Source organism: Phacochoerus africanus, chromosome 1 (assembly GCF_016906955.1).
Source record: "Phacochoerus africanus isolate WHEZ1 chromosome 1, ROS_Pafr_v1, whole genome shotgun sequence".
In the NCBI taxonomy this organism is placed as follows: domain Eukaryota; kingdom Metazoa; phylum Chordata; class Mammalia; order Artiodactyla; family Suidae; genus Phacochoerus; species Phacochoerus africanus.
This window is the reverse complement of record NC_062544.1, coordinates 276,089,900-276,209,340: the sequence shown is the minus strand read 5'-3', so window position 1 is coordinate 276,209,340 and position 119,441 is coordinate 276,089,900. Positions and strand designations below refer to the sequence as shown.

At 47.5% G+C, this 119,441-nt stretch overlaps 1 protein-coding gene and 1 pseudogene across 3 annotated transcripts; both read right to left on the bottom strand.

Moving 5' to 3' along the window:
- Positions 1-814: 814 nt before the first annotated feature.
- EVA1C (eva-1 homolog C) lies at positions 815-104,523 on the bottom strand. Of its 3 annotated transcripts, none has more exons than XM_047795485.1 (8): positions 103,956-104,523; positions 64,736-64,932; positions 61,481-61,604; positions 51,494-51,646; positions 25,976-26,122; positions 14,381-14,461; positions 13,315-13,404; positions 815-1,381 (listed from the first exon to the last, which is right to left on the bottom strand). In XM_047795485.1, exons 1-8 carry the CDS (start codon positions 104,113-104,115, stop codon positions 1,005-1,007), a joined length of 1,329 nt encoding a protein of 442 aa, XP_047651441.1. In that variant the 5' UTR covers positions 104,116-104,523; the 3' UTR covers positions 815-1,004. The 3 variants fall into 3 exon arrangements, with proteins under 3 accessions (XP_047651441.1, XP_047651458.1, XP_047651450.1); XM_047795502.1 differs by having other exon boundaries at positions 61,481-61,601; XM_047795494.1 differs by having other exon boundaries at positions 51,494-51,643; positions 103,956-104,520.
- LOC125111450 (elongation factor 1-alpha 1-like) lies at positions 104,429-116,354 on the bottom strand (annotated as a pseudogene).
- Between the last annotated feature and the right edge of the window lie 3,087 nt (positions 116,355-119,441).

Below are 119,441 nucleotides of genomic sequence, written 5' to 3'. Positions count from 1 at the left end.
GGCAGATCAAATCCAGCCTACTGCCTGCTGTATACCCCACAAGCTAAGACTGGCTTTTACATTTTAAAATAATTGATTAAAAAAATAAAGAATATGTGACATGTGAAACAAATTGATTTCACAACTTCAGTTTCCATAAATAAAGTTTTATTTTTTTATTTTTATTGCTTTTTTCTTTCTACAGTTGCACCTGCAGCATATGAAAGTTCTTGGGCCGGGGTCAAATTGGAGCTGTAGCTTCAACCTATGCCACAGCCATAGCAACAGCAGATCATAAATAAAGTCTTATTGAAACAGCCATGTTCATTCATTATGTACTAGCTATGGTTTATTTTGAGCTACGGGGGCAGAGGAAAGTAGTTGTGGCAGAAACGATATGACCTACAATGCTTATTATCTTTCCCTTAAGAATTTCTTGGTCAAAGACCTACAATGCTTATTATCTTTCCCTTAAGAATTTTTTGGTCAAAGAATTTATCATCTGTCCCTTAAGAATTTTTTTTGTCAACCCCTTCTCTAAACAAATTATATTGGTAATTAAAATCTACCACCATTGAACCCATGGTGACTGAACTCAACACGTGCCATCTTGAATATTAATACTTCTTTTATGAATAGATAGGGATCTTCTGTTTACTCATCTGTAAAATGAGAAGGACAACACGATTTCACAACTTTGTCATTTTCGTTAAATGTTTTAATATGTGAAAAGCTAGAACAGTGCCTGGCTTGATAAACAGTGTGCTTGATAAATATGAACTCTAATTCTGTTATCATATAGACCTGAATTTAAATAAATACAAGAAACAAAGACTTGTTCCCTCCTAATTTATTTTAAAATGTGCTGTAAACAGTTTGACATGTCCCTTTAAGAGCATGCTGGCTTCCCCAGTACTGACAACGTGACAAATTCTCCTTCATAGAAGGTACAAGTGAAACAGAACTGGAGGGGCATTTTGGCTCCTTCCCTCTTCCGTAGCTGGGCATTGAAATGTATCTGTGCTTCAGTAGAACTGGCTCATGTTTCTTGGGAGTGACGTGTCCAAACCACTGTTCATCCATATTTCCTGGATGATCTGCTCCCTGCGTTCAATCCTTTCTGCCAGCTCTGCAGCCTCTACGGAACTGTAGACAGGATATGTAGTCCTACGAAACCCCGAGAGTTCCCCCGGAAAGTCGGAGTCAGAGGAGTCCTCTTCTTCCTCTTCATCCTGGCTGTCCTCCTCGGCTTTGTCACTTCCTGGCACCAGGTGCTCCCTCGCCAGCTGCAACTCCCGGAAGTCCTTGGTGCATGACACTCTGATGACCAAGGCACATAACGTAAGAGCCAGACCGATGCAGACACTGGACACGAACAGCAGGGCAGCTCTCTCAGGGTGGGCTGCAAGGGAGAGAGAACATGTCAGGACCTGGAGGAGCTGTCAGTCATCACCAGAGCAAAGTCCCAAAGAAACAAGCATGTGCCCAGGCAGGTGGTGAAGGCAGATGCCAGTCCTGGACAGCTCCTTGGAGACCATTCATACCTAACTGGTCATATACTCTCATTAATAATAATCAAAACAAGTTTGGAGCATATATAGTCAATATAGGTGTGTTTATGAGAGCATATATAGCAATGGAACTGAGAAGCTGGACCCACCCGCCACAAGCTCAAATGCGGATCTGCCACTCACTAGTTGTGTGACTTCTGGCAAATTATATAACCTCTCTGTGCCTCTGTTTCTTCACCTATAAAATGGAGCTACCCCCCCCCCTTTGTCTTTTTGCCTTTTCTAGGGCCGCTCCTGCAGCATATGGAGGTTCCCAGGCTAGGGGTCTAATCGAAGCTGTAGCCATTGGCCTAAACCAGAGCCACAGCAATTCGGGATCTGAGCCACATCTGCGACCTACACCACAGCTCACAGCAACACTGGATCCTTAACCGACTGAGCAAGGCCAGGGATCAAAGCCGCAACCTTATGGTTCCTAATCAGATTCGTTAATGACTGAGCCACAGCGGGAACTCCTAAAAGCCCCTTTCTATCATAGAGTTGAGTTAATTCTTGTGAGGCTCTCAGAACACTCAATGCCATATAGCGAATGCTAAATAAACTGTAAGCCATCATTAACAGGAGGACATTTTGAAAAATTTATTTATAAACATACATACAGAATTCCCTTTGTGGCTCAGCAGTTAACGAATCTGACTAGCATCCATGAGGACACAGGTTTGATCCCTGGCCTTGCTCAGTGGGTTAAGGATCTGGCATTGCCATGAGCTGTGGTGTAGGTTACAGATGTGGCTCAGATCCTGTGTTGCTGTGGCTGTGGTATAGACCAACAGCTGCAGCTCCGATTGGACCTCTAGCCTGGGAACCTCCATATGCCGCAAGTGCGGCCCTAAAAAGCAAAAAAAAAAAAAAAAAAAGGTTTAAGCATACGTATAAGTACTAATACAGTAAATGTTACAAAGCTTAATTTCTTTTAGATTAAAAAAATAAATAAAAAGTGCTGGGAGTAAAAGTTTGATATCCAAATGATTGTGTAATAGAAATAGAAATAGTATTTATTGGTATTATGTATCCTGGTCTAAATCCTTACATATGTTTAATCCTTATATCAATCTTGCGTGGAAAGGACCATTACTCTTCATTTGCGTATGCTTTGAGGCATTAGCGCTCCCTTTTGGGGAAGTAATGATCCAGTTAATGCCTTTTTAATATAGGCTGAGCATTGCAAGATTTTTTTTCTATAAAGATTCAGAAAGTACACACTTGAAGGCTTTGTGGGCCATAGAGTGTGTGTTGCACCTACTCCGCTTTGCTGCTGTAACACGAAAGATGATAGAGGTGTGGCTGTGTTTTAATAAAACTTTATTTATAAAGTCAGCCAGTGGGCCGTACTTTGTGGATCCCTGATATAGAGACTCAAGCTGAGGAGGGGAGATGCCACCGCGTCAGCTCAGCTGGCCTCTTTAAGTGCAGCCTGGATGGGAAGCCAGCTCCTGAGCTGGGCGCCTTGTGAGATGTCCTGTTGGCACCACCGGCCTCGCAGCTACATCTCAACAGAACATCCTCCTCCAGGCACTCAGCCTCCCCTGTCACTACACGCCAGTAGTGATAACAGTTGTCTTTGCTGCCTCTGTCCTTCCGCAGAGGTGCAGACTGGAGGTTCAGAATTCCAGGGTTGTTCCGTTTCATGTACAGTCAAGGGATACGGCAGCTGTGACCTGACAGGAGAGATCTAAGCGGAACACATTATCTTCTGGAAACTTGAAACCTCGCCATTCGGTTACCTCCACCCAAGGCTCAAGGCACTAGACTCTGAGGTTCTTTGTTGCCATTGCCCCGATGGGCACAATCTCATCACTCCTTTTAAGACAGAAGTTGGAAGGCAAAACTGATTTTGGCTGGAGGAGGGGAAGCAAGCTGCGTCTGTAATGCTGTTTTTTTCTTTCTTTTCTTTTTTTCTTCTTAGGGCTGCACCTGCGGCATATGGAGGTTCCCAGGCTAGGGGTCGAATGGGAGCTGCAGCTGCCAGCCTACACCATAGCCACAGCCACACAGGATCCGAGCCATGTCTGTGACCTACCCCACAGCTCTCAGCAAGGCCAAATTCTTAATCCTTTGACCGAGGCCCGGAATCGAACCTGCATCCTCATCGATACTCTGGAAGGTTCTTAACCTACCGAGCCACAAAAGGAACTCCCTGTAGTGCTGTTAACTGTCCATCTTTCCTAAGAGCCAGGGTATTTTGAAGATGTGTGCAAATATAGACCCGCCTCACATCCTCTGTGCCACTTTCGCTGCCAAGAGTGGCAGTGGAAGGGGGATTGGGAGACACTGGCATTTGAGACACAGTCATTAAACCACGACATACAAAAATGATGTTAAGACCCGAGGCTCGGATCTGATGGGGCAAATCCTTCCCCGATCCCGGCCCCAACACACACACATCAAAGCCTCTGCTGGGAGTGGACTCGTCACTTCACTCTCACCTTCCTTCCTTTGAAGCCTCCTCCTTTCCTCTCCCTGCTGCCTCCCCCGCCGGAGCCTCCCAGCCACTGTCCTCTCCAACCCCTCCTGTTCGTGTTGACTCTGATAGAGCCTCTCAGTGCAGCCACGATTCCCCTCCTGCTTCTCCTGGGAAAGCATAAGTCTGAAGTCCGACCACAGCCACGTCTGCAGCCATCACCTCCTGCAGCGCCTGTAAGGAGTGCTGCCAGTGGGGAAACGGAGTCCCATCCATGGTAACCTTTCCAGCTGTCCTGGTTCAAGACAGGGTCAGCTCGTGCTGTTCAAGCGTCTGGGAAATAAGTATCACCCACAGCCCCTCCTCTCCTCTCCCAAGCCCATCATTCCCAGTGGTGCTGTCGTGGGTGAACCAGATGCTCGCCAGGACAGGAGAGTTCAAAGTCTGGCTCTGCCCCAGACGGGCAGGTAACGCTGGGCTAGTGACTGTCCATCATGCCCTCCTCCCTCCCTCCTTTCCTCCCTCTCCCTCTCTCTCTCTCTGTCCCCAACCTTATTTCTTCTTAAAGACTCCAGGTAGGTAGACTTAAACGAACCATAAATTCTCAGGATATGACGCATCCTCTTTATTGGGCAACATAGACTTTCCTTTATGCTTATTTATTTAATTACCTTACATTTTAATTTACATTCGGTCATCAGCACCTGCACTGTGAATAAGCACCTCCCCCAGCAGGAAATCTGGAGCCTTGGCAATACCCATGTCTAACCTGGTCTAACCTGTGGGTCCCCCTCCCCCGAGCCAGCCCCTCCTCCCCATCAAATTAACTACCACCCGAATTCCACGGTCATTGCTCCCTTGCTTGCCTTTTTATATACCTTATTACACCTCTACGTATCCTCAAAAATTTTCTGAAAAGGATAGACGGGTAAAACGTTACAAATAGCCCTGGGGGGTTGGTGTGTGTTTGTTTTTCACTTGGAGTATTGCCTCATACTACTCCGTCGTCCTGACTGCACTGTAGTTGCTTCACTCACACGCCTGCTGCTGGGCATCTGGGTGGCTGCCAGGTTTCTGTCTGTGGGCCCTGTGACCTTGACCATTCCTGCGAATGTCCCCGGTGAACCTGGGCAAGGGCTTCCTACTGATCTAGGAAGGCAGCTGGGTGAGTTGTAAGGTATGCGAGTTTGGGGAAATGGTGCCGAAGTGACTTCCAAAGTGGTGGCAACGTGTGAGGAATCCAGTGACGCCTCACTTTCTCCAGCACAGGGTATGGATAGGCTTCGAGCTTGTTTGCAATCGTACGGGCATAAAATTGTATCTCACTAAGGCTTGGCTGGTATTTCCCTGATCCCCGATTACGACTCTTCAGATGGTTATCTATTCTCCCTTCTCAAAACGCTGGACTGTTGTGTGGTTCCTATTACACATAAAGAATATATATATAGGGAGTTCTCGTCATGGCTCAGTGGTTAGTGAACCTGACTAGCATCCACGGGGACTCCGGTTCGATCCCTGGCTTCACTCAGTGGGTTAAGGATCTGGCGTGGCCGTGAGCTGTGGTGTAGGTTGCAGACATGGCTCGGATCCTGTGTTGCCGTGGCTCTGGCGTAGGCTGGTGGCTTCAGTTGTGATTGGATCCCTAGCCTGGGAAACTCTATAAGCTGTGAATGCAGCCCTAAAAAGACAAAAAGACAAAACACACACACACACACACACACACACACATAAAATCTCTATATGTTCTTTTAAAAAAATTTTTTATGGCCACACCTGCAGCACATGGAAGTACCCAGGCTAAGGACTGAATCCAAGTCACAGCTGTGGCCTGCATCACAGCTGCAGCAATGCTAGATCCTTTAACCCGCTGTACCAGGTTGGGGATTGAATTCGAACCTCTGCAGTGATCCGGGCAGCCGAAGTCAGGTTCTTAACCCACTGCACCACAGCGGGAACTTGCTATATATTCTTTTTTTTTTTTTTGTCTTTTTGCCTTTTCTAGAAAGGGCCGCTCCCACGGCATATGGAGGTTCCCAGGCTAGGGGTCGAATCAGAGCTGCATCCACCGGCCTACAACAGAGCCACAGCAACGCGGGATCCGAGCCGCGTCTTCGACCTACACCACAGCTCACGGCAATGCTGGATCCTTAACCCACTGAGCAAGGCCAGGGATCGAACCCACGACCTCATGGTTCCTAGTCGGATTCATTAACCACTGAGCCACTACGGGAACTCCAAAATATATTCTTGATAATAATCATTTGACAGTATATATACTGTGAATATTTCCTGGTGAGTGGCTGGTGTTTTCCTTTCATGAACCTGTCTTGTGATCTAGTGAATTTATCTGAAAAATAGGAACTGCTCTTCTCCATTTCCCCGCCCCCAGCTGGTCTCCTCACCCATCTTTCCACTGTGGCCATTGTTATCTTGTTAAAAATGTACATCTGGAGTTCCCGTCGTGGCGCAGTGGTTATCGAATCCGACTAGGAACCATGAGGTTGAGGGTTCGATCCCTGGCCTTGCTCAGTGGGTTCAGGATCCGGCATTGCCGTGAGCTGTGGTGTAGGTCGCAGACACGGCTCGGAGCCCCTGTTGCTGTGGCTCTGGTGTAGGCAGGTGGCTACAGCTCCAATTAGACCCCTAGACTGGGAACCTCCATATGAAAAGGCAAAAAGACAAAAATAAAAAAAATAATAATAAAATAAAATAAAAATGCACATCAGACCACATCACTGCCCTACTTAAAACCTAGAGTTCCCCTTGTGGCGCAGGAGAAATGGATCCAACTAGTCTCCATGAGGATGCAGGTTTTATCCTCTGAGTTAAGGATCCTCTGAGTTAAGGATCCAGTGTTGCCATGAGCTGTGGTGTAGGTCACAGATACGGCTTGGGTCTGGCATTGCTGTGGCTGTGGTATAGACTGGCAGCTGCAGCTCCAATGTGACCTCTAGCCTGGGAACTTCCAGGTGCCACAGGTGGGGCCCTAAAAAAGCAAGCAAATGAAGAAACGTATAAACAGTCCCTCTCTTCCCATAGGGTAAGAAGCCAAACCTGACCACGGCCTAGGATGCTGGCTAGGAGCTGGCCGTCCAACCCCTCCTCAAGTTCACCTCCAAAGACGCATCCCTCTGCTTTCTGCCTTCCCATCCACTGGCCTCTCTTCAGCCCTCAGAGGGGGCGAGACGGCTTTAGACCTTGGTGCTTTTGCAAGTGCGGTTCCTTTTGCCAGGAATGTTCTTTCTCCCCTCTCTGTCCAGCCCTCTGTGACCCCACCTCCAGTCTGGATGAGGTCCCCCATCATTAGGCCTCATGGCACCTTGACTGTCACTAAGTCAATGAGTGTGTTTTGTCCTTTCTTGCCCCATCGGATGCAAGGGCTGGGGCCAAACAGCCTTGTTCTTCACCCAATCCCCAGCACCCAGTCAAAGCAGGGAGGGACACGGCTCTCTGCTGAGTGCGTGAAGGGAGGGGTCCTGAGTCTGCAGCACCTGGCTTGGTACCCTGTGGGTGGGGACGCCATAATGCTAGTTGCCTTTCCTCCTCTCTCCCTCCATCCAGGGGGGAAGGTCTGGCTTCTAACATCAGGAGAGCTTCGCATGCGTCAGCCCCTGGGTGCCTCTTGGCTCAGGTTTACTCCCTGCCAAGCGGTCACTCTTCGGGCTGTGTGGACCCCGCGTCTGCTGAGATCCACGGATCAAAGGTGGAGAGCACAGCTGGCCCCCTGGAAAAGAGGCTTCCTGGTCAACTGAACCAACAAGTGTGAAGTCAGAGTCACCAGATGTTCGTTAGATGGAGCCCCGGCAGTCAGCCGACCCTGCTCCTCCTGTCCCCGCTGTTCCCCTTGGCCAAAGCGGCCACCAGGCCGGCACCCCAAGCTTGGCCAGGGCGCTCCCAAAGCCCTGGGCTTTACGCCAAGGGGACGCCACGTGTTTTCTGAAACCAGTCAGACCACTTTAAGCTTTTGTGACCCTTTCTCCTAGCATATATTCTGGAGACGTAAAGGCAGTCGTCTCCTTCTTAAACAGCATCTTTGCCCTTTGCTGCCATTGGTCTTGGTCTCCTTTTCGTGTCAGTTCATCACAGGCTCAAGCGAACATGACTTCAGTTTCATCAGCTGTGGCCCTTGGGAATCTCACCACGGTGGCCGTGACCTTTAAGGCCCAGGGGCCCTTGACTCTCTGGTCTGGAGCCAACACAAGCTCCAACTCCAGCTTATGTGTGTCCAAACAAGACACCGAGAGGCGGGGGGCGAGGGTGCCACCCGAGGGGCCCTGCTTCCACTGGGCAAAAGCGCAAAGCGTCCTGGGACTGGTCTGACAGCACTTAGGGATGTGATAACACCTTTCTGTCATGGAATCAAAGATGACAGGCCGTGGGAACACGTCAGAACACACACCCAGGTGACAAGGCGGCGCTGATCTCCAGCCATCCTCCCCGACAGGGGATCATGTAACTCGGACTGTGGAATGTGTTATTATGCTTCTGTTTCAATGTGGGTTTGTCTGAGGTCCCGGAGTTCCTTTCATAGGAGACAACAAGGCTCTCCCAACTCAGGAGAAACGCTGCTTTCTTACCCACGGCCCCAGGTACCCCACACACCCCAGAAGTCCATGGTCAGCCCTGCAGAGGTTGAAGATGCACACAGGCCCAAGACAGTGACAGAAATATGAGGCCACACCAGACATGCAATTAGATAAACATAGTCTGGGTGGGATGGGAGACATGAGGTTCTGAGCACAAATGTCTATTTAAAAAAAAAATATTTTTTGTGTGTGTGTTTTAGGGCTGCATTCGCAGCATATGGAGGTTCCCAGGCTAGGGGTCAAATCAGTGCTGTAGCCGCTGGCCTATGCCACAGCAACTCGGGATCCAAACCACATCTGTGACCTACACCACAGCTCACAGCAACACTGTATCCTGAATCCACTGAGCGAGGCCCAGGGATCGAACCTGCGTCCTCATGGATGCTAGTCAGATTTGTTTCCGCTGAGCCACAACAGGAACTCCTCTGTTTAGCACAACAAGTGTGAAGTCAGAGTCATTTAGCACAAATGTCTAAATAAGTCTCCTGCAGCACAATCAGCAGGGGTACAATGGCTGAGCTGCCCAAGAAACTGCCTTCCCTGAACCCCCAACACACATACACACACACACACACACCCATCTGCCCACACACATGCAGGCACCTTCTTCCATTCCCCTAATTTCAAAAATTTTCCATGAGCTTCTTCAAACCTATGGTCTAAATCCTAGAATGAATTCAAAGAGTAGATCTATACTATTGAGAGGAGGACAAATCTGAATGCTCCCAAGATGCCTCATAGGCCCCTGGAATGACTAAAAAGAGAAATTGCTCATCAGGGATCCTTGGATGTTTTCGTGTCTGTTCCACCAGCACCTGTGTCTCGACATCAGGGGACAAGTGCCTTGATTCTGGTTTCTAGTCTGCTGGTCCCCTATGGGCACTTGGCTGCACTAAGGTGGCAAAGCTACCTGCAGCCTGACCTGTGGACCCGGCCTTTTGGACTCGTTCTCTCTACTGTCTCTTTGGCCGATTTTGTCAGAGTCTTCCCAGCTCAGTCTCTTTGGCTGCTCCTGTGGGGGCCTCCCCTGTATGGGGGCCTCTTCCCCTTGGTGGGGGCCCAGGGACCCCAGTCCAGCCTTCAGATCGCATCCCTACCCTGAGGATGAAGATGCGTCAGAATTGGCAAAGGGACCACTTTCTAGCTACGATGAGGAGGGTGTTCGAGGCTCGTGTTCCCATAAGACTTTGTGAGCCTCTGGGATTTGATGAAAGGACTTCCAGTAGCCACTTCATCTCCTTAACACCTGACACAGCATGTTCAGAGCCCCTTTCTCTTTGACATGAAATTTAGGCTTGGTCGCTCCTTGCTGAGATGCATGTGCCTAAACACCCCTCAATACAACCAAATAATAACCCATTGAGTCCTTTAATTTCTTTAAAATTGAATAACTAAAATTAGAAACCATGGGGTGATAATAAGGTGCAGTACAGCTTGTGACACCAGAGGAGGACTCGTTATCTGGTCCCTTTTTTTTTTTCTTTTTTTTCTTACGGCCGTACCTGTGACGAATGGAAGTTCCCAGGCTAGGGGTCGAATCAGAGGTGTCGCCGCTGGCCTACACCACAGCCACAGCCATGGCAGATCCGAGCCACATCTGTGACCTATGCCACAGCTTCCGGCAATGCCGGATCCTTAACCCACTGAGCAAGGCCAGGGCTCGAACCTGCATCCTCGCAAACACTCTATCGGGCCCTCAACCCACTGAGCCACAGAAGGAACTCCCGGTCACTTAGTAACTACTTCCTGGGACTCGACTCTATGCTGGTTCTATCCCAGGCACTAACTAGATGCTAAGATGACAAACACCTGCCTTATGACACTATGTCCAGTGGAGAGATGGATGCATAACAAATACACCTCTCCAAAGGTTTCTGGGAGTGATGAGCACGTCAAAGGACACAGAGGGATGGAAGTAAGTAATTCACATCACTGCAGGTCATGAGGTTTCAGTCCCTCACCATTCTGAAGGGCATACTTCTGTCTTCGAGAAGCTGGAAGGCAGGTTTTGCATCTGCTGAGCCCAAATCCTGCCCTGTTGCTGGCTACTCGGTGTCCTCAGGCAAATGGCTCAACTCCTCTGAGGCTCAGCCTCCCTGTGTGTAGGCAGGGGAGAAGAGTCCTTCTCTTTGGGTTGTTGCCATGGACAGGATGGCATGCCCCCAAATTCATGTGTTAAGGCCTGAGCCCCCTATGTGTCTGTATTGGGAGATAGAACCTATAAGGAAGCAATTAAGGTTCAACGGGGTCATACAGGTGGGGTCCTGATCCAACACAATTAGTGTTATTATAAGAAGAGATGGAGTTGCCTTCATGGCTCAGTGGTTAACAAATCTGACTAGGAACCATGAGGTCGCAGGTTCAATCTCTGACCTTGCTCAGTGGGTTAAGGATCCGGTGTTGCTGTGAGCTGTGGTGTAGGTTGCAGATGTGGCTCGGATCCTGCGTGGCTGTGGCTGTGGCTGTGGCCAGCAGCTGTAGCTCTGATTCAACCTCTGGCCTGGGAACTTCCATATGCCAAAGGCACAACCCTAAAAAGCAAAAAAAAAAAAAAAAAAAGAGGAGACACCAAGAGCTCTCTTTCTCTCTCTTTCCCTCCCTGCTGTGTGAGGACAAAGGGGGAAGGCAGTTGTCTACAAGCCGTGAAAAGAGCTCTCACCAGGAACCAAACTTGCCTGTACCTTGATCATGGCCTTCCAGCCTGGAGGAAGATAAATTTCTGTTGTTTAAGCTACTCAGTCTCAGCCCAGGGTATCTTATTATGTACGGCCACTTGGATGGACCAAGACAGTTGTTGGGAGGAAATGACACAACCCGGAGTGGCCATAGCACAGTAAGAAGCCTTCTCATTGCTCTTCTGTGTGAAGTGTTTTCAAGGTGCCTTTCCTCCAAGAGGCTCTCTGGGAACTTCAAAAACATGGGGATATTCTCGACAATAAAAACCCTTACATCTCTTAAGTTTGACAATTATCAGGAAGAGCAAGAAATGGAAATGGGGGGATGGTTAGAAAAGAGAAGATTCTTAACAACCATACAGGAAGAATAGTGGTCCCTACAACCACTCTGGAAAACAGTACGGAGGTACCTCCAAAAACTAAATAAAGAACTACCATATGATCCAGCAATCCCACCCCTGGGCATCTATCCAGACTAAACTTCCATTGAAAAAAATACATGCACCCATATGTTCACTACAGCACTATTCACAGTAGCCAAGACATGGAAACAACCTAAACGTCCATTGACAGATGAATGGATTGGGAAGATGTGGTACATATACACAGTGGAATACTACTCAGCCATAAAAAAGAATGAAGTAATACCATGTGCGGCAACATGGATGGACCTAGAGATTCTCATATTAAGTAGGTCAGAATGAGAAAGACAAATACCATATGATAACACTTACATGTAGAATCTAAAATATGGCACAAATGAACCTACCTACAAAACAGAAACAGACTCACAGACTAGAGAACAGACCTGTGGTTGCCAAGGGGTGGGAGGAAGAGGGATGGACGGGGAGTTTGAGGTTAGTAGATGCAAACTATCATATTTAGAATGGACAAGCAATAAGGTCTTACTGTACAGCACAGGAAACTCTATCCAATCTCTCAGGATAGAATATGATGGAAGATAATATGAGACAAAGAATATACATATGTAGGAGTTCCTGTTGTGGCTCAGTGGGTTAAAAACCCAACTAGTATCCATGGGGATATGGGTTCAACCCCTGGCCCTGCTCTGTGGGTTAAGGATCTGGCATTGCCATGAACTTTCATGTGTGTGTGTGTGTGTGTGTGTGACTGAGTCACTTTGCTGTACAGCAGAAATTGACACACCATCGTCAATCAACTATAGGTTAATAAACATAAATAAATAAAAATCAAGACGACTGGTCCCAAGAGGGTCCCAAGACTTTTCAACTCCCGTGTTGAGATGTTTCCTTAAGGCTTTATCTTCCTCTGAGGAAGGCTTACTCCAAACGGCCCCCACTCTGGCAGGCCTTGAGTAAGTCGTGCTGTCAGGCATTATATTATCACAGCTATTTTACAGACGTCCTCAGAGGCTTTGGCTCCCTGCACAGAGTCGGGCAGGCATTGCTGCAACTTGCAGACCCCACATTCCAAAATACGGCCTCTCTGGAGGGGAGCGGAGAGGCGGGCAAGGAAAGACGGGCCCGCACCCCGCCTCGCTGACGAGTGATCTGGGCTCTGCTAATTAAGCAGGGCTGAGTCTGACTCGCTCCTCGAGGGGAAGATTATCCAGCGGAACTTTGGCAACCGTGCGAAGTAACCCTGGTGACTCAGACAGGGGCTCTGCCTTCACAGGGCATGACCTGTTTTATCCACGAAGTCATCTTTCAGCTCAATTTTCTTCCAGCCAAGGGTGGAATTCGATAATCCTATGCCCTTCCCAAATTCTAGAGCAGGAAAATGCATTCCTCAGCTTCCTACTTTGCCAATCAGAACATTCCCCGTGGAGCCCAGCTGCCAGAGAGTATGACTCTGGCGTGTGTTCCGTCCCTGTGCGTGGGTTCTTATATGGGTCACCGGCGGGAACTCTACCTAAATTCAGGCCTCTGGCGAAGACCGCAGTTGCAATGTCAAACTTTTTCTCTAGTTTTCTAAAGTTTAGTTTTAGATTTTCCTTTCTTTTCTTTTTTTTTTTTCAAGTCCTTTTTCTTGAGCTATCCATGTGCTATAATTAAACAGAGCAATTGTAAGACCTCGGCACATCCCTCGACATTCTAGAAAGCTTCAATTCACTGACCTACCTCGGAGGTAAGCAAATGCTGCCAGAGAGTGGCTGACAATGACTCCATCTTTCCTCAGAACCCTCGGTTCTCTTGGGTCAAACTTTATACCTGTTTCGTATAAAAAAATAAATACATAAACATTAAAAAACAAAAGGCAAGACTGATGAATCCACAGCTGTTCATGGTAGGCTTTTTGTTCCCAATCCAAGACCGCCATCATAAATAAAAAGTCATAGAAATCTAACAAGTGGACTTCTGACTACATTGCCAAAGACTAGGCCAGGAAGAACATGTAGGAAGCAGTCTGAAAATATTAAGTGAAAAAAGGGGATGTAGATATTCCAAAACGGGTCAGTTCCAACCTCACCCATCCACTCTACTGCAGAAGGGAACACGTTTATTTTTCCATTCTAAAGGCAAAGGCACTTGTTGTGTCTCTGGGAGATTTAATAATGTCTTACTTAACCACAGAGCTGCTGTCTGCTCAGCTGACCACAGAAGAGAAGGGCCTGAATTATCAAGGGAGGGTGTGTTGGGCTATTTTTGGAATGACAGCCAAGTGCAGGACAGCTTGGATTTCACATGTCTGGTTAAGCTGCTTTGATGGGGTTTGAGGAGCCCCTATGGAGCAGCCTAAGGGGAATGTCAGGTGGGGCTCTCAGGCCTCTAGTGCAGGCGGGGGGGAACCAAGACATTCATGGGATCCACTTGGGAGCCTTGTAGGAAACGGCAGAGGGGCTGGCAGAGGCAGAGCCTGGTGGAGAGCTGGAAGGGCAGAACTAATATATTAACAATAGTTATCTCTAGGAGTTCTCGTCGTGGCTCAGCGGTAACAAACCCAACTAGTATCCATGACAACGAGGGATCAATCCCTGGTCTTGCTCAGTGGGTTGAGGATCGGGCGTTGCCCTGAGCTGCCGTGGTGTAGGTCGCAGATACAGCTCGCATCTGGCATTGCTGTGGCTGTGGCATAGGCCGCTGGCAACAGCTCCACTTCGACCCCTAGCCTGGGAACCTCCATATGCCGTGGGTGCATCCCTAAAAAGACAAAAGACAAAAGGCAAAAAAAAAAAAAAAAAATTACCGTAATCACCATCTTTCTGCGTCGAAGAAGGTTTGAGATCAGCAACACCTGGATCAATCGCTGTGAGTATGTTCTTGGGAACTAAAAACCAAAAAGAAATGTTTTCAATACTTGGTACACATAATATATCTATATATCTTTATTTATTTATTTATTTTGTCTTTTTAGGGCCACACCCACTGCATAGGGAGGCCCTCAGGCTAGGGGCATAATCGGAGCTGTAGCCGCCAGCCTACACCACAGCCACAGCAACACTCGATCTGAGCCGTGTCTGCGACCTACACCACAGCTCTCGGCAATGCCGGATCCTTAACCCACTGAGGGAGGCCAGGGATCGAACCTGCGTCCACATGGATGCTAGTCGGATTTGTTTCTACCGCGCTGCAACGGGAACTCCTATCTACCTATCTTTAAAATGCAATGTAGATAATATAAAAAATCAGCTTTCAGGAGTTCCCATCGTGGCTCAGTGGTTAATGAATCTGACTAGGAACCATGAGGTTGCGAGTCTGATCCCTGACCCTGCTCAGTGGGTTAAGGATCCGGCGTTGCCGTGAGCTGTGGTGTAGGTCGCAGATGTGGCTCGGATCCCGCATTGATGTTGCTCTGGTGTAGGCCGGTGGTTACGGCTCCGTTTTGACCCCTAGCCTGGGAACCTCCATATGCCACAGGAACGGCCCAAGAAATGGCAAAAAGACAAAAAAAAAAATCAACTTTCAAACCAGTACATAAATCACTCACCCTCCTTGTCTTATCACCCCCACGCCTACACCGACAGAGCCCCTGTGATCATCCAGTGTCCCAGAAAGATTAAACTTTAGGCCTATCATGCAGTATTAAAAAAAACCCAAACCAACATCATGGAGAATAAATAAACAAGATATGGTATATCTATTGATAGAATAACGGTTACCAATAACAAGGAAGGAAGTATAACTGTCCCTTGGTACCCTTGGGGGATTGGTCCCAGGACCCACCTCGGACACCAAAATCCACAGATGTTCAAGCCCCTTACATAAAATGGCATATGATTTGCACACGACTTACACCTATCCTCCCATATACCTTAAATCATCTCTTACAATACCTAATACAATGTAAATGCTGCGTAACTAGCTGTAAATATAATTGAAAGGCTATGTAACTAGTTGTTGGCATGCAGCAAATTCAAGTTTTGCGTTTTGGAACTTTCTAGGATGTTTTCCCCAATATTTTCAGTCCATCGTTGGTTGGATCTATGGATACGGAATTGCAGATACAGTGGGGCTGCTGTGCTGACATCTGCTACCACGTGGATGAACCTCCAAAACATGATGCTCAGTGAAAGAAGCCAGACGCCAAAGACCGTACATGGTAGGGCTCCATGAATATGAAATTTCCAGGAGTTCCCGCTATGGTGCAGCAGGTTAAGGACCTGGCATGCCACAGATTGAAGCTGGTTGAAGCTGCGCTCTGATTCCTGGCTCAGGAACTTCCGTAAGCCATGGGTGCGGCCAAAAAAGAAAAAAAAAAAGTCTCCAGAAACAGTAAATGTATAGAGACAGAGAATGAATTCGTGGCTACTGGTGAGAATGGGGACTGATTGCAAACGGGCATGAGGGCACTTTGGGGGATCGTGGAGATTTTTTTTTTTCTTTCTGTGGCTGCACCTGTGGCATACAGAAGTTCCAGGGTTAGGGGTCGAAGTGAAGCTGCAAGCCACAGCCACAGTCAGAGCAACACCAGATCCAAGCCGCATCTGTGACCTACACTGCAGCTTGTGGCAACACGGGATCCTTAACCCACTGAGCGAGGCCGGGGATCGAACCTTCCTCCTCTAGGAGACTATGTCAGGTTCTTAACCTACCGAGCCACAAGGGGAACTCTGGAAATGTTTTAACATTGGAGTGTGGCAAAGGCTGCACAGCTCTGTAAATTGACCAGAAATCACTGAATTGTTTTCACATAAAACAATTTAAATTTTAAGGTATATAAATCACGCCTCGATCATGCTGTTAACTCTGAATATAAACTTCCCTGAGATGCAGTGAAACAAAATGACTGTAACCAACTGAAAACCACCACTCACCTCTCCCAGCTGCAATTCTGCTTTTTGTCCCAGCTCCTTAACCCAATGCTTCCTTTGTTTTTGGTTTTTGTTTTGTTTTGTTTAAATGGCTGCACACATGGCATAGGGAAGCTCCTGGGCCAGGGACTGAATGTGAGCCACAGCTGCTGGATCCTTTAACGACCGCGCCCAAAGCTGGGGCTTGAACCTGAGCTTCCTCAGGGACCTGAACTGCTGCAGTCGGATTCTTAACCCACTGCGCCACAGCAGGAATCCTACCATATTGCTTCCTTAATAAGCCTGCAGAGAACTCCAAGGCTCCATGCTAGAATGAAGTTCTCAGTATTGCAAGAAAAGACACCAGAAAGATGAAGAGAGAGGGCGGTGTAACAGCCTCCTTTGGAAGGAGGTTAAAGATTCTGTGGAATTGACCCTAAGGATAAACCATCCAGCTCTCAAGACCCTCCGGGCAAAGCGGACAAACAGGAGAGCAAAGCAAGACTTGGGAAGACTCAGTGCCCTGCCGCGGGCTAGGAGACAGGAGAGGAAACTAAATGTTTTTGCTGCAGAAAACTGTTTATTTTTGTTTGTTCTTCAGCCCAGCTGGTATCTGGGAGAGGTGGCAGCAGGAAAGAGAAGTGAAGCCAATACAAACCAGGCAAGTTCAACGGCACTGATTTTTTTCAAAAAGAGCTGGAAAGACATCTTCAGTAGCAAGACAACCTCGTTTTCTTCCCCAAAGTGCTTAACTAAAGTCTTTTGGGGGTGTCCCAGGATCGACAACCAGGGGACATTCCTAAACTGTGAATTTTCCACATGCAGGGGGCCCCCGCACCTTTGTGACCATCAGCAGCGAGGGTCGCTCTCCAGGGTGGCACGGTGACGGTGGTGGAAGTGGCAGAAGCTGCCCGGGGCCTCCCCAGGAATGCCTGTTGGCCGACCAGTGGGCACATGGCTGATCCTGAGACCCTGGCGGTGCCCCAGAGAGCTGAGCTATGCTGCCAGAGATGCCTTTTTTTTTTTGCTTTTTAGGGCCACACCTGCGGCATATGGAAGTTCCCAGGCTAAGGGTGGAACCAGAGCTGCAGCTGCCAGCTTACACCATAACCGCAGCAATGCCAGATCCTTAACCCACTGAGTGAGGCCAGGGATCGAACCCGCATCCTCATGGGCATTCTCATGGTTACTAGTCAGGTTACTCTGAGCCACAGTGAGAACTCCCCAAGACGCTTTCTGAGGAAAGCGCCTCTCTGTCATTTCCATGTACTGACGCAGGAGTGGCCCTTCTTTCTCGCGTCTATGTCTTAGTTTGTTCTCAAGATATGGCGAGAGGAGGGCTGGACTCTGCAAGTGCCAGAGGTCTTACAGTGCAAGAAGGAGGAGCTGCTCAGAGAGGAAGGGACTTGTAGGATGATCTCCTACAGAAGAAAGCACTGAACCCCCTGTGTGTGCGATAAGCTCATGTCACGAACTTGTCCACTGACTACATGAAAATGGCTGCACTGGTGGGAGAATCTTTTATTTTTTTTTCTTCTTTTTTATGGCCGCACCTGCGGCATAGGGAAGTTCCCAGGCTAGGGGTGGAATCAGAGCTGCAGCTGCAGGCTTACACCCCAGCCACAGCCACACCAGGTACAAGCCGCATCTTCGATCTACATTGCAGCTTGTGGCAATGCCAGATCCTTAACCTACTGATCCAGGCCAGGGATCGAACCTGTATCCTCAAGAACACTATGTTGGGTTCGTACCCTGCTGAGCCACAACAGGAACTCCAGGAGAATCTTTCAGGACCTTTAAAATAACATCAGGGGTCAACACACCTGTCAGATTCCCATACCTCCCATTTCAAGTGGATTCAGAATGAGGAGGGTATGACTTACTATTGTCTCTCAAACTCGCCCCTCTGCACTAGGTACACCTGTGCAAACACCAGCGGGCCACTTGTCATGAGCTCCTACCGTGTGCCTCGGTACTCGGTGTTTAAATAGGGCCTCCTGTGCAACCCTCTTAGCGACCCTGTGAAAGGAGTCTCATTCCCATTCCTGCAGATGGGAAAACGGAGGCTCAGAGATGCGCCTTTCCCTCAGCAGAGGGTGATGCTTCCGCTCTAGGTCTCACTCACACCCTCTTGTACTTTTTTGTGGTGCTGGGACCTTCCGCCCTCTGGGAACCCGGAAAAAAGACGAAAGATGGCAAAGTGGTGCCCATTCAGATAGAGTCTTTCAGATGAAACCAGAGAGGATGATTCATTGGGCCTGAACTGGTCGCTAAACTGGGGCAGGCATCTATCCTGTAAATCTGTCAAGTTCGGATCAGGGCAGATTTTAAGAAGCCTCTGTGGGTTGGCCTTAGGCCCCAAAGAATTTTTCACATCGAAGACAAAAAGGTCTCTGCTTTTTTTTTTTCTTTCTTTCTTTCCTTTTCTTTTTTCGCCATGTCAATGGCTTGGGGAAGTTCCCAAGGCCAGCCCAAGCCAGGGATCAATTCAGCACCCCAGCGGTCACCTGAGCCATGGAAGTGGCAATGCCAGATTCTTAACCACCAGGCCACCAGGGAACTCACTCCGAAAGAGCTCCCCTTAACTGTTTCTCCTTCTCAGTAGGTACCCAGATTGCATGAGCACCTCCACATCCTGGTGTCTCCCTACCCTGCCTGTGCCACCAGGTCCTCTTGTCCCCAAATCCTAGCATCCTTCTTTCTCTCCTGCTCCCAAGTCCTGGGACAAAAAAAAAATTCATATTTTATGGGAGTTCCCGTTGTGGCTCAGCAGGTTTTGAACCGACTAGTATCCATGAGAGTGTGAGTTCGATCCCTGACCTGTTTCAGTGGGTTAAGGATCTGGCGTTGAAGACAAGGTTCAGATCCCGTGTTGCACTGGTTGGGGTGTAGGCCAGCAGCTACAGCTCTGTTTTAATACCTAGGCTGGGAACTTCCAAATGCTGCAGGTGTGGCCCTAAAAAGACAAAAAATAAAATAAAATAAAATAAACTCATATTTTATGACAATACAAGAAAGATTTAAACATAAATTTTTCTCTGCTGTTTGAGCTTCCTCTTTCCCCTTTAGTGTGTATCATGCATCTTCATCAACCCAACCCCCTCAGAGACAACCTTCCTTAATCTTATTCAGGGTCTCAAAGAGCCACAACCTACTACTTTCTCTGGAAGTGTAGATGATTGGGTAAACTGTCACATTATGTCATTTGGTGTACAACCCTTTGTCTCCAAAAAAATTTTTTTTTTTTTTGTCTAGGGCCGCTCCCGCGGCATATGGAGGTTCCCAGGCTAGGGGTCTAATTAGAGCTGTAGCCGCCGGCCTACACCACAGCCACAGCAACTTGGGATCCGAGCCAGGTCTGGGGCTTACACCACAGCTCACGGCAACACCGGATCCTTAACCCACTGAGTGAGGCCAGGGATCGAACCCAAAACCTCATGGTTCCTATTCGTTAACCACCGAGCCACTATGGGAACTCCTGTCTCCAAAATTTATATACTTGAGCTATGACCTTATAGCTTTCTTTTTTGGGGGGGGGGTGCTTTTTACAGCCACACCTGTGGCACATGGAAGAAGTTCCCAGGCTAGGGGCATAATCGGAGCTGCAGCTGCCAGACTAAACCACAGCCCCAGCAATGCGGGATTTGAGCTGCGTCTGCGATCTACACCACAGCTCATGGCAACGCCAGATCCTTAACCCACTGAGTGAGGCCGGGGATTGAACCCGCATCCTCGTGGATACTAGTCAGATTCATTACTACTGAGCCACAGTGGGAACTCCCTCAGAGCTTTCTGAAAGACTTTCTCCCAGGTTATAATCCTCAGGTTGGCTTGAACAAAAATTTCCATGTCTTTCTAAATTGACTATTGGTTAATTTTTCATTGATACCCGCTACTAGTATCCCTCTTGTCTCTAAATCCTGGCCCCTGTCATTTTAACCCCCCAAATCCTGGTACCCATCTGCCTGCCCCATCTCCCGGGAGGAGCTGCAGGCCCCAGCCTAAGGTCCACACATTTCCCATTCCTGTCAAGGTGGGGCTGCTGGCTGTGCCTCTGTCTTGGGGACCCTCCAGGACCAGTGGCTGTGGACCTGGGGAGAAGCCCTCCCTGCAGAGGTGAGGGAAGAGGGGGCCAGTTCTCCAGGTCTGCCTCCTCCTATTCGGAGGACAGTCTAAAATCTATCCTATCCAGGAAGTGTGGTTAATAATAAAACTTGGATAAAAAATTGAGAGCTGGAAGTTCCTGTCATGGCTCAGCCGTAATGAGCCTGGTCTAGTATCCACAAGGAATGTGGGTTCGATCCCTGGCCTTGCTCAGTGGGTTAAGGATCTGGCGTTGCTGTGAGCTGAGGTGTAGGTGGCAGACATAGCTCAGATCCCGCACTGCTGTGGCTGGCAGCTGAAGCTCCTATTTGACGCCTAGGCTGAGAACTTCCATATGCTGCACGTGGGGCCCTGAAAATAAAAAAATGAGAGCGAGGACCTCATCTAGCGGTGCATTAAAGAAGAGTACTTGAGAGTTCCCGTTGCGGCTCAGTGGTTACTGAACCCAACTAGTATCCATGAGGACGAGTGTTTGATCCCTGGTCTGGCTCAGAGGGTTAAGGATCCAGCACTGCCATGAGCTGTGGTGTAGGTGGCAGACACGGCTCAGATCCTGTGCTGCTGTAGCTGTGGTGTAGGCTGGCATCTGTAGCTCTGATTTGACCCCTAGCCTGGGAACCTCCATATGCCGTGGGTGTAGCCCTAAAAAGACAAAAAAAATAAAAAAATAAAATAAAAAGAAGAAGAAGAAGAATGCTCAATGCCTCTTCCAGCTCAATCAAAGACCAAGTGCTCTGTGCCGGAACCATTCCCCAGACGGTACACCGAGATGCTGAAATTCTCCACCCAGACTAAGAGCTGTGTGGGCGGGATAGCCTCAATTAAAAGAATCTATAAACTGGAAGGAGTGTTTCTATTAAATGCAAACTGCTTCTGTCCCCAGAGAAAACCCTCCAAAGGGCTCCATGCTGCCCTTAGGCATAGGCCAAGCCTTAATCTCCCATCCCCCAAGGCCCCTCCAGTCCTGCCCACCCTCCCAGGTCTTGCTCACCTCCCAGCCTCTTCCTGCCCTTCATCTTGCTGACTCCTACACATCCATCTTATTTGCCTCAGATGCCACCTCCCCTGGGAAGCTGTCCTGGTCCCCCAAGACACCAGGGCCTGCAATCACCCCATTTGATCCTATAGCCCATGAGGGCAGGGATCTTTTTTTTTTTTTTATTTTTTTTATTTAGTTGTTGTTGTTGTTGTTGCTATTTCTCGGGCCGCTCCCACGGCATATGGAGGTTCCCAGGCTAGGGGTTGAATCGGAGCTGTAGCCACCGGCCTACGCCAGAGCCACAGCAACTCGGGATCCGAGCCGCGTCTGCAACCTACACCACAGCTCACAGCAACGCCGGATCGGCAACCCACCGAGCAAGGGCAGGGACCGAACCCGCAACCTCATGGTTCCTAGTCGGATTCGTTAACCACTGCGCCACGACGGGAACTCCGAGGGCAGGGATCTTAATGCTCACCACACAGACACACCCCCACCCACCCGAGGGGCAGTGTATCTCCTTGGTGGGCACAGCAAGATTGCTGGGCGGAACAGCAGAGCCTGGTTGGACATCACTGCAGTTAGAAGCCAGGTATTAGAAGTTTCCTGGTAGCCTAGCGGTTAAGGACCTGGAGTCATTACTGCTATGGCGTGGGTTCGATCCCTGGCCTGGGGACTTCTGCACGCCACAAGTGAGGGAAGAAGGCGGAGGAGAAGAAGGGGAGGGGAAGGAGATGAAGAAGGAGCCGGGGGAGGGGGAGGAGAAGCAGCAGCAGCAGCAGAAGCCGGGTATCGTATTGGAATAGATGTCTGTTGGGATGGACAGTCCTAAGCCCCTTATGTAAAAGCATCTTTTTTTTTCTTTCTTTTTTTTTTTTGGCCGCCTCAAAGGATATGGAGTCCCCGGGCCAGGGATCAGATCCAAGCCGAAATTGTGACCTATGCCGCAGCTGCAGCAATGCCAGCTCCTTAACCCAATGTGCTGCCAGGATTGAACCTCTACCCCAGCAGTCCCAAGATGCCGCAGATCTCATTGCGCCACAGCGGGAACTCCAAGAGCATCTTTTTTTTTTTTTTTGGTCTTTTTGTCTTTTCTAGGGCCGCACCTGTGGCATATGGAGGTTCCAATGAAGAATTTCCTGGACCAGGGATTAAACCTGTGCCACAGCAGTGACAGTGGCAGATCCTTAACCGGCTGAGCCACCAGGGAACTCGAAATCCTGTCTTTCTATTTATTTATTTATTTATTTATTTAGGGCCCCACCTGTGGCATCTAGAAGTTCCCAGGCTCGGGGTCAAATCGGAGCTGCAGCTGCTAGCCTACGCCACAGCCACAGCAATGCCAGATCCAAGCTGCATCTGTGACCTATACTGCAGCTTCTGGCAACGCTGGACCCTTAACCCACTGAGCAAGGCCAGGGATTGAACCGGTAACCCCATGGATACTGACTAGATTCTTTACCTGCTAAGCCACAACAGTAACTCCAATCCTGGGTTTCTCTGAAGCAGCATATATCACAGTTGGTAACAACAGATTTCTCTGGTTCTTTGTTTAATGGCCGTCTCTTTCCCCCAGCTGATAATTTCTTGGGGACAAGGACCATGCCTTTTTTCTGTTTTAACTAAAACATGCCCACAATGTGCTAAACCAGTGAATGAGGGAAAGGAAGCCTGGACTAGAGTGTGTGACCCCCAGGCCCTGAAAGCCCACCTTCTCTTAGCTAAGAGGAGCCTTAGCCTGGGAATTGCTCTCTCCTCGTCCTTGAAGGCAAACCAGGAAATTTACCTAATTTGTAGGGTATCATCCCGTCCTTCCTTCAACACTCAGCTGGGGAGGCCTGAAGTTACTAGAACTTCTGAGAGATCTCTGTGGCTTCTTGGGGAAACAGCCGAACGGGCTCCATGTTGCCCAGAGCTGTTTTACATGGGAGCCAGAATAAAGACTAAAGTGCAAATAAAACCTTCTTCCTGGAATGTGAATGTGGGCATATTTTTTTTTTTTTTTGCTTTTTAGGGCTGAACCTGTGGCATATGGAGGTTCCCAGGCTAGGGGTATAATCGGAGCTACAGCTGCCAGCCTATGCCACAGCCACAGTAATGCCAGATCCGAGCCTCATCTTTGACCTACACCACGGCTCATGACAATGCCGGATCCTTAACCCACTGAGCGAGGCCAGGGATAGAACCCACAACCTCATGGTTCCTAGTCGGATTTGTTTCTGCTGCGCCATGACGGGAACTCCCCTGGGTGTATTATTTTGGGATTACATGTATGTGGTCATTTTACTATACAGTACAGCTTTGATATTGCAGAGGACAATGTTTTTAAGCTCAGGATAGAAAAGACTGGGGATGCAACAAATATTATTGGGCTATAAAAGGAGGTGAAGTACTGACCTGTACTCCAACATAGATGAACCTTGAAAACATATTCTAGGTAAAGAAGCCAGTCACAAAGAACCACATACTGTCTGATGCCATTTGCATGAAAAGTCCAGAAGAGGCAAATCCATGAAGATAGAAGGTTGGTGGTTGCTTGGGGTGGGGGGTGAAGGGTGGATTGGGAGGTGATTGCCAAAGGGTCCAGGGTCACAATGTTCTTAAATTAGCTGTGGTGGTAGTTGCACAATTCTGTGACTCTACCAAGACCGTTGATTTGTATGATTAGCGGGTGAACTGTATCTCAATAAAGTTGTTCCCCCCCTTAAAAAATAGGTGAGGGGTATTTGGCCCAAGAAGGGGGTTTCAATGATCATAGGTAGCAGGTTCATCAGTTATGATGCTCTTTGCTTCTATACTTACTAAAAAAAAACAAACAAAAACAAAACAGTCCACATGTCATGAGGACAAATCAGAAATCCACAGCATGCTCAGAGAGTAATGAACATCTGATTTTTTGTTTGTTTGTTTCTTCTCTTTTAGGGCCACTCCCATGGTATATGGAAGTTCCCAGGCTATGGGTCGGAGGAGCTATAGCTGCCGGCCACAGCCATGGTCACAGCAAGGCCAGATCCATATGCTATGGGTTTGTTGCCACTGAGATACAATGGGAACTCCCTAACACATGATTTTTAAAGGTAACTTTAGGAGTTCCCGTTGTGGCGCAGTGGAAATGAATTCAACCAGGAACCATGAGGTTTTGGGTTTAATCCCTGGCCTCACTCAGTGGGTTAAGGATCTGGCGTTGCCATGAGCTGTGGTGTAGGTCGGCAGCTATAGCTCCAATTCGACCCCTAGCCTGGGAATCTCCATATGCTGCTGGTGTGGCCCTAAAAAGACAAAAGACAAAAAGGTAACTTTATAAAATCGGAATCAAATGAGCCAGGAATTTCATGCTATTCTTTGAAGACACTAGGAAAACAAAGTGGAACCTACTTAATGGTTTTATGCGGAGCATTTGATCTGTTGGCTCAACCCCGGGGGTATATAGATAAAATGGCTGTTGGAAGCATAGAGACTTTGTCATTTTAGGGCCTAAACGCAGGACTGGATGATTAACTAAGAGTCAGGCAGCACTCAGTGCACTTGCATGACAGACCCATACATTTGAGAGCCTTCTAAGCACCCAGATTAAAATCATTCTTCTCAGTGACATCAATTTTATTCCATTTGCTTGTTCTTTTCCTATCCTCTGCACTTGCTGCCAATCTGATAGGTAAAAACACTTTTAAAACAAATTTTGACCAGAGAAAATTCTATTGCTCATCCAACATAAATGTCATGAATGAGGATAAAAGATAAGAGAAAGGGCCCGCAAACACCCGGGATGGCAACACACTTTTGTGGGACTTGAAGGCCTGTCCTAGGAGATAAAACTCAAAGTCTGGCTGAGGTAAGAATTACGAGACCTTTATCATCTGCCTGTCTCACTATAATTCCCCTCCCCCCCTTGAGCAACCTGGCCTACTCCTTCCTGCCCCTTACTAGGAAAGGTATCTGGCCCACTCCTCACCCTGCCCCTATAGGGGCCTTATACGCCCCCAACCAACCAGCGAGTGTCTTGTAAGCCCCCTCTTTCCCCGACCAATCAGCAGATCAGCAAGTGTATCCTAAGACCTCTCCTCTCCCTGGGCTATAAAAACAGATAGCACGCCCCAACCAACCAGCGAGTGTCTTGTAAGCCCCCTCTTTCCCCGACCAATCAGCAGATCAGCAGGTGTATCCTAAGACCTCTCCTCTCCCTGGGCTATAAAAACAGATAGCACCACACACGTGAGGAGAGCTCTCCCTGATTATCAGGAGGTCATCCCACTGCACCAGCAGTGTTTCTTATCTCTAGAACCTTTTCTTCCCTTTTACCCCACTATGAATCTGGAAATTCTTTTTCCAACCCGTGCATGGATCTCAACAAGTGTCAGAGGTAGGGTGAATGCCACGGCCTGTTACTGGGAAATTCCTTCTGTTTACATGATCAAGCCCTCCCCGAGAGGCAGGGTCTCAAAGTAGCTTGTGGAGGGAGGGTTCTTACCACATGCATAGGTGACAGTGAGGTATTTTTTCACTCCTGGCAGACAGGGGCTTCCGAAATGGTGGTTGTTGACCAGGATTTTGCACCTCTGCTTCCCGTAGCACCTCCTGGATAACACTTGCAAAGCTGCTGCGTAAGACAAGCAATCTGAGAGGCAGGAAACATGAAGAACTTACGTCAGATTCCATCTACCGCCAGTGCATAGTTTCTGTTATTTTCCGGAAATAAGTACACTGAGCTGGATTTCAAATCCCATGCAGATCATTTCTCTGATTAGTTTCTGCCTCATGAAAGCACCCCGTACAGGCCAAGTACCCTACAGGCAGGGCTGGCTAGAAGGTATTACTTTATTTATTTTGGCTGAGCCTATAGCACGTGGAAGTTCCCTGGCCAGAAATCAAACCTGCACCACAGCGGTGACCCGAGCTGCTGGAGTGACAATGCCAGACCCTTAACCTGCTGAGCCACAAGGGAACTCCTAGAAGGGCTTCATTAGCTTCCTCTAATTCTCTGCTGTAATTGTCTAGGAAGGCTTATATATTTCTGAACAAGGGACTCTGTATTGTATCTTGCTCTGGCACCACCCTTGCCCCCGGTCATGTAACTGGCTTTGCATACAGAACAGGCAAGATATATAAAACACTGAATAAAGATTCTTATTTCTTTTAGGGCCCTTACCACTCTTTGAAATATTTCATTTATTGGTTTATTTTGAGAATCCCTCTCCCCTATGTGAACACAAGCTCCATGAGAAGAAGGCAGTTTCTATTCTGTTCCTGTAATTCCCATACCTTGGTCCTCTGTGGAAACCCAATAATAATGACTGAGTCGATGGACAGATGGATGAATAAATATGAGGCCATCATTTTTAGCACCCCGGCACAGTGTCATCACAATCAGTCAGTATTCATTGAACCTGTATGGAGGATGAGGTCCTGTGCTATGCACCGTCAGAAAAACAAGTCAGAAGAAGCTTGCCTTGCATTTGTGGGAAGTGTGATGGGGCTGGAGAGACATACCCATATGTGTAACCTGTCTAATTATGTGAAACAGGGAGTGGTCCAGATGAGAGATGCTGGGATCAGAGGTAGGAGAGACAGTTGGGGATTGGAGTGGTCAAGACAGGCTTTATGGAGGAGAGGGGCTTGGTTATGAGAGAAGAATCATGACCTGGGTAGAGGCAGGCAAGAGAGAAAGGTCTACACACCAGGGTAAGTGGGCCAGAAGCACCTAGAGGGAGTCTAGGGGCTGAGAGTGAGCTGGAACAGTGACGCTGCAGAGAACAGCGAGGAAAAGTCAAACAGAGCAGGAGCAAGATACTTCTGAACGCTGAGCTAAAGACTTTGAACTTTATTCTGCAAGCCATGGGAAGCCTTAAAAAATGCCCTGAAAATATCCCCCAAAATGTCTTTTGGGGACAGGGTATGGGATGCCCTGGGAGAGAAAAGGAACCAAAGGCAGGGAGACCAATATGGAAGCAAGTAGGGACCAGAGAAGGAGAGCATTTCAGAGACCTTGCAAATTTCAGCTCGCTCATGATAAGGGCTAACATTCTGCCAGGCTCTGTTCTCAGCACTTGGATGTTAACTGATCTAATGTTCCAGCAATCCTATGAGAAAGGTGGTTTATTATATATCGTATAGTTTATATGGTACATATAGAGAATATGTTTATAGAATCTGTAATGGGTTATTTAATAGATAATAGGTTGTTTAAATAAATAGGTTTATAGAAACACATACAGAGAGAGTGTGTGTGGATGTGAACACCAGGACAAGGCCCCTCCGAGTCTGCAGGTTTAACCTCTTAACCTCTAAACTCTACTCTCCAGGCTCAGCGGAGGGTGGGTGAGGGCCCCCTGGAGAAAGACTCAAATCTTCAGCCTGGAGACAGAGGAGCCAGTGGCAGTGATGCTGAGGAAAGGAGAAATCAGTAGGCCATTCAGAAGACAAAACTGTAAATGCACTCACTAAAGCGAACAAAATAGAAAGCTATTCTGCCCTGAGATGGGAGGGGCCGTTAAAGAGTTTTCAGATCCAGAGACGCCCGTGGGAGGATCAGGCTTGCAGAGCCCTAGGGGCTGTTGCTGCTGAAGCCTGTCCCCAGGAGCGCAGGGCCCTGCATCAAGGACCCGCCGGCATAGGACTTGCCTTGAGCTGTCTGTTCATGTCTCATAAATGACAAACTCCTACCCCCTAAAGACAAAACTCCTGCACTCCCACAATTCCAGAACATCTCTCCAGCCTCATGGCTTTCCTTCTCCGTCAGGCTTCTGGAAAGGTCTTTGCCCCCCACCTCCACTGCATCTGGTTACTCGCAGAAAAAGAGTAGGGTCGGGTCCCCATATGAAAATCAATTCCCAAAGGAATTGATTGTCTTTTCCTAGGGCCGCACCTGCAGCATATGGAGGTTCCCAGGCTAGGGGTCGAGTTGGAGCTACAGCACTGGCCTACCCCAGAGCTATAGCAATGCAGGATCTGAGCCACATCTGTGACCTACACCACAGCTCGCAGCAACGATGGATCCTTAACCCACTGAGCGAGGCCAGGGATCGAAGTTGCAACCTCATAGTTCCTAGTCAGATTTGTTAACCACTGAGCCTCAATGGGAACTCCAGGAAAAGATTTCTTAAATAAAATACAAAAAGTGGAGTTCCTGCTGTGGTGCAATGGGATTGGCTGCTCTTGGGAGCGATGGGACCCAGGCTTGATACCTGGCCAGGCACAGTGGGTTAAGAATCCAGTGGTGTCGCAGCTGTAACACACGTGGCAACTGTGGCTTGGATTTGATCCTTGGCCCAGAACTCCAAATGCCTCGGAGTGGCAAAAAAAAAAAAAAACCCTGAAAAAACAAAAGAACAACAGCAAAAACAAAACACACTAACTGAAAAAAAAAAAAAAAGACTATTGATACATGTTAAAATTAAGAACCACTGCTCATTGAAATACACAATAAAGACAAAGCACAACTGCAGGGGGTGGAGGCAGAGGGAACTGGATGAGGTGATCAAAAGGAACTAAAACCTTTCACTTATAAGATAAATAAGTATCGGGGATGTAATGTACAACATGATAAATGTAATTAACACTGCTGTGTGTTACACATGAAAGTTAAGAGAGTACATCCTGAGTTCTTATCACACACAAAAAAGTCTTTTTCTATTTCTTTAATTTTGTATCTCTACATGGAATGAGGCATACTTACTAAACTTATTGTGACAATCATCTCATGATGCATATAAGTCAAATCAATATGCTGCACACCTTAAATTGATACAGTGCTGTATGTCAATTATATCGCAATAAAACTGGAAGAAAAAAAAATTATAGGTGATAGGGAGAAAAAGATAAGCCACAAACAGAAAAGAGATAAATCAAATGGTTTAATGCTTCTACAAATAAATACAAAATAGATAATCGAACTTTTTTTTTTTTTTTGGCTCATGCCAGTGTCATGCAGAAGTGCCCAGGCCAGGGATTGAACTTGCATGACAGCAGTGACCTGAGTCACTGCAGGGACCATGTCAGATCCTTCACCACTGAGCCACACAGGAACTCCAAAAATTCAATTTTTCAAATGGGCAAAAATCATAAGCAGGCATTTCACAGAAGAGAAAACATCTCATACATATATGGAAACAAACTTAATCCTTTCTCTTCCCTTTAAGAAAAGTTTTTTTCTTTGTATGGCCACACTTGCTGCATATGGAAGTTCCCGGGCTAGGGTTCGAATCAGAGCTGCAACTGCTGGCCTACACCACAGGCACAGCAATGTGGGCTCCGAGCCACATCTGCCAACTGTGCTGCAGTTTGTGGCAGTGCCAGATCCTTAACCCACTGAGTGAGGTCAGGAATCAAACCGACATCCTCACAGATATTACGTCAGATTCTTAACTTGATGAGCCACATGGGGAACTCCCTTCCCTTTCTTCTTTTTTAATTGAAGTATAGTTGGTTTACAAGTTGTGTTAGTTTCAGGTGTACAGCAGAGTGATTCAGTTATACACACACACACACACACACATTCTTTTTCATATTCTTTTCCATTATGGCTTATTATATGATATTGAATATATTGAAATGAGCTACTCTTATTAGCAATGAGAAAGATGCAAATGAGGACCACAATGAAAATACCATTTTATATATTCTAGATTGGCAAAAATTAAGAAGCCTGTCAATGCCAAGCGCTGCAGAAGCTGTGGAACAATGGAAGCTCTTGACCATGGCTAGTAACTGCATCTCTGGCATCTTTTTAATTTGAACATTCTAAGTTTTTCATTTTTTATTTTTAAATTTTTTTTGTCTTTTGTCTTTTTAGGGCCACACCTGTAGCATATGGAGGTTCCCAGGCTAGGGGTCAAATCGGAGCTGTAGCCACTGCCCTACACCACAGCCACAGCAACTTGGGATCCAGGCCGCATCTGTGACCTACACCACAGTTCACAGCAACACCAGATCCTTAACCTGCTGCGCAAGGCCAGGGATCAAACCCGCATCCCCATGGATACTAGTTGGGTTTGTTAATCACTGAGCCACGACGGGAACTCCCAATTTGAACATTTTTATAGTTTAAGACTCAATAGTTTCAATCCCAAAAGTATACACGTGCACACATACCTTTTCTGAAATTCCTCAGAATTTATAATTCCTCCAGTTTGGGGGACGTGATCTTATGCATTGGGACAGATATACTGTTATTTCTCAGGTAAAACATAGAAATAAGCACATTACATAAAATAAATGGGGACTAACCAAAACCTTACATTAATTCTGGTTCTATCAGGTTTTTCTGCCACATGAATATTTAAAAAAAGCTCTTGATATTTTTCAGAGCTTTCTGGCTTGCAGCCTTGCAACAAGGGATTGCACACTTGTACTCTCAAGGAAGTTTTACGCACATAACCCCCAGGAAACATGCACAAGAATGTTCAGAGCAGCATAATTCTTACCAACAAAAACCTGGACACAACCCAAATGTCCATCGTCATGAGAATGAATAGAGTAGGCAGTGTCACTCATCAGCATGAATGAAAGGACCATACAGCTGCACACATGATACGGATGAACCACAGAAACAACAGTGATTGAAAAAAAGCTGGTCCCAGAAAAATACATGCCGCTAGATACCATTGTTATTAGCCAAAATAAAAACCCTAAAAAAAGCATGTATATAACATACACACTTATGAAATAAAACAAGAGTGAAAAAGGGAAAAAAATAAACCCAAATCTCAAAATAGCTGTTGCCACTGGGAGAAACAGAAGGCGAGACAGAGGACTAGAGGCAAGTTATTGGCAGGATTCTAATTCTTCGGGGGTGTAAATTATTCTGCTTTATAATTTACATAAGTGTTACATATGCTCTTTTGCTTACATCAAATATATTAAATAATTTTAAAATAAAAAATGGGCTACTAGGAGTTTCCGTTGTGGCTCAGCGGAAACAGATCTGACTAGCATCTGTGAGGATGCAGGTTCAGTCCCTGGCCTTGATCAGTGGGTTAAGGATCCAGCGTTGCCGTGAGCTGTGGGGTGGGTGGCAGATGCATCTTGGATCTGGCGTTGCTGTGGCTGTGGCATAGGCCAGAGGCTACAGCCCTGATTTGACCCCTAGCCTGGGAACTTCCATATGCTCTGGGTACAACCCTGCAAAGGAAAAAAAAAAAAAAGGACTACTAAATCCTTTTTCAAGATTTTTCTCCTGAACTCTTCTACATCAGATGGAGAGCAGTGATGTTGGAGGCAGACAGATAATAGTAATACTATAAGAAAGAAAAATATAAATATTTATTTGTCCCAATATTAAGCCAGAAATGTCTCATAGAGACATACAAGAAGCAGCAATGTCTGGTAGAAATGTGAACACAGGAAAAGAGAAAAAGTCAGGAGTCCACAATGACAGTAAGACCAACAGGCCCACGTCCATTTTTTCCCTTTGGTATCCTTAGGCTATCAAATCAACAATGCTGCCAGAACCAACTTCTAAAAAAGCACAACTCTGGGGAGTTTCCTTGAGGCACCATGGGTTAAGGATCTGGCACTGTCACTCCAGTGGCTTGGATTGCTGCTATAGTGTGGGTTCTATTCCTGGCCTGGAAATTTCCACATGCCTCAGGCAAAGCTAAAAAAAAAAAAAAAGGTACAACTCTGATGATGTTCCTTCCCTGTTTATCTTGAAGCCTCATGAGGAGGAAGCAGCCTGGATCCCCGAGTCAACGCTTGGAGGAGAGCTGCCCAGGAAATCCACTTAAGCCCCATGGGACAGTGATGTGAGCAAGAGATAAACCTTTACCAGGATAAGCCACTGAGTTGTTTGTTGAACAGTTAATGCTAATTGCCTTGACGAATGCTTAGCAAGGTCATGGAACTTGCCTAAGGCCTCAGTGTTGAGTGGAAGTGAGCACTCTAGATCTTACTCTGGTTGGCATTCAAGACTGTACCCTTAAATATGATTTCCCTACTTGGACAAGAATGGGAAGAGGTACTGGGGAAATCAGGGCCTCAGACATTTGACAGGAGAGAGAGGATAAAAGACTGGGCTATGATGAAGAAGAAATTAGGGCTCTGGCTCCTGAGAGTCTGCTCAAGAAGACAGGACGGGGTTAGGGAAAGTCTAAATGATTCAGGTATAAGTAAGTAAATAAGGCAAGTGCCAGGTATGCACACGTATTTGGCACATGTGAACGATGTGGCCCAGTTGGGGAAAAACAAGAGGGTGGAGGGTTAGGGGAGGAGAAAGTCAACAATGGGAAGAAGCGTGCATGTGCTTGATGGCTTCAGAACAGGGGTTGGTCTCTGGAAGGATCTAGAAGGGAGGAGGTGTGACCAATAAGGCTTGTGGAGTGAAAAGACCACCAAAGGGGAGTTCCTTGGTGGCTCAGAGGATTAAGGATCCAGCGTTGTCACTGCTGTGGCACGGGTTCAATCCCTGGCCCAGGAACTTTCACATGCCAAGGACATGACCAAACAAACAGAAAGACCACCAAAGGGGACAAAAGCCAGTCCATCACTGTGAATGGGAATTTAATGAATCTAGAGGTGGCAGGGGATCTGAGCTTCCTCCAGTGTGGGTGGCTAGTTATAGACAGAAGCACATATGATGGGTGACACAAAGTCAGGGCAGGAGTTCCCGTCGTGGCTCAGTGGTTAACGAATCTGATTAGGAACCATGAGGTTTCAGGTTCGATCCCTGGCCTTGCTCAGTGGGTCTAGGATCCAGTGTTGCCGTGAGCTGTGGTGAAGGTTGCAGATGCGGCTCGGATCCCATGCTGCTGTGGTGTAGGCCCGCGGCTACAGCTCTGATTAGACCCCTAGCTGGGAACCTCCATATGCCGCAGAAGCAGCCCTAGAAATGGCAAAAAGACAAACAAAACAAAACAAAACAAAACACCAAAACCAAAAACCAAACCAAAACAAAAAGTCAGGGCAATGCTCAGCAGGCTTGATGGAAAGGGTGTGAGGACCAAAGATGCCTTTGCAGAAGACAGATTGGGGCCTGAACCAGAGACCAATGAGCCCCCAAGAGAAAAGGGTCAGACTAAGAGAAGCAAGAGTCAGAGACAAAGTCACGGCCCAGATAACCTAAAAGGCTGACACGTGGAGACAAAGACTAAACACGTGCATCAAAGGGGCTCTCAGAGCATCTGACCACCCCCCCCAGCCCTCCATGAGTAAAGGGTAGTTCCTCTTCCAAGAGCACTGGCATCAGAGTTCCCGTCGTAGCTCAGTGGTTAACGAGTCCAACTAGGAACCATGAGGTTGCGGGTTCGATCTCTGGCCTCGTTCAGTGGATCCGGCATTGCCGTGAGCTGTGGTGTAGGTCACAGCTGCGGCTCAGATCCTGCGTTGCTGTGGCTGTGGCGTAGCTCTGATTCAACCCCTAGCCTGGGAACCTCCATATGCTGCACAGGTATGGCCCTAGAAAAGGCAAGAAGACAAAAAACAAAACAAAAAAAAATCCAAGAGTACTGGCATTCAAACTGTGTTCCAGGGAACCCCAGGTTCTGAGGCGGTACCCCAGGCACACACGGCTAGAGGAAGATGCAGAAGCTCCATCTTTATCTGTTACTTTCAGCAGAAATCTGTGAAAGTGCCCAGATGAAAGGAAGGATCCGTGGTGAACATAAAATGCTGGAAAGACAAGGCTCGTGGGGAAAGACAGTTAAATAAACAAATAAATACACACAGGCATACAAAATATATAAATTAGGAGTTCCCGTTGTGGCTCAGCGGGTTATGAACCCGACTAGTATCCAGGAGGATGCGGGTTCGATCCCTAGCCTTGCTCAGTGGGTTAAGGATCTGGCGTTGCTGTGGGCTGTGGTGTAGGTCACAGACGTGGCTTGGATTTGGTGTTGCTGTGGCTGTGATGTAGGCCTGCAGGTGCAGCTCTGATTCGACCCCTAGCCTGGGAACTTCATATGCCACAGGGGTGGCCCTAAAAGAAAAAAAGGAAAAAATAAATAAGATAAAGTAAAATAGATATTTAATATACATCTGTTTACTGAAATATGTATATTATTTGTTCACACTAAAATATACGAAGCATGTATATACAGACCATATAAACATACACGTATATACGTATGTGCCTACATGTGATGATGCATGTATATATTTCTTACCTATCCAATGTATAAATGTATATAAATATGTATATAGCCACAAATGGTGAGGAACATAATTATAAAAACACTTGATCTGAGTACTTTCATGAAGGTTCTGATTGATTTTGCTAAATCCAATTTCACAGTGCCTGATCACTGGTGTGCTGGGCTCACAGGAGGCCCCCAGCAATGATGCATTTAATGAATGAATGACTGGGCTGAGATGGACACCAGGGAATGCAAACATCCCATATATCTGGCTTCAGAATGTGTTTGGGGGCGGGGGTGGCCCTTGAGTTCAAATCTATGCTGAGAAAGGCTGCCTGGAGGGGTGTCAGGGAGCTGTCATCCTCCTGTCGGTCCCTGGCTCAGCTCTTCTCTGCAACTCGCTCTGACTTAGAGTCATCTTTGACTGCTTCTGAATACTCCAGCCTAGAGGATGCAGCTCCCTGGACCCAACCTGGCAGCTTCTCATGAAAGAACGAACACAACTACAATACGATCCAGCAATCCCACTCCTGGGCATAAATCCGGATAAAACTTTTATTGAAAAAGACACGTGCACCCCTATGTTCATTGCAGCACTATTCACAGTAGCCAAGACATGGAAACAACCTAAATGTCCATCAACAGATGAATGGATTCAGAAGATGTGGTACATATACACAATGGAATACTACACAGCCATAAAAAGATCAAAATAACGCCATTTGCAGCAACATGGATGGAACTAGAGACTCTCATACTGAGTGAAAGAAGTCAGGAAGAGAAAGACAAATCCCATATGATATCACTTACATCTGGAATCTAATATATGACACAAATGAACCCATCTACAGAAAAGAAACAAACGCATGGACATGGAGAACAGACTTGTGGTTGCCAAGGGAGAGGGAGTGGGATGGACTGGAAGTTTGGGGTTGGTAGATGCAAACTTTTGCATGTGGAGTGCATAAGCAATGAGATCCTGCTGTATAGCACAGGGAATTATATCTAGTCACTAGTGATGGAACGTGATGGAGAATAATGTGAGAAAAAGAATGTATATGTATGTATAACTGGGTCCCTTTGCTGGACAGCAGAAATTGACAGAACATTGTACATCAACGACAATTTAAAAATTTTTTGAAAAAAGTGAACAGAGCATATTCAGGCAGTCGAGGAAGATGGAATGAAACGTTTCAAGTGCCAAAGCATCAAATGTCTCTGTGAAGAGGAAGAGTCATTGAAAGGCTTGGTCATGGTCCTGGCAGGTCAGCCACAGCTCACATCGGACAATGGAAAGCCGGCTTGATGAAGAGACTCTACGAAGGTGTGAATGGGGATGAGAACACCTCAGAGTCAGTGCAGGAGCCCAGGGTCAGGATCATCAGAGAAATGTTACTATCCCCAATCCCGAGGGGCAAAGGCAGTGGTTTCCAGAACACAGGGGACGAGAGTTCCCACTGTGGCACAGCAGAAACCAATCTGACGAGGGACCATGAGGTTGCGGGTTCGATCCCTGGCCTCGCTCAGTGGGTTAAGGATCCGTCGGTGCCGTGAGCTGTGGTGTAGGTCTAAGATGCGGCTCGGATCCCAAGTTGCTGTGGCTGTGGTGTAAGCTGGCAGCTGGACCCCTAGCCTGGGAACCTCCATATGCTGTGGGTGCAGCCCTAAAAAGCAAAAAAAAAAAAAAAAAATAAGAATACAAGGGAGAGGGCTGCCCCACGGAGCTCAGGTCTGCGGTGGGCAGCAGGGATGCTTCCAGTGTGTTGTGTTACTTTAGCTGCTTTTGTGCCTGGATCTCTCATGGGGCTGAGAGCTCCCGGAGGGCACAGGGAGTCCGTCATCCTGTGGCTGGCCCAGCACCTGGTATCTGCTCAACTCACTCAGACTGTGTCCCTCCCACGTAGCACGAGGAACACCCTTTTTACTTGCTTTCTATGAGGTTTGCACAAAGTACCTGCAGAAGTCAAAGCCCACATACATGGGAGCTGTGCTCAGCAGCCGTCTCTGAGCTTGAATGAAATACCTCCTGTGGTTAAGATCCCAGAAGACCCGTTGCCTGTGGCATCTGCGAGGGGCAGGATGGAGCAGTGGGTAGCTCAGCCCCTTGCTAAGCCTGTTTCCTCAGCCGCATGATGAAGATACAGGGAGCAGGCTCACCAGTGGTCATAACGATTCCACACAGGCCACGTGTGGCGGGCCCGATGGGTGTCACCTACCATTACTGCTATCAGGCCACTGACATACGTTAGATGGGAAAATGGTACTTTCAGAAAAGGCCTTTGGGACTTAGATAATTTATAATCTGTCGCGAGACATGTTTCCACAATCTTTTCTTGGCCTCTTTGCTGAAAACTCCATCCTGTCCTGCTTTACCCCATCTTCCTGCTTGGAAAACAGTCGCTGTGCTGGTAAATGACTTAAGTTTAAGAACAAAGACCTAAAGGCCGAAGTTATTCGCAGGGTCAGCTGAATGAGGACTTAATGTGCTGGTCTGGGCACACCGGACCTGTGCAGATTGGCACGCCGTTTTACACAGCATGCTATGTCCTCTGAAGAATAAAAGAGGAGCCCCATGGCCCCAAGGGGTTTAAGAGGGGTTGTGAGCAGGATATGCATTAGTGAGGAGAACCAAGGTGCAAACCTAGGCACCCTGGGCTGCTGCAGACAGGCATGCCATGTGCAGAAGCACAATGGTGATTCTCTAGATGCTGTGCATAGACAGCTGACGCCAAGCTTCCTCAAATGCTAATGATCGTTAAATGCCTAAAGGTCAGAGTAAAAGCAACCGGCTCTGTGACTTTTAAAATAACTTAAAAAACCTATATCCTCCACCTATAGCCCCCTCCTCACTTGATGTCATCCTAAAAAGCACAATAAACGCAGTATGGTTTCTTGAGGCGGTGCTCTTGGTCCCTGAGACCTTGAGTCCCCCGGTTCCCACCTTTACTTAAGATAAATGTCTCTGTGTCTTGTTTTATTATTATTATTATTATTTGGCTTTTTTTTTGCCATTTCTTGGGCCGCTCCTGCGACATATGGTGGTTCCCAGGCTAGGGGTCGAATCGGATCTGTAGCCACCGGTCTACACCACAGCCACAGCAATGCTGGATCCGAGCCACGTCTGTGACCTACACCACAGCTCACGGCAACGCTGGATCCTTAACCCACTGAGCGAGGCCAGGGATCGAACCCGCAACCTCATGGTTCCTAGTTGGATTCATTAACCACTGAGCCACAACGGGAGTTCCCTCTGTGTCTTGTTTTATGTTAACTTTTTTCCTTAAGTTTCACAGCACCTGTTCTTCAGCCCCATCCTGCTGAGCTGGTCTCGGCAATGATCTAAATTATTTGCTTTCTTTGGGTTCGGTTAAGTGAAAACAAGCATGTAGGGTATGATACATTCAGACCTAAATATTAAAGCTTAACCTGCAAATAAGAAGAGAAAAAAAAAAAAAAGACTGGAAGGAGAATCTCCAAGATGGTAAGAGAGGATATTGGGGAGGTTTATGGGAAAGAAGTTTTTTTGTTTTTTTCCCCCATATCAATTTTGAGGTACTTTCCAACTTTTTGTGAGCTTACATTGCTTTGAAATGAATGTGTAGAAAATGAACTTTCTTAAAAAGAAAATTCAGTGAGTTCCCATTGTGGCTTAGTGGGTTAAGAACCTGCCTAATCTCCATGAGGATGCAGGTCCAATCCCTGGCCTTGCTCAGTGGGTTAAGGATCTGGCGTTGCCGTGAACTGTGGTGTAGGTTGCAGACACGGCTCAGATCTGACTGCTGTGGCTGTGATGTAGGCCAGCAGCTGCAGCTCCAGTTCAACCCCTAGCCTGCATGCGAACTTCCATAGGCCATGGGTACAGCCCTAAATAGAAAAAAAGAAAAGAGAAACAAACAAACAAACAAACAAACAAAGAAAAAAAAGAGAGAACCACGAAAAGAAAAGAAAAGACTCACATCTGGGTAGATGATTGCTTTCAAATATGAGGGTCTCTGAGAAGATTTTTTTTTCAGAAATATAAAAATTTCTGCACGTGTAATACTAACCTATACTTTTGGATGACTCAATTTGCCCCAGAAGCCATGAAAAGTTGAGGAGCAAAGATATACCCTTTGAATTGTCTTCCAATTTATTTATTTTCACTGCTTTCCGGATGCACAGGGTTGCTCGTGAATATTTTTGCTATCTTTAGGCGTCTCATTATTATTTGGGGTTCTTAGCCAAGCGCAACTCTCAGGTGAAAACAAACCTTAAATCTCAAGAGATCTGAGGATGAGCTATATAATTTTTACATAAGCCGCTTCCATTAGGAAGAAGTAACCGTCTGAATTATTCTTAGAAGTCCGACAACGACTGATGTTTTTCCCATAAACTTTTGCTTTTTTGTTTCAAAATAAATATGTTTGTAATTGAAAACTTTAAAATCACAAATATGCTGAATGCAGGAAAATAAAAATCCCACTAAATCCCACTCTCAAGGGGAAAAAAGTCACCTTTAAATAACATTCTTCTAGTCACTCTTGTATGTCTTTCCCCCTCAAAAGGATCAAGACGTATTATTCCGTAGGCTACTTTTTCTCATTTATTAAGGTATTTGTGAAAAAATTTAACATAAGATCACCTTAAAGAGCTGCAGAGTTTTTCTTTTCTTTTCTTTTTTTCTTTTTGCTTTTTAGGGCCACACCCGTGGCATATGGAGGTTCCCAGGCTAGGGGTCGAATCGGAGCTACTACAGCTGCCGCCCTACACCACAGCTACAGCAATGCGGGGTCAGAGCCGAGTCTTCAACCTACACCACAACTCACAGCAATGCCGGATCCTTAACCCACCGAGCGAGGCCAGGGATCGAACCTGACACCTCACGGTTCCTAGTCGGATTTGTTTGTGCTGCGCCACGATGGGAACTCCAGAGCTGCAGAGTTTCTCATTTTGTGGATGTACTGGCTCTATTTACAATACCCTACCAGAGTGACGATTCCCATTTCAGATGATCTCCATTCTTTAATGTTACAAAGAATTCTATGTGAAACATCCTCAGAGCTTAATATCTGTACACAACCATGATAGGTTCTAATTCTTGGAAGTAGATCGCTTCGTCAAAGGGCATTCAAAATACGCAGGCTTTTGATACACACGGCCAAAGAGTTATCCAGGAAAGTTAGACCAGTATGCGCACTCCTGTCGGAGTTGGAGGAGAGCCCTAGAAACTTTATCTTTTCTTAGGACGTGAGCCCGGCCATTTTCTTTAAGGTTACCAGAGGAAGGAAAGAAAAGAAGATTCCCATTGATAAGACCACAATCCTCTTGGACCCAGGAGGTCCTGTGACCCGCGTGATTTATGGAGGCATGCTTTGGCCCTCACAGTGACCCTGGGAGCGAAAGAATTTATCTTGGTGAGAGTGAAAGAACCCACAGCATGTTTTCAGGAAGAGGCCCAAGCTAATTCAGGTCCGATTCAGGTCTGACCATTTCCTTGTTGACACAGAGCTCTGAACCACTGGCAGGATTTTTTTTTTTTTTTTTTTTAAGTGGTTATTTCCCTCCCAGGCTGATTTTGTTTGCACCTTCTCTTCCTGGCAAAGCACCCTCTGCCCCAATACATGTGATAACAAGATATTCAGCCATTTAATTTTTATTTTCTTGGCTACCATTGAACACTGAAACTGAAGTTAACTGCTCCTTCCAACCTGTGTTTATTTAGATAATGAGGCTGCTTGCTCTTAAGAGACTCTGTCTTGGCAGTGGGAGGCCCTGGAACCTTGATCCTTGGCTGAGAAGTTCAGACCTGCCCACACTTGGCCTTGGGGCACCCTGAGCCCAGCCTTTGAGGCCTATTGTGTAGTTTTCTCACTCTCTTATTAAGGAAACAGAATCCCTGGAGCCCACCCAGAAAACGTAGCTGCAGCAGGAAATGACGGGCCACTGAAGACACCCAGCCAAGGGACCTTTCCGTGGGTCTGCTTTCTGAAGTTCATGCCCAGGTCTCTGGGAAGGGTCACTCCCTTCTGGGGTTAGGATGCTGTTTCACTGGTGTTCATTTAGAACCAATGATGATCAGTCGCTTTCTTTTCCTTTTTTTTAGGGCCACACCCACAGCACATGGAAGTTCCCTCACTAGGGGTCAAATGGGAGCTGCAGCTGCCGGCCCGATGCCATAGCCAGAGTAACATTAGATCCGAGCCACATCTGGACCAATGTCAGATCTTTAACCTGCTGAGTGAGGCCAGGGACTGAACCCACGTTCTCGTGGATACTAGCTGGGTTCTTAACTCATTGAGCCACAACAGGAACTCCTTGTTCAATTACCTTCATACCTTCCTTATAGGTTCTCTTCCACTAGGTGAGACATAAGATTGATTGATTGATTGACTGATTTTTTTTTTCCCCCCAGGGCCACACCCACAGCATATGGAAGTTCCCAGGCTAGGAATTGAATCAGAGTTGCAGCTGCCAGCCTACCCACAGTCACAGCAAAACCATATCCAAGCCACATCTGCAACCTACACCATAGTTTGTGGCAATGCCGAATCCTTAACCCACTGCGAGGCCAGGAATCGAACCCAGATCCTCATGGACACTAGTTGGGTTCATTACCACTGAGCCACCATGGGAACTCCCTAGATGAGGCAGAAGTTCTGAGGGATCTGACTTGCTAGAAGTTCTTTCAAAAGTGTCTTTGGGTTACCACCCTCCCGAAGAGACACCAGATCTATCTGTGTTTGAACCTGTGTGACCGTAAGATGTCACTTTTTGACTGATGGCATGGTCATCAGCCTTGCCACTCTTCTTTCTTACTTGATAGCCATGATGGTCAGCCTTCGGATCCGTGTCTAGGGCTGGACTGACAAGTACCAAGAACCGGGCAGCTTGAAGGCAGAATTTTGTTTCCTCCCCGTGATGGAGGCCAGAAGTCCAAGATGTCAGGAGGGCTGGCTGTTTCTGAGGCCTCTCTCCTCACCTGCAAATGGCCAGCCTCTCCCCGGGTCCTCACGCCTCTTCCCCGTGTGTGCCCGTGTCCCAATCTCCTCTTCTTCTCCCAAGGACAGCAGCCACGGGGGGCCAGGACCCGCCCACAGGACCTCAGTTTCACTTACTCCCATGCTTGAAGGCTCCCTCAACAGCCACAGCCTAAGGGACCAGGGGTTAGGAGTTCAACAAAGGAATTTTCTATTATTTTATTTTATTTTTTGTCTTTTTAGGGCCACACTCACTGCATATGGAGGTTCTCGGGCTAGAGAGTTGAATCGGAGCTACAGCTGCTGGTCTACACCACAGCCACAGCAACACAGGATCTGAGCCACATCTTTGACCTACACCACAGTTCAAGGCAACACTGGATCCTTAGCCCACTGAACGAGACCAGGGATGGAACTCGCATCCTCATGCATACTCGTCGGGTTCATTAACTGCTGAGCCATGACAGGAACTCCATAACAAAGGAATTTTAGGGACGTGATTCAGCCCATAACAGCCTTTGAGATGGCCCCCAATAGTCTCCACCTCCTGGGATTCACTCCTGGGTGCAGACCCCGCCCTCAATGAATCAGCCAGTCTGTGTGACCTATGAAGTTTAACGGAGCTGACAGACGTGGCTTCCATTTGCTCTGCTGCATCTTGGGTTCTGGAAGAGGCCAGCTGCCACTTGACAAGGACATTCAAGAGACCCACATGGGGAGAAGCAAAGCTTCCCACCACCTCCATATGAATGAACCGCCTTGCAAGTCCAGCCTTGATTATTGCAGCCCAAGCCAGCATCCTGGTGGCGACTTCTCGAGACCCCTTGAGACCCTAAGCAAACACTTCTCAACCAGGCTACCCCGGAATCCCTGCCCCACAGAAAGTGCAAGGTAATAGAGGTTCACTTTTGTTCTAAGCCACTGAGTGTTGGGGGTATTTCACTACATAGCAATAGAAAACAGATGCACATTCTGATACTTGGAAGCGGGGTGCTGAAGTAACAAAACCCTAAAACTATGAAGCTAGCTTTGGGACTGAGCAGGAGACACACGCTGAAAGGCCTTTGAGGAGGTGGTCAGTGAAAATCTAAAGGCGCTGAGGAAAAGTCCAGCATCTGTGACCTTTGCACCCTGCAGCAGGTGCATCCTCAGGGTGGAGCTTCAGGCTATTGATTTTGAGGTTAGACAGCTCCTCCTTTACCACATCGGGCCCTACAAGTATGATTTTCTGTGCATGATGACATGGGCAGGCTGGGAAGCACTGTTCAAAGCCAGGGTGTGGCATGTGACCTGCGCCTCACCATGGCTGCACCTGCCCTGACACATTCCAGATGTGACCAGCTTAGAGCATCACACACAGAACGTGGAGGCTCTGCCCACCCTCCTCCAGGCCCAGACCCCGAGGCCTTACTGAGGATGGCATGAGCACCCTCATGACCTTGGCAATGTCCAGTAAGAGCCTGGGTCTCACTAGGGGAGGTACTGGCAACCAAGCCTCGGGGGGCCCTGAGGATGCCGGGAGGAGTGTGATGACATCACACCCTGACTTGGGGGGGAGGGTGTCACATGCACATGCCTGGCTCCCACCAGGGGTGTCCCCGACTCCACCAGCACTCAGCCCTTTCCTCTTGAACTCACCCTATGTATGAAGTACGCAGAAGCAACCAGCCCTTTATAACAAACCTGGATGACAAGTTCAGAACAAAACATACTGTGGGGTGGCGTACTTAACAGCAGAAACAGCTTGTAAGGGTTAATATCTCTACTCTGTCTCAAGCTCATAAAAGTTATGAAAAAAATAAAGACGCTAACAACACCTCTAAAAAGGACAAAGGCCAGAGACATAATGTGTGCGAGCACAAATACAAAAGCACAAAAGCATGGAGAGAAGTTCAAGGTCATTAACAATCAAAGACAAGCAAATAAAAATAGAGAGAAAGGAGGAGTTCCCAGTGCGGCGCAATGGGATCAGGGGTGTATCTAGAGCACTGGGACAAGGGTTAGATCCCCAGGCTTGCACAGTGGGTTAAGGATCCTGTGTTGCTGCAGCTGCAGCGTAGGTTGCACCTGCAGCTGGGATCTGATTCCTGGCCCGGGAACTCCATATGCCTCGGGGCAGACAAAAAAATTTACATATACACACACACACACACATATGTATATACATACACATATATGCCATTTTATACCTCTTTACTTGGAAACACGAAGAAAAATCACACGCAATGCTGCCAAATTTGTAGGGAAACCCATAGTTCTATGTTGCTGCTTACGCATATAAATTGGTGTGAAAAGGTTTTGGAAAGACCTATGAAGAATTGTAGGAGTTCCCATCATGGCGCAGTGGTTAACAAATCTGACTAGGAACCATGAGGTTGCGGGTTCGATTCCTGGCCTTGCTCAGTGAGTTAAGGATCTGGTGTTGCTGTGAGCTGTGGTGTAGGTCGCAGACATGGCTCAGATCCCACATTGCTGTGGCTGTGGTGTAGGCCAGCAGCTACATCTCTGATTAGACCCCTAACCTGGGAACCTCCATATGCCATGGGTGCAGCCCTAAAAAGACAAAAAAACAAAACAAAACAAAAAAAACAATTGTAAACATGACGCTCCCCTTTTTTTGGAATAAAACTTTTGGGAGTTTATCCCAAGGAAATAATCCAGAAGAAAGCAAAGGCTACAAGCACAAGTTCATTATACATTGTTTATGATATTTAAAAAACAGAACCAATGAAATAATCTAGCCTCTAGATGGTTAAGTAAGTTATACACTGTATTCCTTCATGGAGGGAGGGATTGACTTTGTTAGGATTCTGCTGGACATGTGCAAAACCAGCCAAGACATAAAGTTAAATTCAAAAACAGAATTCAGGAGTTCCCTAATGGCCTAGTGGTTAAGGATCTCGTGTTGTCACCACTGTGGCGAGGGTTCGATCCCTGGCCTGGGAACATCTGCATGGCTCAGCCAAAAAAACAACAACAACAAAAACAAACAACCCCACAAAAACACAACAACAACAACCAGAATTCAGGAGTTCCCATTGAGGCTCAGCGGGTTATGAACCGGGCAAGTATCCATAAGGAGGTGGGTTCAATCGTTGGCCTCGTTCAATGGATTAAGGATCTGGTGTTGCTGTGGCTGCAGCGTAGGCCAGCAGCTGCAGCTCTGATTTGACCCCTAGACTGGGAACTTCCATGTGCTGCAATGTGGCCCTAAAGAGCAAAACAAACAAAAAACATAATTCAAAGGTATCTGTTTTTGAATTGCTATTATATAAAAATTGTTCTCAGCTCATACACCAGGACCTGGAAGAGATTCTTTTCATTTAATGAGAAAACTTGTGGTATTCCCGTCGTGGCTCAGTGGTTAACAAATCCGACTAGGAACCATGAGGCTGCGGGTTTGATCCCTGGCCTTGCTCAATGGGTTAAAGATCCGGCTTAGCTGTGAGCTGTGGTGTAGGTCACAGATGTGGTTCGGATCCCGCGTTGCTGTGGCTGTGGTGTAGGCCAGCCGCTACAGCTCCGATTAGACCCCTGGCCTGGGAACCTCCATATGCCGTGGGAGCGGCCCAAGAAATGGCAAAAGAAAAAAAAAAAGAAAAAGAAAATTTGTAGCTGAATCTTCTTCTTATTTCTGCTCAATAAAATTATGGCGCTTGTGCAAAACAGCAATATTCCCCATAATCATCTTTAAAAAGGACTAAAAATGCTCTCCTTGTGTATCTGATACAAAAGCCCACTCTGCTCTGCTTCCTGACTGCACACGGAGCCTGGCACGGGGCCCGCTGGGGAGGGGGCACCCAGACCATGAGCATGGGGTGTGGCACCCAACTTCAGCTCCTACGCCAGAGGAAAAGCACACACTTGACCCTCCAGAGGCCCACGGTGAGACCCGATCACGCGCCTTTAGGCAATCATCCTCCGAAACGCGTGCCAGGTTCCAGGGTTAAAAATAAACAGCCCGCCTCCCTCTTCAAAGAGATGCGGCTGAGCTGCAGTAATAACTGGAAAGCGAGAGCAGAGATCACAGACTGGCGGCCCCGGGACCGGATGCAGCCTGGAGGCATGTTTTGCTTGGCTCACGTTGTGTTTTAAAAGTTGGAAAATTTCACATTAAGAAAAAATGTCGGATTTCCAGCATCTCACGAGAGGGTGGAAGCTGTGACTATACCAGGCTCGCAACCATCTACCTGACCGAGGCCAGTGGGGCTGCCTCACTTAGGAAGCGGGGGTGGTTCTGATTCATTCATGGGACTCAAGGTTCACACGGGTGCCTCCTCTATGCCAGCCAGGTCCTGCTCTGCTTGCTGGAAGTTTAGGAGGAAAGAGACCACCATTGCTTCTGTAGTGTTTACCTTCTCCTGGGGAGAGAGACCATAGCCAATAAGCAGCTATTTCCATGTTACGGAGACAATCAAATAGGAGGACAGCTTGGGAGGAACAGCAGGGACAAGGTGACATGCTGGCACAGCACCTGGGAAAACCTCTCTGAGATGATGTCTGCGTTGATTCTTTTTTCTTTTCTTTTCTTTTCTTTTTCCAACCCGCAGCATGTGAAGTTCCCAGGCCAAGGATCAGATTCAAGCTACAGTCACGACCTAAGCCGCAGCAATGCTGCATCCTTAACCTTCTGCACTGGGCCAGGGATCGAACCTGCATCCCAGCACTCCCAAGATGCCGCTGATCCCGTTGTGCAACAGCAGGAACTCCTGAGTTGATTCTTTTTTTTTTTTTGGTCTTTTTTTTGTCTTTTCAGGGCTGCACCTGAAGCACATGGAGGTTCCCAGGCTCGGGGTCAAATCAGAGCTGTAGCCGCTGGCCTACACCGTAGCCACAGCAAAGCGGGATCTGAGCCACATCTGCATCCTACACCACAGCTCACAGAAACGCCAGATCCTTAACCCACTGGGTGAGGTCAGGGATCGAACCCACATCCTCATGGATACTAGTCGGGTTCGTTAACCACTGAGCCACGATAGGAACTCCCTGAGTTGATTCTTAAAGGATGAGACAGAGCCAGCCACACCAAGTTGTGGGGTGAGAACATTCCAGGCTCAAGGAGGAGCTTGTGCAAAGGCCCTGGGGTATAAATGTGCAGAGTGCTCCAGAGGTACTGAAGGAAGGAGGGGGGTGGCAGGATTTATTCTAACTCCAGTGGGCAGAGGGGGAGGGCTTTAAGTTGAGGGTGGGGTGGGATGTGATCTGATCTGATTTAAATAAAAACCCCTCTGATGGCTAAGTGAGGAGGGGACCCACGGAGGGAACAGAATCGAGGAGAAGGGAGGTGGGAGACCAGTCAGCAGGCAGCCAGGATGGTCCAGGTGAGAGAAGCTCAGGGTGGGCTGGGAGCAAATGTGCTGGAGTCAGGATGCTGGGTGGGGGGAGAGCCTACAGGACTGGCAGAGGCAGTGGATGGGAGACAGGAGGTCAAAAGAGGGTGCTGTTTAGAGGGGGTAAGATTAAAGTGTGTCTACCCCAAAGGGAAAACTGATGATTTTGTGGGGTGAACCTGCCAAGTGAAGTTTTTTTTTTTTTTTTTGTCTCTTTTCTAGGGCCGCACCCACAGCATATGGAGGTTCCCAGGCTAAGGGTCGAATCGGAGCTGTAGCTGCCAGCCTACACCACAGCCACAGCAATGCCAGATCCCAGCCGTGTCTGCAACCTACACTACAGCTCACAGCAACGTTGGATCCTTAACCCACTGAGCGAGGCCAGGGATCGAACCCGCAACCTCATGGTCCCTAGTCGGATTCGTTTCCGAAGCGCCACGACGGGAACTCCCCAAGTGCAGTTTTAAGCCTTCACGTCCAGCTGACCTGGGCCAAGGAGTGGACTGTTTCTTAGCCTTTGGTTAGACGAAGAGGATTCATCAGCACAGGCAGCCTGTGGTTCATATCTCTGCACACGAGGTGAATGGGCATTCAAGATGCTGAGATGAAGGGGTTCACTTGAGGACCCTCTCGTTTTCCCTTTGAGCCCCTGTGCCCTGCAGAGCTCAGGGCCAGAGAGCTTCCAGCATGTGGACGGCAGTTCGTGAATGCAGGGAAGTGCCTGATCCTCAGCCTCATGGGTCCTCAAGGGACAGTGGGCAGAGGGGCGGGCAGGCTGCTTTTGCCCTGCAACTTGGCCAGGATTCAAGCTTTTAAATCAGGATTGCCAAGCAAAGGGCCCGGTCTTCCATGCACAGACCTTTCCCGAGTCAACAAGGCTTATTTATGGCATCAGAACAGCCTGGTGACCTGAGGATTTCTCGAACTCTCTATGGAAACCTGTCTTTCAGCCATGGCATCTGCTAATGTTTTCTTTGGCTAATGACTTTCCCTTTAAACCTAACTCCCGGAGTTCCTGTTGTGGCTCAGTGGGTTAAGAACATGACGTAGTGTCCATGAGGATGTGGGTTCAATCCCTGGCCTTGATCAGTGGGTTAAGGACCTGGCATTGCTGCAAGTAACGTCGGTCACACATGCAGGTTGGATCTGGTGTTGCTGTGGCCGCAGCTCTGATTCAACCCCTAGCCCAGGAACTTCCATATGCTATGGGGGGGGTGGGGACTAACTCCCATCCAATTTCCCAGTAACCTCAGACAGTGACCTACACATCGAATGGCTGTTGGTCATTCAGCCTACAAACAGATCAGATCTACCCACTTGGCTGACCAATGTCTGCTCAAAAGATCCTCCGAAATAGAAGTTATTTTTGGCTGTCTCCCAAAACACACGTGGCTAAGCTAGACTCAGGGAGCCCGAGAAATAGGGTGCCACACCCTGATATTAAGAAGCGTGGTCCCTCTCTGTAGAAAGAGGTCAGAACATCAACGATGCCTTGTCCAGCTAAGCAAACCAGATAACACAAGGAGTCCCGCAGGATGTTCAGGAGAAGAGTGATCGGATCCGCCTCTTAGAAGGCTGCCTCCAGCCACTGCAGGGAGAAAGTGTGTCTAAGGACAGGGGCACACCGGTGATGACCCGGCAATGGTCCCTTGACCTAACGCAGCTGCAGGAACAAGGGAGGAGGGAGTGGAGACATTCTGAGCATGCAGATGTTACACGAGAGGGAGAATGGCGCTTCCAAACTCACAGGTCACTGGCTGGAGCACTGGAAAGGGATGGGCAGCAGGAACCACCCTTGCAAGTGCCTCTCTCCCCACATGGCAGCCAAGCTTATTAAGACGGGAGCTAATTAAGAGCAGCTGGATGCCTGCTTCTGCGGTCTGCCTGAGCTGCCCTTCAGACATCCCTCCAGCATGCTGATGGAAGAACTTTCCTTCCTTGAATGCTGGGGCGAGGAGTCTTGGGGATGCATGACACCGGTTCCTTGGGAAGTGGTTCTCTCTCTAGCATTTTTTTTTTTTTTGTCTTTTTAGGGCTGCACCCTCAGCATAGCGAAGTTCCCAGGCTAGGGGTCAAAATGGTATGCCAGTCTATACCACAGCCATAGCAACATGGGATCTGAGCCATGTCTGCAACCTACACCATAGCTTGCAGGAGTGCTGGATCCTTAACCTATTGAGCAGAGGCAGGGATCAAAAACCCACATCCTCATGGACACTAGTCAGGTTCATTACCACTGAGCCACAAGGGGAACTCCTCTCTCTCTAGTCTTGTCTGAGAGTTTGCCTATGTAGCTGGGTCACTTTATGCTACTTTTTTTTGCTCTCTAGATCCAAGAGATTACTTAACACATGAACTTCTTGTTAAAGGCAATGTTTAATTTCACATGGGATTCACAGATCAATTGTAGCAATTTAGCCCATTAAAGAGCTCACTACAGACTGGATGAATAAAGCATAACTTCTTGGGCTGTTTCATAAATGAGTCTGCTCTCTCTGGTAATATGGCAGGTGGAGGTCAGGCGGTTTCACCACCGCAGATTAGGGTGTGCGATGGTTAATTTCATATGTCATTGTGGCTAGGCTACAGTGCCCAGAGGTTTGGTGAGACACCAGTCTAGATGTTGTGAAGCTATTTACTAACATGAGACATAGAAAACAAACTTACGGTCACCAAAGAGGAAGAAGGGGAGGGAAAAATTAGGAATGTGGGATTAACAGATACACACTACTATATATACAAGAGATAAGCAACAAGGACCCGGAATTAGCACAGGGAATTATATTCAGTATCTTGTGATAACCCATAATGGAAAAGAGTCTGAAAAAAATATATGTGTATGTATAACTGAATCACTTTGCCATACACCTAAAACACTGTAAATCAACTGTACTTCAACTTAAAAAAAAAAAGATACGACCCACATTCAATCAGTAGACTTTTTTTTTGCTTTTTATGGCTGCACCCACAGCATATGGAGGTTCCTAGGCTAGGGGTCAAATTGGAGCTGCAGCTGCTGGCCTACACTTCAGCCACAGCAATGCAGGATCCGAGCCATGTCTGTGACTTCCACCACAGCTCACGGCAACACCAGATCCATAGCCCATGGAGCAAGGCCAGGGATCGAACCTGCAACCGCATGGTTACTAGTCAGATTCATTTCTGCTGCGCCACAACGGGAAGTCCTCCATCAGCAGGTGCTGAGCAAAGCAGAGCATCCTCCATAACGAGAACGGACCTCAACCAATCCATGGAAGGCCTTAAAGCAAAGACAGGTTCTCTGCAAAAGGGCTTTTTCTCTAGGCTGCAACAGAGAACTTCTGCCAGGGTTTCCAGCCTGGTGTCCTATGGCATTCAGACTTAAGACTGAACATCAACGCTTACCAGAGTTTTCAGACTGCCAGCTTGTCCCATGGATTTCAAACCTGCCAGCCCCCATAATTGTGTGAGCCAATTCTTTAAAATCCGTCTCTCTTTCTATACATGGAAAAAGTGTGTGTGTATATCTATCTATCTATCTATCTATCTATCTATCTATCTATCTATCTATCTATCTTCTTGGTTCTGTTTCTCTGGAGAACCCTGACTAATAATAATACAGGGTGGAGTTCCCATCACGGCTCAGTGGTTAATGAATCCGACTAGGAACCATGAGGTTGTGGGTTTGATCCCTGGCCTCCCTCAGTGGGTTAAGGATCTGGCATTGCCGTGAGCTCGGTGTAGGTTGCAGACACGGCTGGGATCTGGCATTGCTGTGGCTCCGGCGTAGGGTGGCAGCTACAGCTCTGATTAGACCCCTAGCCTGGGAACCTCCATATGCTGCGGGAGCGGCCCTAGAAAAGGCAAAAAGACAAAATAACACTACTACTACTAATAATACAGGGTGACTCTGAAGGGTGGCGTTTTCGGGCATATCCTGGCCATCATCTCTTGGCTCCAAACTGCAGGCTTCTAAGAAGAACAACTCCCTGAGCTCTTCTTAACCCATGCCATAGCTTTAGGGACCTTCTTTCCATTCAGCCACCTTCCCCAGGTATCTGCAGCCTCTCCTCCCCCGAGTCTCTGCTCAGCACGCCCATCGCTCCATACGACTGTGCCTTCCTTCCCTCCCTTCCCCATGCGCTTTTCTCTGGATGCGTATCTGCACCTGCAATGCGATATTAGCTCAGTTATTATCCGCTTTCTCATTGCCTCCTCATCCACTGCTGGAAGGTCAGCTCCACATGGACTCTGTGTTGGTCACTGAGCAACATACCTAGAATGGGCCCTGCAAACAGCAGGCACTCAATAACTACTCAGCATAGATTAACAACAACAGATGGATTTTTTTTTTTTTTTGGCACATCTGTGGCAAGCAGAAGTTCCTGGAGCCAGGGATAGAACCCACACCAGAGCAGTAACCTGAGCCACAGCAGAGACGACGCTGAATCCTTAAACCACTGAGCCACCAGGGAACTCCTACAGGATTTGGGGATACGGGGCAGAAGGAGGCAGGACCCTGATATGGGTGGTTGTCCCCTGCCCTTGACTTTCCTTCTGATCCAGGTCCCAGCCATCGCGTGACCTCTTTCCTGGGGGAGCCAGAGACCTAATCTCTCCAACAGCATCCTGATAACAGTCACATAAAAACACGTACCGAAGGGGGGGAGCCGCCCAGCTTCTGAGGAGCAGACATCCCTCTCCTGGGTCCTCCGGCCGTAGGTCGCAGAGTAGATGTTGAGATACTTGGATTCGTGGCAGTGCAGTTTCAGCTCGTGGTCTTCACACACAGTTTTGTTTTTCAGTTCATCTGAAGCAGAAACAAAAATCGGCGGCACCATCAGCTTCCCTCAGGAGGAATCAGCGGGCACGCCCCCATCCTGGACCCGACCCATCCCCATGGGGCTTGCCCCCCACCTCCCAGAGAAGGAGACAGGATGGTCCTGCCTGCCACGGGCTCTCTGACCCTAGCATCTCTCTGCAGGAGGCGGGTGGAAACAATCTGTGGACAAGTGCAAAGACCCTGGAATTACACTAAGGACCAAACGGAGGAGGAGAGATGCTCAGATGAAGATGGCTGGGCTCGCTGGGCTAGGTCCTGGGACGGACCTGGCCACCGAGGAAGTTCCTTTCTCTCCCCACTTGAGGTCACACATTCCATAATTGAAAGGAGCCTTTTCTCAAGTGTCATCTTGGGACGCACACAGGTAAAGACCAGGAATTACCAAGAGAAGATGAACCTCAGAGAGAGTCCAGCTAAACCTCATCACCCAACTTCATAATGTTCCGGCCACCCATTTGTATATTTACACAGAGAGAAATGATAGGAAAGTAATTTATTTCCTTTCGGGGGGGGGGGGGGGGGGAAACAAAACAAAATAAAACAAGGCACCATGTCTGTGAAGGACCCCTCTTTGGAGAAGTGTGAAAAGCTGGCCCTAAGTCAGGCGATCCAGGAAGAACCAGCACCTGGGCTGTCATGTGTCCTGGGACAGGAAGATTCCAGCCAGCTCATAGCATATTCCCTAAGTATTTAGGGAAAGTTTATTTGTTTAATCCATGTACCACAGTGAAATTTCCCTTTGAAACGTCATAAAGAATTGACATTATACATGCACCCTGAGGAAAATATAGTTTACTGGGTTTGGGGGGTCTGCTTTTGTTTAATTTCATTTTTATGGCAGCACCCATGGCATATGGAAGTTCCCAGGCTAGGGACTGAATCCGAGCCACAGCTGCAGCAATGCCAGATCCTTTAACCCACCAGGCCAGGGATTGAACCTTCGCTTCCACAGGCACCTGAGCTGCTGCAGTCGGATTTTTTTTTTTTTTTTTTGTCTTTTTAGGGCCACACCTGCAGCATATGGAAGTTCAGAGGCTAGGGATCGAATCAGAGCTGTAGCTGCCAGCCTACACCACGGCCACTGCAACTCAGAATCTGAGTCATGTCTGCGACCTACACCACAGCTCACAGCAACACCGAATCCTTAACCCACTGAGCGAGGCCCGGGATCAAACCCGTAGCCTCTTGGATACTAGTGGGGTTCATAACCCTCTGAGCCACAACGGGAACTCCCTCCACTCATATTTTAGTTCCACTTTTCTTTCCTGGATTGGAGGTGCAGGCTGATCCCTTACACAAAAGTAGTCTAATTGTCATTCGAGGTCCATTAATAGGTCATAAAATTTATTTCATGAGTTGTGACCAGGATTTTTTAAAAAATAAAGAATAGCTTGGAAAACATCAAACTACCTCACACAAAATAAGGATACATACTTTTTATAACTGAAAAGATTTTTTTTTTCAGTTGTGTGTATGTTATGTTGGGCCAAAACGTAAAATGTTTTTTTTACTCTGGGTTGCAATCCAACCAGTTTGAGGAGTTCCCGCTGTGGCTCAGTAATAATGAATCTGACTAGTATCCATGAGGATTCGATCCCTGGCCTCGCTCAGTGGGTTAAGGATCCAGCATTGCTGGAAGCTGGAAGGTGTAGGCCGGCAGCTACAGCTCTGATTCAACTCCTAGCCTAGGAACTTCCAGATGCTGAGGGTGCAGCCCTAAACAAACAAACAAACAAACAAACAAAAACAGTTTGAAATTCCCTGAAGAAGAAATTATGAGTGGTAAACACCAAGGCAAAGGTGGCTGGTGGGACCTTCAGATCTTGGACTTGCTGATGCTTAAATCTCACACTTAAAATATACGAGGAGTTCCCATAGCGGCGCAGTGGAAACGAATCGACTGGGAACCATGAGGTCAAGGATCCCGCGTTGCTGTGAGCCGTGGTGTAGGTCACAGACGCAGCTCGGATCCCATGTTGCTGTGGCTGTGGTGTAGGCCAGCGGCTACAGCTCCGATTAGACCCCTAGCCTGGGAACCTCCATATGCTGCGAGTGCAGCCGTAAAAAGACCAAAAAAAAAAAAAGTAAGAAAATAATTTCCAAATGTAAACTCCATCTTTTGGTAACTTATAAATCCTCATGCCTTCTCCCTAAAAACAGAGGAGCAGCAGGGAGGCCAAACCTACACCACAGCTCACGGCAACGCCGGATTGTTAACCCACTGAGCAAGGGCAGGGACTGAACCCGCAACCTCATGGTTCCTAGCCGGATTCGTTAACCACTGCGCCACGACAGGAACTCCAAGGCCAAACTTTTGAACTGCAGGAGAGAGTTTTCAGATCTCAAGATGATCATCAGCTCTGGGGCCGGAAAACTTTGGCAACGTTTCTTTCAAACCTGACGGTGGGAAGATTCATTAACGAAAGACGCAGGGCAGAAACCCACTGAGAGATGCTCACCGACTCCCCCTCCTCTCTAGCCTGTGAACACACCTGAAGAAGCCTCAGAGGAGGGCAAGGTGAAAGATGACTCAGCAAATGTTTAGGATGCCCTTGACCCGCTAACTGGAATCTTAACAGTTTAAACTTAGAGCCAAGAAAAGCTTTGTTTTCTTTTGCTAAATAAAAAGAACACTGAGTCTGACCTTGACATAGGCGGGTTTGATTTCGGTGAGTCATATCCGCACGGGTATGGGGTTTTTTTTTTTCAGTGCTTTTGATGACTAAACACTAAATCCCACCAACACCGAAATACTGCCTGACTTCAAAGGTCCAGCATGAACGACGGCCTTTGATGGAGAACAGAGGGCCTGGGTAGACACACCAAAAGAGCTCCAGCGCCCTTCCAACGAGAAGAATACCAAAAATGTTAAGAATGCCCTCCATTGGCAGAGCTCACCAAAAAGGAGGGGGAGAAGGCAGGACAGAAAAACCAAGCCTTATCTCAGTCAACCGGAAACTTCTGAACAGGAATGGTTTCTTTCCTTCTTATCAGAATTTTTAAAAATAAGAAGAGTTTTGCTTTGTTTTTGTTTTTTTTTTTTTGTCTTTTTGCTATTTCTTGGGCTGCTCTTTTTTGTCTTTTTGCTATTTCTTGGGCCGCTCCCGCAGCATATGGAGGTTCCCAGGCTAGGGGTTGAAATCGGAGCTATAGCCTCCGGCCTACGCCAGAGCCACAGCAACTCGGGATCCGAGCCGCGTCTGCAACCTACACCACAGCTCACGGCAACGCCGGATCGTTAACCCACTGAGCTAGGGCAGGGAGTGAACCCGCAACCTCATGGTTCCTAGTCGGATTCGTTAACCACTGTGCCACGACGGGAACTCCTGTTTTGTTTTTTAAAGGCATGTCATGAAATGCATTCAGTAGCTCCCATCTGACTGATCAAGAACCATTCTTTACAGGTAGCCGTGGTCCAGCCAAACGCAGCCAGAGTAACACAACACTCCCCCGTAAGGCCTCCAGTGATCCCTGTCCCCAGATCACAGGCAAAGCATCTCCTGGAATGGAGGCACCTGTGTCATAGTCTTTGCTTGGGGGTTACTGCGGTATGATGTTGAGTTGATCGGTTCCTTGGGAAGGTACTAATTCACTGTCACTTAAGAGTAACTTTTCTTTTCTTTCTTTCTTTCTTTCTTTCTTTCTTTCTTTCTTTCTTTCTTTCTTTCTTTCTTTCTTTCTTTCTTTCCTCCTTCCTTCCTTCCTTCCTTCCTTCCTTCCTTCCTTCCTTCCTTCCTTCCTTCCTTCCTTCCTTCCTTCCTTTCTTTCTTTCTTTCTTTCTTTCTTTCTTTCTTTCTTTCTTTCTTTCTTTCTTTCTTTTCTTATCTTTTGTCCTTTCAGGGCCTCACTCATGGCATATAGAGGTTCCCAGGCTAGGGGTCTAATTGGAGCTCTAGCCACCAGCCTACATCAGAGCTACAGCAACACCAGATCCAAGCCACGTCCGTGACCTACACCACAGCTCACAGCAATGCTGGATCCTTAACCCACTGAGTAAGGCCAGGGATCGAACCCACAACCTCATGGTTCCCAGTTGGATTCATTTCTGCAGTGCCACAACGGGAACTCCAAGAAGGACATTTCTAAGGAAAATCACGGACATGGAGATCAGACTTGTGGTTGCCAAGGGGGAGGGGGAGGGGGCGGGATGGACTGGGAATTTGGGGTTAACAGATGCAAGCTATTGCATCTGGAATGGATAAGCAATGAGATCCTGCTGTATAGCCCTGGGAACTATATCTAGTCACTTATGATGGAGCATGATAATGTGAGAAAAAAGAATGTATACATGTATGTGTACCTGGGTCACCTTGCTGTGCAGTAGAAAATGGACAGAACACTGTAAACCAGCTATAATGGAAAAAATAAAAATCATTATCAAATTAAAAAAACAAGTGACATTTCTAGGTTCTAAGAACAAGGGGACTCTTAACCTCATTGCTGCTTTTCTTAGAGAAGCTAGAATTTGTTTTAGAGCTGAGTCAGAGTGCTCAACTGTCTCGATTAGAAAAGGGATGGACAGCCTTCCAGAAAGGAGGCGCCAGTACCCCTGTGGGTTTGGAACCATGACTCTGCTTGAAGGACAAGAGCAACAAATTCTCTGTGCTAATTAAAGGACTATGTGTGTGATTCAATCCTCTTTAATAACACACAGGAGTTCCTGCGGTGGCTCAGCGGATTAAGAACCCAACTAGTCTCTGTGAGGGTGCAGGTTCGATCCCTGGCCTCACTCAGGGGGTTAAGGATCCGGCCTTGCTGCCAGCTGTGGCATAGGTCGCAGATGCGGCTTGGATCCCGAGTTGCTGTGGCTGTGCTGTAGGCTAAGCAGCTGCAGCTCTGATTCAGTCCCTAGCCTGGGGACCTCCATATGCCAAGGGTGTGGCCCTAAAAGGAAGAAAAAAAATGCACAGATGTTTCTGCACATCAGCAGTGGCCTTTTGAAGACGGGTGGAGGGAGTGATCTGCCCTGATGAAAATATGTTATTCCCGACATTACTTACGACTGCCAGTGCCTGGCAATGATAATGTGCAGACACATTTAGTTACTTTTATTGTGTTTTTAATTGGGTTTGTATTGTGTTTTACTGTGCACTCAGCTGACAGTGTATGCCGCTATTGCCCGCACCCAGGGCAGACCACAGCCCTTTCAACCCATCCGTTGGAATTTATCACTGCCTTCAATCATTCACGTCTTTTTTTTTTTTTTTTTCCTTTATAGGGTCACACCCATGGCATATGGAAGTTCTCAAGGTAGGGGTTGAGTTGGATCGACAGCTGCTGGCCTGTACCACAGTCACAACAACATCAGATCCGAGGCATGTCTGTGACCTACACTGTGGCTCAGGACAAAGCCGGATCCTTTACCCACTGAGTGAGGCCAGGGATCGAACCTGCGACCTCATGGATACGAGGGTTCATTACTGCTGAGCCACAACAGGATCTGAACATTCAGATCTTCAACAAGAACTACTTTAATTTGCCTATTGGAATAAGAACTACCAGTTGCTGAGCCTGTGCTAAGCATTTTACCTAGAGCATGGTATTCTTAGAGTCTTTACAACAGACCTATGCAGAAAGCGTATTATCTTCATTTCGTAATTGAGTTATGGGGCCTCGGACGGTTCCCAAGGTCACACAGCAGCTATACAACAGACAGGACTATGAACACAGAGCTGTTTAAATTCAAAGCCTTGCTGAAACTAAAAATCTCCAAAGGGATGAGATTTAGGGAGGAGATGAAGCATGGCACAAGGTCAGGGGAAAGAAGGTTCTAGTGAGAATTTTCTGGTAAAACACTTTCCAAAAAACAAACATAAAAGCAAGCCCTGTAGCCTTTGCCAATTTCCCTGGTGTAAATACTTCTTCCCTGGCAGATTTCAGGGCACACAGGCAGGGGTGGGAAGAGATGGGTGTGCCTGGCTCTCGCTGTAACCGCTGGGTCCACGCATTCCTGGTGCTGCAGGGGGGCCTTTGGACAATCAGAGTGTCACGCAGGGGCTGGAACTGGGGTGATGGAGGAGTGCCTGAGGTGAGAGGACGGCAGAAAAAGAGGCAGGATGGCGTGGGGACAACCTCACTTCCACCTCTATTTCAGAGCAGCAATAGGAGCTGCCTCCCAAATTGCAGTGCCTCGGGCCACCCATGTCCCGGTCACAAGAGGGGCTCTGGTCTGAATGTCTGTGTCACTGTAAAATGCATATGCTGAAATCCTAATGCTCGCCTGATGGTTTTAGGGAGGTGGGACCTTTGGGAGGCACTTAGGTCACAAGGGTGCAGCCCTTGAATGGGATTCATACATTTAGAAAAGAAACCCTAGAGAGATTCCTTTTGCCCCTCTGCCAAGTGTCGTCGGAGTAAAAAGACAGCCGTCTATAGGGAAACGGGCCCTTGGCAGAGACCGCATCCATCGGCACCTTGAGCCCAGCCTTCTCAGCTCCCGGAATTGAGAGAAATAAATTTCCGTTGATGAGAAGCCACCTAATTTGTGGCATTTTGTTATAGCAGCTCAAATAGATGCAGATACAAGGGCTCTGCCCCTCTTCATCTGTTATACCCGGGGCAGCCAGAAGGGGCTTTGTGATGCTACCCAGGGCCCTTCCTGCTTAAATGCTACCCTACAGGCAGGCTCCGCCCCCTTCCCTGGCTGTCAGGGGCCCTGGATCCTGCTCCAGCTCTCTGCCTGGTGCTCCTTTTTGCTCCCTCCAGCCCCGTGCACCCTCCAGCTGCAGCTTCTCTAAGAAGTGATCTTTCTGTGCCCTGACCTCACCCCTGCAGTTCATCACAATCTGCCAGGAAAGCCCTCCCTGAACCCGGGCCAAGGTCAAGCCCTCCTCTGAGCTTCTGGCTTAGTACCACGGGCCCAGGGGCCTTCTTCCAATGTTTTCTGGGACAGATAACAGTCTTTCTGGAGAAAGGTGATATTTAGTCTAGAATCTAAAGGATGAGAAGCAACCTGCTGGGTGAAGATGTTAGGATGGAATTCCCGTTGTGGCTCAGTGGTTATCAAACTAGACTAGGAACCATGAGGTTGTGGGTTCCATCCCTAACCTCACTCAGTGGGTTAAGGATCCGGCGTTGCCGTGAACTGTGGTGTAGGTCGCAGATGAAGCTTGGATCCCACGTTGCTGTGGCTGTGGTGTAGGCCAGCAGCTGCAGCTCCGGTTGGACCCCTAGCCTGGGAACCTCCATATGCCTCAGGTGCAGCCCTAAAAAGACAACAGACAAAAAGAGAAACAAAAAAAAAAAGGTGTTAGGAAACACTCGCTGGATGAAGGGACACTGGAAATGTCCAAGGCAGAGCCACCATCCAGGAATCCTCCCCAAGATGTGAGTTTGCACAGCCAAAACCCGGTCCACGCCTGTGCACAGCAAGTGCTTAATAAGTGTTTGCTGAAATGAAATTAGCAAATGGCCCTAACTGCCCCACACAGAAACGAAGCAGTCCTGGCACTGGCTTATCCAGGTCTTGCCAATTTCGCAAGGGCCTTTTCACTTCTTCGCGAGGCTAGTCCTGCCCAGCTTTTTATTATGAAAAATTTCTAACATACAGAAAAGGAGAGACTGTGGCAGTACATGGACAGAAGAGAAAAAGAAGGCAAAGCTAAGGCGGTCAAGGGTGAGGCCAAGGGCATGGCCAAAGACACAGCCAGGGCATGGCCATTTCAGAGATTTAGCCGTGGCGGGATGTCACTAAGAACACGGGGATCTTCCTGAGAAGTGATTTTCCTGAGTCTCTTGAGTGGGGCTGGAGTTGGTGAGAATTCCTGGGAAGTGGGGGTGGGGGCAGGGACGGGGGTGGGAGGGTTGGGGAGGGGGGGTGAGCCTGTTCTGCAACGTTTGGGCCTCCTTGCGGGGGGGTTTGTGATTGTGTACGTGTGTGACTACATGCAGACCATGTGTACCTGTATAATAGTGCGTGTGGATGTGATAGCACGCGTGCGTGAGAGTCAATGTGTGTGCGCTGTGTGTGAGAGTGCGCATGCGAGTGTATGTGTGAGTTGGAGTGTGTGTTTGAATGCATTGTCTGGGCCAAGCCACAGGGCGGTTCCGAAGCATCTGGGCCCTAGCAAGGAAGGATTTGAGACAGAAGCCTGAATGTTTGTCGAAAGGATCCAGGGTGCCTCCGCAGATGTGTTCCTGAGACCATTCCATGTGCATCGCCAACCTGTTACCCACCATGGAACCCAGGTCACCAGCGTCTTGGGAGATGCCGGGCCCCAGAGGCAGAAACCAAATGCAAAAACAACAACAACAACAACAACAACAACAACAAAACCCAAGAACAGGAGTTCCCGCTGTGGCCCAGCAGAAATGAATCTGACTAGTATCCATAAAGATGCGGGTTCGATCCCTGGCCTCGTTCAGTGGGTTAAGGATCCGGCGTTGCTGTGAGCTCTGGTGTAGGTCACAGATGCAGTTTGGATCCAAGTTGCTGTGGCTGTGGTGCAGGCCAGCAGTTATAGCTCTGATTCGACTCCTAGCCCGGGAAACTCCATATGCTGTGGGGGTGGCCCTAGAAAACAAAGCAAAAAACAGACAGACAGACAGACAAACCCCTGAGAACAGAATACAAACAAAATGCAAAAAAACTCTAATGAGAACAGTTGCATTAGGGTGGCAGTGCAAAATTTTAAAAATTATTATCTCAATCTACTCAATATTCTATAAAAGCTATATGGGAAAAGAATCTGAAAAAGAATGGCTATATGTATATGTACGACTGATTCACTCTATGGACACCTGAAACTGACACAACGTTGTAAGCCAACTAACTATACTCCAATAAAAAATTTTTAAACATTTATTATCCCTTATGTTTGTCTAAATGTCATTCCTATACCATTGCTGTCTTTTCAACAAGTTTTTCAAGTATTACCAGGAACCTGTAATTACCTACGGCCTCTCTTAGGCAGATCCCTTACGCCTAGAGGTGCGACCTACTAACTGAAGGGCGATTCTGGGTTGACCGCAAAACCAGGGTGCATTAGAAATGACAAAAGTCAGTAGAGAAAAGGGCAAGAATCAGAATAGAAGCGGATGCTCCAGCCAAGTCCACTTCCTCTTTCTTTCTCCTTAGGAAAGGATGCTGCTTCAGGACCTCCCCGCTCAAGATGAAAGTGGAAAGAAGCAGGTTCTTAAAGATCTGGAAACCTGAGCTCAGGTGGCAGCTGTGCCCCCGACCCCCTCAGAAGAGCAAGCCGCCCCTCAGCTGGGAGGGAGCCCTGTGACAAGCCTTCCTCTCCAAAGGAGAGCCAGCACCTCTTACTGCGGAAACCCTATTGCAGCCTCCTGCCACCCTGGTACCTTCGGCATCCATACAACTGAGTTTTACATATTAGGAAGGACTTTTTTTTCCCCTTTTTTGGCTGCCCTGCAACATATGGAGCTCCCGGGCCAGAGATAAGATCCAAGCCGTAGTTGTGACCTAAGCTGCAGCTGTGGCAATGCTGGATCCTTAACCCACTGTGCCGGGCTGGGGATTGAACCTGCATCCCAGGGTTCCCAAGACACCACCAACCACATTGCTCCACAGTAGGAACCCCTGGATTTTTTTTTTTTTTTAATTCAGGGATTTGTAAGAATGCACACAAGTAAGTGCACACACACGTGCATACACACACACACACACACACACACACACATAAACACACAAATTGAAAAGCCACATGGAATGAGGCCCAGCATTCCTGTTAAGAGTTTCAAAGTTGGACAAATGTCAACTGGTGGAGCATTTTCGTCCAGGGTGTGAATGAAACAGGGAGCCCACACCCCCACACATTGTCCCCCTCGGAAGTTACTTACTAGGTTGGCATTTAAAGGAGACCAGGAGGTATTTACTGCTTCCTGGACAAAGGTCAGGTCCAAACACACGGCTATTGACCAGGAGATGGCAGGCCCGCTGGTTCTGGCATTCATCCAGCACCTTCTAAAACAAGGGGGTAGAAAAAGGGACAGACTTAAAAACCACACACTGTCTGTGAGACCCCATACCTGGGCAGCTCTGGGCTCTGAGCGGGAAGGGCACGTGCCAGTCTGGCCCGGGACTCACATTTTAAAACCTTCATGCTGGTACCGGCTGCCTCTAAAAACAGAAGCACAGGCACGTGGCTGAGCTGGTGGGCTCCCTGCCTCCAACTCCCTGTCTCCCCCTCCTCCTAGAGGAAGAACCCTGCTCCAACAGACTGGGCCCCCAGCAGAAAAGCAGCCTCCAATTTGCCTCACCCAACATCACTGCTGACAGTTTTGGCAAAAGCGCCCCCTCAAGTAGGTTCCCAGGGTGGGGAGCAGAATCGGGGTACCAGGGATGAACCAGAAGGTCCTTGGAGGTCCCCTTCCAGGAGGGAACCCTGGTTTTATAGCTGAGCATGAGGGGGATCAGGAATTGTAACCATAGCTTCTCATCCTTAGAAATGCCCCAACCCGGCCATGGCAGTGCTCAGCTTTTGGGGGACCCCTTGAAGACCCAAACCCAAACCCAGGCCAACAAATGAAAATTTAAAAGCTGATTCCCACCCTCGCCAACCTCAAGGGCACAGACCCACTTCTCCCCAGTGGAGCGATTTTCTTAGTGGAATACTCAGGCTTTCCGTTGAGCATTTTGCTTAAAACCTTTCCTTCAAATCTCTCCTGACCTTTTCCAGGCAGATCACACCTTTGTGAGCGAGTGTGCTCTGTGCAAGCTCGTGGAACACCCAACACTGGGTTGTGGGTGACCACTGCTGCCCTCTTAGCTCCCAAATAGATCGGGCCCTGCCCACAACAAACAAAGAGGTTCTCCTCTTGGTTTTGGTAAGAAGGACACTAAGTACAGTAAAAATGTTCCCAAGAATTTAGTTATTCCTGCTGGACTGAATTTAATGCAGATTCATGAAACTGAGTCGCCATGTTCTCATAGTAGCTCATGGAACATCTCCATGAAAGATACTGGCCCTACCAGGCGTCCCCCATCACCTCAGAAGCCCTGCAGATAAGCATAAAATCAGGAAAAATGCACAGGGAAACCCAGAGGACCCAGGTGATGATGCATATTCTCGTGGCTGAGAGTAGCATGAAATAACACAGCTCTTGGATGGATCCCTGTTTTGCAACCACAGAATGAGTCCCAAGGCAGAGCTCCCTCCAGACTGTATTACAGCTGGAAAATGCGGTTGGGGCTTCCTGTAGCCACGTAGCCATGGGCTAGGTCAGGTGAACTGCTCCTGTGCAGACATCAACCTGCTCTCTTCTTCCTTAAGCAACAGCCCTCTGAGGAAGCACCTTGCCTCAGTTCCCAAAAGCAGGTCAAAAGACACAAAGTAAAGAATCTCTTGATTTCTAGATGAAAGAGCAGCGCCCAGAGATGTTTCTGGCAAACACATCTTGCAAACAACATCAGAATTGTGTTCACAAATGCTGACTTGTCTGCCTGGTAATGGGAACATCCTCTTCCCTGGGGGATGCCTGGCAGAGGCAGGCACCCACATTGGAGGATGAGGTTGGTGCCAGAGCTTTGGGACTGCAGGGTGCCAGGAGTTCCTACTTTCACAAAGTAGGCACTTCCGCCCTGGTGGCACTGGCCAACGTTCTTCTCTTGTACCTAGGAGGACAGCAGACTGCCTGGGTAGCAGGGATGGGTGGATAGGGCTATTGGGGTGAAGAATGGGGCCCTCTGAGGACAGAGGGAAGGGGCAGGGATAGGGTGGGGCTCACAGGGAAAGGAACTGCCTGGCTCCACAAGGAACCTGTAATCTCTCCTCAGGGTGTGGAAACCAAGGGATTCATTCAAACACATTCTTTTGGCTCCTCATTTGGTGTCTCTACCCAGATCTTACAATGCTTGGGATGGGAGCAATACATAGTACACAAAATAGAAAAATCCTTCCATCATCACATCATGTTTGCTTCTCCTCTTCAGGCTGTAGGGAGAGTGACACAGCATTAAAGCTAATTCCATTTCTCCTCAGTTGCTCTAGGAAATTTTCCTTTACTCACCATTTCCCATGACTGACAAAATCGAGCTGACATCTAGTTTGCCGCCTGCTCTAACTACCCTGACATCAATGGATTCACATGGAACTTTGGAAGCATTAAAAAAAATTCAAGGCCAAGTGACTCTGTAACCCTGGCCAATTAGTTATAATCATTGAGGGCCCAGGGGCAGTGAGTAGAGGTTGCCTGGATCATTGGAAGCCAAAGCAGTCTAAGGTCATCATTGATATATTGGTTTGGGCTTCCTCGAAGATCAAATGCTTCCCTAATGCCGACTGAAGAAAGAATGATTCTGTCCCACTCCCACCCCTAATTCCTGGTACTATCTAGAAGGATGAACCAGCAGCAGCTGCCCAAAGTACCCCAAACCAGAATAACATGATTATCTACAACCATAGAAGCACACACACCATTAAAAAAAAAAGAGAATAATTACTGATACATCCCTTCCTTAAATGCATTCTTTAAGAATTTGATCATGACCTCTGATGTCTGCCTTGTGGTTTCCACTAAAGAATCCACAGCCTTCCCTCTCTACCAGGACGTGGACGGGGGACGTGGGCCTGGAGACTGAAGCCGGACATGACATGACCATACTCTGCTTTACTGCAGCGAGTGTGCCTATGGACAAATTCATTCTGTGAGTGCATTCGGGGGCGCACCAATAAGAAGGAATTCTATGTAGACTTCTTTGATAAAGAATCTTGAGACACGAGGAATAGCTCACCTGGAAAATTGGATTTATCTACATTGAGATTTTCATGGATCAGGTTTGCTTTGACGAAAATATTTATTTATTTATTATTTAATTATTTATTTATTTTTGAGGGTACACCCGTGGCATTTGGAAGTTCCCAGGCCAGGGATTGAACCCAAGCTGCAACTGCAGCAACGCAGGATCCATTAACTCATTGTGCCTGGCTCCAGATTGAACCCGCAACTCCACAGCAAACTGAGCCATTCTCAGTGCCACAGCGGGAACTCTTGAGTGAACTATATAATCATAAGTATATGCAGAGAGAGAGGGACAGAGAGGGACAGTGTGAGGAAACCATTCTGTCACCTTTCAGCATCTAGGAAAGGCCATACCTGCAGGGTGGTGGGCGCCATACAGGTTAGGCGGTCTTCCGACTGGGAGGCAGGCTGCTGTGTGCTACACATTTGGTAATCTTGCCCATAAAATGCCGACTGGACGCTGATGGTGGAATGCCGAGGGCACTGCAGATTCAAGTGGCCCCCATCACAGGCATAGGCGGTGTGGTTTTGCAGGAGTTTGGTGAGGTAACCTGGAAAATATTCAGCTGGGTTACAAGAGGCCCAGGAACGCACCCCTCCTTCCTGGATTTCAGCACAGGAGGACGTGGGCTCCCCCGGGAGGAAGGGCGGTCTGTGAGGAAGACGGGGGCGGGCGGGGGGTGGGGTTTGCTCAGCTGCTGCCCGGAGAGGACCCTGGACAGCCCAGAGCCTGGGGCGGTGGGAGCGGGTGCCAGCTTTTCCATCTGAGATGGCCCCTCGTAAGGCTCCGGGAGCACCTTCCCACCAGGAAGCACAAAGGGACTGGCCAGGAGCCAACTGGCCCTGAAGCATCTCTCTAAAGCAGGAAAAAATTATGAGTGGATGTCCCTTGGGCATATGGAGGCCTGTCCTGGGGAGACTCGGGTTCTCTCATCTCCCACTAAGGGGGCCAGGCCTTCCTGGAACAAGGGGAGGCCGTTTTATTTCAGGAACTCGCTCCTTGGCCTGCCTCAGTCCTGGAGGAGAAAACGAGGTGGGCCCTTTGCCCTTGATAAGCGCCTTCTCTGAAGGGAGGGGAAGGGGCAGGTGGTCGTGCCCTGTTATGGGTTGAATGGTGCCCCTTCCCCAAGTTCAAGTGCACCCAGAATTTCAGAACGTGACCTTGTTTGGAACTAGGCTTGCTGGAGATGTAATCAGTTAAGAAGAGGTCACACTGGAGTGAGAGAGGCCCTCAACGCTGCATGACTGGTGTCCTGATGAGACGAGATGGGGAGAGAGACGGCCACGTCAAGACCAGAGTGATGCTTCCGCGAGAACACCAAGCAACGACTGTCTGGAGCAACCAGAGCCGGAAGAAGTAGGGAAAGAGGCCCCCTTGGAAACTCTCAAGGCACCCTGGCCCCAACGACACCTTTTCTTTCTAGGGCCACACCTGCAGGATATGAAAGTTCCTAGGCTAGGGATCGAATTGGAGCTACAGCTGGCAGTCTACACCACAGCCACAGCAACGCCAGATCCTTAACCGACTGAGCCAGGCCAGGGATCTAACCTGCATCCTCATGGATACTAGTTAGGTTCATAACCTGCTGAGCCACAATGGGAACTCCCCTGCCCACACCCTGATCTCAGACTTCCGGTCTCCAAAACTGTGAGAGGATACATCTCTATTGGTTTTGATCACCCACGTATGTGGTTATTTGTTACAGCAGCTCTGGCAAACTCATACGGGCTCCGGATCCCAGCGTCCCCGGGATCTCCAGCAGGCTGGGGGGAGAAGGCCTTGGGCTCTGAGGGGCTGGCCGGCACTGGAGGCCTGGCCTGTTTCTCAGAAAGGAGGAAGGAAGGTTGATCTGAAATGTAGATTCCTTTCCTCCTTCTCACACCTCATAAGGTCAATCGCAAGGCAGCTGGGAGGGAAGCCAGGGACTTTCTGGCGAGGTGCGTGGGAGATGGTTTGGCAGCCCTCGGCCTCTGATGGGGGCGCGGGGGGAAGGGGGCGTGGAGGAAGGCACTCTAGAAGTCCCGGATTCCCACCCAGACTGGTGGTGCTGAGCTCTTCCTGCTTAGGTGTTTGGTTTTTTTGTTTGTTTTTTGTTTTTGTCTTTTTGCCATTTCTTGGGCCGCTCCCTCGGCATATGGAGGTTCCCAGGCTAGGGGTCCAATCGGAGCTGTAGCCACTGGCCTACACCACAGCCACAGCATCGCAGGTTCTGAGCTGCGTCTGCGACCTACACCGCAGCTCAAGGCAACACCAGATCCTTAACCCACTGAGCAAGGCCAGGGATCGAACCCGTGACCTCATGGTCCCTAGTCGGATTCATTAACCACTGAGCCACGACAGGAACTCCTTCCTGCTTAGGTTTCAAAATCCTCTCCAAACCATAATGTTCTGCAAAAGGTCCCCAGTGCAGCCTCCCGGGCTTCCCTGACAGTTACAGAAAAGGGACTCTATGCTCTGCCAGAGGGTGGTCACACCTGCCAATCCACGCATGCCCATCTGAGGATGGAGACTGGGTATCCTCGCCAGCACACTTCATCCAGACGGGTGGCCTCGCACTGCAACTCCTTTTTTTTTGGTCTTCCCACCCTTGAAAACCATCATAAGCATAGCCAAGAAATCAGCTACCCCAAGTTAACTTGACTTAGAGCAGTAAAGTCTAGCTTGAGCAGCAAAGTTGCCATCAGGCAGCAGGCATATGAGCCAGGTCCTGCTTTTTGGAATGTTGTCACTCACAAGGTGCATCCCACAGACACTGAGAGGGACTGGGCCTCCAGGGGTCCAGGGGCCCCAGGTCAGTGTCATCGTGTAGGACACAGGCAGGCCCGGATAAAGCCATGATGTGTGTAAGTCCCAGCCTTCTTCGTAGAATCTCAGCATCCTGTTATGAACCATACAGGGGACTCAGGGTGGTACTGATGCTGCCCCTAGGCCAGCCCCACCCTGAAGTTTCCCCAGCTGGTACCCCCATCCTTGGGTCTCTTTAGCTCTGTCACTAAAACTTTCTTGTTCCTCACCCCATTATGCATTACAGAGGAGCAGCTGATGAAATGTTCGAGTAATTCTGGGACCACGCCTTCGGCTTAGGGCTTATGATCTGTTCAAAAGGCCGTGCGGTAGTTCCCACTGTGGCTCAACGGATTATGAACCCAATTGGTACCCATGAGGATGCAGGTTCGATCCCTGGCCTCGATCAATGGGTTACGGATCCGGTGTTGCCATGAGCTATGGTGTAGGTCACAGACATGGCTCGGATCTGGTGTTTCCATGGCTGTGGCGTAGGCTGGCAGCTGTAGCTTCGACTCAACCCCTAGCCTGGGAATTTCCATGCGATGCACCTGCAGCCCTAAAAAGAAAGAAAGAAAAAAAGAAAGAAAAAAGGCTGTGCATTACTGTAGGCAATGCACGAAGGTAATGATAAGGCCCCCGAGGCAGGTGGAGCCACAAGACAGAAGGGGCCTGGGTCCCAGATTCATGGAGGGCACCACCACCTGCTCCACAGACTGTTCCACGAGTGTGAAAGGAACTTCTGTGTTCGGGCCATCACCTTTGTTCACCCTCTTTTCCATGTAGTCTGTCCCCAGAAAATGAACTTGATCTCCATGGAACCATGTACACCAAAAACACAGTACGATGCAGTGCAGTGGTCCAAGCCCGCCAGCATCCCATCTGCATATTCTGAGAGTGATATTCTAAAGGCAGATGCTGAACGCCCAGAACTAACTCCAGGTCTTTGGGGCCCTTCTGTACTTTGAGGGGAGAGGGGAGGCCCCCTCCCAGTCTATCAGTCCTAACAGGACACAAGTACAAAGAAGAGATTTCAGCAGGAGAACTTGCTGTAGATTCAGCCCAATTCCTTCTTTGAAGACCTGTGCCTATATATCCCATAATGGAATATTCTTCGGCACTAAAATGAAATGAGCTATGAAGCCCCCAAAGACATGGGGGAACTTAAATGCATATGACCGAGTGAGAGAAGCCAGTTGGAAAAGACTCCATGCCATGGGATTCCAACTATATGTCCAGGAAAGGCAAAGCTATGGAGACTCTGCTCATGGCCAGCCTGAGTGGTTGTCAGAGATTCAGGGGGAGACAGGGATGAATAGGTGGGGCACAGAGGAATCTGAGGGCAATGAAACCACTCTTCCTGATCCCATCATGGGGAACACATGTCCTTATGCATTTTTAAAAAACCTGTAGAATGTTCACTGTTAAGAGTGAATCCTAGTGTAAACTACGGACTCTGGGTGATACTTAGGGGTCAAAGTTGGTTCACTGATTGTAACAAATGCACCATTGGTGTGGGGTGTCCACAGTGGGGGTGGCTCTGCCAGTGTGGGGGCGGGGGTGTATGGGAAACTCTGAACTTTCTGCTCCATTTCGCTGTGAACCTAAAACTTCTCCCTTTATTTCTCTCTCTCTCTTTTCTTTTTACAGCTGCCCCTGTGGCATATGGAAGTTCCTGGGCTAGGGGTCAGATTGGAGCTGTAGCTGCCAGCCTACGTCACAGCCACAGAAACACTGGGTCTGAGCCGCATCTGTGACCTATGCCCCAGCTTTTGGCAACGCCGGATCCTTAACCCACTGAGCGAGGCCGGAGATGGAATCTGCATCCTCAGGGAGACAACACTGGGTTTTTAATCCACCCGGTCACACTGGGAACTCCTAAAACTTCTCTTAAAAAGATACTCTAATTCAGGGTTCCTTGGTGGCAGGTTAAGGATCTGGCATCACTGCGGTGGCCTAGGTTCAATCCCTGGCCTGGGAACTTCTGCATGCCACAGGCTTGGCCAAAAAAAAAAAAAAGTCCATTTAAAGAGAAAAAAACCCAAAAAACATAAAACCACCCATGCCTCCCCAGAATAATGCTACCTGGGGGAAGAGAGGGGTTAGTGACAGAAAGGGGACAGGATATGGGGTGCATGTGAGCTGACAAAGCTCTGCCTTTCTCTCTCTCTCTCTTTGTTTTTGTTTTTGTTTTTTTGGTTTTCTTGCCTTTTCTGGGGTTGCTCCCGTGGCATATTGAGGTTCCCAGGCTAGGGGTCCAATTGGAACCCTAGCCAGAGTCACAGCAGGCCTATGCCAGAGTCACAGAAACACAGGATCTGAGCCGCGTCTGCAACCCACACCACAGCTCACGGCAACGCCAGATCCTTAACCCACTGAGCAAGGCCAGGGATCGAACCCGCAACCTCATGGTTCCTAGTCGGATTCATTAACCACTGAGCCACGACAGGAACTCCCAAAGATCTGTTTCTTGACCTGAAGGGTGGGGTATGTGTTTTACTTTCACTGTGAAAGTTCACCCAGTTACACACTTGGGATCTGTGTACTTTTTTTGTGGGTAGCTAAATAAAAATGTTTGTTTAAAAAGCCTGTGCCTGCAAAGTTTTGTGACCAAGACTTTATACCAATAAAGTCTAGACAGTGTGGAGCCTGTGGCTGATTTACACAGCAAAGGGTCATGAACACCGTCTACAGCAGGTGACCCCACCTGCACGTGGCCCTCCTCCGCAGTGACAGCAGGAAGCACATGTGAGGATGGGCCACCGGCCTTCCCACCTTGTGGTCTCCACAGGTGCCCACCCAGACCCCATTCTGAATGACATACTGTGTCAGAAGCTGCTAAGAGGTCAAGAAGAAGAACAATTAGAACTGCCTGTTGCTGCGAGTTCCTGTCGTGACGCAGAGGGTTACAAACCTGACTCGGAACCATGAGGTTTCGGGTTCGATCCCTGGTCTCACTCAGTGGGTTAAGGATCCGGTGTTGCCGTGAGCTGTGGTGTAGGTCGCAGACACGGCTCGGATCCTGCATGGCTGCGGCTGTGGTGTAGACCGGCAGCTGTAGCTTCTGATTCCACCCTTCACCTGGGAACTTCCATGTGCCGCAGGTACAGCCCTTAAAAAAAAAAAAAAAAGAATTACCCACTGCTGTTAGCAACATGGGGGGCACCGAGGCCCCTTGGCGAGGCATCTGGGATGGTGAGGGGGAAACAGAAGCCTGTTTAGAAAAGGTCAAAAAGTCAGAGGAAATTAAGGAAAATCTAAGATGGGTCACGTGGTAGACAGAATAACAGCCCCTCCGTGCCCAGAACCTTTGAATAGGTTACTTTACATTATAAAAGGGAGTTGGGGAGTTCCCGTCCTGGTTCAGTGGTTAACGAACCGGACTAAGAACCATGGGGATGCTGGTTCAATCCCTGGCCTTGCTCAGTGGGTTAAGGATCCGGTGTTGCCGTGAGCTGTGGTGTAGGTCGAAGACGCAGCTCAGATCCCGAGTTGCTGTGGCTGTGGTGTAGGCCAGTGGCTACAGCTCCGATTGGACCCCTAGCCTGGAAACCTCCATATGCCGCAGGTGTGGCCCTAGAAAAGACAAAACAAAGGGGGGGGGCTTTGCCACAAGGACTGAGTAAAGATCTCAAGCTGGTGAGATGCTCCTGGGTGATCTGGGAGGGAACCAATCTGATCACAAGGTCCTTACAAGAGGGAGACAAGAAGGTCAGAAGAAGAAAATGTGGCAACAGAACCAGAGGTTGGAATGGGGGAGCTGGGAGCCAAACACGTAGGCGGTTTCTAGAAACTGGACAAGGCAAAGAAACAGATTGTACCCTGATGCCTCCAGAAGGAATGCAGCCCTGCCAACACCTTAATGTTAGACGTTGACTTTGAGAACCCTAAGAAAACAAGCCTGTGTTGTTTCAAGCCACTAAGTGTGTGATAATTTGTCACAAGCAGCCGTGGGAAACTAGTAGTTTGTACAGGTAACCCTTGCAATAGCTTGCTGAAGATGAGGAAAGAAATAAGATTATTGATTAAGAATTGATGTCCAGGGAAAGATTTTGAAATAATTACGATTGTTTAAAAGTGGGGAGAGGTCTATGCATATTTGTTTGTGTGTGTATAAATATATATACACATGAGCCCTAGGTTATATTAAATTCTATTTCTTTCTTTTTGTTTTTTGTTTTTTTCAGGGCCATACCCACAGCACATGGAGGTTCCCAGGCTAGGGGTCAGATCGGAGCTATAGCTGCTGGCCTATGCCACAACCACAGCAACACCAGATCCAAGCCACATCTGTGACCTACACCACAGCTCTGTCTCCTTAACCCATTGGGCGAGGCCAGGGATCGAACCTGCATCCTCATGGGTTCATTTCTCCTGAACCACAATGGGAATTCCTATTAAATTCTATTTCTTACTGTGGGTTAAGGTCAAACAAATTTGAAAGTGGGTGCTAGCAAGAGAGAGTTGAAATGATGGACTGTAGGCTCCAAGCTCAGTACAGGGAAACAAAGGAGCACAGGAGAGGCCCAAGGAACAGAGGCCCTGCTGAGACCCAGCAAGGCCAGACTGGGGACAGTCAATGACACCAGCAACCTTGTGCCCAGACATTGCTTGAATGGATTCCTAGATGGAGCAGCTTCGGATGATGGAAATGCCCGTGGAAGAAGGTGTAAGAGGTCAATGGAAGAAAAGGTTATTGGAAATGAGGATGCCAGGAGCCAAGAAGATGCCTTCTGGACTAGGCCCCTCCCAAGATGAAGGTAGGAACAGGCAAGAGGAAGAGCCTACTGCCAAGGTTGACCTTGAACAAAGGGCAGATGACAGATGATCCAGCTCCCAGTCTAAAGCCCCTTCCAGTGTGCTCTCTGGCTTCCCCAATGAGCCCACTCACTCTTCCCATGTGTTGGGGACAGTCAACCCATTATATTGTTGTCTTAGTTCATTCAGGCTATCACGACACACCACAGACAAGGTGGCTTATAAACAATGGAAATTCATTTCTCACAAGTCTGGGGGTTGGAAGTCCAAGATCGAGACACCAGTATGGTCACATTCTGGTGAGATCCCTCTTCCTAGTTCAGAGCTGGCCTCTTCTCACTGTGTCCTCATGCGGTAGAAGGGGAAGGAAAGTCTGTGGGGTCGCTCTCTCTCTCTCTCTTTTTTTTTTTTTTGTCTTTGTGCCATTTCTTGGGCCGCTCTTGCGGCATATGGAGGTTCCCAACCTAGGGGTTCAGTCGGAGCTATAGCCGCCGGCCTATGCCTGAGCCACAGCAATGAGGGATCCAAGCCGCGTCTACAACCTACACCACAACTCACCAAGACGCCAGATCCTTAACCCACTGAGCAAGGCCAGGGACCAAACCCGCAACCTCATGGTTCCTAGTTAGATTCGTTTCCACTGAGCCAAGCCGGCTGCGAATGCTTGCTCTTTTTTTTCTGAAGCCAGAAGGCCTCCACAAAAGTCCAAGTTTCCCAAGGACTGATGTTGGCCTGAGTTACTCCAAGTGCAAAATACAAGTACATCAGGCCCGGACCCCACATCCTTGCCCTCCGGTCCCCTAATCACCAGGGGCCAATTTCACAACCTGACTTCTGGAAAGAGAATGGGATTCAATTGTGTTATCATCGCTAGCCACCCACCCCCATTTTTTTTTTTTTTAAGAAAGCAGCACCCTCCAGTCAGTTAATGCTTTAGATAAGAGACTACACCCTTTTATTCACAAATACTTAAAGGTGTTTCTACTTGTTTGAAGTTCTTTCCAGAAAAGGGTATTTTTTTTTTCTTTTGTGTTTGTGAGTGTGTTTCAAAAGTTTGGCTAAAGCACGAGGAAAGGGCAGCCCACGGGGCTTTAGAGCAATGAGTCAATGCATCTACGGATGCAGGAAAAAACCCCACAATGGATAAAGGGCTCATGACTGGGCACCACACACCCAAGAGCATTTAGATCAAAAAGTGAATTTAGACTTTAAGTCCCTTCTCTAGTCCCAGGTTTGGCAGGAAAGAGCTGATGCTAGAGGTTGATAATGAAGACAACTAGAGCCATCAGACTATTTCTTAGAGATTTGAGAGGGCATTGCAAGTGACCTGGGCGATGAAGGGAACTGTGCTGCTCTTAAATGATGTGCTCAGACCCCAATACAGACCAGAGGAGGACAGAGGTAACATGAGCATCTACACAGGGCAGACACACATGGGAGGAGCAGGTTTTCCAGGCCTCCGGATAATATAGTGGACCCATGGAAAGTTCTGGCCAATGGAGAGAGGGCAGAAGTGATGCTTGTCACTTGCACATCTGTCCCTCGAGACCCCCGTGTGATCCTCTACTCACTCTCTCTCCCCATCTGCTGTCACATGTGGGAGAGCGACACAACACGGACAAACTCTGAGGACGCAGGAGATGGTGGAAGCACAAGATGGAAGGAACCTGGGTCCCTGAATGACCACATGGAGCACAGCCTCTCTGCCTGTCCAATTCCACTGGACCAGGGCATGGGCAAGAGCTAATGCGTTATCTTGATTATCCTACCAAGATTTGGGAGTTGCTGGTTTCAGCAGCTGGCCTACTCTGACTAATACTCTGGCATTCTGTCAACTAGTACTTGTGTTGGTAGGAAGCAGGTAGGTCTTTGAGTACAAGAACTTTCACCAAACACATCTCACTGGTCTGTGACTGTGTTCTGACACCATCCCAGGTGACCTTCAGTCTCCTTGGGGGAAATCATTTCTTTGAGCTAAGACCTTGCTACTGAAAGGCTACCATTGAAGTCAGTAAAATTACTAAAGAGATAAAAGGGATTAGGAGTGTCATTAATTAGCCTACTAGTCACCACCCTTCACAATGCCACTTTTTTTTTTTTTTTGCCAACCCCTAGACACATGAAGTTCCCAGGCCAGGGATCAAACCCGAGCTAGAGCTTCAACCTACACCACAGCTGCAGCAACCCACTGGACTGGGCTGGGGATTGAACCAGAGTCTCCACGGAGACAAGTAGGATCATTAATCCACAGTGGGAACTCCTGCCACTGACGTCAAAACACTGCATTAGTTTAAGTGGGAAGCAGAGACTGAGTGAGCTTTTATGGAATGCCCACAGGCAGGGAGGTTTCCATGTGCGGATGTGTGTGAGAGAGGGGATATGACCAGGCAGACTGGGTGGTTCTCCAATGAGTGTGGCCCTGGAAAAGAAGCGCTAAAGCACAGAGGTGGAGGCCACAGCTGTCATGCAGGGAATTCAGGCTTTGCAATCCCTCAGATCACTTGCTTATTCAGGCACGTTAACTGTAACTCCTTTAGATCTCAGTTTGCTCATCTGTAAAATAGGAGACATACCTACGTTACAGGGTTGACAGGCAGGTGATGAGAAACAGCACAAGGAGAGCACCTTACACAGCGGCTGGGCATGTCAGTTTCATTCCCTGAGGACCGCATGGGGGTGCTAGGTGGAAAAGAGATGGGGAGTTCAATCTCTAGGGAAGAGGGAGCCCCTCAAACAGGCAAGGACAAGTAGCCCTGAATCCACTGGTTCCTGGCTTAGCCTTCATTTGGATTTAGGACTCAGACATCCGGGAAAAGAGTAAATGACGTTTGCTTTCATATTCTATAAAACCGCCCTAAGGACACGCTCATATTCATGGCGGGGATTATACCATTAATCATTTGTGCTTCTTGAAAAGAACCAGCTGAGTGCTAATCTGGCTAACTTTGCTGGCTTCTGATATGTTACTTTTTTTTTTTCTTTTGCGGGGGTGGGGGGGTGCCCCCCCAACAAGGCATGTGGGAGTTCCCAGGCCAGAGATTGAACTGGTGCCTCAGAAGCGACCTAAGCCACCTCAGGGACGATACTGGATCCTTAACCTGCTGAGCTACCAGGAAACTCCTGAGATGTTACTTTTACACCTACAAATTCGGGAAAATCCAATCTGACCACTTTTTTCTCAACAAACTCAAGCTATTCTCTTTGACAATAAAGCTGCTTGATTTTCTTTCTTTTCTTCTTTTCTTTTTTCCTTTTTAGGGCCAAATCTGCAGCCCATGGAAGTTCCCAGACTAGGGGTGGAATGGGAGCTGCAGCTGCCAGTCTACACCACAGCCACAGCAAGGTGGGATCCGAGCTGTGTCTGAGACCTACACCACAGCTCACAGCAACGCCAGATCCTTTAACCCACTGATTGAGGCCAGGGATCAAACCCACATCCACATGGATACTAATCTGGTTCATTGCTGCTGAACCACAACGGTCATTCCCAAAATACTATTTCTAAAGGCACAAAAACTGCAAAATGTTCCATGCTTTCCATAGTTTCAAGAGCATTTAAAGGAACCCCAAAGTGTATGGGATTAAAATACTCCCCAATTTCTTTTGGGGGGGGGATACCCGCAGTATATGGAGGTTCCCAGGTTAGGGATGGAATTGGAGCTGTTGCCACCAGCCTATGCCACAGCCATAGCCACAATGGATCCGTCTGTAACCTACACCACAGCTCATGGCAAGGCCAGATCCTTAACCCACTGAGCAAGGCCAGGGATCGAACCCATGTTCTCATGGATGCTAGTCGGGTTCGTTAACCACTGAGCCATGATGGGGACTCCTACTCTCCAATTTCTGATCCATAATAATGGAAAAAATTAACCCTGGAAGTTGGCTGCTAACATTTGACAACTAAAGGAACAGCTCCCAGTTCTCTCTGTGACGTTTCCGCCTTGAGGAATGAATGCTTTTCTTCTTCCATGTGGCACCAGGCACCGTTTCCCACTTCCCGTGGCTTCGAGTTCTTGTATTTAACCCTGGTTTCTGACGATCACTTATTCAATGGTCTCTTGCCTTGTTAGTGTTTTGTCCCAACATCCCCCTCTTTTCTCTTTCTGCACACCAACCCTCTGATTTTTTGTTTTGTCTTTTTGTCTTTTTAGGGCCACACCCATGGCATCTGGCGGTTCCCAGACTAGAGGTCGAATCCGAGTTGCCTCTGCGACCTACACCACAGCTCACGGCAACACCAGATCCTTAACCCACTGAGCAAGGCCAGGGATCGAACCCGCAACCTCGTGGTTCCTGGTCAGATTCGTTAACCACTGCGCCACTACCTACCTGACCTTATAATTCTTCCCATCGGCTCCAATTTCTTGTTTCTCAAAAAGGCCACACATACTCCCACCTTAGGATCTTTGCTTCATCTGTTTTCTTTTCTAGAAAGCTTCTCCCTCCAAATATTTGCTTTCTCCCTCCCCTCTACCCTTTCATCCTGCCCGTTGTTCAAATGTAACCTTATCAGACAGGCTTTTCGGAGCTGCTCTGAGAAACATGCCCTTCCTGCCCCACTATCCCCGATTCTGCTAATTCACTACATGCAGATGCGCTGTCACTTTCTCCCGCTCCTGAATGTGAACAGGGATACTGTTTTATTTATTGCTCTAATTCCAGAAGCTAGAAAGAGTCTGACATATAGAAGGAAAGCAATGAATAATGTGGGGTTTTTCATTTGTTGGTTTTGTTTCTTTTTTCCTTTTTACAGCCACGTCTGAGGCATGTGGAAGTTCCCAGACTGGGGGTCAAATCAGAATGTAGCTGGCAGCCTACACCACAGAAACAGCTACACAGGATCCGAGCCGTGTCTGCAACCTACACCACACTCAGGGCAGCACTCAACCTGCTGAGTGAGCCAGGGATGGAACCTGTGTCCTCATGGATACTAGAGGGCTTCGTTAACCGCTGAGCCACCAGTCGGGTTCATTAACCACTGAGCCACAACAAGAACTTCTGTTTGTGGTTTTTGTGGCTACATCCACGGCATGTAGAAGTTCCCGGGCTAGAGATTGAATCTGAGCTGCATCAGTGACAACGCCAAGTCCTTAACTTGCTGGACCACCAGGAAACTCCTGGCAATGAATAGTTTTTAAGTGCGTGAACAAGACCAGCAGAGCAAGAACAGGCTAGAGATGAATGGCTGAGCAGTAGATTCTTTTTATGGCCACATCTGCAGCATATAGACATGCCCAGGCCAGGGGTTGAATTGGAGCTGCAGCTGCAGCCTACCCCACTGTCATGGCAACACCGGATCTGAGCTACATCTGCAACCTAAGCTTGTGGCAACTTGGGATCCCACTGAATGAGGCCAGGGAGCAAACCTGCATTCTCACAGAGATAACTTTGGGTCCTTAACCCCCTGAGTCACAAGGGGAACTCAGATTCTGATCAATCCTCACAGCACCACCATTGTCCAGTACTTAGAGATCTTGCTGGTAATTGCACTGTCCATTTTTGGGGCCACTCCCACAGCAAGGGGAAGTTCCTAGACCAGGGATCGAACCTGCACTACAGCAGCACCCTGAGCCACAGCAGTGACAGCACCAGATTTCCAACCCACTGCAGCACCAGGGAACGCTGTAAACCTCCTATCTTCCTAGTGCCTCCACACCCCCATGAATGGGCTGTGAGCATCCTGCACAGACCATCAGCTTCACTCGTGTGATAAGCCTGGTCCCTGCCCTGGGCTCCCCTGACTGTGAAGCGGTGACATTCCAACACACCAATACAACTCCTCATGACTTTGCAGTGTGTGCCACTCTGTCTGCCAGTGAAGGCACCTGCCCGTGGGTCCTCTCTCTCTCTCTCAGCACCCCCACCTGCGTGGCTGAGCCACCCCCTGGGTGCTTCGCCCATATGGAGCCCTGCATGGCTTGCTGTGTCTCCCTCCTGTGGGACCTGTGAGTGTAATGGATCCTTCAATTCCATTCGCCTGAGTGCAATTTCCATGTTAGCATGATCTTTCAAGAGCCCCCAAAGAGGATTTTCTGCACCATTTATAGCACAGGAATGTATGTATACACATATATACATATATTATATACATGCATATTTCTATACTCCAATAATACATATATGTATATTTATATACAGAGAAAAAGAGAAATAGAGAAAGATATGAATTATCTGATTATAAACTATTCTCAATACACTGGACTGAGCTTGAATTACAATTGTGTGATTACCCTCACCATTTTATCTTTTCATTTCATTTCATTTCATTTTTTTGCTTTTTAGGACCACACCCACCGCATATGGAAGTTGCCAGGCTAGGGGCTGAAATGGAACTGCAGCTCCCGGCCTACACCACAGCCACAGCAACTCCAGATCCAAGCTGTGCCTGTGACCTACACCACAGCTCATGGCAACACCGGATCCTTAACCCACTGAGCGAGGTCAGGGATCGAACCTGAGTTTTCATGGTTACTAGCTGGATTAGTTTCTGCTGCACCTTCACCATTTTATTTTGAACAGTCTGATGGGTGCTCCTTTGAGCTCTTCCTTCCTCCCTCCCTCCTTTTCTTTCTTTTTAAGGCCTCACCTGTGGCATATGGAAGTTCCCAGGCTAGGGGTTCAGTCAGACCTGCCGCTGCCAGCCTACACCACAGCCACAACAACACGAGATCCAAGCCACATCTATGACCTATACTGCAGCCTGCAGCAACACTGAGGGGGGCCAGGGATTGAGCCCACAGCCTCATGGTCACTAGCTGGGTTCATTACCACTGAGCCACAATGGGAACTCCTCCTTTGAGCTTTTTCAACCAAAGAGTTCACATCTTATAAAAATGAACACCTTATTCGGTAATCAGGTACCCATCCCAGAAAGTGGTCAAACCAACAACATCTGGATTAGATTCATTGAAAAGTAAGTGGATCGATCTGCATTTACCCAAATACCCAAGACATTCACACTGAACACATTTTCTTTTCTTTGGGATGCAGAGTATCCTCCTAAACCACAGAGCCACTTGGCGATGAAGGCAGGAGGGAGGTGCATTTGATAACTTCATGCGACTTTTTAGCAGCACTTAAAACTCTAGATATGAAATCTACACTTGATCTTTTCTGCTTGGCACTGGCCAAATTAGTGGCTCTGGCCCCCTTGACAACAAAAGGCTCTCAGAAACACTCAGGAAAGCCGAGCAACCAGAGGGCTCAACACGGCCCAACACACGGATGTGGGGGCAGACAGGTGCCTGCCTCCCAACTGCCCCCGAAACAGCCTTTCGACTCCAGATGGTTTAGTTCACGGCGGGCCACCCTTAGCCGTGTAGGATGATCAAGGCAGCGGTGATGCCGCTCAAGGCAGAAATGAAGACTTAAGGGCACGCATTTGGTGCTTGATTCAATTCATTGGAAAATCATGTAGTGCTTTCACTACTCTTAATAATAAAAATTTTTCTTTTAGCTTTCCAAGATGATGACTGGTGAGCAACACTGTAAACCTAAAAAAAAAAAAAGCTACTGGGGAGGTGAAAATGATTGGATTTGGGGGCAGGGCACATTTCCTGTACTTTTTTTTTTTTTTTTATCTTTTTGCCATTTCTTGGGCCGCTCCCGCGGCATATGGAGATTCCCAGGCTAGGGGTCCAATTGGAGCCATAGCCGCTGGCCTACGCCAGAGCCACAGCAACTCGGGATCCGAGCCGCGTCTGCAACCTACACCACAGCTCAAGGCAACACCAGATCCTTAACCCACTGAGCAAGGCCAGGGATCGAACCCGTGACCTCATGGTTCCTAGTCGGATTTGTCAACCACTGCGCCACGATGGGAACTCTCATTTCCTGTACTTTTGACTAAACATGTTCTGTTGCCTAAGCAGGTAGCAAAATCAGAGCAGGGAAGTTTCTCAAACTTGCCACAGCTGTGACCTTCCCATGCAAGTGGCTACACTTAGGGAACAGGCCAGGTGACAGACTGTATCTGTGACAGCCCCCCTCGTTGGTCTAACAGAGGGTTTGGGGGCAGGTCTCCCCCTTCTTCGGTTTCGCCTTCGACTTAGGGGAGGTAGCAGCATTTTTTCCTTTGCATTCTGCAGAAACAGGAAAGGCTGGCAAATATAGAGAAATACAGCCGCCTGCCTGGTAATCATGCTGGCCTGGCCTCCGTCTTATATTCACTGTTAATTGAACCCCTGGCACGCCTGCCCCCGGGCCTGGTGTAAACCTTCTCCAGTGGGCTCGGCTTCCCTCAAGGGCCCCCTGGGGCCCAGGCTTTCTTCCTTCTCCTACATGCTCTGTTTTTTTGTTTTTGCTTTTCAGGGCCGCACTTGCAGCATACGGAAATTCCCAGGCTAGGGATCGAATCAGAACTGTAGCTGCCCGCCTAGGCCACAGCCCCACCAACGTGGGATCCGAGACGCATCTGTGACCCACACCACAGCTCACAGCAATGCCAGATCCCCAGAAAACTGAGCAAGGCCAGGGATCGAACCTGCATCCTCGTGGATGCTAGTTGGATGCGCTTCCACTGGCCACAGCAGGAGCTCCTCCCAGGCTCTCTTTGCCTACTCTTCCATTCTCCTTTTTGGCTGAGAACCTGTTACTTCTGATGGCCCTCAGCTTACACCTGCTATTCTGAGGCTGTTGCTTTCTTTTATACACAACCGTTGGGGTGACAGCTGAGTGATCACATCCCATTATGTCTGCTTTATTCACTACCACGCTGGAGTCTTTTTCCACGGACAGGCTGCTGGCCAGCTTCTGGATGATTAACCGGAGGAAAATCCGACCCTGGTTCGTTGGTATATACAGCTGCCTGTCATGATTCACAGATTGCTTTTTTTTTTTTGCAAACTCACCTACTCACTAATATCTATTTGCAACCGCAACATCAATTCTCCTGGGACTTTCTCAGCCATTCTCAGAAAAATTCGAGTCTTCTAACTTGCATGGTTCCAGCTGGAATGGACCCCCTGCCTGCTGGTTTCGGCTTGCACACATAAACACCTGTCCTTTTCAGGGTCTAGCTGGCGCAATGCTTTTCTCATTTCTGTGCTTTATGCTGGTGATTTTGCTGTGTCAAACAGCCCCTAGCGTGGTGGTGTTTGTCACATGTCCCTAAGCACAAGAAGCTGGGATGAGCCTTACTGAGAAAATGCATGTGTTAGAGTGGCTGCATCTAGGCACAAATCACAGTGCTGCTGGCAATGAGGTCAGCATTAGCGAATCAGCAATGCATATTAAATAAGATGTCTTGAAACACAAACATGCATAAAACCAGGTTTGTATTCCCCTGGGAACGATGGCTCAGGATTTGCTATTTCAATGCCGTACAGCAGGGTTTTATAGCACATACCACCTCGAATAATGAGAACCCACTGTATTTCTTTCCTTTTTTTTTTTTTTTTGGCCATGCCCATGGCATGCGGAAGTTCCTGGGCCAGGGATCAAATCAGCACCACGGCAGCAACCTGGGTCACAGCAGCAACAACACTGGATCCTTAACCTGCTGAGCCACCAGGGAACACCCCAGTGTATTTCCTTTTTTTTTCTTTTTGCCTTTTCTAGGGCCACTCCTTTCTAGGGCCGCTCCCTCGGCATATGAAGGTTCCCAGGCTAGGGGTCGAATCGGAGCTGTAGCCACCCGCCTCCACCAGAGCCACAGCAATGCAGGATACAAGCCATGTCTGCAACCTACACCGCACCTCACGGCCACGCCGGATCCTTAACCCACTGAGCAAGGGCAGGGATTGAACCCACAACTTCATGGTTCCTAGTCGGATTCATCAACCACTGAGCCATGATGGGAACTCCACACCCCAGTGTCTTTCTTTATTAGAGCTAGAGTGAGATAAATACAGCCACGGTAAGATATAATTGACTATATAATTGACTCTCTCTCTATATATAATGCGGGTTCGAACCTGCATCCTCATGGATACTAGTCAGATTTGTTTCTGCTGAGCCATGATGGGAATTCTCACTCATTCCTCTTTTATAAAATTTTCAACCTTAATACAAGGCTTTCCAGAAGTTCCCATTGTGGCACAGAGGAAGCAAATTTAACTAGTATCCATGAGGATGAGGGTTTGATCCCTGGCCTCGCTCAGTGGGTTGGGGATCCAGCATTGCCATGAGCTGTGGTGTAGGCCGGTGACTACAGCTCCAATTGGACCCCTAGCCTGGGAACATCCATATGCCACAGGTGTGGCCCTAAAAAGCAAAATAATAATAATAATAATAATAATCCATGCAAGAAGTTCCCGTCATGGCTCAATGGGTTACAAACCCAACTAGTATCCATGAAGATGCAGGTTTGATCCCTGGCCTTGCTCAGTGGGTTAAGGGTCTGGTGTGGCTGTGAGCTGTGGCGTAAGTTGCTGACACATCTCAGATCCCATGTTATTGTGGCTGTGGTATAGGCTGGCAGCTGCAGCTCCGATTCTTCCCCTAGCCTGGGAACTGCCATATGCCACAGTCTAAAAAAAAAGAAAAAAAGAATCCATGCTAATAATTCAAAGTCTCGTTTTTTAAAAAACTTAAAAATTATTGAAGAGCCAATAAAAAAAAAATGACAAGAAAAGGTATGTTAGGGCCTTTAATAGCTCTTTCCTCTGCATTTTTGAACAAGGGGCTCCTATTTTTATTCTGCACTGGGGCCTGGAAGTGACACAGCTGGTCCAGGCTGAAATGACAGTGACATAGCCCTAGAGTCAGTGGGGCTGGGTGAGGGGGACGAGGGCACAGGGACAAGGGAGACCTGGGGAGGCCTCCCAGATTTTGAACGGGCAGTGCCATCCTCTTGGGAAATCTGACATTAAGAGCAGGGTCTGTGATTCTGTTCTGCTGCGTGTCTGGAGTTAGAAGCTCCACAAGGGGCCTCGGAGGAGAGAAACCAGCAAGTGATCCAAGCACAGGTGACAGCTGAAACCTGAGAGAACGGTTCATGGGACACCTGTGGGCGGGGACACCGGGGGATGCAGATGTTTACGAGATGGGACCACAAAGACAGCCCCCGAGAGGAGACAGAGAGGGAGGGAGGCCAGAAGGCAAGAAAAGGCACAGGGTGGAGTTCCTGTCATGGTGCAGGGATTAGCAAATCTGACTAGGAACCATGAGGTAGCAGGTTCGATCCCTGGCCTTGCTCAGTGGGTTAAGGATCCAGCATTGCCATGAGCTGTGGTGTAGGCTGCAGACGCGGCTCGGATCCGGAGTTGCTGTGGCTCTGGCGTAGGCCGGCGGCTACAGCTCCGATTAGACCCTTAACCTGGGAACCTCCATAAGCCGCGGGAGCAGCCCAAGAAATGGCAAAAAGACAAAAAAAAAAAAATAGGCACAGGGTGGCTGTGGGAGGAGAGGTGAGAAATATGATGACAGCCGGAGGCAGATATTAGGGGGTTGGGTAAAGAAGGGTTTCATCAGCTCGGGGGACCTTGAACAAACTACCCGATCCCTCTGGACCCAAGACAGCCATCCATAAACTGAAGACGATAATAATGCACTTATCTTAGGGGACCGCTGTCAAGGGTAAATGAGCAGAGTGCTCAGAAATCTGCTCTATTAACTTCCTGTGGCTTCTGTAACAAGATGCCACAAACCGGGTGGCTTAGAAGAACAGAACTGTACTGGCTCCCTGGCCTGGAGGCCGGAAGTCCCAAATCAAGGTTATCAACAGGGCAGGCTCCCTCTGACGTCTCTAGAGAAGGATCTATTGCCAGGCCTTTCCCCCAGCTTCTGGTTGCTCCTTGGCTTGTGGCAGCATAATTGTAATCATTGTATGGCATTCTCCCCATGTGTCTAACTCTGTCCTAATTTCCCCTTTTGATAAGGACACCAGTCATACTGGGTTAGAGGCCATTGTAATAACCTCCCCTTAACTTGACTTTTTTTTTTTTTTGCTTTTTAGGGTTGCACCTTTGGCATATGGAGGTTTCCAGCCTATGTCACAGCCACAGCAACTTGGGATCTGAGCCAATTCTGTGACCTACACCACAGCTCACAGCAATGCCAGATCCTTAATCCACTGAGCGAGGCCAGGGATGGAACGCACACCCCCATGGATACTAGTTGTAGATTCGTTTGCACCGCGCCCCAACGGGAACTCCTAACTTGACTACTTCTGTAAAGACAATCTCCAAATCAGGTCCCAGGTACCGGGTGAAACCTCCAGCGTATCTTTTTGTGGGAGACCTCAGGAGTCAAGTCTATATAAATGTTCATCTTTCTTATTATCATCTCCATTCGTTGTTGTTTGGTTCCAAGATATGAGGAAGTGACTGAGGGACAACGTGAGTTTGGGGAACTTCCATTTGTTGTGGCCACTATCTCCATGACTACGTGATGTTTCTCCAACAGCCCAGGTGAAGGTAAATATATGAAGTAAGGAGCAGGAACAAAGCAAAGGGAATGACACATTCTGATAATGAGCCAAAGACAATCATGAGCAGAAATACCGACAGCCGTGCCCCAAGGAAACCGCTCGCTCCTCAGGGGTCCTGGGGAGGCTTGGGGCACCAGATGGACAGAAGTAAACACCATCCCCTGCCCCCCCTCTGCCAATGCCCTGTTCCCTACATACACACAGAAGGAAACCCAAGTTTTGATCATTTATAAAACAAAGAATAGGTTTATACGTGGAGTAAGAAGGTCTTCCGAGCCAGAAGCAAACAGTTGACCTTCTAGCATTCTCTGCAGTGGCAAGAACCACATCTGATGTAGAGATAAGCAATAGATAATAAACAGGTTGAGTTACCAGAAGTATCAAGCTGGTCATCATCTTAAAAGCAACAATGTCTGGGGCTAAAGTGAAGCCATCAATCCCAAAGGAAAAGCAGATGGAGCTGCAAGGTGCTCCAAAGCTTAGAAAGAGCGTTGACCTGTGACAGATGGAGCATTGAAAAGGAACATTTTAGTCCTCACCAAAGCCCCAGGTGAGCAGCGTCTCTCTTCCTTGATGCTCTTCCTCATCCTAAGCCCCTTCCGGAACAAATGCTCCCCTGTCACTTCATCCCAACAGCAGGAGCAACACTGGGGATGCCTTTTTGGGACTAGGTCCCCTTGCCCAAACTCCAGGTTCCAGAATCTTTTTTTCCTCCTCCTCTTCTGCTTTAAGACTTGCTTCTCCTGAGTTCAAGACCCTTGCTGCTTTGCTACATATATTGCTAACTACAATGACTCACCCTGCATGAGGATGGCTGATGAGGGCACCTGTCATCTAAAAGATGCCTTCACCAAATATCAATGTCACTTCAGACTAACAGGGTGACGACACCCCATTCCTCCCCATGCGATGCATCAAGAAGAACACAGCTTCACTGCTGTGATGTTCTGTGCAAACGCATAAGAAGAAACCATGAAAAAAAAAATCAGACAGGGAGTTCCCGTCGTGGCGCAGTGGTTAACGAATCCGACTAGGAACCATGAGGTTGCGGGTTCGATCCGTGCCCTTGCTCAGTGGGTTAATGATATGGCGTGGCCGTGAGCTGTGGTGTAGGTCACAGACGTGGCTCGGATCCTGCGTTGCTGTGGCTCTGGCAGCTCCAGCTCCGATCCGACCCCTAGCCTGGGAACTTCCATATGCCGCGGGAGTGGCCCAAGAAATGGCAAAAAGACAAAAAAAAAAATCAGATAAATCCAAACACAGGGACGTTCTACGAAATGATCATCTTATAATCTTCCAAAATGCCCATGTCATGAAAGATACAGACTGCAGAGCGGTTGCAGCTTGCAAGGAGACCAAAGAGACATGACAACTGAAAACAGCGCACAAGCTGGGATTTTCTTTTGCTCTAAAGTACATTATTAGAGACAACTGGTGAAATCTGAACAAAGTCTACAGATTAGAAAACAATATTATAGCAGGTTAATTTCCTGATTTGGTTCATTGCTCTTGGTTAGGAAAGAGAGTATCCTTGTTCTTAAGGAGCACATGGAAGAGCTTGTGAGTAAGGGACATCTTATCCGCAACTTAGAAAAGAATAAGGTGGATGTGATAAAATGGTAACATCTGGGGAATCTGGGTGAAGAGTATAAAGGAAGTCTTTGTAATGTATTACACATTTTCTATGTCTGGAAAAACATAATAAAAAGTGTTTACTATTTCATGCATATACGGATAGATTAAAAGTTGCGCAATGCTTTCCAGCAGGTCTCAACCTTGACTGCACATCAGAATCACCTTGAGAGGTTTAAAAATATCAATGCCCAGGCCCCAGCCCAGAAAGTCTGATTCACTTAGCCTGGGGTGGGGAAAGCTCCTGACACCGCTTTATTTGAAAGCAATCCCAGATGATTCTAGCATGAGCCCAGAGCCGAGAGAGTAAACAGCCAGTTCAGTCCGTGATATTGTGGGTGGGAAGGGTTCTGGGATGGGGTCTTTCTGAACCTCTCACATCTGTCCCTTTTGAGAGCTGATCGTGAGGGCAGAACAGTGACGCTAAACAAGGGCAGGGTCCTGGGTCCACTTCAGGTCCTGACTCTACCAACCTGGGAGACATCCCAGCAGATCCCTTTTCGGCGCCCAGCCTGGGTTCTCTCTGCTGTGGGATGAGGTTAAGCAAGGGCAGCCTTCAAAAGTCCTTGCGTCTCTGGGCTGTGATGCTCCGTAGTGCGTTTGCACAGCCTGAAATCCTTTGATGTCTAGGTGGCAGAATGGGATGAAGGTGAGTAGGGAAGACCAACTTCTGGAAGGTTCTGGAAGGTTCTGTCCCAGTTTGGTGATTCCCACCAGACCTCTCCCTTCTCAAGGATGGATGTCTAAGAGGGTTCTCAGGAAAGGGCTGGGGGAGGCAGGAGGCCAAGGGTCAGCTGGGGAGGCCAGGCTCCCAGGGGACTGAGGCAGCTGTCCCCGGCCCCTTCACTAGGCAGGCCTGGCGGGGCTCCGTGGGAGGAAGGTACCCCTACAAAGAGGTGATACCTGAGGCCCCAACTCTGCCCTAGATTCCTAAAGACCTTCACGCCCTGCTCAATCTTCTAACAAGGCACTGCTTTGGACAGCGCCCCGGGCCACACGTGGATACTGAGCATCTGAGATGTGGCCGGTCTGAACTGAGATTGCTCTAAGTGTGGAATACTCATCAGATTCCAAGTCTTCAAAAGCAAAAACAAACAAAAATCCCATCTCATCAATAATTTTTAAAACACTAATTAATGTGGAAATAATACACATTGGGTTAAATAAAATTTCCTGTGGAAATTCATTTCTCCTCTTTCACTTTTTCTAATGTGGTGGCTACTATGATATTTAATATTAACTATGTGGATTACATCATATTTCTATTGGACAGCTCTGTTCTGAAGTCTGCATATTGTCCTTTTGTGACTTAATTCCCTGGTGATAATTGTATTAAAATCCAATCAAGGAAGGATCTTGTATGCAATGGCATCAGCCCCGGACCCCAGATGCCCTGCAGTGAGAAATGCTTAATGCTTTTTCCTAAGGTGCTCAGGCTCCTGTGACTGCATCAAATTGACCCTTCCCCAGAGCCCACGAAAGGGGGTATCCTTAGGACATAGTGCAGCAGTTTATAGAATAACCTGGTTAATATATAAATCCTTTGTCTTGTTTTTGAAGGAGACTCTCTACTTTAGAACTCTGCGTCCCTCGATATTTGCCTTCTGCAGAGTTCAGCTCTTCCGTAGTCTCCACCATCACCCCCCTTTTTATGTGTTTGTTGCATAAAGACAATCATTGTAAATTTTGATTGTAGGGCGTTCATTGGGTTTCTATGGATCAACCCATAATTCTACAGAAGTATTAGGTGGCATGGATGGCAGTTTGAGATACTGAGAGTTTTACTCTTAAAATGTCAAATACGGAGTTCCCTTCATGGCTCCGCAGTAACGAGCCCAACGAGGATCCCTGAGGATGTGGGTTCGATCCCTGGCCTCTCCCAGTGGATTAAGGATCTGGCATTACCAGTGAGCTGTGGTGTAGGTCACAGACATGGCTTGGACCTGGTGGTGTTGTGGCTGTGGCGGGCAGCTACAGCTCTGATGACCCCTAGCCTGGGAACTTCCATATGCAGTGGGTGCCCCCTGCCAAAAAAAAAAGACAAAAAAAAAAGTCAAATGTTTGTGATTCAGTCTCACAGATTGGGTTCAAATTGCAGTGCTGAGTGTTAGGTTGTAAATTTCTGTCCTTATCTTTATTAATATTCAGCAAGCTGTGAGGAATGGACATGGCAGTGACCTACACTGCAGCTCTTGGCAACGGATCCTTTAACCCACTGAGCGGGGCCAGGGATCGAACCTGTGTCCGCATGGGTACTAGTAGGGTTCATTACCGCTGAGCCAAAATGAGAACTCCTTTTCTGCTTATTTTTTATAACATCTATTTGAAAAGTGAATACCAGATGCACGAAGCATTTGGGAAAATCGATAATGTCTCTAAGCCTTTATTGTCAAAAGTGTATTGAAACAAACAGAAATAAACTCAGACATAGGAAATAGGGAGGGGGAGGGATAAATTGGGGATTTGAGATTAATAGATACACACCACTATATATAAAACAGGTAAATTCTCCAAAGAAGACATACAGATGGCCAAGAAACACATGAAAAGATGTTCAGCGTCACTCATTATTAGAGAGATGCAAATCAAAACCACGATGAGGTACCTCCTGACACCAGCCAGAATGGCCATCATCCAAAAGTCTACAAACAATAAGTGCTGGAGAGGGTGTGGAGAAAAAGGAACCCCAGTACACTGTTGGTGGGATGGTCAATTGGTGCAACCACTGGGGAAAGCAATATGGAGATGCCTCAGAAAACTAAACATAGAACTACCATTTGATCCAGCAATTCCATTCCTGGGCATCTACCCAGAGAAAACCACGACTCGCAAAGACACATGTACTCCGATGTTCATTGCAGCACTATTTACAATAGCCAAGACATGGAAACAACCTCAATGTCCATCGACAGAGGAGTGGATCCAGAAGAGGTGGTACATATACACAATGGAATATGACTCAGCCATTAAAAAGAACGAAATACCGGCATTTTTAGCAACATGGATGGACCTAGAAACTATCATGCTGGGTGAAGTCAGCCATACAATGAGACACCAACATCCAATGCTTTCACTGACATGTGGAATCTGGAAAAAGGACAGACGGAACTTCTTTGCAGAACACATGCTGACTCACAGACATTGAAAAACTTATGGTCTCTGGAGGAGACAGTTTGGGGGGTGGGGGGATGTGCCTGGGCTGTGGGATGGAAATCCTGTGAAATTAGATTGTTATGATCATTATACACCTACAGATGTGATAAATTCATTTGAGTAATAAAAAAATGAAAAAAATTAAAAATAAAACAGGTAAATAAAAAGGACCTACTGTATAGCAAAGGGAACTATATTTAGGATCTTGTAATAACCTATAATGGAAAAGAACCTGAAAAAGAATATATGCATATATTCTTCATGCATATATATATACATATATATATATGACTATATATATGAATCGCTTTGTGTACACTTCAAACATCTAAATCAATTATACTTTAATTTAAAAAGAAAAAATAATTCTCTAAAAGTGTCCTGAAAAAAAAGATCCTGCAAGAATATATTCTGTGTGTCTATAAATATATACACATCCACAACGATAGTCAAATAATCAAATATATATATAGTCAAATATGTTTTTATTTATTTATTGTTTTGGGTAGGGCTGCACCTGTGGCACATGGAAGTTCCCAGGCTAGGGATCAAAGCTACAGCTGCAGGCCTACGCCACAGGCACAGCAATGCCAGATCTGAGCCGTGTCTGCGACCTACCCCACAGCTCACGGCCACGCGGGATCCTTGACCCACTGATCGAGGCCAGGGATCGAACCCGCATCCTCATGGATACTAGTTGGTTTTGTTACTGCTGAGCCACAATGGGAACTCCTGTTTTTCCTTTTATCGAAGGAAGTCCTATTCATTTTAACGACACACTTTACTTGGCGTAGGAATGTGATGTCTTAAGGAAGGTGTCGAGGAAAGGTGCTTGGATCTCTTGACACGGACCGGTTCTGAAAACTCGAGCTCTCTCACACCAGAATGGGCAGAAATGAGAAAAAAACAGCCAAGCCCTCCTGTTGGACAGCATTCTTCCATCACCCACTTTAAAATTAAATCTGAAACAGGGTTCTGACAGGCCTATTTTCTTCGGTGCCAAGAGCCACACAATAGACCTTTTTTTTTTTGGACAAAGCTCTTAAAATGCTTGGAGATTCAGATGTACTGAGTCACAAAACTGTACAAATACTGCACACCCATTCCTGCTGGTGCCCTTGCTCGCTCTTTTGGAAACAATACTATATTTTCGCTGTTGTTTGGCAGAAGGAAAGAAATATTTTAACGAGAGTTGCAACCTGTTGGGCAGGAGGGTGGCGGAGGGAGGCAAGCTCTGACAGTGGGTGGCTGGCCTCCGGGCTGGTGGCTTCTGAGCAGGAGTGGGAATGATCATTTCAGAGGAATCCATGTGATTCTCCTTCTACTCAGTGTGGGCGCTGCAATGGTGCCCAATCCCATGACCCCAGGAGCTTCAAATGTGGCCTGATGAGATGACGGCGTTGGGGACAGAGGGGTGAACAGGGTTGCACTGAAACAGCACTGCACAGCCATGCAATTAGCATCGTCTTTGAACAGGTCTCTTTGGAGAGTGTATAACATAGAGCACAGAGAGGCACAGAAATAGCAGCGGGTACCTAGGCTCTCAGTCTGTGGGTACACAGGTGGAAGGAATAGAGAGGGTGCAGGATGAACCAGAAGCAGGAACGGAGGAGTTGGCAGTGGGAGGAGCCAAAGAAAAGAAGATCTGCGCAAGGTCTTCAAGACTTGCTTGCTCCCTTTAATGGGGCAACGGGATCAGCAGCATCTCTGTAGCTCCGGGACACAGGTTCAATCCCCTGCCCAGCACAGTGGATTAAAGGATCCATCATTGCTGTAGTCTCAGAGTAGGTTGCCGCTGCAACTTGGATCTGATCCCTGGCCCAGGAACTCCATATGCCGAGGGGTGGCCAAAAGAGAAAAAAAAAAAAAGTTTAAAAAATGAATTCAAGTCAGTTCTCTTATGGTGCCATGGGTTAAGGATCCGGTGTTATCACTGGCACTGCTCAGGTCACTGCTATGGTGAGGGTTCAATCCCTGGCCTGGGAACTTCCACATAGCTCCCCCTGCCACAAAAAAATTCAAATCAAATTGCAGCCCCATCCCTGCCCTAGGGTTGTTTCACTAAAGTTGTGACATAATTGAGAGGTGCTGCAAGTACATCCTCGAATTGCAAGCAAGCCACCAACGGTCAAGTCTGAACACCTCTCCATCCAGAGGGATATTTCACATTTGTATTAATGATGGTGAGTATTTGAGCTTGAAATGAGGAAGACCAAAGGGCCAAAGACGGAGGCAAGTTCCACAGAGGAAGGTGGGGGTACGGGGGCCTGAATAAACCCTCTTGAGGAGAGAGTGTGAGGAGGTACAGCAGTGCCTGCATTGACCTTGGCTTTGAGGAACTGAAGACTCCTTGGCAGCTGCAGGAGGCAACTGGGCCTTGAGAAGAGCATCGTGGAGCCATCTCTAAATTTTCTAGACTCAGCCTTGGTTTTTAAAAAACTTTTCCCACCTTCTTCAGATTCCAAACATGTAGAAAATAAAACCAGGACATGTGGGCTGGTCAGACCCAGCATTCTTCAACCTCGGCCTGAGGAATGAGGCCCAGATTATTTCCTGCTCTAGGGACAACCTGTGCCTTGTATTTAGGATGTTTCGCAGCATCCCTGGCTTCTACTCACTAGATGCCAGCAGCACCCCTAGCTGTGACAAACAGAATTGCCTCCAGACATTGCCAAATATTCCTGGGGAGACAAAAATCTCCCTGGGTTGAAAATCATTGGTTTATTTAAAAAAAAAATTTTTTTTTAATGGTCACACAGGCAACATATGTAAGTTCCCAGGCTAGGGGTCAAATCAGAGCTGCAGGTTCTAGCCTATGCCACAGCCACAGCAATGCCAGATCTGAGCCACATCTGCAACCTATGCAGCTTTCAGCAACAGATCCTTAACTCCCTCCCCAAGGATTGAACCCACATCTTCATGGAGACTATGTCAGGTCTTTAACCCACTGAGCCACCACGGGAACTCCAAAAAAATTTTTTTGTTAACCGAGGTAGAGTTGATGTCCAACATTTGGTTGGCTTCAGGGCGCAGCAAAGTGATTCGGTGTTTTTTGCAAAGTACATTCCGTTATCAGTTATTACGAGCAAATGAGTATAATTTCCAGGGCTATACAGTAAATCCTTGTTGCTTATCTCTTTGATATTCAGTAGTTTGTATCTGTTCATCCCATGCCCCTAATTTGTCCCTCCCCGCTTCCCTCTCCCCTTTGGTAACCACTAGTTTGCTTTCTATGCCTGGTCTGTTTCTGTTTTTGTCTATACATTTCATTTGGTTTATTTCTTAGATTCCACATATAAGTGATATTAGGCAGTACTTGTCTTTCTCTGCCTGACATTTCACCAAGCACAATATCAAGAATCATTGGGTTAGCCTAAATGTTAGGAACAAACAAAATTTTCACGGACTAAAGACAGCCATGCTCTATAAGGACCACAGGGCATTTTTGGTGAAGACAGACAAGCCCAACTAACCCACCTTGAATGGCCAGAGATAAACAGAGTCGGAGACAAAGGCAGACTTTTTCCCAAAGCTCTGGTTTATGGCTTTAGGGAGTCATAACACTATTTACACATAATCTTGGAGGGAAAAGTCCTGGGGCTCCCTTGCTTAAAAAAAAAAAAAAGTAACTCAGAAGAGAGGGAACTTCAGACTTGAACTCAGGTTTAAAGAGGCAAAACAGAGAAGACCACAGGCTGTACGACTGACTCCACACAAGCGAGTCCTGTGGTTCTGGGGAACTTGGACCTGCCTTCTCATCCCAAGGCTGTGGATGGGGCTGTCTTTGCATCTGGTCTGACCTGCCCACAAAGCATTTGGCATTGTTAACTTTGTTTGTCTCTTTAGGGCTGCACCCACGACATATAGAAGCTTCTAGCCTAGGGGTCAAATCACAGCTGCAGCTGCCAGCCTACACCACAGGCACAGCTGCATCAGCGACCTACATTGCAACTCATGGCTACACCAGACCCTTAACCCACTGATCAAGGCCAGGGATCAAACCCGTGTCCTCGTGGAAACTCATGTCCTCGTGGATGCTAGTTGGATTGTTAACCTGCTGAGCCACAACAGGAACTCTGCATTGTTAACTCTGGAAGGTAGGTTTAGGCCTCACACAATAGAGGAAGGTGTTTAAAAACAACTGTCCCTTGGGAGTTCCCTTCATGGCTCAGCGGTTAATGAACCAAACTAGGATCCATGAGGATGCGGGTTTGATCCCTGGCCTCGCTCAGGGAGTTAAAGATCTGGCATTACCATGAGCTGTGGTGTAGGTCATGGTCTCGGCTCGGATCCTGCGTTGCTGTGGCTGTGGTGTAGGCTGGCAGCTATAGCTCCAATTTGATCCCTAGCCTGGGAGCTTCCATATGCCGTGGGCGCAGCCCTGAAAAGCAAAAAAATAATAATAAAATAAAATAAAATAAAAACAACTGTCCCTTAGCTTCACCATCAAATGGACAAGAAAGTGATGTGTGAGCCTGAACTTGGGTCATATGCTTTTTTTTTTTTTTACTACAAAGGGGATTATAATTGTGTGCACTCCTTCAGCCGCAGTCCTCAAAAGCTGTACAAATTGGCCTTCTAGATAAGATCGTGCGTTCTCATCGCCACCTGTCTCCCAATGAACAAACAGAGGAAAAAGGGCTCCGTGACCTTGGGCACTCTCGTTCCAGGGTACAGTGCAATGATTTATGATTTTTAAGCCTGAGAACTTTGGAAGCCGCCGAACATGAAAAGAGTGAAAACTCTTCTAAGATGAGAGAAAGGCAAGACTTGGTCGCAGAGCACCCTTCTCAGACTCTGAAACACTACTCTGAAAGCTGTCCCCAGTATGCATCGCTCTGGCCCTCGCAGACAAAAAGGGTTATTTTATCCAGATTATTCCCCCACGTTGCAGGGGCAAAGGGACTCATTTGTAATCATCAAAGGAATGCTGACAGACTTGAAACGGGATTACATTCTATTATCCTCATCCGAATTCAAGATTTGTTTTGGAGATCATGCTTAGGTTTCTTCCTCCCTGCTCCTCCAACCTCAAATGAGGCGATTGGTATGCACGGGACATCTAAGGCAGACATGAAATCAGACAGTTTGCAAACATACATTTCAGATTCAGTGGCCTGAGTTTTGAATTTTAATGTCTGCCTGATTCAGGGTGGGTGGAAAACTTGGCTCTCAGCATCACTTCATTCCCTAACTTGGTGATGCAGGAGAAATTCAACTTCGGGAGCCGGAGCTGAGCAAATGACATGGGGGTCCAGAAAGGGAGGTGTGGAGATGTCAAATCTATGCACGAGCGATGCTGTCCGGTAGGTCCATGAATCTTCTGATCCGTAGTCAGATGCGTCATCCATTGTGCCACTGGCCCATCTTGGTAGGTCTCATCTGGGTACGCTACTAAACCCTCAATTCCGAGCCCTGTGGTTTGGACACCATTTGGAGAATGTAACCTGCCAAATCTAGCTTCATCCCTCAAAACTGCTTTGTTATCTGTGTGACCATGAAACCACTGAGAAGGAAGCTTTGCCAGGACAGAACTGACTCTTTAGAGTAGGCCTAAATGATACCTAGCACAGCACCTGATACCTGAAAGACTTGAGAATAGTTCCTGTTCTTTCACACAAATCTTCCACTGTGTGACCATGATGGAAATAATGCCCACCGGGGGAAGTCTTGGGTACCTGAGGCTGAGGAAGAGTTCAACTGGATTAATAAAACTCCTGATTTTAGCTGCCAAAAGACAAGATATCTTAGAGAACATCTCTCTCAAGACAAGGAGATGGCACTCTCTAAGAAGGAAGACAGCAAGAAATGTAGTAAAGTGCATTAGAAATTATACCATGTCTTTGCTCATTTTCTTTTCTTTCTTTCTTTTTTTAAAGGCTGCACCCATGGCATATGGAGGTTCCCAGGCTGGGGGTCCAATTGGAGCTACAGCTGCTGGCCTACACCACAGCAACGCCAGATCCAAGCCACATCTGCCACCTACACCACAGCTCATGGCAACACTGGATCCTTAACCCACTGAGTGAGGCCAGGGATCAAACCCGAAATCTCATGGTTCTTAGGCAGATTTGTTTCCGCTGCACCACAAGGGAACTCCTGCTCATTTTCTTCATATCTCAGTCCTTCCTTCTAGACCCAGTGTCTTTCTTCAGGAAGTGTACCCTTTAATAGTTCTTTCAGTAAGGATTTATTAGTAGTACACTTGCCCTTATTTCACATGCATGCTTGAAGATAGTTTAGCTGGGTATATAGCTCTGCACTGACAGATTTTGCCCCACCCCCAAACCTGGCAAATATTTCACTGGCTTCTGGCTTGTACTGTCATGGCAAAGCCTTTACAGATGAAAAAATTTTTGCGTTCTGATTGTCTTAAGACTGCCACTTTATTTTAGTATTTTATAATTTTAATATGACAGGTGTAAATTATTATTATTTATCTTCCTTGGGATGCTTGAAACTGAATCTTTTATCAACTCTTGAAAATTGCCTCTAAGGAATTGTCACTTTAAGTGCTGCCTCTCCCTCATTTTCCCTATGTTCTCTTTCTAGAATACTGAACAGCTATTCTTTAAACCTTCATCTCACCCTCCACATCTTATAAACTTTTTTTCCATGTCTTTATCTCTTTTGCTACATTCAGGACAATTTCTCCAGCTTTATTTTCCAGTTCACTATTTCTATCTTCAGCTATATCTAATCCATCCATCAAGCTTTGGACTCCTAGGAATATATTTTTTATGTTATTAGATACATTGGTTCTTTAAAAAATATGCCTGCTCTGGAGTTCCTGTTGTGGCACAGCAGAAGTGAATCCAACTAGGAACCATGAGGTTTTGGGTTCGATCCTTGGCCTTGCTCAGTGGGTTAAGGATCTGGCATTGCTATGAGCTGTGGGTCACAGATGTAGCTCAGATCTAGAGTTGCTGTGGCTGTGGTGTAGGCCAGCAGCTGTAGCTCTGATTTGACCCCCTAGCCTGGGAATCTCCATATGCCACGAATATGGCCATACAAAGGAAAAAAAAAAAAGACTTCTTTCTTGATAGCCTTTCATTTCTTCCTCATATTTTATATTCCCTCTTTTATTTCTTTTTGTGTTTTATGTTCTCTTTTACTTATTAAAAATTCTGTTGTTTTGGTGCTATTGTTCATATAATGTAATTTTGGATTGTGTGTTCATGATCAGAATTTTATTTATGGGAATCTTGTGGGGCCTATGTTTCTATGCAGGAGGTATTTGTGTGCCTTTTTCACATACCCTGGGAACATTTTTAGTTTCTCTGCTTGGGTTTCCTGGTAAAGGCAAAGTGAATTCAAAACCCAGACTCTTGAAATGACAGAATTATGGTTACTTATTCTCAAGGGGGATTATTTTTTCCTCCAATTTCGAACACAGGCTAAGATGTTTCTTTGTCATCTTTCTTTGCAGGAAGGTCAATTTGTTTCTCATGCATACTTTTATGAATGTTTAGCCCTTCCAGGTCCTGATCTTATATGGAGATCTTTATTCCAATTCCTCACTTGACATTGGTCTAATGCCTTGTCTCTTGTCTTTGTGTACCTATTAAATCCTGGTTTTAAAGTGGTTGTAAAGACCATCAAAGGCCCCAGTGTAGCCATAGGGTCAGTGCCAGCTAACTTCTTTGGTTCTCTGATTCTTCTTCATTTTTGTTCCCTTGCTACTCCTTGCACTTAGTCACTCACTCATGCATTTAAAGGATGCTTATTATATTTTATTCAGTAGATCTAGGTATTTTTTGGGGGAAATAATTTTAGAACACCAGTTCCACCAGATTTTCAGAAATGGATTCTAGCTCCTATATCATAATCAGTTATTTAGGGCTGAATGGTGCTATCTTTAGACACAACTTGGAATGGACAATACCTATAAACCCTGGGCAAGATTTGCATCTGGGAGATTAAGAGATAACTATCATAGCAGTGGCATTGCTTTAAACAACTTGTAATTAATTTGTTTTAGTATTAGAGAAGCTGCCTGGGTTCAAATCCCCCAAAGTTACTTAAACTTTCTTGCTTCCATTTTTTTTTACCTTATCATAACCATATCCCCTTCATAGGGTTGTGAAGATTAAATGAGTTGATAAACACGAAGTTCTTAGAACTTTGTGTGGCACAGAATGCTCTACATGCTTGACACACTGTAGTGCCTTTAATTCACTAATGTCTCTTACTTGTGCTGAGAGAACCAAAGAAAGAAGTTATCCCCTATGCTGGGTCAGAATTTAAACTGAGATGGTGCACACCCTGGGGCCAGCTAAAGGGTAGCAGAATTAGAGACCCTCCTTGGGGGAAAAAAAGAAGCTTAGAGAAAACAGATTAGAGTCAGTTTGATGAGCCACCCTCCTATTTAACAGTCACCATCCAGTGCTAAAATTTAGGAGACTCTAGGACTAATGTCATTATGCTATTTCCTTCCAGAAAGATACAAACACCCTAGCCTCCTTCAAATAGTGGCCAAGTGCCATAAAAGTTTACAGAGCCTTGCCCCAAGCTTCCACCTTCATTACTTAGCTTGAATGACAGGAGTATGGATTTTTGGGAAACCACTTACTGGATTCATATCCTGCCTCTGAATTTCACCAATGGTTGTGCAACTGGGGTACAGGGCAAGGTGGGGATAGGGGTGGGTTACAGGGGAGCGGTTGTTCTTACAGTGTACGTTACCCCCAAAGTGGTGCTTTTTCAAGAATTTTAAAGATGCTGACAGGATGGCTGAGAAGAGCAGTGGCCTCTAAATTTTTAGAATCATAAACACCCCATCAGTAAAAACATTTTGAGAATACATCTCCAATGTCCACAATTTATTTAGAAAGCATGTACTGTTCTATTGTCAACTTACATGTTAACTACAGGCAAAACACAGCCCCCCCCCCTCCTTTTTTTTGACAGAAAAGAAACAAATAGAAAAGAACAGAACGTCTAATGTTTTCTCTTATATCCTCTGATCGCCCTGCGTGTGCATCTACTTTGGGTGGGCAGTGATGGGAAGATGCTGAAGGAAGGAATGGGCAAAGGTCAGTCTACTTAGAGGGCAACTGAGATCGCCAAGGTTGATCCAAGAACTATTTAGGAAGGCTAGGCCAATTACGGCACCCTTTTTCTGGCTTTGTCCCCCACTCAGCACCTACACAGATCAAGTCCCCCAGTTTGGCCCTACCCTTGGGCTCACATTAGGGTCTGCCTCTGCTCTGCTTCCTAGTTGAAGAGTCTTGGGCAAGTTAGCTAGGCCCCTCTGAGAGTGGGGCGGCTCATCTGTAAAGTGAACCCCCCCACACACACCCTACTTACTGTGTCACAGGGTTGCTACGAGCCTGAAATCAGATAACACTGTGATCAACTACTCTTTACTCCCTGCCTTTCTGTTCCTTCCTTGAAACGGCTGCTAGGCTGCCCTTTCCAATAAAACGCCTGGGAGACCAAAACCATCAATAAAGGACCACTCGCTTGCCCAGACTCCTCTTTCTCGGCTAGAGAAAGAGCCGGCAGAACACTTTACAAATGTAGTTACTTTCCATGGAAACAGACTAACCGTTTGAGATGCTTACTGTTCATCGCTCTTCTTCTCTGACAGCTGGACAACTCCTTCAGACATTCGCTTTGTTTTTCTTTGGTTACAAGCTGGCTTTTTGCTCCATAAAAGTTTTGAAAGTAAGGACAGTCCTGAAGCAAAGGATGATGGGACGGAGGCATAATAAAAGGCAGAGCTGTGTGTGTGCACGCAGGCACAGGTGCACGAATGTATAAGTGTGTGCATACATGTGTGCTGAGATACAGTCACACACTGAGAGCTGGGAAAACACATCCCAGTCACCCCAGTGGTGAGCCCTGGTTGAGAGGGGCTGGGAGCAGGGAGACCCCCATCTTTCCCAGGTGCCTCTAGGTGAACTGACTGCAGGGGCAGGAGGCAGCCTTGCCCTCTGAATACCAGAGCAGTGGTTCTCAACTCTGCACACTAAAATTGTCAGGGGAGCTTTGGAGCTCCTGCTGTGACACAATGGTATCTACAGCATGTCTGGAGTGCTGAGACATGGGTTTGATCCCAGGCTCGGTACAGTGGGTTAAGGATCTGGCATTGCCACAGCTGCAGTGTAGCTCACAACTGTGGCTTGGATCTGATCCATATGCCATGGAGTGGCTAAAAGAAGAAAAAAGGTACAATCACTGTGGAAAACAGAATGGAGGTACTCAAAGAACTAAATATAGAACTACCTACCATATGACCCAGCAATCCCACTCTTGGGCATATATCCGGACAAACCTTTCCTTGAAAAAGACACATGCACCCATATGTTCATTGTAGCACTATTCACAATAGCCAAGACATGGAAACAACCTAAAAGTCCATTGACAGATGAATGGATTAAGCAGATGTGGTACATATACACAATGGAATACTACTCAGCCATTAAAAAGCACAAAATAATGCCATTTGCAGCAACGTGGATGTAACTAGAGACTCTCATACTAAGTGAAGTAAGTCAGAAAGAGAAAGACAAATACTACATGGTATCACTTATATCTGGAATCTAATATACGTCACAAGTGAACCTTTCCACAGAAAAGAAACTCATGGATTTGGAGAACAGACTTGTGGTTGCCAAGTGGGGGGAGGGAGTGGCATGGACTGGGAGACTGGGGTTAATAGATGCAAACTATTGCCTTTGGAATGGATAAGCAATGAGATCCTGCTGTATAGCACTGGGAACTATGTCTAGTCACTTGGTGATGGAGCATGATGGAGGATAACGTGAGAAAAAGAAGGTGTGTGTGTGTGAGAGAGAGAGAACGAGAGAGAGACTGGGTCACTTTGCTGTAGAGTAGAAAATTGACAGAACACTGTAAACCAACTTTAATGAAAAAATAAAAATCATTAAATAAAAAAAAAGAAAGAAAAAAGAATTGCCTGGGGAGCTTTGAAAAAGAGACGAACACCGGGCTCTCCCAGATCAATTAAATTAGGAGCCCTACATTGCTGCTAGAGCATCCATACCTTTGTTTAGACTCAAGCGATTCTAGCGTGCAGCAGAACTGGAAGGTTCACTCTCCAACCGAAACGGACAGCTCCATCAGGACCAAGTTCCCATCCCTGAGCCCCCAAGATCAACAGAACGACCATTTTTCTACATTCAGAAATTCTTGGTCAATGAAATAAGGAGCTAGGCTCGGTTTGATTCACTGGGCTGCAAATGATCTGATCACAAGCCCCAGTTCTTGGGCTACTGAAGGCGGGGTGAGAGGGTAGGACATCCGCCCAGAGACCCCTTCCCACCACGCAGTGCCCTTTACTGACATCTGGGGACACTTTATTAAAAGGAAGGCCTTAAAAGCTGCCCCATGTCCCTGTTTCTCATCACCTTTCCTTTCTGCTTCCCACACTCACCACTACGTGCTCCAGGGTAAAACCAAATGTGTAAACATATGGTCGCGACTACTTTGTCAAAAGCCAGGAGTTTTCTAGGGATCCAAGTGGGAACTTGATGAATTTTCCATCCTTTCCTCTCCTCCCTCCCCAATAGCCCATCAATCACCTTGAACTTCTTAGAGAAGAAAGAAAAGAAAGAAAAAACAAAACAGAAGAGAGAAAGCGAAGGGCAGAGAGAGAAGACTGATTCTTGCTCTCAGCGGAGAGTAAAAAAGGAACAAGCCTTGCGGGACGTGGCAAAGCAAGTTCAGAGACACTGAAACATCACTCTTTAAAGCAGGACCAAAAGAGGATCCTTAGCTTTTTAAGGCTGGAACCAGAAAGGAACCTCTCCCTCCCCTCTACCCTCACCCCTCCCTTGTTCTTTGAACAAAGTTGATGCTGATATTATATTTCTATTAAAAAAAAATCAATGATCCGTTTGGACCTCTCAGGCCAAATCCTCAATTTGGGAATGCAGTCAAAAGAACAGAACAGATCCCAAGGAGGAACATGGGTGAAAGCCAAGTGCATTCAAGTTTGGGATTAAGGATCAGAGGCACTAATTTTGTATGAACTGTTCTGGCCTTCCTGGGATGCGTTTTTAATGCAGTGATGATAGCCTTCCAGTGGCCGCTGGCAGCATCTCAATGTCTTCAGGGAGCCTGTTTCCTAGCAGGCTTGTAGGTGATTAGCACCAGTCACGAGCCTGCGGAGGAGGAGGAGGAGGCTCTGATGCAGCCCCTGGCTGATTAATAGTGAGATTTGATGCTGGAATCCCCAGGGCAAAAAAAAAAAAAAAAAATCAATGACCCAGGAAAACTACACCAGCTGACAGCCTCAGGAAAAGGTTCAAGGAAGAACTGCAAAGAAGAGAGAAAGGCTTAAGTAACTTTCCAAAAACTCTGCACTGCTAATCTCCCAGGAGGCCCTAGAGTGCACAGACAATGGCTGGGACCTCTTTCCTTCTGGCACTTTCTTTCACCTGGATTCACCATCCTTCTTCACGAAGACTGAAGGGGGTCCCAAGTTCCCTCCACCCTCCCTCTGTCTCGGTTTTTGATGTCTCCTTGTTTGGAAAAGTAAGCAAGTAACTGCATGGTCAGATGCTGCTCTCCAGTGCTCAGCTATTGCCATCAGGCTCCACGGGGGAGGGTCTGCTGTCTCTTTATAGGCACTGATTTCTACACAGCCCTCCAAGTTCATAAAAAGGAACAGGACCGCTTGTCCCCAGGAAAACAGGCATCAGGCTCTGAGGCCACGGGGATGGGAGAGGGGTGGGCTGGAGTGGGGAGTCACGTGATCAAGAGCCACTGCTTCAACTAAAACATTCAAGGGAACACTCAGACTGTCATCTTCGGAGCACAGGAATTTTCCTGGATGCTGTATGTCACATGGTAAGGGGATCCCTAAAGGTCAATTAAGTCTCAAGTCAAATCAATCAACTTCGGAAGACTTCATCTTTCTCCTCAGTTGAGCCTTTTCTGACATTTTCCGAATGCCACACAAAGAATTTCCATCTAGACATGTCTGTGATTTAAGAGGTTATTTTTCTTTTGCTCTCCCCAAGAGGCTCCCTGACACTCTCTCCCTGATCTTCAGATCTCCAGAGTAAGGCTGACCAGAGGCAAAATGGGAGCTCCTTGTGGCTAGATCTGGCAATATCACCTCCCATCAAACACTGGCTCGGGGAGTTTTAAACCCTGGAATGTAGGTTCCCATTGAAAGCAGAAGAAAATTCCTCTTATCATTTATTCATGTAGAAAACCATGTACGAAAACAGCTATTTCCCAGGACAGAGCACCCCAGTTTGATAACTCAAGTTTCACCCTCTGTAACAACAGTTGCTGCATACAGACAATCCCAGGCTGGGGTGGTAACCTGCAGCCTGCTTCAAGGATTGTAACTGCTTCACTAAAGAAACAAACGCTAAGGGTCTGTAATCTGTGAAAACAATCTAATGGTTACACCGCAATTTACCTCAAGCAATATTTGTTCAGTTACAATGATGTCACAAAAGAAGGGCTTGTCAGCTTTCAGTTCTTTGCTTAACAATATTCAGAGCCCGATGGTGGCTGAATTCAGCACTGCTTTCTATAGCTTACATCAGCAAAGACAGAACTTTTCTAGCAGCCGGGAAAGTTCTCTTACAAAAAATCAAAAGTCGATAGCACTTGAAATTCAGCATTTCCCAGCACATTTACCACAATGCTCTAACCCTCTGGTGCTGGATTTTAAGGACCACAGTTTCCTTGCCAAACAGACATATCTTGGCTTCTTTTGCTAGGTAGAAACACTGCCTTGATATTAAATATTCAAAGCAAAGAACCTCTGACCCAAGGGCTCTCAGCTAACAATGACATTCTCTGTAAGTAAACTAGAAACCCAACTCAGCTCTGCTTTGCCAGGGTCCCCTGCCATGTACGAGTCTACCGCACCAATAGGGCTGAGGAGTGACCATGATTATATTGCAAAAGACCCTGGGGCAGGGATACAGGAGCATGGACTTGGCAGAAGATGCTGGAGAAGGGGGAGCGTGGGGTTCAGGGCTGCTTCCTGGGCTGGGAAGGGGTGAGGAAAAGGTGAAAGGCCTCCAACCTGGCCAGGGGGAAACCCAGGTCTGATACAGGGACCTTGTTGGGCTAAGCAAGCCCGGCAGTAAAAATTCAGCTCCTATAGCCCTCATCAACCCAGAAACTTCTCTCACTTTGCAGCACCACACCTACCATCCCAGAATTGACCAAGATCAGCTGCCGGGGCCCTTGGTCCCAGTCACCAAAAAGAAAAACCTCACCCATTACTGGGGGGTGGGGGGAGGTCGTTATTTTTGGTTAAGGCATTGGGGCTGCCAGGGGCAGATGCTGGTACTTTTGGTTAGTGAAGAGAGGTTACTGAGTCTCCCTCCTCTCTGTTCTGTAAGCTTCTAACTCATCTCCCACTGCATCTCCACCAGACCTCCCAGCCCCTGTCCGTATAGACTTCAGGTCAAGTGTCTCCTGGGCTGGTCTCCTTACATGGGCACCCGAGAGGCTGGTCGGGGCACACTCAGACTATGCAGATGGCAAACCAAATGCAACGTGAACCAACACGTGTACCAACAGCGCCAAGAGGGGCACAGGGCTCAGCTTATCAACTTAAGGAGCTACCAGCGGACCCTCACCCATCAGAGCCGGGTCCTGCCACTGGGAAAGTGACGAGGTCAACTCACTGGAAGAGAAACTCCAAACACCATGTGGACCCTTCCTTCCGGGGGGGCATCCCCTGCTGCCACCCCACACGCAGCTACTTATATACTAAGGTTTCACACCGGGCAAGAAAACCGGCTTTGATTTTGCCCCAACTTTAAACCAACCCGGCCTTGACCCCTCGGGCGCCCGCCCCCCTTCAACCTAGGGTTCAGCTGGGTGCACGGCGGCGCCGGGGGCGCACAGGGAGGGAGGTCGATTCTTACCGGAGAAGTCCGTGAGCGCTGAGATCTCTTTGGAGCAGACCAGGACAGTGCAGTAGAAGAGGCGCAGCAGCTGCCCGGGCGGCTCTACCTGCCTGCGGAGGCCGGGATGCTGTGCGGGCTGGGGCGCGGGCAGTGGGCGCGCATGTCCCGGCAGAAGCATGGTGCGCAGCGCGAAGGAGCGCGAGCGCGGGCCAGGGGCGCGCCGGGGGTCGCTGGGCGGAGGGCAGCGTCACATGGCAGGACGAGTCGGTAGCCGGCGGCTCCGCGGCCCCCTGCCACCTCCTGGCCCAGGCTGCCAGAGCCTCCCCCCCCCCGCGGGCCGGCACCGGCTCCCCAGCAGAGAGGAGGGGGCGGAGAACTGGGGCGGGGCCACGAGCCCCGGGAAGGATCCGCGTAGTTTCCCCGAGAGGAAATCTCCGCTGCGGCCGCGCGGGAGGAAACGAGGGCGGGGGGCGAAGGGAAAGTGTAGCCTCTCACGCTCCGAGGCTGCGGAGGCTGGTCCCTGGCGCGCCGCCCGCCGCGGAGGGCGCCCCCAGCAGCGCGCCGAGAGCCGCGCAACTTGAGCGCCCTTCCCGCCCGGGTCCCCGCCCCCGAGACGGTCCGGCACCCCCGGCCGGGCCCGCTGGCCCCGCGCCAGCCTCGCCCTGGCCGCTGGAGGAGCGCGGCCGGTGCCGGTGACGCACTTTGGAGCCAGCGCTGCGCGTAGAGCCCCGCCGCCCCGGGGCGGGGGCGGGGCCGAGGCCGAGGTGGGGGCCGCGGGACGGTGGGGACCCGGAGATGTGGGACTCAGCATTGACGTCTTTGCGACCTGCAGCGCTCCACGTGCCGAATCGCCAGGCTCGCACAGTTATCCCCATTTCACAGAAGAGGAGACTGAGACTCAGAGCGTTGCTAAGTCTTAGGCAGCCAGGACGGGAACCATCGCGGGGCAGGCATTGTTCTCTGGATCAGGCGGCTCCAGAGCCGATTTCTTTTTGCTGCAACTATGTTTTCTTTTGCGTATTGGTTGTCCGCCGCGCTCAGGGGATCTGACACTGGACCGGCACAAACAGCCGCCGAAAGCTAATAATTGGGCTTTGTTTTAAAATGGGCCACAGCATCTTTCTGAACCTCTCGATTACGCGCGGTGTAACCCACGTTTGGACACCCAGCCCGAGGACGAGGAGCAGACTGCAGAGCCCGGGTTCGGGGGAACCGAAGACAAGTGCGTGGGGGGGGGGGGGGAATGCCGGCTGTGATCCTTGGGGTCCACCGACCCAAACCCGGCGGATTACGCGGGGCGTCCGGGCCAGGCGGCGCCGGCGGGAGGGAGGAGAGCCGGGCCGGCGGGCGCTGGGCACAAAGTGTTCCGGAACACCGCGGGAGGGCCTGCCAAGTTCTCGGCAGGCTTGACGCGGAAATGTAGATAATGAGGCCCAAGGGCGGGACCAGGCGCAGTGCGCCCGCAGGCTCTGAACTGCCCCGCGTACGCCACAGAATGAGGCGCGGAGGCCTGGAGAAAGAAAACCGAGACTCGCTGGCCTACCTGTAGGACCCTCTTAGAGGCCGGCGGCAGGGATCGTGGAGGACCGGATGTCATAGTGTCCCACCTAGTGCTCCAGGGTCCCCGGGGCAGGGTCGGGGGAACTGGGATGCCGGCCCCTTCTTCCCTGTCTTGGGAATGGGAGTGGGAATGGGGGGATGCAAAGATCAGTATTCGTTCGTAGGACCCAGCCTGCCAAACACAATGATTTTTTAAAATCTACATTAAAGTACTCAACCTTCTCAATAACCCTTGGATGTAAGTATTCCTGCCTACTTTCTAGGTCTCTGAAACTGAGGCAAGGAGGGTGGGTAAGGATGCCTGGCACTTAAAAGCCGTTCAGTAAGGGACGTTTGCTCAAAACTCAGTTCCCTTACGTTCTTTCCATTCCGTTCATCCATTTACTTCAGATATGAATTCGGTACCCCTGTGTGCCAGATCCTCTGCTGGGAACTGGGAGTGCTGGCACCAGAAGGGAACCAGGCTCCCTCAGGCCTAGGGGCTGCCACCAACTGTCCCATAGGGATGCACAGGCTTCCAGATGCCTGTGGGAGCACTGCTGCTGTGACAGCATCCCCTGGCTTCCTTACCTGTAAATTTCTCAGGCTCACTGTGTGAATTTAATGAGTTGATACGGGTGACATGGGTAGGACTGGGCCTGGAACGAGCAAGCACTCAGTCAGTAGTGGTCATTGGTACAGCCAGGAAGACCAAGGTAGAACAGGTAATGCCAAGTGAACGACAAAGGGCCATGAGAAGGAGCCAGAGAGGGGAGGGAAGGAGCGGGAGAGGGAGGTGCTAGGGACCTTTATAAGACAAGATGGTTGAGAAAGATGGGAAGAGTTGGCCAAATGAAAGCTAGGTATCTGTGGGGAGTGAACATCTTGGAAAAAGGGATCAGCGTATGTGAGACCCAAGAGGCACAGTTCCATAGAGAAACGTGGAAGGGATGGAGCAGAGAGAAAAGGGCAGGGCAAGGTGACATAGAGAGGTCAGCTGCCAGAGCTCAGGGACCTACACCTTAGTGAGCACTTCCATCTTTTTTTTTTTTTTTGTCTTTTCTAGGGCTGCTCTCGAGGTATATGGAGGTTCCCAGATGAGGGGTCTAATCGGAGCAGTAGCAACCAGCCTATGCCAGAGCCACAGCAATTCAGGATCCAAGCCAGGTCTGCAACCTACACCACAGCTCACAGCAACACTAGATCCTTAACCCACTGAGCGAGGCCAGGGATTGAACCTCCAACCTCATGGTTCCTAGTCGGATTTGTTAACCACTGAGCCATGACAGGAACTCCAGCACTTCCATCTTTATCCTAAGCCCTTGTGCGCATTTCCGTCTTAAGCCAGCAAAGTGTTGTAAGCAGATGCCTGATGCAATCAGGTGTGTGTTGGTAAAAGATGTCTCTGGCTGATGAGCGAAACTGGGCTGGAAGGGTCAGCAGTGGGTCCAGGGGTTATATGCCCGAAACAATTGAAAGCAGGGATTCCAAGAGATGTTTGGACACCCATGCTCATATGGCCTTATTCCCAAGAGCCAAAAGATAGAGGCAACCCAGGTGTCCATCAATGGACAGATCAATGGATAAACAAAATGCGGAATATTATACAGTCATAAAAAGGAGTGAACTTCTGATACAGGCTGCAGAATGGACAAACCTTACAAACATGATGCTAGGTGGATTAAGCTGGACATGAATGATAAATATTGTGTAGTTCCACGTACATGGAATATCTAGAATAGGCAAACTTATAGAGACAGAGATTAGAGGTTACCAAGAGTTGGGAGAAAGAGGAATAGAGTTCCTTCCTTCCTTCCCTCCCTCCTTTCTTTCTTTCTTTCTTTCTTTCTGTCGGTCTGTCTGTCTCTCTCTCTCTCTCTCCCTCTCTCTCTCTCTCTGTCTCTCTCTTTCTCTTTTTAGGGCTGCACCTGCAGCATATGAAAGTTCCCAGGCTAGGGGATCTAATCAGAGCTGAAGCTGCTGGTCTACACCACAGCCACAGCAATTTGGGATCTGAGCCGTGTTTGTGACCTAAACCACAGCTCACAGCAATGCCGGATCCTTAACCCACTGAGCGAGGCCAGGGATCAAACCTAAATCCTCAAGGATACTAGTCAAGTTTGCTACTGCTAAGCCACAACGGGAAGTCCAAGGGTTGTTTCTTAATGGTTATAGGGCTTCTGTTTGGGGTGATGAAATAGTTCTGGAAATAGATGGCTGTAAACACCATAGATGTAATTAATGCCACTCAATTGTACGCTTAAAAAGGCAATTTTTATGTAAAGAATTTGCCACAACTTCAAACAAATTAATAATGTAACATGCCAAAACCCATTGAACAGGCTTCAGCATGGGCGAACCTTACACACGTGATGCTAGATAGAGTAAGCCAGACACAAATGATAAATATTGTGTAGTTCCACTTACATGAAATATCTAGAATAGGCAAATTCATAGAGACAGAGATTAGAGGTTACCAAGAATTGAGAGAAAGAGGAATGGAGAGTTATTTCTTTTTTTTTTTTTTTTGTCTTTTTCAGGTCACACCTATGGCATATGGACGTTCCCAGGCTAGGGGGCCAATCAGAGCTGCAGCAGCCGGGCTGCGCCACAGCCACAGCAATGCCAGATCCGAGCTGCATAAGCAACCTACACCACAGCTCACTGAAACGCTGGATGCTTAACCCACTGAGTGGAGCCAGGGATCAAACCTTGTCCTCATGGGTCCTAGTCGGGTTCATTACCCCTGAGCCACAATGGGAACTCCTGAACTGTTCACTTTAAATGGGTGAATTGTGGGGTATGTGAATTATATCTCCATTATGCTGGTTTTTTCTTTTTAATATCAAATTATGATCACAAAGTGGATGATAAGGGGGATGATCAAGAGGGGAGGGTAGCCCAGAGGCTGTGCCTGTGCAAGGCGCTGGGGCTTTGCAGGCCCAGAGAGAAAAGCAAAGTGGCCAGATTAGAAAGCTAAGAGGGATGCGTGGAGAGGGCAGTGTGACTAGGTGATTGTGGGTCGTGGGTAAGGTCCCTGCCTGCCCTCTGCTTTGCCCCTCAGCTACTCTCTGGCAAATCAGATCTTAATCCTAATCTGATCTCTTTAAGAACTCTGGAATCTTGCAAGAAAATTAAAGAATTCCATTTATTTCCCTCTCTGGTGTGCAGACTTATTGTGCCCCCAACAATAAGGAAGCTGGTTGCTCCCCACCCCCATTTCCCTCTCTGAACATATTATACAATCATATAGGACCACCTACATAATTCATCGGCCCAGCGCAAAATGAAAGTGCATGGCTCCTTCTTCAAAAGTGATTACGAGGAGTTCCCATGGTGGCTCAGTGGTGACGAACCTGACTAGTGTCCATGAGGACGAGGGTTCAATCCCCAGCATTGCTCGATGGGTTAAGGATCCGGCATTGCTGTGAGCTGTGGTCTAGGTCGCAGACTCAGCTTGGATCTGGCGTTGCTGTGGCTGTGGCATAGGCTGACAGCTGCAGCTTCAATTCACACCTAGCCTGGGAACCTCCATATGCTGCAGGTGCGGCACTAAAAAGAGACCAAAAAAAAAAAAGATTTCGAATTTCAAGAGAGTGATAGCAGGTCATTAAATCCAAAGTGGGTTTTTGGGGTTTGGTTTTTTTTTTTTTGGTCCTTCTTGGCCACTCTAGGGATCAGATCTGAGCCACAATTGCAACTCACGTCACAGCCTCAGCAATACTAGATCCTCTAACTCACTGTGCCGGGCCAGGGATTGAACCTGTGTCCTGGAGCTGCAGAGACACCGCTGATCACATTGGGAACTCCCAGTGTGCGTTCTTTGAGCACAGGGCCATATGCCCATGAAGCTGGCCCTGGTACTCCCAGCATCCCCATGTCTCAGACGCAGAGACCGAGACCACAACTCACACTGATCATGTGCAGCAGGATTCTACAGCAAAGGCACAGAAATTAGGGAATGGATGCCAAGATGGAGTAAAATGAAAGTATCCTTTTCCACGTGACGGCACCACTGGTCATCTTGCCCCTTCTTGCACGAGTTTGAGAAGTACTTCTGTACCTGGAACACCTAGTCTTTTTAAAAAAATTTTTATTGAAGTATAGTTGATTTACAGTGGTGTGTTAATTTCTGCTATACAGCAAAGTGAGTTGGTTATGTGTATATATATGTATAGATATATGCCCTTTTTCATTATGGTTTGTCACAGGCTATTGACGATACTTTCCTGTGTTTTATGGTAGGGCCGTGTTGTTTAATCCATCTATATACAATAGTTTGCCTCTGTTGGCCCCAAACTCCCAATCTCCTTACCCACCCCCGCCCCAACCTCCCCCTTGGCAACCACAACTCTGTGGACTATTCTGTACATGAGAGGCACCCCTGTACGACATTGTAAATTACATCCCTTAATTCCTGTATTTTTTTTTTTTTTCCTTTTAGAAGCAACCTTGTTCCTCCTCTCCTGCTCTAAGTCGCATCTCTATTTTCCTCCTTCTTTGAGATCCTGGCCACTTCCCTCCTAAACCTGCTTTGGAGGATGCTTGTATGCTGTGCACTTAAGTCCAGCCCTGAGCCTGCCCTCTCCCTGGGCCACCAAGAGAAGGCTTTGGGGCTTTCAGCAAAGATGGGCTGCAGCCGTTCCGAGAAGACATAAGCCACCATTTGTCCGCTGCAAAGAAACCAACCTTTCAGCTCGGGATAGTGAGGCCGAATGTTGTCCAGAGCTAAAAGGGCTTATTTTTAGAAAGCAACAAACAGTGGTTTGTTTATAGAGCTGGCACCAAAGAGCCATATCAATAGCAAAGAGTCTGCTCCCTGAAGACTGGGAAAGCTGGGGTGCTCTAGAGAGGCTGTGTAGGGAACGTTTGGCCCAAAAGCCTATGGAAGGCGGCCTTTACATATCGGCTCAAAACCAGTGTCCATGAAGGTCAAAGTTATCGAGAGCAGCAGTCTGTCCTCTGCCACTGACAGACAGTCACCCACCTTGGACCTCCCTGCTTTTTGGTTTTTCAAGTCGGGAAAATGACAATGTTGGACTCAAAAGTCATGTTGGCTCTAAAAGCCCACAGCTTAGTTAAATACGATGTGGGATTTCAGGAAATTGGGCTAAATCTATACTGGTTCCTTGCCATTCCTAAGATTTCTTTTTCTTTTTCTTTTTCTTTTTTTGGACCATGCACATGGCATTCAGACATTCCAGGACCAGGGATCAAACCTGTGCCACAGGAGTGACCCGAGCCACAACAGTGACAATGCTGGATCCTTAATCCAATGAGCCACCAGGGAATTCCCTTCGTGTTTTCTTAAATACATATTTTTCTTTCTTTTTGGCTCTCAGTTTGTTTCTATGTTATTCATATTTTTTCTCTTTGTAATGAAGGAATGTCTCGTGGCACAAGCAGATTTGGGGGGGGGGGAGGATTCTTGGAGATCATGAATGATTGAATTCTGATTTGTGAGAGATTTCAGTGTGAAAATGCCCAGGTATTCCAAGCAGTAAGCTCAGTTTCTGGAGGAGAATGTGACTCCATCCTAGAAGGAATAGACACCTCTCAGGTTGGAAAGTTCTGGGTTCCGCCAGAAGGTCTGAGGCTGCTCCTTGCTACCAGTGACACGCTGCCTCTAGCAAATGCTGCAGGGCGTCCAGCCTGCCTGGGCCCCCTCCAAGAACAGGGCCATTTGAACGTTCCTATTGTGGCTCAGCGGAAACAAACCCGACTAGTATCCAGGAGGATGCAGTTTCGATCCCTGTCTCGGTCAGTGGGTTAAGGATCTGGTGTTGCCATGAGCTGTGGTACAGGTCACAGACACAGCTTGGATCCCACATTGCTGTGGCTGTGATGTAGGCTGGCAGCTGTAGCTCCTATTCAGCCTCTAACCTGGGAAATTTCATATGCTATGGGTGCAGCCCTAAAAAGAAAAAAAAAAGACAGGGCAGTTTGCTCCAGAGACCCCAACCCCCTTCTCTTCCTACCTCATTCTCTGCCATCAGAAAGGAAAGAGTGCTGGGAGTTCCTGTTGGGACTCAGTGGAAACGAATCTGACTAGTATCCATGAAGACTCATGTTCGATCCCTGGCCTCACTCGGGGGGTTAAGGACCCGGAGTTACCATGAGCTGGGGTGTAGGTCACAGATGAGGTTCAGATCTGGCATTGCTGTGGCTGTGGTGTATGCCAGCAGCTATAACTCGAGTTCTACCCCTAGCCTGGGAACCTCCATGTGATGCGGGTGCAGCCCTTAAAAAAAAAGGCAGAGGGGGAGCATGCTGATGGAAGAAATCACCACTGTACATTGGAAAGAAGCACATTTAGCTCAGAACCACCAGGCTTGCCCTGCCAGTTGGCACAGTGGAAGGCCGTGAGTAACTGTACAGACTCCATGGTCAGAGTTCAAAGGTTCGAATCCCACCTCTGCCGCTACTGGTACTTGTGGATGGTGGTACAGTTTAGAGCCAACAGCTGAAGTTCAGGCTAGTCAGAGAAGAAGCCTCACCCATGGTAATAACCATAACCATTTCAGGAGTTCCCGTTGTGGCTCAGTGGGTTAAAAACCTGCCGAGTATTCATTCAGATGTGGGTTTGATCCCTGACCTTGCTCAGTGGATTAAGGATCTAGCATTGCTGCAAATTGCAGCATAGGTCTCAAATGAGGCTCAGATCTGGCATTGCTGTGGCTGTGGTGGTGGCCTGCAGCTGCACCACCAATTCAACCCCTAGCCTGGGAACTTCTATATGCCACAGGTACAGCCCTAAAAAAACAATAATAATAATAACCACTTCATGGCTTAGTATGTTAGTATTTCTTGAGCATAGGACAGTGTTTGGTTTCTATATAACCCCCTAGGGATGTCTTTGTGATGAAATGCCCTTTGCCTTGTTAGGTACTGATGGAAATTGTTTCCAACTTGTTTCTCTGGATGCCAGTGACCTTGGTCCCCTGTCAGGAAACTGGGCTGGGCTTTTTCACCAGCATTTCTCTTTCCGTGGACTGGCTGGGACGCTCTTCCTGACCCTGGTTTCCGAACACCCTACTTCTCCCCACCTCTGGCCACTCTGTTGACCTCCTCACCCTTTTCCTGCCCACTGTGACATAGCTGAGTTCTTGGGACCTCTCTTGCCTCCAAAATGCCAGCCGAGGAGTTCCCTGGTGGATCAGTGGGTTAAGGACCTGGCATTGTCACTGCTGTGGCTTGGGTCGCTGCTGTTGTGTGGGTTCCATCCCTGACCCAGGGAACTTCCACATGCTATGGACGTGGCCAAACCACCCTCCAAAACAAAAAAGCAACGACATAAATTGCCAGCCGAATTTGACATCAGTTCCTCCAATCCTCAAAGGCTGACACTCTCTAAACTTTCTTTTCCTAAATTATTTTTTACTGTGGTAAAATACACATGTAGCACCTTCATTTTTCTTCTTCTCTAAATGCTTCCCATTTTTTAAAAAAAGCTTTCTGCTTTAAAATTTTTTAATTTAAATTTTTAATTAATTTTTTTAAATTTAATTTCACCATTTTTAAAAGGTGAATATATTGACCACATTGGCCCCACTAGTAATTGTTTCTCTCCTAGAAGGAAAAAAGAAGGATTGGCATATATGAGCCCAGTCTGTTTCCCTTTGGTCAACAGCAATAAAAATCCTTTAGCAAAAGCCTTAGAAGGATGGGGAAAGTCCTTGGGAGGCCAAGGACTGCTGCTCAGGTGCTGGGGATAAACAAACCTGCCACTTCAAAAGGTACAGTACCTGCAACCCAACAAGGGAAGGTACTAGGAATTGACAAGGGCGCCCTCTGTAGGTGATGTAGGTGCACGCAGGGCTCACAAAAAACATTCTCATTCCCTCAAAAGTTTTTATGATACATTATCATTAACTAGTCTTTTATTAGTAAACCTAAATGGCCAACTGAGACAAAGAGTTCCGAGATCATTCTTCATCACTGGTATTGGGAACAATATTAATTTAGCCTCCTAAACTTGCCAGTTCCAGCAGCTTTCTTTGCTACTTCTTTGATGACACCCACAGCAACCAGCTGTCTCATGTCACAAATAGTAAAATGACCCAAAGGAAGATCATCAGAGAACCTCTCAACACACTTGGGCTTGCCAGGAGCCATATCAATATGGCGGTTGAAATGCACCAGGCACAAAGCTTTCACCAGATTTCAAGAATTTGGGGTTATCTTCCAGCTTTTTCCCAGAATGGCCATCAAGCTTCTCTTTCAGCTCAGCAAATTTGCAAGCACTGTGAGCTGCATGACAAGGCACACAAGTGGGTAGCCAGCACTGATTTGGCCTGGATGATTCAGGAGAGTCAGGAGGTCAGCGGCTTCCACTGGTGGGTCACTTTTGCTGTCAAACTCACAGGACCATGGTGAAGACATTTGAAAGACACCTTCTCAATATCGAAGCCCACATGGTCCCCAAGAAGAGCTTCACTCAAAGCTTCATGGTGCATTTCAACTTACTTGACTTCAGTTGTAACGCTGACTGCAGCCAAGGCGACTGCCATGCTAGGTTTAGAACACTCGTCTCCACAGGGACAGTACCATTCCATCAATGTTGTAGCCATCCTGGAGGGGCAGACAAAAAAGGCTTGGCAGTTGGACAAGTTGGTGGCAGGATGCCATCCATAGCCTGAGGAAGTGTGTTTCCACAGGCATTGCCATCTTTATGGGTGGCTTTCCATGGCTCCAGCATGTTAGCACCACTCCAAGCAGAACTGGTACAAATGCTACCATGTCAGTGTTAACAGCCAGTTTTCTTAATGATTTCCTTATATCTCTTTCTGGCTGTAGAAATCTCTTGTTTTAACACCAACAATTAGTTGTTTCACATCCAGTGTGTAAGCCAGAAGGGCATGCCCATGGGTATGTGTGTCTTTTTTTTTTTCTTTTTTTCCCTTTTTAAATTTTTTATTACTCAAATGAATTTATCACATCTGTAGGTGTATAATGATCATAACAGTCTGATTTCACAGGATTTCCATCCCACAGCCCAGGCACATCCCCCCACCCCCCAAACTGTCTCCTCCAGAGACCATAAGTTTTTCAATGTCTGTGAGTCAGCATCTGTTCTGCAAAGAAGTTCAGTCTGTCCTTTTTTCAGATTCCACATGTCAGTGAAAGCATTGGATGTTGGTGTCTCATTGTATGGCTGACTTCACTCAGCATGATAGTTTCTAGGTCCATCCATGTTGCAAAAAATGCCGGTATTTCGTTCTTTTTAGTGGCTGAGTCATATTCCATTGTGTGTATGTACCACCTCTTCTGGATCCACTCCTCTGTCGATGGACATTGAGGTTGTTTCCATGTCTTGGCTATTGTAAATAGTGCTGCAGTGAACATCGGAGTACATGTGTCTTTGCGAGTCGTGGTTTTCTCTGGGTAGATGCCCAGGAGTGGGCTTGCTGGATCAAATGGTAGTTCTATGTTTAGTTTTCTGAGGCATCTCCATACTGCTTTCCCCAGTGGTTGCACCAATTGACAATCCCACCAACAGTGTACTAGTGTTCCTTTTTCTCCACACCCTCTCCAGCACTTATTGTTTGTAGACTTTTGGATGATGGCCATTCTGGCTGGTGTCAGGTGGTACCTCATCGTGGTTTTGATTTGCATTTCTCTAATAATGAGTGACGCTGAACATCTTTTCATGTGTTTCTTGGCCATCTGTATGTCTTCTTTGGAGAACTGTCTGTTTAGATCTTCTGCCCATTTTTGGATGGGGTTGTTTGTTTTTTTGGTATGGAGCTGCAGAAGTTGTTTATAAATCTTGGAGATTAATCCCTTGTCAGTCGATTCACGTGCAAAGATTTTCTCCCATTCTGTGGGTTGTCTTTTTGTGTTGTTTAGGGTTTCCTTTGCTGTGCAGAAACTTTGAAGTTTGAGTAGGTCCCATTTGTTTATTTTTCTTTTTATTGTCAATACTCTGATAGGTGGATCTGAGAAGATGTTGCTGTCGTTTATGTCAGAGAGTGTTTGGCCTACGTTTTCCTCTAGGAGTTTGATAGTGTCTGGTCTTATATCTAGGTCTTTAATCCATTTTGAGTTGATTTTTATGTATGGTGTTATGGAGTGTTCTAATTTCATTCTTTTCCATGTGGCTGTCCAGTTTTCCACTTATTGAACAGGCTGTCCTTTCTCTATTGTATATTCTGGCCTCCTTTGTCATAGATGAGTTGGCTGTAGGTGCGTGGGTTTAATTCTGGGCTTTCTATCCTGTTTCACTGATCTACATGTCTGTCTCTGTGCCAGTGCCATGCGGTTTTGATGACTGTTGCTTTGTAGTATTGTCTGAAGTCCCGGAGCCTGATTCCTCCAGCTCCATTTTTCTTTTTCAGGATGTCTTTGGCTATTCTGGGTCTTTTGTGCTTCCAAACACACTTTAAAACATTTTGTTCGAGTTCTGTGAAAAATGTCCTTGGTAATTTGATAGGGATTGCATTGAATCCATAGATTGCCTTAGGTAGTATAGTCATTTTGATAATATTAACTCTTCCGGGTATGTGTGTCTTGGAGACAATTTCACCAATACCATCAGCAACAATCGAGGCAGCACAGTGTGGCTGACCTGACTGTGATCATGTTTTTCATGAAGTCTCTATGTCCTGGGCCGTCAGTCATAGTCACATCATACTTGCTGGTCTTGAATTTCCACAGGGAGGTATTGAGGGTGATACCACACTCATCTTTTACTTTATCCAAGACCTAGGCATCCTTGAAGGAGCCCTTTCCCATCTAAGCAGCCTCCTTCTTAAATTTTTCCATGGTCCTTTTGTCGATCACACCACATTTGTAGCTCAAATGGCCGTTAATGGTAGACCTGCCTGAATCAACCTGTCCAAAGATGACAAAGTTGATATGAGTCTTTTCCTTTCCCATTTTGGCTTAGATCCAGTGGTGGGTTTCACAATATGTGTGTTCTGGTGGAAAACCCATTGCAAAAAAGTAGTGGATCTTTATCATGTATCAAGTTCCTGTACATTCATAGGTCTTTTTCTTTTGAATAAACTTTTTTTTTTCTTTTTTACGGCTGCACCTGCAGCATATGAAAGTTCCCAGGCTAGGGATTGAGTTGGAGCTGCAGCTATCAGCCTACACAACAGCCACAGCAATAGTGATGGCCGGATCCAAGCCATATCTGCAACCTATGCTGCAGCTTGTGCCAACCCTGAATCCTTAACACACTGAGCAAGGCCAGGGATTGAACCCACATCCTCACAGACACTATGTTGGGTGCTTAACTTGCTGAACCACCATGGGAACTCCTGAATAAACTTTTAATTTTGTAATAATTCTGGATTTTCAGAAAAATTGGAGAGGGATTCCGTACACCCTTACCCAGTTTCATCTAATGCCCTTATTTTTGTATATACATTTGTTAAAACTAAAAACTGTCATGATACACTCCTATTAACTAAACTCCCGACTTTATTCACATTTCACCAACTTTCCTCCTAGTGTCCTTTTCCTGCTCCAGGATCCAGTCCAAGGTATCACAGTGTGTTTAGTTGTCATGTATCCCCAACCTCATCTGATCTTTGACAATTTCCCAGTTTTTCCTCACTTCTCATGATCTTTAGAGTTTTCAAGATCACAGGTAATATATTTTGTAGACTGTTCCTCCATCTTGCACATGGTGGGGGTGGGGTTATATGGGTTTGGGGAAGGATGTTACATGGCCGAAATGCTCTTCTCATCGGTTCCCTTTAATCACCGGAAGGGTGACTGATGACAACTTCGCTTATCACTGGCGATGTTACCCTTGATTACTTGCTTGGTCAAGGTAGCGTTTGTCACATTTCTCCGTGATAAAGTTACCATTTTCCCTTTTCCATAGTCTAATCTTTGCAGGTTGATCACTAAGCCAACACTGGAGGAGGATGGGGGGAGGGGGAGATTTGGGCTCCTTCTCTTGGAGCAGGGAGTATCTACATGTATTATTTGGATAATAATTAATTTTTTTCCTTTAACCCATTAATGTGGTAAATTATGTAGATGTGATATCCAACCATCCTTGCATTTCCTGGTTTTTTTTATTTTTATTTTTTAAATTTTTTTTAGGACTGCACCTGCAGCATATGGAATTTCCCAGGCTAGGGGTCCATTCAGAGCTGCAGATGCTGGCCTGTGCCTCAGCCATAGCAGTGTGGGAACCAAGCCATGTCTATGACCTACACCACAGCTCATGCCAACGCCAGATCCCTAACCCACTGAACCAGGCCATAGCTGGAACCCGCATCCGCATGGGTACTAACCTGGTTCTAACGTTACCTCTGAGCCACAACAGGAGCTTCCTGATGCTGTTGTTTTTTTACATGCAGCGTGGGATTAGTTTAGCTAATATTTTATTTACACACATTTATGTCTGTAAGTGAAATAAGCCCATTATTCTCCTATTTTGTATAATCCATGGTTTGTTTTGTATTTGAGGTTACATTAGCGTCATAAAAGGTGTTGGGAATCTTTCCTTCTTTTCTGTTTTATGAAGCAAACTGCATAAATAGGGATTATATATTTCTTAAACAATTGCAAAAACTTACCTGAAAATATCTGTACCTTGGGAAAGTTTTGATGTTGTACCATTTTATTTAACAATTATTGGTCTATTCAATTTTTCTAATGTTTTTGGTGCCAATATTTGGATTTTTACCTTTTTCCAGACACTGGTTAATTTATTTCAGTTTAAATTTTTTTTTAATTAAAAATTTTTTAATTAAAATTTTTTTAAATTAAAAAAAAATTTTGTGAATAGTTGTTTATGACACTTTTATGTTTGTGTGCTATTTTCTCCCTTTACTGGTGTGTTTTGTTGTTTTCCATCTTTTTCCTGCCCCATTAATCTTGCCACAGATTTGTTTATTTAATTTAAAAAACAAAAACAATCAGCTTTTGGTTTGCAAATGTTCTTTATTGTTTTTTCATTCTCTTTGTAATTGATTTTTCTCCTAATCTTTGCTTCTTTTTTCTTCTTACTTCTTTGGGTTGATTCTACTGTACTTTTTCTAATTTCTTGATTTGAATATGTACTATCAGTTCATTTGTTTTCAATCTTTCCTGCCTTCTAATAAGTGTACTTAAAGCTATCAATTTTCCTCTAAGACCTGTGTCCCATGAATTAAGCAATATAGAGTGTTCATTTGATTGCATTCCAAGTCTTTCACAATTTCCCTAATGCTTCCCAAGAATTACCTAGAAGCCTTTTTTTTCTCTCTCCCAGGCTTATGGGATTTTAATAAAACTATTCTCTTATTATCAAGGTCAAATTTTATTGCCTGATGGTCAGAGAACATAGTCTGTGTGATGTTGATTTCTGAGGGAATTTATTAGGGCCTCCTTTGGGGCCTAGGAAGTAGTCAATTTTTATAACTATTCCATGTTATTCAAGAACATGTATTCCACTTGTGGGAATAAAGTTGTCATACCACCCATTAATTTGAATACACTGTTATTCAAATTTTCTATATTTTTTTCATATTTTTGTCCAATGACTAAGATATTGGACAAGTTTTCACAACTGCTTTGAAACTTATCACTGATATTTTAATCTATTAATTGGGTATGGATTTTGCTACATTTCACTGTTCAAAGATTAGGGCCATCAACTCAAAACCTAGTATTTTTGAGTAGTCTGATCTGAGACCATATCGAGGCTATGGCTCTTATGGGAACTGATCGCTGCATACTTCCTGAATGGATTTCAAAGTAAAATTTTAAACATAGGTGTATACTACCCAATTGTAAGATGTAGCACATGGAATATTGGCTGGAATTCACAGGCAGATTCACGCAGAATGTTCAGAAGCTCTTCTTCTCCCAGTCCATGACTTGCCTGTCCATACCCCCAGTCAGCGCCCCGTTCAATGCCACAGTGGGGAGTGGTAGTCTCCAAATATCTCCTTTTAACATGTGAAAATATTCATGGGTTGCCTGCAAGTTAATATTATTCTCCCACACCTTATGGTAAAT

Excerpts from the sequence above, each read along its gene's own strand:
- EVA1C (XM_047795485.1), bottom strand. The coding sequence starts at position 104,115 with ATGCTTCTGCCGGGACATGCGCGCCCACTGCCCGCGCCCCAGCCCGCA. Across the intron at positions 64,933-103,955 it reads AGCGCTCACGGACTTCTCCG|GTTACCTCACCAAACTCCTG; the intron begins GTAAGAATCGAC and ends AATATTTTCCAG. Across the intron at positions 61,605-64,735 it reads TGGCGCCCACCACCCTGCAG|AAGGTGCTGGATGAATGCCA; the intron begins GTATGGCCTTTC and ends CCCTTGTTTTAG.